General features: G+C 43.9%; 2 protein-coding genes, 2 long non-coding RNA genes and 1 pseudogene across 13 annotated transcripts in view; 3 read left to right on the top strand and 2 right to left on the bottom strand.

Moving 5' to 3' along the window:
• Nucleotides 1-33195: 33195 nt before the first annotated feature.
• LOC146175950 (uncharacterized) lies at nucleotides 33196-58262 on the top strand. The gene is made up of 5 exons (XR_014701483.1): nucleotides 33196-33311; nucleotides 44113-44188; nucleotides 45323-45423; nucleotides 51591-51651; nucleotides 58118-58262. It is a non-coding gene; the product is annotated as an uncharacterized LOC146175950 (long non-coding RNA).
• Nucleotides 58263-71999: 13737 nt separating this feature from the next.
• On the top strand, nucleotides 72000-118109 carry LOC146175948 (protein-cysteine N-palmitoyltransferase HHAT-like). 10 transcript variants are annotated; one of them, XM_084582317.1, is made up of 13 exons: nucleotides 72000-72143; nucleotides 88860-89023; nucleotides 90802-90893; nucleotides 95525-95604; nucleotides 97432-97542; nucleotides 101287-101481; nucleotides 102817-103047; nucleotides 103915-104030; nucleotides 105209-105415; nucleotides 106565-106600; nucleotides 110091-110292; nucleotides 111935-112079; nucleotides 117611-117849. In XM_084582317.1, the coding sequence occupies exons 2-13, from the start codon at nucleotides 88950-88952 to the stop codon at nucleotides 117718-117720; spliced, it is 1599 nt and encodes a 532-aa protein (XP_084438443.1). In that variant the 5' UTR covers nucleotides 72000-72143; nucleotides 88860-88949; the 3' UTR covers nucleotides 117721-117849. The 10 variants fall into 10 exon arrangements, with proteins under 10 accessions (XP_084438443.1, XP_084438444.1, XP_084438449.1 ...); XM_084582318.1 differs by having other exon boundaries at nucleotides 72001-72143; nucleotides 95537-95604; XM_084582320.1 differs by lacking the exons at nucleotides 72000-72143; nucleotides 88860-89023 and adding an exon at nucleotides 90262-90311 and having other exon boundaries at nucleotides 95537-95604.
• Nucleotides 112527-116843, bottom strand: LOC146175949 (uncharacterized; annotated as a pseudogene).
• A 1336-nt stretch (nucleotides 118110-119445) lies between the features above and the next one.
• LOC146175947 (uncharacterized) lies at nucleotides 119446-126473 on the bottom strand. The gene is made up of 5 exons (XM_084582313.1): nucleotides 126167-126473; nucleotides 124382-124523; nucleotides 122709-122797; nucleotides 120002-120226; nucleotides 119446-119757 (listed from the first exon to the last, which is right to left on the bottom strand). The coding sequence occupies exons 1-5, from the start codon at nucleotides 126215-126217 to the stop codon at nucleotides 119740-119742; spliced, it is 525 nt and encodes a 174-aa protein (XP_084438439.1). The 5' UTR covers nucleotides 126218-126473; the 3' UTR covers nucleotides 119446-119739.
• Nucleotides 126474-137821: 11348 nt separating this feature from the next.
• Nucleotides 137822-144179, top strand: part of LOC146175946 (uncharacterized) — a 12719-nt gene continuing 6361 nt past the window's right edge. Inside the window, exon 1 of the long non-coding RNA XR_014701482.1 lies at nucleotides 137822-137939. This is a non-coding gene — a long non-coding RNA (uncharacterized LOC146175946). The remainder of the gene's footprint in view (nucleotides 137940-144179) is intronic.

Here is a 144179-nt window from a genome sequence, read left to right as displayed (position 1 = left end):
TTGATAAGGAAACGCCAGAATATGAAAGCTTCCAATCCAATAGACCAGATAGAATTGGTAGAGATATCAAAGCTAATCAATAAGCTCAACGTGGCCGATATAAGGAAGTATAACATGGAGAAAATTGAGCATGCTGTAAAGAACGGGGGAAATCTTAAAGCGGTAAAGAAGGAATTGGGCATAGGCAAAAACCAGATGTATGCGATAAGGGACAAGGCGGGCAACGTCATCACTAATATGGAAAAGATAGTCAAAGTAGCCGAGGAGTTCTATACAGATCTCTACAGTAGCCAAAGTAGTCAGGACCGTAATGAGATTGGCGGTAGGGAAAAACAGTCAGACGTTTCACCAGGGCTGAAGGACGAGGTCAAGAAAGCATTATAAACTATGAAAAGGGGGACATCAGCTGGAAAGGGTCACATAACTACAGATTTGTTCATGATGGAAAATAGAGATTTGTTGAAGGACGGCGGGATATCGTGCTAGAAAAACTGACCACCCTGTATAGGCAGTGCCTGGTGTCATCGGCGGTACCGGAATCATGAAAGAATGCTAACATTATCCTCATTCATAAGAAAGGACCTTAAAAATTACAGACCAATCACCGCACTTTCTGTAACGTATGAAACGTATAAGGGATTTACTAAGGTAATCACTAATAGAATCAGGACAACCTTAGACTGCCATCAAGCTAAGGATCAAGCAGGTTTTCGGAAACGGTACTCTACTATCGATCATATCCATACCATCAACCAGGTGATAGAAAAATGCTTCGAATATAACCAGCCCTTCTACATAGCATTCATTGATTACGAAAAAGAATTTGACTCAGTAGAAACCTCGGTGGTGATGCAGGCATTGCGAAATCAGGGGGTAGACGAGCCGTAAGTGACATTTCTGCAGGATATATATAGTGGCTGCAAAGCAAACATAGTTCTGCATAAAGAAAGTAACAAAATTCCAATAAAGAAAGGTGTTAGGCAAGGAGACACGATCTCCCCAGTACTATTCACAGCTTGCTTAGAGGAAGTATTCAGAGACTTGGAATGGGAGCAGTTAGGGATAAGGGTAGATGGAGAATACCTCAGTAATCTGCGATTTGCTGATGACATTGCCTTGCTAAGTAACTCGGGGGATGAACTGCAAATAATGATTGATGACCTAGACAAGAAAAGTAGAAAGGTAGGCTTGAAAATCAACATGCAGAAGACTAAGGTAATGTTCAACAGCCTCGGGAAGGAACCGCAGTTTAAATTAGGCAGCGGAGCACTGGAAGTAGTGGGCGAATATGTCTACTTAGGACAGGTATTAACCGCAGATCCGGACCATGAAAAGGAAATAACAAGAAGAATAAGATTGGAATGGAGCGCATTTGGCAACCACTCGCAGATTATGACTAGCAGCTTACCGGTATCGCTCAAGAGGAAAGTATACAACAGTTGTATCTTGCCTGTACTCACCTATGGGACTGTAACGTGGAGGCTAACCAAGAGAGTTCTACTTAAGTTGAGGACAACCCATAGGGCTATGGAACGAGAAATGGTAGGGGTAGCATTAAGAGATAGGAAGCGTGCAGATTGGGTCAGAGAAATAACTCAAGATACTGACATTCTAGTGAAAATCAAGAAGAAGAAATAGGCATGGGCAGGCCATGTAGTGCGAGGAGAGGATAACCGATGGTCGCTTAGGGTAGCAAACTGGATTCGAAGGGAAGGAAGTGTAGCGGGGGGCGGCGCAAAGTTAGGTGGGAGGGTGAGGGTAAAAGGTTTGCAGGGGTGAAATGGAGGCAGCTAGCACAGAACCGGGTTAATTGGAGAAATATGGGAGGGGCCTTCGCCCTGCAGTGGGTATAGTCAGGCTGATGATGATGATGAAAAGGTTTACGGTAAATGTTGATAGAGGTAACAAATAATGATAATGGCTAATAACATGTTCATAAAAAACTGAAAATGACTACGGAACGAACAAAAGTGTCAAACTACGACTTGTAATAACCGCAACTGACTGAAATGAGTATGAAAATGAGTAGCTATGAGTGGTAATGACTAAAGTAACAAGGCATGACTCAGCATGACTGCGGAACGACCAGTATGTCCTAGCGACGACTTGTAATGGCCACAACTGACTGGAAATAAGGGAAAGAGGCCAACGATATGAGACAAACAATGAGAGGCAAATGATAGGAGAGGAAGGGTACCTTTTCGCTGTTCTCCACTTATGAGACATCTAGAAGACCTTTTACTTTTTTTCTTTACAGTGGATCGAGGACTGGTTGGAAATATAAGTTTTGCTCCACGTTCTTTGACGTAGAATTCTCGCAAAATGGCTACATTCTAAAGGTATCCATTACCAGGCTGTATTCCGTGTCGTACCGAAGGTAGCGAAACTCACTCACGCAGGGGTCAAGTGGATGCAGCTAGCACAGGACCAGGTTAACAGGAGGAATATGAGACAGGCCTTCGCCCTGCAGTGGCTATAGTCAGGCTGATGATGATGAGGATAATTTTGTGCACTACGTTCACACTGTTAACAACTCTATTGTGGGGAGGGGCAAAATATATCGGGCGAAATGTTTTTGCGTGTTTTGCTTTAAGGTATCTTTAGTGCTTTTCCTCAGAGATGATAACGAACTACTTATGTATCGGAACTCCGCGAAAAAATTCCAATTCCTTGCTTGTCATATTGATTGACGGTAGGCATTGTTGGCTGGTTGGTTTGTCGTGTTTATTATCCCCATGTCGCTACGACAGACTCTGTAGTAGAGGACTCCGTAAATTTTGACAAGGTGAGGCTCTTTCCCGTGCACTTACATAGCACAGTACCTAAGCGCCTTCCTTTTCGCCTCCATTCAAAAGAGGGCGCCGGCTCCGCTGTCGGTATTCAACCTCGGATACATGGTATCAGTGGTCGATCGCCTTTATCGCAGCACTTCTGCAACTGAGTTGACAAACGTTTTTCCAATATAGTCTACCGCTAGTACGTCCTTAATATGGCCCAACTGCAGTTTGTCCCGACCCTCTGCATTGACCGACATCTGGCTGATTTCTGCTATGCATTTGTGTTGCCGATGAAGCTGGGCAAGGTTGCTGAATGGGGATCGTTTGAGTGATATCTCGTGGTCATGTGGGCGTTCTGTATATTGCCATTCCCTTTAATATAGATGATATTAGAGTGAGCTTAGTGCTTCGAGTCTCATTTATTCGTGCTTATTCCGATGCTGACGTCACTCTATCTACCACACTCTGAGAACGCGCGATGCAAATAATTGATGTGTAATAAGGCTGACTACCTGCTTCTTAAAGTGGGACACAAAACATGAGTACTATAAATATGGTTCCATGCAGATATGAGTAGGTGAGGGTACTATGGGAAAACGTAAAATAAGAATGAATGAAATTAAAGGGAAGTAAAATAGTCTACCTAATAATACAGGAATGCTGAAAAAATTTCGAATACTGGAAATTTATCGTCCATATAGAAATTTGAATTCTATTCAAGAATGACATCAAGGAATGGCATAGTCAAGAAAGGGATGATTTGGATTCCCAACTGAAGTTAATTTTCCTTTGGGATTTTGTTTTGCCATGAGTGAAAAATTGAAAGGTTTGATCAGAAGTACTTTGCAACAAAATTATGGCCTCGACCTCCAAGTTGGTGTACCCTTGAAGACTTCCTCTATTAGTACCATAGCTACGCAACTGGATAACATATGGTGCCGTAACAACAAAATATTATAATATACTCAGTATAGTGCACTGCGTTAAGTAATAGTAAAGATTAAAAAAAAAACAGTGTTCCCTGTATTGGTCTTTGCGGAGATACTTTAGGACTAAATCTGTATGACGTCATGTGTTCCCCACCACAAAATTTATTTCTCTCTGCTACTAAACCGCTGGTCAGGCTGAGAGTAAGGGAACAAAGGCCAAGATCATGCAATTTAGGCATAAACTACCACTATTACTACACACGCATTAAATATATCAAGCAGTAAATGCCGTTATCGACAGCCATTATTTTATATTGTAAGATCCATTATTGCGTGTTCTATGAAGTAATTCTAGAAGACATAGGGATGTAATAAGAAATATGTAAGAGAGGCATTCGGCTCTGTAATGTTCAGCGCCTGACGCTCACGAAAGACAAGGCGGCAACCGTACAACGCTCGTTCCGACGCTGGTGCTGTACTGGAAGCAAGCTACGACTGACAGCCGTACGTTATGTTCGTTGTTCCTGCGTAGCGTCCTCTGCAAGGTCCCTTATTACAAGTGGTGGAAGTGACAGCGATCCCTTCAACTTTGAAATCCGAAACCCAGCAATTCCTTCCACTTCCGCGATACCTGAGACCGTCAATCAACCTGCTCCGTCAATTTCATTTTCTGTCAACTGTTCCGGAGCAGTGCAGCAGCGTGACATATCCATCTTCAATGGCACAGATGACAAGGATGTGGAAGACTGGTTGACGTCATATGACCGCGTGCGCGCATACAATTTGGACGACACCGTGCAGCTCACAAACCTTGAGCGACGTTGCCAATCTGTGGTTTCGCAGCAACGAGGCTGGAATCTAGTTGTACCACTTTCGACATCAGCCTGAACGAGGTTTTGGTCGTCCCGCTGTCCGAAGGTTCGCGTCGAGCAAGGATTTCTAAATCGGGAACGACAAATCGACGATGACTTCGCCAGCTACACAGATAGTGTCGTCGACCTCTACAAGCGCATAAACCTACCATGAGCGTGGCCGAAAAGATCAAGAAGTTCTGAAAGGCTTTGACGATGATCCGTTCAAGATGCTCGTCTCGAAAAGCCCACCAACTGTGCATTCTGTCACCGGCTTCTGCCAAAGCTTGGATAAGCTACGCAAACAGCGGCTTTCCAGACGACTTGCTGATCCTGAGGAGGCCACCCTTTCCAGCTTGGCTGTCTCTGGGGACGGTGCTCAGGGAAACCAATCAATCTTTTAGCACGTTCAGCAGTTTGCTCGTGAGGAAGCCGCATGCCAGCCTTCTTTATCTATCTGCCTACAAAGCCTGCGCCGCCGCTCACTTCCACCCTCCAGAGTGTCATACAAGAGCAGGTCGTTGAGGTTCTGCCAGCACTTCCTTAGCAGCCCCTGGATACGGCTCCTCTCATGTACGTTGTAATTTTAGTGAAGCCGCATCCTCACCGGTCGTGCCTGTCTATGCCTGCCTCCCTCTATCAGAACCACAGCGACCTCAGTGGCGTGCAACCCCAGATAATCGTTCGGTTCACCGCCGTCGACCACATTCGAAGCTTCTCAAACCTTCGCGCACGCAAGACAACCGACCTATTTGCTACAACTGTGGAGTTCTCGACCATGTGGCTCGTTTGTGCCGCAACCGTGGCCCTCATTCCTACGGCTGTACACATGCGCCGACGAACAATTTTCCGCCGTCCTCTTCTCCCATGTTCTCCTGGTCTCCTCCACAGTCCTCTTGCAGTTACAATTACCACTCACACCGCTCGCCGTTTTCTGGCCGCCCTTCCCATTCACCGATGCTCCGTCTCCAACCAGCCGTACAGACGAAAAACAAGCGGCTGCCATTCCGGAGACAAGAACTGTGACGTCAGGGAAAATCTCAAGACCTGTTTCCGTGCCCGGCAAAATTATTACCGTGTGCATTGAGGGAGTTGCTATCGAAGCACAGCGCAGCCTTTTCAGCTTTAGTTGCGCCCTATACCGCAGACTCAAAAAGATCATTACGCCGTTTCCTGCCGTTTCTCTTCGCATCGCCAGAGCTCAGGACGTTCGAACAGTAGCTGCCCGCCTTCTTATTGAAGATGCTCGATACACAATAGTATTCATCGTCCACGCCCACTCATTACACGAAGTTATCCAAGTTGGTTGGGACTTCCTCTCCAATCATCACACCGTATTAGGCAGCGCCCGTGCTCGCCTTGAGTTATGAAGCCTCAGGGACACTCCCTTCGATGTATTCAGTGCTGCTGCCGCTTACGTGCACGTCGCAGAGGACACCAACGTCCCGCAATTTTCATCAGTTCTTCCTCTTGTGCTGCTCCTTCCGACGCTACTGTAATTTATATGCCCTCGTTACGATGCGCTGAGCAGAAATTCGTTTTCTGCCCAATGCTGTGCTGACATTGTTTTGTAGCTCAAGTGCAATTTCTTTTTCATATCGACCAGATTCTTCCGAATGCACGACACTTTCCCAAGCTACAACTTCTGTTGAGAACGCCGCCAGCTTCCCCGGTCCTTCACCTCTCCCGGCCAGCAGCAGAAAAGCATCCGAGATCAATCTCTGCTTCTTCCTGCTTTCCGCAGACTCTTTGCTCTGGCTATGGGTACCTTCTATAGTCCCGACCTTCCTTCAAAACTTCTCTGCAAGTACCAGAGCTCCTACTGTATTATCAAGCAAACATTTCCGGTAAACTATCTCATCGAACCCCCTTACGCCGTCCAGTGACCACCATCACCGCAACTGTGAACTAGTGCACAGTAACCGCATGAAACCTTACTACGATCCCGCAATCGTCACATCACTATAAGCCGCCAGAATGGCGCCATGTCGTCCGGGGGACGCTGTAGGACAGGCATTCGGCTCTGAAATTTTCAGCAAAGAAAGGCAACGACGGCAACCGTACAACGCTCGTTTCGGTGCTCGTGCGTATGTTGAAAACAAGCTACGACTGCTTCGACTCATCGCCAGAGGTTCTGTTTATTTTCAGCGGCGTAGCGCCCTGTGTAAGGTTCCTTAATGAAATTAAACACTCCCTTCAAGCGAATAACAGTATGCTAATAACAGTATAAATGAAGTCATTCGAGCGGGGCTAGCTGTATTTAGCGAAGCAAAATATTCTTAGCGAATCCTTGAAAGAGCAAAGGAAGGTTTGGGTAAGTTGGACCTGTAAAAGCTACGCACCAGCAGGATGATTAAAGAAACATCTGCAGAAGTATCAAGAGACACTTCTACAGATGTTTCTTTTACTTTTACCCTTTTACTTAGAAATCTGAATACATGTTTACCATAACAATCACTGTTTACTTTTAATGACGCGTTGGCTGTAGAAGGCTAGATGCCATGTCAACAGGAATAAAAACTATTGCTCACTTCTAAAATTATGTATGAAAGCTACTTAGGCATTTTAATACTATTTCTACTCCATTACGCAAACTTGACCTGTCTTCACAAGCCCCAATTTGAATAAAATGGGAGCTTTTCCGGAATTTCAGTACGGGGTTTTACTATTCTGGAGACTTTTGCATGCAGATATGTCAATGTATGAATTTTTCGTATGCTGTGTTTTGCAGGACTGCCAAAAGGGTGAATGCCGGGATTACCCATGCAATGCATGCGTTGCCGTGAACGATATGTGTCATGGATACTGCGTCATGACGTGAAGAACAGGAATACATCACAACGATTTGCACTTCACATTGACGTAATTTCTTACGTTTTATTGAGATGATTCTCTCTTGCAGTAATCTTTGTAATCTGGCATATTGTCATTCCTCTCAGCCAGATTATTATACGATAGCTAATGTTCAGCACCACGAGACTTCCGAATAAACTCTATCAAAACTAATTTCTCTGCCTGAAGAGTGCCGTATATTAAAAAACAAATAAACAAAGAGCAATTGCTGGTGTATATAGTTATAGTGAACCAAACTGACATGCAGTGATACCCCTATCCTTAATATCTGCCTCAGGGGGCTGCCATGATAAGAATAAAAATGGTGCAGGTCTTTGTGAAAATCAATCGGACGTGCTTATTGAAGCGCAAGCTTCACCACGGCGGCCAGCTCGATCCTTCAGCATCAGTGTTGGTGGGTGCCTGAAAGAGCGCCAACTCGGGCCTCTCGTTTCATGTGGGAGGGTGGCATTAGAATCAGCCTGCCATTACATTTGAATTCACCTTACACCTATGCCACGGGCACGAGCTGGTAACTAGGGTCGCTCCTTTCAATTGGGAGGGTGTTATCAGAATCACCAGTTTGGAACCTTTTGCAATCACGTTAGCTTTAAAACACGCAGGCACATTCATACGCATTGTTGTTGTTGTTGCTGTAGGAAGAAGGAAAAGAAAATGCACGGGCCTGCTACTGGGTCTGTAGCTCAGCCACCTCCGCTGCCTCGTGCAGACAGAAGAGAAAACATAGAAGAAAGAAAAGGAAGAGGGAAAGAAAGACGCGAGCCGCAACAACAGCCGTCGTCCACCACCGAAGCGGTGGCGGGTGCAATGACGGCCTACAACAGATAAAACTTCGGTGGCAGGCTGGCCCCCGCCGCAAGCGGCGGTGACCTACGTGCCCCAGCCCCATCAGGGGAGTGTTTCAAGTTTCATACGCATTGGTTAAAGCGGGATTTTATATGTGGGCAGGTAGCTTACGCTCTCGCGTCATACCCTTAAAGGCTCAGCTTAAGTGTCCCCAATAATGTAGCGCCCTGCTCGGATAGTGTGCATGATAAGGGAATAATATTGCAGGCAAAATAAGCTTCCGCTTCCATCCAGCTGGAACCAGATCTAAACCACAGCTATTTTTTTTACTACGCCGGCTGTTACTGCAACGTCTCGGACACGTACCAGACCGCGCTGGTGCGGCGGTTAAGGCTCTCGACTGTTGTGTCCAAGGATGCGGGATCGAATCCAGGTTGCGGCGGCCGCTTTTCCTCGGAGGCTAAAAGCAAGACACCGTGTGCCACAAGATGCGACTGCACGTTAAAGAACCTCAAGACGGACCTACCCTACGCCTTCTCCCATAGCATGAGGCGCTTTGGGACGTTAAACCCCGTAAACCAAACCAAACTAAAATATGCTAAGTTTCACAAAGTCTGAAAACTAAGCCTTGCATGGAAGGACATAGTGTTGGCTCGGGCATGCAGCGATGAGCGAGCGAAACATATCAGAGCGAAACATATGAAGGACTCACTCTGGCGAACGTTTCGTGCAATGGAACATGGTCGCCGTTTTACTGGCGCAGCACCAACTGCATGCTTTGCAGCTAATTTGTCGCCGAATGATTACGCCAAAAACGCAGCACGAAACTTTTTCCCAAGGTAGGATAAATTGCTTCCTTCAGCTGCTAACTTTAATTTGGCATGTATCGCTGCAGTGGCATACAGAGTACCATCTGCTGCGGACGTAAATGGAATTGCGAGTCTCTTTCTATGCCTGAGCTACTAGCTGCGATTGATGAGGCGAAACGAAAAACAGCGCCCGGCCCGGACAAACTTCAGTATGAGGTTTACAAGAACCAGAGTGCCGTTGCACTCTCAACTACAAGCCACTATAAACAATGTATGGCTCCATGGTGTCGTACCTGAGAGCTGGAAATACGCTGTTGTGATCCCTATTCCCAAACCAGGAAAGCCCCCAACCGACCTGGCGAACTTGCGACTAATCTCCTTAACATCAACGCTGTGCAAGCTTACAGAACAAATGCTGGCTACACGAATTTCTTTGTGGCTGGAAGAGCTTGGTTTTTATCATCCCGCTGAAATTGCATTTCGTCCATGCATAGGTACAGAGGACGATTAGGTGGTATTGGCATCAGCAGTTCTGTCATCTACCTGCAGCCGCAATGTGCGTAACAAATTGGCAATGGACGCTGAAAAAGCATACGACAACATCAGTCATGCTGCAATCCTGAACCCCATTGACATGCTCTACCTCCCTTTGAGTACGCAGTTTTGTTGCATCATTTCTGGACGGGAGAACATTTGCAATACGCCTCAGTGGTGACGGAGTTGGTTCATTTGTTTCGCTACGTGGCGTGCCCCAGGGATCTGTATGTAATCGACATTCTTCAATATTGCTTTCATCCCCCTGGCATGACGCTTACATGACATCCCTAAAATCAAGTTTTGGCAATACGCTGATGACATCAAGATATGCAGCACTTACTAAGACGTGCTCATTCAGGAGGCTGCCCTTCAATCAGCTTTAGATATTACCTCTGATTACGTTTCTTCCATTGGCCTTCAGCTTTCCGTGTGTAAAACTACATGCACGTGTGCAGCTAACCGCTGAGCCGCCGTAAACTTACTGCAAATCCAATTCGTCTCTGTCCATCAGGCACCCCAGTACACTAAAGTCTGAGCGTAAAAATTCTGGGTTCAATGATTCACCAATCAGGATCAGCAAGTGCTTGGCTTTCTCAGGCAAAAAAGCAAGCTTTTCAGACTATGGTTTAGATAAGAAGAATTGTTCCTAAAACGGGCGGCGCTGGCCCGTCTGTTGCACGCCAGTTGGTGAGGGCGATGCTGCAGCCACGTATTGTTTATCAAGCCCAGTTCCAACATCTTACAAGAGCACAATAGGATAGCCTTGAAACCGTGAACCGAGAAGCAATGAGAACCATTACATGCCTTCCAGGAATCACTCCGATCGTAGCATTACAGGATAATGCGCAGCTCAACACCATCGATGGCCTGGTGCAGCAGAGCCGTGATTCGCGCAGACATAAAGCCTCCTTATCACATTGCGTGCAAGCACTAAGGGCGTATGCAACTACACATATCATTCTTCAGCCACCTGCGTCAGTTCTTCCTTCCTGGAAGTTTGTACAGTTAGGCGACAAGAAGCCAACCGATAACCGAAGACCAACCTCTGGCCACTCGGCATCGTCCCTTCGAAAGAGATTTGAAGAGCAAGATGCTCACCTGCCTCAAGGATCTACTGTAGTTTACGTGGACGCAAGCATGAAGCAGAAACAGCAATGTACTGTCCGTGGAGACCTAGCCTGAATTAGACCTCTACGTTTAAACTTTCTGAACGACCTACATCTTTCTGCGCTGAGCTCGTGGCAGTTCAGGAGGCGCTCTGCTCTGTAGCCACCACTGCTATGCTCCGTACGGCCCAAGTTGTCATCCGCACTGACGCACTTCAAGCGGTACGTTTATTCCGACGTATCAGCCGTTGCCCAAAAATATGTCAAGACATTCACCAGTTTGCGGCGCACATCCCGCAGTCAGTACGTATTCAGTCGGTCCCACGAGAGCTTCTGCCTTCCCAAAGTCAAGCAGATTTAGCGACGCGCCTCGTCACCCAAGAGACCCAAACATCAGTTCCACGGCTCCTTGATGTGGACGACGCTACCCGCCTTTTATTAAGAAAGAAATACCTCCGGCGCCGCACACGTGCTCTTATCTCTACATGTGCGGTATTCCTCCCCCGTGGGCTCACCCGTGCAGAGGAGGTTGCGCTTAGGAGGATCTAGGTCGGGGTTGCCCTCACACTAGCTGTCACTCGGACGTGGTCTCACTTCCGATACTTATATCCCCGCCCAGGGTGTCCGATATGTAAAGATGAAAATGTTGAAGCTGACATTCACCATTTGCTGCGGTCTGCCCAGCTCTGAAACCAACGTGAATCCGGCACTTGACGATAGCTGGCCTTTCAGCAAGCAATTCTGCCTCGTATCTCGCTTGGATGCAGGGACCACATCATCGCTCACTGTTGGACTTCATAAAATCAGCCAACCTTTTCCATTCATTTCATCATTAGCTGATTCTTTATCTCATACCCTACGGATGCCCTCAGGCAAGAACTATTGTTAAAAACACACACAGAAGTATCTAATTTATGTTCGATGCGAAATAATTACTGTGTGCACGTTCGAACTGTTTCAATGCAAACGTCTAAATTAGTTAACGTTAGTGGTCACAATGACAAATCCTTATTGCCTGGAAATAATTAGTAAGACATATAGAATTGCTAACTGGAGAGCTGCACTGATAGATACAGAAGAATATTGATTTTATTTCTGTTATTTATATGCAGTCAGTAGGCCGTGTCCACGTATAAGCGGTCACAGATGACCCCTAAACTACCACAGTGACATAAATAAACAATACATAAAGAACATTAGCTGTGGCTTAGCTCTGGTTAAGCCTGAGTGATTGCGAAAGCAATACCTCCGTGGCTGCGCTTGGCTCTGCTGGTGGTTTGGCATGGCTTCGCCTTTTGTGCAACTAAAAGATTTACTCTGGACACAACATGGTTTCTACTGTTTGTTTATTCCAATGAACACGCTTTGGTGGTCCGTAAAGTAGTGACTGTTGCTCTGAACACTGGCTCGCTCACTCAACTTGTAGAACGCCGCCGGGCTCGCCATTCTGCGGCATAGGCGTGTTACTTGGCCAACCGCTCTTGCCTTTCTTCATCTGTCTCCTCGGTGCGGCGCCGGCGTTTGCGCGCAGCATGTCGCTCCTGCGTCGCCTTGTACAACTCCTCACACATTACTAAGAGAAGCGCGCCTGTGGCGCCCCGTTTATCCTGTTCTAGCGAGCGCCCTCACGCGGCGGGCCGAGGAGGCTGTCACGTGGTAGCCGCCGCGCCGAGCGAAGGAAACCTGCGGCCGAGAAGACGAGTTGGGGCCCCTGCTCTCCTCTGGTCGTGACGTCACGCTGTCACGTGGTAGCCGGAGCGAAGGAACGACCTCCACCGACGGCAGAAAAGTGCTAGCAGTATTGCTTTCGCAATAAAATTGATACAGTCAACTAGATTAGGGGTAGCGGGTTGAGGGAAGGTGGCGCGCTGAGGCCGTTTGCGCCGACGCCAACAGCTGGCGCTGCCGCAGTGTTGACCTGGCAAGTGCGCGCTCACTCGTTGGAGTTCAACGTGTATAGTTGGATTAGGCCAGTATATCCCTGAAGTTATTTTGGGTTCCTAACGCCCAAATAACCTGCACCATATATTTATGATAGAAAGGTAAACATTTTTTTCTCTTCTCCTCAAGTTGAAAATGCTTCATGTGTGGTGTAGGTGGCATCTGAATACGTTCGCTGCTCTTCACATATAGGCGTTCGAAAAGTTTTGTTTATACGGACTGCGGCGGGCTTTACACAGTCCCATTAAGCAAAACTAGTTTTCCTCTGTTTAGTTTTGCGCTAATTGCTCTATTTCGTTCTTTGGCAAACAAGGGCAGGCGCAAGCATGTAAAAAAAGGCATTCATGCGGATCTCTTCTTTGCGTGCAGCCTCCAACAACATTTGAATCAATTATTTTTTATTCACGAACGTTACCATGCCTCTGACTCTGTTGGCATATAGTTCTCCAACGCTGAAACATTCTGTGAATAAATTATCCCCCCACCCCCATTCGGTGAATAAATTTTCTAGAGCAGCGATGATGCAGCATATAGATCTTTTAAGGCAGAAATATACGCCCAGCCACATTTGTGTGTGCGTGTGTGTGTGTGTGTGTGTGTGTGTGTGTGTGTGTGTGTGTGTGTGTGTGTGTGTGTGTGTGTGTGTGTGTGTGTGTGTGTGTGTGTGTGTGTGTGTGTGTGTGTGTGTGTGTGTGTTATCAAATATCAGAAATGGGCAGCCGGTGCGCTGCTGCCTCATCTGGATCCGCGCCAAGAAATCTTTGAAAGGAGTACAGTTAATTTTCAAGACACACTTTCTGGCCACGTACATTGCCATGTAATAAAAAATGTTTGTGACTTTTTTTCGACCACTACAAACGACAGTGCTGGACGTCGCTTGTTGGTTCAGTATTAACGAGTGAAGTTTGTTTCACATTATATATAATACATTGAACAACTGACTATCATACTTTGGCCTTTGTTATTTATAATGAGTGCATTTATTGCTTCTAAAGGGGCGGTTATGCGACAATATAATTAATTCTCCGAGCGAGGTTAACCAAATGGAAGGCAGTTTCATGCGGGTAATGATGAGGAGCGTATCACAGGAGGTGGTAATGATGAGGAACCGGGTTAAGTGGAGAAATAAGGGAGAGACCTTCGCCCTGCTGTGGGTATAGTCAGGCTGATGATGATGATGATGAATGATGAGGAACTTCTCTGCCGAAAAATGAGAATATCTACTAGACTGTGATTTCAAAAACGTGCTCCACAGTCTGCGCTCAAACGCGAAGTGACTACGTACTTAATTTCCAGTGTCTCAATGTGAGTGCAGCATATGAAAGGAGTTCACAGATGGAAGTGCAAATTCGCAAGCTGTTGGAAATGACAGATGCCGTTTGCGAGCTGAATTTATAAGCGAAATCAATATTAAACGACACCGTATGCATGCATATCTTCAACAGCCAGGAAGTGCGCATACAAAGTGGTGCGAGCCCTCTCTTTCGCAGGTTGTAGTACAAATTGCATCAGGAGCCCCAAGTATAAACTCTTCAGCATCCCAATCTCGGATTCGCCAATGCGGCTGCAGTACGTGTACTACAGCGAGGAATAAACAACATAGTTCCTTCACCGAGGTTTGCTCATTTCGTTATTTGCTGGTTGCAGAGCGCAACAGAAATGAAAGGAAAACATATCTCCCGAGAAGTCAACGAAGAAACGCGCTGGGTAGTAAGTGCGGTGACGTACTGCATGAAAAACTTCGCATGCAATCAGTATGGGGTTGTTGCAATTTTATTCATTCTTCATCCTGCTGAGAAGCAACTTTTTTAATTCCCTAGCTCCGCCCACACAGCCCTGCGGCGCTCGCGTATCGAATGACTGGCTCTCTTTGTTGTACAACAACCATCAAGCCTATGCGTTCGAAGCAATTCTGACTCACCTTTACCGGCGCCATCTGAGTTCCATTTTTGTGTGTGGCGCGGGAGTGACTGCGAGTGCGGCAGCGGCGTGAGACTGTGTACTTGGCGTATTCTGTGCCGCCGCGGTAACCACGCAGGTACAACAACGAAAGCAAAACACAAAGGGGATTCGATTGCTGATAATTCCCTCTAATAAGCCATCCTTCACGGAACAGCTGCCTTAATTATTTAGGCAAAAGCATTTAATGGCTCATCGTTGTCGTCAGCTACAACAACAAAAAAAAAAAAAACACGACGAGGACCCAATTGGTGATAATTCCCTCAGATAATTCTTCACTCACTGAACAGCCGCCTTATAAGGCACAAGCCTTTAGTAGCTCATCGTTATCGTCAGCAAAAGTGTCACGCTTTTGCCATTGATTCGATACTACAAAAGAAATTAACAAACCTTGCCTCCCACCGGGGAATCCAGCTTGGGGATCAAAAACTCAGCGCTATACGACTGCACCACGCCCCAGATTGTTTTTTTTTTGTTTCCTGGCTTCGTAACGCGACATAACCCAAAACTCCGATCAAAACCTGAAAAAGCACACCCAATGCAATGTACATGAATTAATGTCATGATCAGCCAGTGTTAGATTGGCCTCATCGCATTAAAACTCCCCCAGCGTAAACCTCCCCCTTGAGAGCCATTGGGGAGGTTGTGCAGCCACTTTTTGGATGGCAGTGAACCACTCCATACTCTCAAGAAAATAAATTCGAGCAGGTCTGGCATTAGCCTGTTCGAATCACCCCTAATCTTGTTCACTATAGATTAATGACCATCGACTGTTGATGGGTAATGACTGATACATGCAAGGAGTTCCCATTGTCGACGACTCAAACGAAGCCGCAGATTAAAATAACCAGTTCAATGCTTTAAGCCAGGGCGATGAGTTTGCAATGAAAGGAGCAGCAGTCCGATTCCCCCTTGCAATGATTTGGTTTCAACAATGAGGGTTTTAGCTCGGCCGCATCCACTTTGCGCTCTAGTTTGGATGAGGTTAGGGACTTGTGGGTGACGTCATTACTCTGAAGAACACTGCGCAGAGAAACTCAAACATGTAACTTGGCCTATGACAGCATTTTCACAACACACATGGCGAATGGGCAAGAAATACACGCACACGCATTGCCCTGACACCGCTGAATGTTATTGAAGGTTTGCCACTTCTTGTATACTGCAAAAGACGCTCTAATATAACAAGGATATGACTACAAGCTCTGCGCGTGGCAGCAGTGACACATAAAAGGGCTGCGCTTTTCCATCAAATATTAAAAAACGCGTGTTAGCGCACAAATGCAGGAAAAACGACGGGGCTCCATTATCAGATGCAAATGGAGGAGTCCAGCAGACAGTGACGCAAAGGAAGGCATCGGGATTTTTTTTTAATCAATTAACATAATTGCAAAATGGCAGATACAACAGATTTTAAAGTAAAAAAAAAACTCACGCTGAAGGTGGGATATGAACCCACGACCTGCTAAAATTGCGTCGGGTACAGTACCAACAGAGTGACGACTTTACTACTTTAGCAGCTATTCTATACGGCATGCAACTTATCCTAGGTAGTAGGCGTCAGCGCCAGCCTCCTCCATAGCGGCTGGCGATGCACGTCCTTTCGCAGCAGGATTGGCATGCACAGCGGGACTAAACAGTGCCTTGGGAGGTCTGTGACAGCTGCCGCGTCCTTCAGTGCTATAATATATTGTCACGGACAACAGGGCTAGATGTGACTAAGACGACGGGACGAAGCTCAACCAGCAGGCAAAGTTCCACGCACAGCACGCGAGACAACTTCGGCGTCCTTTTCTTCCAGGTGCCACCTAAAAACATCTGGGACACCAGGTGGCATTATTCCCCCTCCTAAAAAAACGAAAGCACAGACTGGGAGCGAACGATGGGCGATGCAAGTCAGTACAGAAAACGAATATAAAACAGAGGCGGTGCCCTACACAACTAAACGAGTGCATAGAGGATGCGTTATTCTCACGCCTTAGCAAAGCCCCCAGTAGCTCCATAAACAACTGTCCTGCTTTCTTTTTCAAGAAACCAATGAGACAGTGAGCATAAATGATATCTGACTTCAAGCACTCACATGTAGGATTTGAGTTTCTAGGTGTATTTAGTTCGTACTAACACGTAAATACGATCAGTACAACTGAGTTTTAGCAGCCTAATAGAACGTAGCTATAGGCCAGCTGGTGGAATATCATAAGGAACAAAATCAAAGAATCGACAGGACAAAGGCAAGGAGACAGCACAGCGAGCGTTAGCCTGGTAGGGGAATTAAGGAACATTATGCTACCGTATCGCAAAGACCCGACCTCAAGTACAGTTAGAGCATGGAGTTCTAACCGTTAGTCTTGGTACTATACATGGCTGCCAATCGGCTTGAATCAGTGATTGCTGCTGCTCTGCAAAAGTGTTATATATGGGGACAGGGAAGGCTATTGGAGTCAATTATTACACTAACTCTGACTTCCACTATTAAACTGTCCAAGAAACGCCCCATTAACTAAAATTATGTGCATTACAAAGCTTAAGGGTGGAGTCAGGACTAAGGAGTCAACTTGTGAACTGTTCCATGAATTTCGGCAACAATTTCAGGGATGGATATGATTCCTCATATTCGAATATATTCTAAGTTTAAACTTCTTAACACAACGAGAAAAAGGTGTAGCTCTAATAATAAGAGTGTGTCAGCTTAGGAAAATTGCGGTTTAAAATCTAATGAATATGTACTATTTGTCAGTTGATTGTGAAAGATAAATCCAATTTCGGGTTGATTATGAGATTTTCATAAATATCTGTGCATTTTTAAAATGAAATTCAATTTTTTATTGTCATTATATGTTACATATTTGGTACTTTTTTATAATAAAGAATAGTAAGGATTCCAAAACGTACCTCTTGTTCCCTCAAAATTTTAGACCTTGAATGAGGCTGAAAGGAGCTTCTGGCGAAAGAGTTTGAAAACGGTACTTATCCGAACGCTTCCGTTCTTGCAAAAAGTGCATAATGAGAAAAATGAGTTCAAAGATTTCAGAACATGGTATTCGAATCGATGGCCTAAATTAATAAACAAAACGACCCTGGTGCTTATGTTGAGCGGTTCTATCGGTGCTCGTGAATTGTTTTACTTTGTTGCTTCCAGTACGTGCCTCTTCGTCCAGGCTCCATGTTCTATTTCCATCTTGCCGAGAACTTGGTTAGCAGGCTCTCAGTGGTTTGAAAACAGCCTTCGAAGGATACCTGCTGCATTTTAGTCAATCCAGGCTGCTATTTCGGTTTCCAAGCCGATCCGCTGTTGCCACGGGCAAAAGTTCCCTTTTCTTTCCGTTTTTAATTTTAGTCGTCTTATGTACTCTCAATAACAGGTTCTTTGAGGCAAGGAGTGCACAATACAAGCATTCGAACTTGTGGACATGCTTCCTGTTCAATTTATTGTACGCTGTGCGGCAGTCTCTTGAAATCAGCGTTCATAGCCTCTTTCCCTGCAGAGTGCACCCCATCTTGCAAAAAAATAATTATGTTTCTACTCCACAAATGAAAGCCAAACGTGGTGAGAATATTATTTAATACATGTGCAATCCTAAGAAAAAAAATTAAAACCATTTTTGGTGAAAATTGTGATTTTAGCATCCGTCCCCCTTAAGCACAGTGGCGCCATCCGTGATGACGGTGATAGCGAGGTGAGTGCGCGGGTAGCCCGTGAAATAGAAGTGCCGCCGCGTGCGGGGCGCGTGAGTTCGTTCGAGGCAGGGGAATGGGACGGACGTGCCGGAGCGTCGCTGGGCGGTTCGCTTCACCGTTCTGGGCCTCGCGTCAAAGACCGGTTTGCCAGCATCTGCCGGACACCTGGTCTGGCGTCTGGTGCCGCACAGCGCTGTGCGGCACCAGACGCACCAGGAGGTAGCCTGCCTGAGCCATTGCGCCTGACCGCCGGGCTTGTGCAGCCGCACTACCCGGGCGTGACCCGCCGCAGTACCTGGAAACTGGGACACCTGGGTCTAACTTACAAATTTATATAAATTATTTATTTATTTCAGAAATGACATACAAATACGAGCCTGCCCAAGCCAGCAATGGGCTTGTGAGGCAGCGCTCGGCAGAACGGAGCAAGCCAGGGAGCGGCACATTAAGTCAACATACACAATCACTCATTCAATGCGCCACCGTGGAGGGCCCGCTAAAAATTCATAACTGATTCAAAGTACTCCGCAGCCTTCCGCTAAGGCACCTCTTTTTCTCTTTCCACTTTCATTCCCACCTTCCTGCATTAACGGCCCGGTTCACGTTAAGACATAAGGGTAATCGATACAGCGCCTTTCGTTTCCTAAAAACAAATTGATATTTTGATCTTTAATGTGAACTGACATCGCACATCGCACATCACACGCACTCACCCTCTTCGCCTCCAACAAAACGCAGCCGCCGGCGGTGGGGTTTTAATCCACGTACCTTGTATCTGGTATCTTAACCACTGAGTCTCCGCCGTGAAGCATGTAATTAAGGCGCGAAGCTTTCTTGGCTCGAGGTTCAACATTACCTACATAACACAGCAACATTGGTTAGTTTAGCTAGAATTTCTAAACTACCTATATTCAAAGACCAAAAAACAAGCCATTCCAAAAGGTCGCAACTCAATTAGAAGTCCAGAATCCATTCCATCGGCCACATAACAAGACAACAATGGCAAAAATGGATAAAGTATCTAAACCTAGGCTAATAGAGAAAATCAGAGATGTGTTCGAGAGATTGTGCAAGAGTGCGCGAAATAAAAGAGAACAAATTAAAGTAAAACTATACAGTTAAAAAAAGATAAGAATGAAACATAAAATATTCGAGAGAAATGCAGATTATATGATATATATGGTGCTGTTGTTGTTGTGTCTTTAGGAAGAAGGAAAAGAAAATGCACGGGCCTGCTACTGGCTCTGTAGGTGAGCCAAATCCACTGCCTTGTGCGGACAGAAGAGAAAATTTTAGATAAGAAAGAAAAAAGAAGAGTGAGAGAAAGACGCGCGCCGCAACAACAGCCGTCGTTCACTATCGAAGCAGCGGCGGGTGCAATGACGGTCAAATAATAATAATAATAATAATAATAATAATAATAATAATAATAATAATAATAATAATAATAATAATAATAATAATAATAATAATAATAATAATAATAATAATAATAATAATAATTGATTCACAGGAAGGGAAAGGCGCAGTATCTGTCACACTTGTGTCTGTGGACACCTGAACCGCGCCGTGAGGGAAGGGACGAAGGTGGGAGTTAAAGTGGAAAGAGAGAAAGAGGAGCCGTAGTGGAGGGCTACGGAGTAATTTCCACCACCTGGGGATCTTTAACGTGCGCTGACATCGCACAGCACACGTACGCCTCTTCGTTTCGCCTCCACAACAGATAAAATTTGGTGACTGGCTAGCGCCCGCCGCAAGCGGCGTTGACCTACCGTCCCAGCCCCGTAGGGCCAGGAACTGCCAACCTTCACCACCTCCTCTCCCTCAGCTACAGAGCCAGTAGCAGGCTCGTGCATTTTAAGGCGATAGTCTTTAATGGCTCATGCTGTCGTGGACAAAGTGTGTCCCGCTTTTGAGGCGTTCTGATTGGCCGAGGAGGGATGCGTCCCTGCCATCTACAATGCCACACTTAACGCGCTCTGTGAAAGGTGGCTGCTCCTAGCTCTACGGGACTGGGATGGTAGTTGACGTCAAGGCCATTTGCGGCGGTGGCTAGCCTGCCACCGAAGTTTGCTGCTGCGGTCGCGTAGCGTTCCTAGGCGCGCGTTGAAATGTGCGATTGCTGATGGCAGGAACGCTACAGTAGATTAGATTTCTGGAGGAAACGCGCAGTATTTGTAACACTTTCTCCGACAAGTGTGCGTTTGGATTATACGCCAGCGCTCTGGTCGCGTGGCTATCCTTGGCGCTCGTTCATGTGTGGTATTGCTGATGGCAGGAACGCTAGACAAGAGGCTTCTGGAGCAAAGGCACAGTATCTGTCACACTTTCTCCGAAAAGAGTGCGTTTGGACTATACACAATCATGCACAATATACACAATATACACTTGTCATGAAACGACAAGTCCACTTATCGAAACGTTGGCTCTACCTCCGAACTGAGGCGTACCCCCTTTACCCTTGTTCAGTGCTTCATCATACCGTGTAAACCATCTTCTTCCTCTCGTTCTACCAAGGCCGGTGATGGAGATATTTGAGGTAACATGTGCTATCCTAATCAAAAGTAATGTGTTTGATGTTCGATTATGCATAGATACAGGCTACTAAAAACTTGTGGGAAAGGTGAAAAAAAATTATGGGAATTTGCCTCAGTTTATAACAATATATGGAAGATGTGCCCATGATATAACTGCAAAATAATGGCAAGCTAGGTTTAACAATTATTTCATTTTTGCGACCCTAACGAAGCAAAGTAATTAGAAAAGAGGAGGCAAAGAAAATAATTCTTGACATACTCAAAATTCATTCCCATGTCATATTTCCATGTCATGCCAGACGAAGACAAGTCTACTTATCGAAACAATGGCTCGACCTGCGAACTGAGGCGTACCCTCTTTATCCTCGTTCAGTGCTCCTTCATACCATCACTGGCCTTGCCATTTTTAGACAAATTATTGAGTATATGCTGGAACTACTCCATGCATATCTTTCCTTTCTTGCTTCTCCCACCCCTCTGCTTTTCAATGCACCATTGTTAGCAGCGTCGCTCACCAAATCAATCTAATTTATTTTACTATTCATATTTTACAGGTACTTTGGAAAAAGAAACCCTTTCAAGGGCCGAGGAAAAGGGCCAGCCAGCGGTATTTCACCGAAGTCGTTGAGCCTGCTACGGGTGTTTTTACTGCGGTGAGTTGACCTTTGAATTGAACACAGTCACTGTTATGTGGCTTGTGCTACTGTGATAGCTTATAGCAGTGGCTAGAGTTAATGAACATCTACACAATGCATTAGGATTTCCTTGACTCCTCCTAGTTCAAGGAACCTCATTCCTACATGAAAGGCTTTTTAAAGAAAGTATTGTTCAGTGTGGCTTGATTTATGCACCATTAGACATGACAGACTAAGTTGCAAATTGTGTAGTGCATTAAGAAAGAATTCATTTGTATTATAAATTCGTCTGAGAATAAGGCAAGGAAATATTCGGCGGCAGCTGGTAGTTGCTGTGGTAGTTAAAGTAAATTGCAAAAAAACCCTTTACTATGATTATTTCTTGCAGCTCCAAAAATTTGAATATCTGTAGTTGCTGAGATTTGAAGCAGGCAATGTGCAAAACGACCAACTATGTAGCAGTCAAAGGCAAAATTTCTGACCTGTGAGTTTTCCGACTCTCGATTATTTCGACATTTTCATGGAACCATAGCAGTAGTCATAGAACCAATGTTCTAAGTTTTTCAAACCTTTAATATTCGCCGCAGTGCTGCTGCAAAGAGCCGGACCACTATATTATATGCAGAGTGGAAAGTCAAGAATTCAGAATTCAAGGGGGCCGAAAATGTGATCAGACAGAAAATTTATTCCAGAAAGGAGCCTAATAAAAGCAAGTCTATTATCATCAGTCGGTTCATTCAGTGCATACGAATGGCTGCAAGCTCCTACTGTTCTGAGATATCGTCCACTGCCAAAGCTTGCACTGCTCAAAGTTCGCAGAACTCACATGTGTTTGCTTTCTTCGCAAATACAACAATCTTGATTAATTCCTCATTAAGAGATGAGGTAAATGCTTAGAATATTTGAATAACCCTATGAAACTGAAAAACAACTGCCAAGAACTTACAGCATCACAGTACTTTTGCCTAACGCTCTGAATATTATTCAAAACCATGCACCAAGGACCATTTTTTTCCATTTAATGTAGTGTTCTGCTTTTGCACAGATTCTTGGAAATGTTCAAGAAATGATCCAGAAGTGTGAGTGCCTTCGCATACCTTTCTGCAGTGCAACGCAGTAGCAGTGGTGGCTTTTCGCAGAAATAACTGCCATGTTTTGAAAGTGGTTAGCCACATGAACTACAAGACTATGCAGGGAAGTGTCCAAGTCGTTCAGTGAGCATAAAGAAAAAATATCTAGCGCAAAAAGACATGGACACAAGTAGGAGAGACATGCAGTGCAACAAGTGTTTATTTTAGTAAAGAAATGTTTTTATACCTTCATATCACAGTGGACCATCAGGCATGCACTAGCAAAGGGTATCTGACGATACACAAGTTTCCTTGACAACAGTGCGACCGAAGGGTTGCTTGCATAATTTTCTTTCGAAAGGGACGATCCACTGGGCTTCAATTATTTCACTTGTTAACCTGTTTTTATGCACTTTCAAAAACACACGTTTTCTGAGATGGGGAATGCATTCACACACATGGAATTGGGTCGATAAACCTTTCCCGCACATGCTCTTGACGCCCAGCCCATGTTCTCAAAGCTTATCACTCAAGCATCTGCCTACTTGTGCTACATATTGTTTGCCATAAAAGAGATAAATTGGATAGACAACATTTTCAGTGCAATAAATGATTTTTTCTTCAAGCTTCATTGTGCAGCTAACTGCCTTATTGAGTTATGAAAACGTTTTCGTGCACAGATGACTCAACTTATAAGGAGCCGAAAAATAGAACTGCCACTGGGTTGCTGGGCTCAAAAGAAAATAGCACAGTGATCTAGCAGCAGAGCGGGTTTTTCGACTCCTGCCAAGTTGAGTCGTCTGTGCGCAAAAACTTTTTCAGGGCTCAATAAGGCGGTTGGCTGCTGCACAAAGAAGCTTGGGGAAAAATTTGTTTATTGCTCCGAAAATTTTCCCTACCAAATTCCTCTCACATGTGGCAAACAATATGTAGGAGAAATGGGCAGATGCCTGAATGATAAGCTTCGGGACCATGGGCTGGACGTAGAAGAGCATGTGCGGGAAAAGTTTGTTGACTGACTGCCATATGTGTGAATGCATTTCCCATCTCAGAAAGCGTGTGGTTTTAAAAGCGCATAAAAACAGGTTAACACGTAAAATAATTGAAGGCAGTGATTGTTCCTTTTCAAAAAAAAATTATGCAATCAGCCCTTTGGTCGCACTTTGTCAAGGGAACTTGTGTATCTGTCAGATATGCTTTGCTAGTGCATGCCTGATGGTCCACTGTAATATGAAGGTATAAAAACCTTTCTTTACTAAAATAAACATTTGTTGGAAGTTAGCACTGTGTGTCTTGACCGTGTGTCCATGTCTTTTTCTGCTATGCTTCTTTCCTTTTATACCATGAACCAACAAGCCCAAGCATCTACCCTTGAGTAAACTCACAGCGGCAGGTTTATTTTGAGTCTAAACTTCGTCTAAGCTCATGTTTGCCTTAGGCTTGCAGAACCACTACAGCCATTGTCATCGATTACTGCTTGTCGTCTATGTAAACAATGTGCTGAGACAGTCAAGCATCAGAACGGAAACAAAACTGCGAATGTCTTGCTCCACCATGTTGGCAATTGGAATTTTATGTAAAATCATGTTTTTGTACAAAGTTTGATTTTTCTGACCTTCCTGCAGCCCTAGTGAATCTGACAAGTTGGTTGTCGGTCTTGTGGCGGTTGCAAATGGGCCTTTCGGGAGGGACAATTTGTTTCTCGGAGCTGGCCAGTTGAGTGAGATGGTACCGATGCGTTCAACTAAGACTGTGCCTGAATTGCAGCATATGAAGTGCACCATAAGTGAAAGTTTGACCTTGAGGAATTACTATTATTAGGATAAGATGACTTTAAGCGTTTGTGATCAGGCAAAGGGAGAAAATTGACCAATACAGTTGCCTTCACACGGGAAACATAAAAGTAATTGCATGAATATAATCTCAATGGTTTAGAGATGAAATGGTAATGAAGTGAGAAAATGAAGCCATTCCTTCCGACAGTGTAGAATTTTTACCTGAACTACGGTAGTTCAACTACGGTAGAATTTGACTGTCATCTCTACTTTTGTGGTTCATCTCTGTTCAAATTGTTTATTTTCTAAGGCTTTGGGAAATAACACATGGGATAAGTGGACATGGAAACTGGGATGTCAGGCTAGCTTGACAAAATCCCTATCTCTCGCAGAGTCAGGGAACAGGCTGGATAAAATGACTCAAAGTTCATAAAAACGAGTTGGACAGATTTCTGTTGTCTGATTTTATAGAAATTACTGGTAGGCAATGATGGTAACAGAAGGTGCCCACGTTTTGAATGTTTGTATTTTTTACATCCAAAGTTAGTTTCAGCGTATGTTGGATGCTTTTCTTATGGCCCCATATTGTTCTATTTGCCCTTATTTTGATCATGTATCTAATATACATGATACTCTGTTTTCTAGATACACCGTGCATGATTTTGAGAAGAATCTGCGAGCAGCAAGCTGCAAGTTCAAAGTGTATTTTTACATTACGTTTTAGCGCATTTATAACAATAAAGGTTTTTTGAAAGTGCTAATTTTTGTGACTTCTTTAAAGATATTCTGCGAGTAAGTCTGCAGCTTGACAGCAGCAGCAGTGGAAGTCCTTGATTAAAAATAAAAAGGAACAGATCAAAATGACAAAGAGAAGCAGTTGAACTTAGCTCTTGAGACTCGATTTCAGAGCGGCACAAACTTAAATTTTGCTCAGCACCTTACAACCGATGCTGTAGAAAATTCTAAATAAATGTGTTTCAGATTCAAATAGCTGAAATGATATTGATGTATTCTTATAGCATTATATTGATGGCTTAAATATGCCTTATGTTGAATGATAAAAAATGTTTAACTGATGCTGTACTGTACAAAAAAATACTTAATGTCATTGGACTGTGAAGTCAAAACATGCTAAGTTGTCATATTGATGCTTTAAATGTATTTGAAACTGACACAACAACCGTCATTATGACGGCACATTGTACAATGGCACATTGATGACTCCGTTGTATTCCTGGTTCACAAGCAGTACATCAAAATGATTAACAACACCATCATGTGGAAATGACAGCTAGCCATCATACTGAAGGCTTAATTGTATTATACCAAATGAAATGAACTGTCATTTGAGAATGACAATCAACTGTCATATTTACAACAAGTGCATTATATCGAAAGGAAGAAATGCACCGTCATTTAGAAATGAACCATCAGTTGAAATGACGAATAATGCTTGGAAATAGAACTGCCAAGAATTTTCCGTCATTTTGACCAATTTTTTTTTTTACAGTGTTAGTTAGCTCGCCTTTTGGTGAGGGATTATGCATTGATTCTACCTCTTAAAGTATATTATTGCTGAAAGGTATTCGCTGTCGACGTGGTGTACTGAGTCGGCTTTGCGCTTCGAGAACGTTTTTGCTCGGCGGCCGATCTCGAGAAGACTCGGTCCCAGACAGTCGGCAGACTGGTTTTGTCGGTGTCCCCTGTCTAAAAGCCTGTCACACTGGGAAGACATTTGGTTTTCGGCCGTGTTGGTGTCGTCGTCGGCCTAGTGTGACAGCTTGGTCTGTCGCAGACATGGTCGGTCGACGAGTTGGCCGGCCGTCGGTGTCGTTGTCGGGTGTGCGTCGGCGTCGTGTCGTGCAAGTGTGACAAGCCCTTTACCGAGCATTTGTTTTTCTTCATTAGCCCCCTTAATATTAACGCAGGACCAATGCGGCCAACACAGTAGCAAACCAATTTGGAGTTTCTCTACATTTCCCACAAGAGACCAACGGGGATACTGCAGCGGCTGCCTTATCTCCACATCTCCCTTCGTAATTCACCTGAGCAATATTATAATCTGCTCATTTTTAATGCTAGCCTTCCCAAGAAAAGTACGCCAGAGTCATCTCTGTGACTACTGGAAGAATATAGGCATCCTATTCTAAGCCTATGATACTCTTAGCGCGGACCCAAGTATACATCCAGCGCTGTGAATATATATAATGCATTTTAACACATCACATCAGCGATATGAGTGGGCACGTTCCGTTGACATGTCACGCACGTGTTGGGAATCACACTGAATTGTTGTTGTGCCTCGTGCGGACAGAGAAACTAAACAAAGAGAGGAACAAAACAGGGGGATAAAAAGAGCCGCGTCCCAACAGCCATAATCCGGGACTGAAACGGGGACGGTGCAATGACTGTTTAAAACAGGTACAACCACATGGTGCAGGTGAGCCCCCGCGGGGGCTTCCCATTCCCAGCCTTGAAGGGCCAGGAGCAGCCACCTCCCTGCCACACCTAACTGTCGAGATTTGAAGGTTTCTTTTTGCAGCCTGGTAAAAGGTCACATTATTTACTTTGCATGGTCTGATAATAAGGCACATTAAAACAATTTAAAAACAGGTTACAATTAAGAACAGGTTACTTTTTAGTAATCGAGTAAAGATGCATGGAAGAATATTACAAGTCACCCGAAAAAGTATGACCGCGTATAATATATGCAGTGAACCTTCACTTGGACAAACTTCAAAGGACCTCAAAAAAGATTGCTGAAGAAAAAGGCTGTTGATCTTGAATAAGCGCTTGGAAGTCTGTCTTCATTAGCTCCACTAAACATCTGTTGTTGAATTTGCTTTTCATTCCATTGATTTGTCACTGCGCTCATTTGTAAGTGAAGAATGCAGTAACCCTTTGTTGCACTCTTGAACTTGTGGTTACAATAGTTTTGAACTCTGTCACTGTATGCAAGCTTCTGTGAACCTTTTCCGGCACAACGATCTGCGGAGAAGCAAAGTCTTAATTTTCTCCTACAGATCATTGCAGATCATGGTAAACCAGCATTCATATGTACGCCTTTCTACGAGTTTTATAGGGCTGAGGCTCTGACTATGGCTGGCTATAAAGGTGCAGCCAATTAGGCGTACAAAGCCAGCGAGCGACTTGGTTGGCGATAAACTTATTCAGACAGCCAATGTGGTTTAAAGCTAAATGACAGCCACTTTGAGTCTTAATGAAACATCGTACTTAAAGTGAAGGTGCGGGTTGTGCCCTTTCAAGCGCTGACATCGGAAACGCAGGAAAATGTTCGTAGAACTTGAATGAGGTATAACTGAATTTCGGTGAAATAAAGGGCGCTTACATTCAATGCAGCTTCGGGGGGGGGGGGGGGGGTTAAAAATGTTCGCACAACTGAATACTTCGTTTAAATGACATTCGTTGCAGTGGTACTCTACTGTATTAGGTGCGTGAAAGCATGCATACAGAATAAGATGCAGGCATGCTGATGGATAAGCCCTACTGCAGTCGATATGAGACCCATCTGCCTTGATATGGGTAGCCCCACTTGGGCTTGAGGTGATTTCGTCCACAGAGCGCCCATCTTTATGTTGCACCTTCCCGAGTATACACTGCGAGGAACCTATCGAGACAGCATGTGGGCATGCCCACTTTCTAGCCCTAGCCGTGATTAATGTGGACTTTTAGCGCATTTCTATGGGCAGCCTCCATTGGGCTTGACAATAAATTTGCCGCATACCCCACGTCACGCCCTGAAATATTCTAAAATATAGACTCAGGGGGAAACATGTGGCTGGGTCAGACTCCCAGCCCTGACATGGGGAATATGGGCCTGAAGTGGTTTCACATGGGGGGTACCTCATCCGCTAAATGATATTTTAGCTGGGAGCCCCCAATTACGACGCATTGCCCTCGTGATGCCGACAAATGATCGACAGGGACAGCAGAAGAGTGCACCCGCTTTTCACCACTCTATGGTCTTCAGCTGTTGTCTCCCGCAGAAAGTTCGTATTTGTTTTGCACCTGTCCTCAAGTACACTACAACTAACCGGTGGGGCAGCATGTGCGCCTGCCTGTCTTCTAAGCCCGTAGTGTTGTGGGACTTACAATGGTTTTTGTGGGCAGCCTCAAATAGGCTTGCCGCATTATCTCCGGGATAGAGCCTCATTCATGCTGTCCCAGCTATTACAAAGGACTGGGCGGGAAAAGAGTGGTAACGCGTTTTCCATCCCAGCCAAGACCACAGCCGATGTAAGACCTCAAGTGTTTTTGTAAGGGTTGCCCTACGTGGCTAGTAGTGGGGCTTTCAGGAGGAATTCCACTTTCACAAATCGCCTGCTCTCAAGCCACCAACAATGAACCGACAGTGGCAGCCCATGGGCGCGTCCACCTTTTAGCCAGGCCGTGGCCGATGAGAAACTGGCGCATTTGAGGGGGGCGACGGCCCACTTAGGCTTGGGGTGGTTTTCCTCACAAAGAGCTCACGTTTGTGTTATACCTGCCCTCAAGTGCCCTACAAGGAACCTTTGCGGACAGCATGTGGTCAGACTCGTTTTCTAGCCGTGCCAATGCCGATGTGGAACCTACCGCGTTTTTTTTTTTTGTGGGGAGTAGCTCCAGTTAGACTTGACGAGGTATTTTCCACATATAGCCCACATTCGTGCTGCGCCTGCCCTGGACTCCTGAGCGTAACATGTGGGCCGTCAAATTTTCATCCCCCTGACCAACCGATATGGGACCTCAAGGCGCTTGATGCGAATGGCCCCACAAGTGTTGACAGGGCTTTTTTGACATGGAGCTCACATTAACGCTCCATTCCCTTCGGTACTCTACTATCGATCATATCCATACCAACAATCAAAAATGCTCGGAATATAACCAGCCCTTATACATAGCATTCATTGATTACGAAAAAGCTTTTGACTCAGTTGAAACCTTGGCGGAGAGGCAGGCATTGCGAAATCAGGGGGTAGACGATCCGTACGTGAAACTGCTGAAAGATATATATATAGTGGCTGCACAGCAACCATAGTTCTGCATAAAGAAAGTAACAAAATTCCCATAAAAAAAGCTGTTAGGCAAGGAGACACAATCTCCCCAGTACTATTCACAGCTTTCTTAGAGGAAGTATTCAGAGACTTGGAATGGGAGCACTTAGGGATAAGGGTAGATGGAGAATACCTCAGTAATCTGCTATTTGCTGGTGACATTGCCTTGCTAAGCAACTCGGGGTATGAACTGCAAATAATGATTGATGACCTAGACTGGAAAAGTGGAAATGTAGGCTTGAAAAACAATATGCAGAAGACTAAGGTAATGTTAGACAGCCTCGGGAAGGAACAGCAGTTTACATCAGGTAGCGAAGTACTGGAAGTAGGAGGCGAATATGTCTACTTAGGAGAGGTAGTAACCGCAGATCCGGACCATGAAAAGGAGGTAACAAGAAGAATAAGATTGGGATGGAGCGCATTTGGCAAGCACTCGCAGATTATGACTAGCAGCTTTCCGGTATCGCTCAAGAGGAAAGTATACAACAGGTGCTTACCTGTACTCACCTATGGGGCTGAAACGTGAAAGCTGCCCAATATAATTCTACTTAAGTTGAGGACAACACAGAGGGCTATGGAACAAAAAATGGTAGGGGTACCTTTACGAGATGGGAAGCGTGCAGAGTGGGTCAGAGAAATAACTCAAGTTACCGACATTCTAGTGGAAATAAGAAGAAGAAATGGACATGGGCAGGACATGTAGTGCGAAGAGAGGATAACCGATGATCGCGTAGGGTAACAAACTGGATTCCAAGGGAAGGAAAGCGTAGCAGGGGGCGGCAGAAAGTTATGTGGGCGGATGAGATTAAGAAGTTCGCAGGGGTCAAGCGGATGGAGCTAGCCGAGAACCGGGTTAAGTGAAGAAATATGGGAGAGGCCTTCGCCCTGCAGTTGGTCTAGTCAGGCAGTTGATGATGATTATATTGCAAATACCAGCGCCGCTGGGTCCCAGCACCCCAGCCCTATACCTGATTATGGGCTCAGTATGACAATGGAGATTGAGCGAGCTGGAACGAGGCATACTGGTACACTGCGCATTGCGGGGACTGGTCGTCTGGTGACTTAAGGGCAGGTATAAAAAGTAAAATCTAAAAATAACGAAGCACCTCAATTACATCAAACAAGCTTAAAATTGAAAGCAAATTATATACTGGGGGAAAAACATGCTGGTGGAATTTGAACTCAACACCACATGTTTTTTAGCCTTTTACGCTGACCACTCGGCCACACTGGGATTTTGTTTTCTGTATTGCCGATCAACAAAGTATATACAGGCATAAAAATAACTTCCCTACCTTTGGCTTAAGCGATGTAATGAAGGGTTTTCATTTTGATCAATCCGTCGATCACATCCATCCACTGAGGCTGCTCAGGCTGACTACGGAGAACATCTCTTAGAAATGTTACACTTCAATGAAGTTGGCTCTGACCGACCATACATTTTCTTCGACGTGCCTAAATGCCCCACCCGCGATTTTTTAAAAAAGAACTACCCAATAATCTTTATGGCATCCGGTTTCTACACGTACAAAGTGACGCGGTCCCATACGTCATAATTACGGTGCTGGGTCTAAAGGCCACGCTGGGAACTGGAAGCCTATGGAAATATTTCTGCTTGTTGTATCATAGCCACATTATAATGTTCGGACTTCATGTTTCGAAGCGCACAGGCCATGGCACTGCAACTTCTGGAGCATTGGAGCTTGCTGCCTGCTTTCATGACTTTTAACTAATGTTCTGGATGCCTATGCGCGCTATATTCGCCACTGCAATCATTTTGCCATGTGTAGTTGCACAGCGCTGCCACATATAACAGCGCCAGCTCTTCGGTCATGTTTTCCTACCATGGACACAATTTTCGCTGAACACGGAGCTGTAGCGGAAACCTTCAAGGAAAAAAAGTGCGACGAAGCTTCAAAACCGAGAAGTGCAGCAACGACAACACTATTTTACTAGTAACTAAGTTTTATTTGTGTGAAACACTTCGGAAAATATTGCGATGACAGAGGACTCGGCTGGTTTATACCTAAATTAAGAATGAGTGCGAAAGCTTGAGAAACATGTAAAGTATTATGCATTATAAGCGCTGTAAGTTTTTTTTTTATCTTATTGGTGCATCACTCGGTAAACTACTCTTTTCCTCGTTTTATTTATTACTTTCTGCTATTTATACTGGGCAACGGTGCGGGCTACGCTCACTAATGCGTAAGCCCTGTTTGCAGCCTGCCATTGAGTCCGCAGTGAACATTCTAGCAATAATAATCGTGTTAGAGTGCCCTCAAGAAAAGCTGTGAAGTTTGTTATGCATAGTAACCCACATTACTTAAATCCCGTTTTAGTTTTACCTTGATCGTCAGTGTGTCATGAGAGGAATAGAGCCGCGCCGATAGTGGTCTCACTCGAAACGACTAAACGCAACGTGAAAACACAACAAAAAAGCTACTGCATTTGTTTTCTATGCAAGTGCGCAACAACTTCAAAGCGGAAAGCACTTCCTTGAAGGATATTTTTCATATGCGCCTTATTTCTCGCCTCTCAGTTTCCGGACATCAGACTACTTCCAAAACGATACTGGGACCAGTGCTGCCCCAGCACCCATACAGGGCTCCTCACAGTGCATAGGTGATGTCATAGACCCACACAGTGCCAAAAAGTTAATCCAAGCGTTTTTCGCCCATCGTACCAGTGCAACCAGTGCCTTTCAGTCCCTGATCCATTGAATCTCGCAGACCCCCAGCATCCCTAGCAAACTCAGCGCGAAACCAGCGCAAAAAACTTGCTGGTTTCGTACTGGAACACGCTGGGAGACACTGGTTTCTGCAATTGCGATCTGCTCTCAATACTCCCACAAGGACCTGATGCAGGCTAGATAAAAAAAAAAAAAATATGGCCTGCTCCATCCCAGGAGAAGCATAAACCGGCCCTACGTAGAGTGAAGAGGACCAAGCCCTGTTTGGGCTGCCCCTTTTATGGCTTATGGGGGACCGACCTAGTTATAAGAAGTGTTGCCCTAGCCCCGTCTGACCACGTGGGTCCCGCAGGGGCCCCGCCTTTCGCGCTACTTGGATGTGTCGTGAAGCAAATCTACAAAACGTATATAAAAGGTAGCTGCTTTGTTTCTCGCTTAACGCCGATCCGCCCTTACCATTCTTGCAGTTTTTTTATTATATTAAAACATCGCTAGAGCACGGTCCTTGTTCAAGCGCTGTTTTAAAATAATGTTCAACCAACTCGCCCAACAAGCCACTTTGCTGTTTTTCGGCGTGCACGTTTTGCTTCTTCCCTCTTCACTGATCGGTGTGGCACTCTCCGCGTCAAGTTCACGTGCGAAGCGACGTACTGTGGGACGACAGGGAGGGGGATGGGTGTACAAAACACTGCCGCTCCCAGCAATTTGACAGCAGAGGCCCCTATCGCCACATGGAATACGATCGTCATTTTGTGCTGTGATTTCGATGGACTGAAGGACGGAACGAAACAGATTCGCACCCAGTCTGAAAACGATTACCATCCTAAATAACACGCGCCTAAAGCTTTTTTTTTTGTTTTCTTGCGCAAGAGCGACACAAGGTATGAAAGTGTTTAAAGTTATGCGAAACAGACTAACGTATTCTGTGAGAGCGCTAGCGGTGTTTATATATAGGCCATGCGGCATCACATAGTAAAAGCCCCGTATAGTTAAAATCCTTTTACACTTTTTTTACTGATCGCGCAGTACTGTTCAGAAAATTCTTTGCCTGAACAATGGCGACGCGCATCTCAGCAGGAGGGAGAGAGAGCACGTGCGCTACTGAAGTAGCGTGTATGTGAGCGCCTGCCATGTCTCAGTATTGCCGACAGACGCGGGGAGTAGTATAAATCGAAGTCAATCCTCTTTGGCAATCAGCTAGTGTTGCTGCTTGGCTCACGGGGTCAACACGCTGTTCGTTCAGCAGTCGATTTGCGAGGGAGTGGCGCAAGTATTCTTGACAGCCTCAGAGCAACTCTCCAGACGTCGGCCTGCAACAAAGAACGGTGAATAATTTTTCGCTTATTTGCTCATACAATAATGGTGCGGGCTGAGTCTGACTTTGGACTCCATCTTACGTTATGACCATCTCGCATGTTGTTTACTGTTGTTACACCTCTGTTTGTATTAGAGTCGCCTTTGTTACAGGCTTTTCCTGTGTTCGTGTGAACCTCGTGTTATATATTCTAAACGTTAGTGTGAATTCCACTGCATCGTCTCTTGCTGTGTGTTGTTTCTATTGTTTTAACACTTACTGATACCGTTTCTCTAGCTTGAACCGGCAGAGCTGGGCGTCAAACCACTGCCCCTATTTGTCATTACAGGCAGCTTGGTGACTCCTGAGCTTCTCAGAAAAGTCGAGGGCATGCCCTGCGGACTGGAACAGCTGTCCTCGCAAACTGTAGAGGCATCTCGGGTGCGCGCATCAAAGAGTGCCATATTATTAATAAGTAATATCTAACAGCACACACTGACTCTCCCGTCATATTGACTTGCAATACCAGCAATCTTTCTCTGATTATTGCGCTAAGCCTGTGGTTTTAGACGTACTATTTTTGGTTTTATGACGCATACTGGTACTAACTCTACATTTTGAGTATCTTTCCTATTCTTTTTACGCAGAGAGTCGGTTCTTACTTTGACCTTGATGGTGCCCTTTGGTTACGAGAGGTACATTGACCATAAAGTCGCATTTTTGCTTTGGCGGTGGCCGCGCCATTGTCGCACCTTGACCTTGAGCTGTTGCCTAGGAACCACCGCAGTCGAGTGACGTCACAGCGCAGCCTACACGCCTGAACAAAGAGAATGCCTTGCCAAACGGAGACGCCAAGATGCGCAGCGAGATAAAGATGAGAATAATAACAACTGTCACACTTGCTCTGTGGACACCTGACCCGCGCTGTAATGAAAGGAAAGAAGGTGGGAGAGAAAGTGGAGAGAAAGATGAGCCATAGTGCAGGACTTTTAGAATAATTTTGACCACCTGGAAATCTTTAAAGCGCATTGACATCGCGCAGCACACGGACATCTCTGTTTCACCTCCATCGAAACGCAGCCGCCGGTAGACCGTAATAAGCGGCGTATCGCTGCAGCTGAGAGAGAGAGAGCAAGAATTCAAAGAGAGCAGCGGAGACGCCCGAACATAGAGAGGAATGACTTGCCAAACGGTGTTGCCTGACTGCCGAGAGTAATTGACGGAGCATAACCGCCGAGATGTGGCCTATGGAAAAGTTCAGTCAAGAAAACCAACAGAACAGGATCTGACTCTTATTTCTAAACATACAAGACCACAACAAGCTAAGGCAGGGAAACGTACATCTCGCTACGTATATCCTGGCATAGTGACCTAAGCCACAGCTAATTTGTTTTTGCAGAAAAGGCGAAGAAATTCTGGAATTGATGTCCACATGCGATTAAGAGTTCTTCCTCTGCCTGTTTTTTCATCGAGATTTTAGTCATTGGTTTTGTGGAGGATATGTAGTAGTCTCTTGCTGAGAAGGAAAAAAAAAATTTATTTTGATACTTTCACTTTCTATTTAAACGTGAATAAGGATAAATGTTTCTAGTCATCTATTACTTAATTAGCTAATAAGTGATCAAGACTCCACATTTACGTGCTATTTAAAACGAAAGTTATAGGCATGGACGATTTCGTATTGCATGTTGGTAACTGCAACTGTAGATATCTTCAACGTTTGTCAAGCCTTGCTCGCACGTATTCACCTGTGTTGTAGATGACTAAGCGTGAATAATCATATAGGGATAATTATTGTTCTTGAAATTCAGGGTTTCATTTAGTTTGGTTATTGTTATTTATTGTTAGGAAACGACATCTTTAATTAGGAATGTGGAAGGCAACGGTTCTGAAAGATTTCATCACCAGGGATCATTAACCTGCTGAAAAATATCGCGCTGTTGAAGTACATCGAAGCTCTGTTTATAAGTAGTTACAGAAATACAGATTGGTATTGGAATATTCTGTGTGTTTTCGCAGTAAATTTGTATATTGCCAATTGCAATTTACCTGTGCGATTCTGCTTTCTTTTTATACTCTTTCTCGCATAAAGCATATTTTCATATACAATGCGCTTAGATTTTGTGACCCAAAATTTTTGTTCTTATGCTTTGAAATCGTCTAGTTGAAGATGATCATATTTCAACGTAACGATCGTCCACTGCACTGTCATAGAATCCAAACATAGGCATTGCCGGATGTGCCTGGAATATAATATTATGGCAATGAGTAGGACCATCGACCGTGTTTTTTCAAAAAAAGATTATTTGAATACGAGGCTTGAAACAACGCTGGTGTGTTGGCTCACACCTCAGAATATCAGCGCATGAGATATATCCACAGCTTTTTATTTATTTATTTATTTTAGCATACTGTAAGCCTTGCTAGGCTCTTACAGGAGTGGGCGAACTAATGGGATCATTATACAAAATTCAAAACATCAAAAACACACAAAAAATGGAAAACATACGCATTGCAACACTATAATGGACATTCGATTTGTCGCATATCAAGCACTGAAAAGAACCGCGAAGCGACACAATAAAAGAACACGTTAGGCAATATAGGTACTAATAAGATAAAATCTTAAACTGAACACTCGCAGTGAATAAAGAAAGACATTTTAGGAACGATTTTTTGTTTACACCATTTGCTTCTCAAAAAATGACTCGACGTTTTTAAGAAAAATATCAAGGCAGATATCGTCCATAAATTCATGCGGCAGCCCATTCCATTCTTCAATAGCTGAAGGAAAAAATGAAAGCTTGTATGCGTTGCATCGAACTATATGGGGAGAAATCCTAAAATTCATCTGAACGTCGACGAAGGCATGTCCTCTATTCTGGAACGCAGATAGGCGTAATTGACATTGTTAACTCCGCAGCTCACTCCCAGCTGTGTTCAAATCTGTTGAGAGCACTATGTGCCCTTATGAATGCGAAAACTTCGAATCAGTTTATTCACTGTTTCTGCTGCTGCGTGGTCTGTACATTGACCTATGGATGCATCCTTCACTGACAACCCTCCTGACATCTTCTTACATCTGTCTGAAGCTGGGCTTGACATTTTAATCCATTGGTTACTTTCAGCTCTCCAGCCGACGGCATTTCTGTAGTTGCAACACGAAGATTCAGAATGCGGTACATGTACTTTCTGATGTGTCTTTAAGCAGTAGAAATATGCATTACACTGGGACAACTTGAAACAGGGGGATGACAAAGATCCGTTTTTTAGGTCTTCCTCCAAGAGACCGGTGTTGCTAGCATTTTTTGTACAGCTTTAACATCAAAGTTGGAAAAAATTAATTACTAATACGAGAGATGATGTTGGTTTATAGCATCAAACCGGATCTTCGACTATGACTATTCCTGATGGCAATCCTCAGCTCACGTCAACTTAGCAGTCGATTAGATATATGGCTACAAAAGGAAGACAAAGTGAAGTAATATAATCGGATGACTTCAGACTGTTTTAGAGCAAGCAAATAGTAGCTTACCATGTATCAGATATGCTGATGAAAAATCAACTGCTGATGAACCTTTATAAACAGCATTCATATGGCAGCGTCTCACCAACGTTCCCTATTGGGTATGCAACTCGCGTGCGTAAAAAAACGTAAGAAACGTACACATCAGAAACAACCATTACAGTTCGTTTACCACTCAGAGTTACTAGTCTTGCAGATCACACAATTTCCAAAATTCTCTGCAAGGTTGAATACACAATAGCCTATCGCTGATTTACGATGCGCAGGCATTATCCTCCTTATTTAGGTGAGCAAAGAATGCATTATTTCGAATAGCGTATGAGCGCTGGCGGTGGACAAAACGTTCTTTGAGCGTCTGCGCCTATATAATAAAAACAGGTGTTCCGACTTTTGACGCAGAAGACGGACGGGTAATGATACTGATATGTGAGGAAAGTTAATTGTCATCAAATGTGTGCGCGTACAAAGCGGGATATTCTGTACGCCCACAAACCGATGGATTGTGTTACCCAGTAAACGTCAACGAGCGAGCAGACAACAATTTTGCCGTAGCCAACCTATGCAGTGAGTTGTATTATTCTCTTTTAAAGAATCAGCCATCGTTTGTAACCAACTCCCATAGCTGAAAATGCCTGTATCGGTATGCAGTGCGGTGACAAGCCAGACTGGGACTATTTGTGCTTAACACGTGAAACATGGAAGACCTCAGTGCGTGGTGTAGCCGACGAGACTAGATGCAGCAGGATAACTTTGCACTACCTAGCTGCAACAGGTCCAAATGCGTGCTACGTGATCATGTCGTTATTAAGCGTAAAGTCTTTCTATGCTGATGGAACGAGATACAGTGCGCGAGTGTTTTGCGCAGGATCTGTGCGTCGGATCTCTGCATTGGATCTGTGCATCACATCTGTGTGCTGATGTGTAACGTGCTTATAACGGATGTATGAGGAGGGAAAATAACTCTCAGTCATACAAATACAAAGGTACAAATTCTTTCTCTATCGCGACTCGAACCTTCGTACCTCGCATCCCCAGCCGAGTGCTTTAATCAACTGCGCCACGAGCGGGATCGTAAAATGCAAATCATAATTCTCCTTGTCTTCCGTGAGAACGATAATAGCGATGCCAAACGCTGCAGTGAGCGATAATCACAATAACGATGAGATGCAAATGATACGAGATAAAGGGTGTGCTTTCGTCATTTTCCTTCTAAGAGACATTTAAGAATACCCTCTAATTTTTACTTTCACATAGAGCTCCTTTATATGTTAGGAGCGCGGCTTTCATTATTGCAGTGATGCAAATAGTACCAGAAATGTGAGCCTAAATTTATTTCCTTGGCGAAAAGAAAAACAATTGAGAAAAGAAGTCAGTTTTCTTAGTGCCCAGTGCAGCTCTCGTGGACGTAGCTTTTTATATGGGGGCGCACAGCCATCTGATACGTAGCAGACGTAATTTTAAATTCTTCTAGCGTTCGCAAATAGTGTTGTGGGGTCGGGTAGAAAATCTTTGGGTAGTGCATTAGAAGTTACGTCGGAGCCGACTATAAAGCTGTGGAATACTGTTATTAGTAAGGATATAAAAGAGCAATTCTTTTTTTCAGTAACAAAGCGGCGTTTCCAGTATTGGTCCTGCACTTGCTATGATTAGGAATGATTTGTAATGAAATTCAAAGACAGGTGGGTTTGACAGTGCACAAAGAAAAACTAGCGTCCCAAAGATATTGTGAGCGGGTATATGTGCCACCATTGTCCAAGCTTAATAATGCGAGCAAATTGTGCTCATATAGAATAGCCCTCCAATGCGCTTATCGCGAAGTACTTAGTTATTTAGGCGCTGTGCACATGGGCAAAACTGTGGGCCCTGACAGGGACAATACAGGTTCAATATTAAACTCACTTGCTCACAGTATAGGTTATAAACGGGATCCGATCTGTGCTGATTGCTTCTAGGTTGTTTTACACCTGCAGTGTGCGCGCGAAGTTCTAATGTTTTGCAATATGATAGTAAATGGAGCTTGTTAATTGATTGTGCAGGTCATTATGTCACCTTAAGAACAAAATGCGTACGTGTAGAATACAAATGGCAGCTATGAATATCTGCCACTGTCTCTGCATTTGCTCGCTGTCCCTTCCACAACAGCCCCGCCGGAGTGGCGCTGTGGTTACGGCGCTCGACTATTGTTCCCAAGGACGCGCGATCGAATCCCGGCTTCGGCGGCCGCTTTTCGATGGAGGCGAAAAGCAAGGCGCCCGTGTGCTTTGCAATGTCAGTGCACGTTAAAGAACCCCAGGTGGTCAAAATTTCTGGAGTCCTCCACTACGGCATCTCTCATAGCCTGAGTCGTTTTGGGACGTTAAATCCCACAAACCAAACCAAAACTTTCACAACAACTGTCATAAAGGCAGAGTCGCCATCAGCGAAAAACTGAGAGGTTTGAGAGGATTTCGTGGTGCTTAAAATGACGATGACATCACATTGCCATGAGACAGGTGGGTGGTGGTTTTTCCACGGGTGGTGTTACGTCACCGCATCATGACGTGCCGAACTGGAACGCCATCTTACAGGTGACACTTACAGGTGACATGATCGAACCTGGATTAATCGCAGTGCTCATGACACCAGAGCACACGCGGCATGACCTTGTTAGGAGATGCATTAGATATTATAAATAAAAGAGACGGAGATTAAGATAGGCCGACAAAAGGGAGAGCTGGAGGCTACAGGGTCGCAGAGTGAAATCGTCATCACAAATTAGGCGCCTGGCGAAAGTGACGGGGAAGTATTAAAATCATTGTCATGAGATGTTCAAATAAACCTAAATCGGGGACTTTGCTGAAATAATTTCAATTGCTCTATCGGACACAGGCTATTACATATCACAATACGTACATACTATGAAAAAGCCAGGTATACGTTTAACCTGTGCCGTATGCCTTTGCAACTGTTTATAGCTAGCAATTTTCGAATTTTGAAACTGCAGAACAAAATTTTAACACAGCATTTATAGTCTGAGATCCAAACCAGGCTAATTTTCTACCATCATTCAATAATCGACCTAGCGGGTTTTTTGTCATAAATTGCGCATAAAAGTAATTTACAACTGATGGCCTCCAAAAATGCATGTGAAACTTTGAAACAAACTAGGCAGAATATACGAAGACACAGTTAAAAGGTTTTACCACTGCAGATAATTCTTGAACAAGCTACAGGAGATGCGTAGAACATGACTCGATTCCTTTTCCGCTTTCAACCAGTTCAATATTTTAGTGTTTATATTAAGACCAGGAATGACGGATATATAATACCACATCCCCGTCTGAGACCGCACAATAGATGTGCAAACTTATATTTTCTCCTTATCTGATTAGTTATAACGCTTAAATGAGCGAACTTTAGTTCATCCCGTAACATCACGTCTGAGACTTTAGAGGACGTGCAAGCTTCGACTTAAGAGTAGTTGCAGTAGCGTTTTGGCAGCGCTGTATCAATCTGCAATTTTCGCTTTTTTGCTTTTTGTGAGTAAACTTTTTGTGAGAGGAACGCAGAGTCTATGTCGCAGTACACCGAGGGTACTGGCTCTTAAAATTAATGGCACCAAATACCAGGTACAAAATGTCGCCGGTACGAATCCTTATTATAAACTAGCCCCGACTTGACTATCATATGGATTTTAAACTAGCAGCGAAATGTTATGATACCGCACTTCAGTTCAGTTCAGTCGTTCAGTCGTGTCCGACTCTTCGTGACCCTATTGACCATGTCACGCCACGCTTTCCGGTCTCTCACTATCTTCCTAACATCACATAACTTCATCTGCAGTGCCTCGAGGATGCCATCTAACCATCGCGTTCGCTGCCTACCCCTTCTCCGGCAACCCTCAACCTTTCCCAACATCAAATCTTTCTCCAGCGACTCCTCTCTTCTCATCAGATGACCAAAGTAGCTGAGCTTTAACTTTAGAATTTGACCCTCCAATGAGCAGTCAGGGTTTATGGTCGACAATATTGACTGATTTGATCTTCTGGCAGTCCAAGGAACTCTCAAGAGTCTTCGCCAGCACCACAATTCAAACGCGTCAATTCTTCGGCGGTCAGCCTTTTTCACAGTCCAACTCTCGCATCCATACATCACAACTGGAAAGACCATAGCACGAGTTATACGGATCTTGGTTGGCAGACTAATGTCTCTGCTCTTTACTAGGCGGTCAAGGCTAACCATTGCTCTCTTTCCCAGAAGCAGGCGTCTCCTAATTTCATGGCTGCAGTCTCCTTCCGAGGTAATCTTGGAGCCCAAGAAGAGAAAATCTGTCACTGCTTCCACTTCTTGTCCCTTGATGCTCCAGGACTTGATAGGGCAAGACGCCATAATCTTTGTCTTTTTAATGTTCAGTTTAAGCCCAAACTTCTCACTCTCTTCTTGTACGCGCATCAGAAGTCTCTTGAGTTCCGCTTCACTTTCTGCAATTAAAGTGGTATCATCCGCATATCTAAGGTTGTTGATACGTTTTCCAGCAATCTTCACTCCAGCTGAAGACTCGTCCAGACCGGCCTTCCTCATGATGCACTCTGCATATAGGTTAAATAGGCAGGGCGACAGTATGCAGCCTTGCCTCACTCCTTTCTCAATCGGAAACCAATCAGTAAGACCATGCCCAGTTCTGACTGTGGCCTCTTGCCCTTCATACAGGTTCCTGAGGAGACAGATGAGTTGAATTGGAACTCCCATCTCTTGGAGAGCTTGCCACAATCTGCTGTGATCTACGCAGTCAAACGCTTTCGCATAATCAATAAAGCAGAAGTAGATGGGTTTCTGGAACTCTCTTGCTTTTTCCATGATCCAGCGAAGGTTGGCAACTTGGTCTCTAGCTCCTCTGCCCTTGCGAAACCCAGCTTGCACGTCCGGAAGCTCCCGATCCACATACTGCTGCAGCCTACCTTGGAGGATTTTCAACATCAACTTGCTAGCATGTGAAATAAGCGCGATCGTGCGGTAGTTGGAACAATCCTTGGCACTGCCTTTCTTTGGAATGGGGATGTAAACTGACCTCCTCCAATCCTGTGGCCACTGCAGGGTTGTCCAAATCTTCTGACATAATGTATGCAGAATGTTAACAGCGTCATGGTTGAGGTTTTGAAGCAACTCAGCTGGAATGCTATCAATTCCGCTAGCTTTGTTCTTAGCAAGGCTGGCTAAGGCCCATTCAACTTCACTCTTCAGGATGCCCGGCTCAAAATCAGTTATCACAACCGTCCTATGTTGGGTTTGCACATTCGAGTCCTTCTTGTACAGTTCTTCTGTGTATTCCTGCCACCTCTTCTTTATCTCTGAGGCTTCAGTGAGGTCCTTGCCTCGTTTGTCCTTTATCACGCCCATCTTAGCACAGAAGCTTCCTTTGATATCTTTGATTGTCTTATACAGAGCTCTTGTGTTCCTTAATTGGCTGTTGTCCTCAACTGCTTGGCACTGTATGTTCGGGAAGGCATTCTTATCTCTCCTTGCTATTTTCTGAAAATCCGCATTGAGAACCTTGTATCTTTCTCTTTCCCCCATAACTTTTGCCATCCTCCTTTCCTCAGCTATTTGCAAAGCCTCTTCAGATAACCAGTTTGCTTTCTTGCATTTCTTTTGCTTTGGAACTACCTTAGTAGCAACTTCTTGTATTATATCACGAACATCAGACCACATCTCTTCGGGCTCTGTCTTCTAGATCTAATTCTTGAAATCGATTCCTCATTTCCACAGCATATTCCAATGGAACTTTATCCAGATTATACCTGAAAGGCCTTCTAGTTTTCTGCGTTTTCCTCAATCGAAGCTTAATCTTGGCAACAAGAAGCTGATGATCGGTGCCACAATCGGCCCCAGGCCTTGTTTTTACTGCTTGTATAGCGCTTCTCCATCTCTGCCGGCAAATAATATAATCGATCTGATTCCTGTACAGACCGTCCGGTGAAGTCCATGTGTACAGAAGCCTCTTGTGCTGTTGAAAATGAGTATTCGCTATGGTCAGGTTGTTTTCTTGACAAAACTCTACTAGCCTCTGCCCAGCTTTATTTGGCTCACCAAGACCGAACTTGCCTGTAATTCCGGATATTTCTTCACTCCTTACCTTGGCATTCCAATCTCCTATGAGAAAAATGACGTCTGATGATGGGGTGCGGTCTAAAAGGCCTTGTAGGTCCGCATAAAATCTCTCAACGTCAGCTTCTTCAGCAGTAGTGGTCGGTGCATAGACTTGGATAACTGTTATGTTGAAAGGGTGACCTTGGATCCGAAGTGAAATCATCCGGTCGTTTTTGGGGTTGTACCCTAGCACTGCTTTGCCCATTCTTCTGTTTACTATGAGAGCGACCCCATTCCTTCTCTTGGATTCGTGCCCACAATAAAAGACATAATGGTCGCCGGAGTTAAATTGTCCCATTCTGGTCCACTTGAGCTCGCTGGTACCCAAGATATCAATGTTCAATCTGTCCATTTCTCGCTTGACGATATCCAGTTTACCTTGCGTCATAGATCTTACATTCCATGTTGCTATGTGATACATGTCCTTGCAACATCGGACTTTCCGGTCGCTTCCCGACACATCCACAACTGAGCGTCCTTTTGGCTTTAGCCCAGCCGCTTCATTCGTCCTGGAGCTACTAGGAATCGCCCTTTGTTCATCCCCAGTAACATGTGGGACGCCTTCCAACCTTGGGGGCTCATCTTCCGGCGCCATATCATTAATGGTATTGTGACTGGCCATAGGTTTTTCTTGGCAGGAAATACTGGTGTGGGTTGCCATTACCTTCTCTAGTGAATCACATTTTGTCAGAACTCTGTCGTGACCTGTCTATCTTGGGTGGCCCTACACAGCAGAGCTCACGACTTCATCGAGTTTCGCAGGCCCCTCCGCCACGACAAGGCAGTGATCCATGAAGGGGATACCGCACGTAACGCAGCAAAAAGAATGATTGTGTAGCAAAATTTATGTCAATTCAATTGCATGTTTTTAGGCATGTTTCGTGCGCAATATTTCAATTCCGCGGTACGGCGAAGGCTTTTCGGCGGAAGCAGCCTGACACGTTATCTAATAAATAGTAGCGGCGCGCATATTGCGTTATAGTGCCCTACATGAACATAATGGTGCCCGACATTGTTATATACATGAGAAAACTCACATAAAGGTTTCAGGTATTACTAAAATGAATAAAATTAATGGAAGTTCGGTGGTAATATGTGCGAGAATATGTGCGAACGTATGAAAACGTGTAAAACCCAGAGGGATGTCTTGAGGAACAAAGCATGTCGAATTATATTTCAGGTACTGGGTTTCACAACGCCGATAGCGCGTGCGCGTTGTCGCAGCTACTTGGAAAGGACAAAAGCAGAAGTAGATCGTAGGTACTGGGGTACTGCTGCTCTACTCGTTCACTATGCTCATCAGAGATTTCTTCAACTTTAGAGAAGCACCCACATTTGTTCGTCCATGAAGGTGTTTGTCAAGGATACTTTCATTTCACAAGGCTTAATACAGCAAGGTGAGTCAAGCGATGATGAACGCCAAAGTGGAGAGTTCAGGAAAAATCGAGCACATGGGGTGGGTTCCAGCACCGTAGGTGTATAGGGCATCGTACACCTGCACCAATAATGAGAGCTTTCAACCTCTATCCAAACGCCAGGGACGCGTCAGAGTGGAACAGGTGTCTTGAAATTTGGCAGTAGGCCCAGTAGGTCCAGTTTGCCCATTAAAGAAAAACTCTCTAAGCCTTTAAATGCAGGCTTTCAAATGCATATTTAGTTCACATCTCGTTCTGCATTAAAATTAGTGGTAAACGTTATGGGCCGCAAATATATTTTAATATAATAATCTTGCCCCACTACTACAAAAGGTGACTTGTATTAAATAAAACACATATTAACATAAATTATAACAAACTGTTAAGAGGTGTTCTTTGCTTGATGTAATGAAAGGCACCACTATGCACCAGACACAATGCGCAGATGGAGTAGCTTTTTGTGTTTTCTGAACTAACCGGTTGGAACTGAAATAAAATTTCGGTTGGGCCTAGTTGGTTCACAATTTTCTACGGAACTGAAGAGCGCGAACAGTGGACAATCCACAGAGAAGACTTGTCTTCTCTGCATCTTTTCTGTGAGTTGTCTACAGTTTGCGCTTTTCAGTTCCGTAGAATATCCGGCTGGAGCAAGCAAATGGAGAGGCAATGAATAGCCATTCCCGCATTTCACAAATTGGCATAAAACTCTGACATGAAGCGCTGAGAGGAATATAAGAACCGAAGTGTTTTTATTTCACTCTAGCGGCTTGGATGCTTCTAACATAATGAAGTACTGCACATGATGCCCCAACTTGTCATGGAGAACCACTGGCCAACTAGGCCACAAAACTGCAGAGCATGGGTGGGCTCAACGATTAGAAGATTGTCGCGTTGGCTTAGAATAATTAATTTCCTCCATGTTTCGGGATACCTCGGGATGGCATATACTTCTTTGTTATTGTTTTCTTGTTTCAGGCTATAAAATATTAAATGAGCATTTGGAATAACTTCAAAATGCACCCTCATCTAGTGTTTGCGATCATCTTTCTTCTGTGCGCAAACAGCCTGCTACCAAGGTATGTCGTCTTGAGGCCTCGGTTGTGATGCCCTCGTAGAAGACCTCTAGAAGGCATTTTATTTCAAATATACTTTTGTACCCGCTGCTAACCGTCTGTGTAACGCACAATAAGCCAAGCTACACAACCCTGTCTTGGCATTACTGTCATGCTTACTGGATTACAGAAGGCGTTTGGACTTAAACTGGTCTGCCACATAAACATAATGCGGTAGCGCTGCTGTGACTCGACTGCGCTATTGACACTGAAAAGTACGGCTTGGCTATCACACGAATACATAAAAACAAGTTTCAAGGAAATTGTTTTTGGTTTCATAGGGTTCTTATGATGTTATGATGTTGCCGCTAGGTTTGAAGAGCAACAAGGATCATCCTGGGAACTATTCAAAATTCGTGCAGCATTTCTTACACATAGAGTATCTGTAAAAGACCAGGAAATGTATGATGTTATAAGACGGGAACGCTGCGCATAGAGACAATATAAACGAATTTACAGGAATATTTACCTTCATCCAAATATTGTTAGCTGGTATTTAAAATGGTCCTTTTTTTTTACCTTCCTTCCTTCCTCACAAAGTTGCTTGTTTTCTAACTTAATTTCTTGCCTTCTCCCCTAATTGCTTGTTTTCTCCCTCAATTGCTTGCTTCCTCGCTTACTTATTTACTTTGTTACTTTCAATCCCTTGGATCCACCTATGAAGAGAATCAGTATTTGTTGGGGGCCACATGATAGGAAAACACCGTGACACTCCCAGCGCCACCAAGCCCTTCCACAGTTGTCAAGCAACAGAATAAACCTTACTGGGCCACATGTAACTAAGAGTCCTGTCTAAATATATGAATATAACATATGATCATGTTCTGTGTCACAAAATGTGTTCCCATCCCTTCTGTAATGCCCCTGAAAAAGGTCTTAAGGAAATAAAAATTAAATGAAATATTGCATGCATCAGAGAACAGAAAGAACAGTAAAAAAAACAGTAAGAGAACGGAAAATAAAATATTCTAATTTGAATGCGATAAGGCGCTATTTTAGGCGTACAAAAAGACATTGCCTTACTTTCAAACACCGCCGTGTATAATCTAGGCTCCCATTCACCCACACCACCAATAGGAACAAATTAGCATAATTATTTGTACCTTTTTGTACCGTTTTGCGGTGCTCCCTACCTGTGAACCTCTTCAGTGAACCTACCTGTTTAGTGAACCTTACTCCACAGCAAACATTGCCGCAATACTGCATGCATCAGTGAGTTAATAAAACTTATCGCAAATAAATATTGTAATGGTAAAAGAATTGCTAAAGCATTATAGCTAAAGATAAACAGTATTTAAGAACTAGATCATCATCATCATCATCACCAGCAGTAGCCTAACTACAACCATTGTATTGGCAAAGATGTGTTGTAATTTTCCAACTATCCCGATCTAAAAAAATGTTGCTCAAACTAAACTTTCTTCATTTAGAAGCAAGATATACCTATATAAATGTACCTATATTTCGTCTGCAGTATGAACTGTGCATAGAGCATCCTAACACATTGTTACGAAACGAACTTTTTTGAAGGCAGCATACTATACATCCTCTCTTTTAAAGGGAAGTGTTTGACGCACTTCCGTAGAGTGCAGCTGCTTATTTGCATTGTAATTAGCTATTAACGTTCGACATCTCCTTACAGAGGTAGCTCAAGTAATCGCAAGTGTGCAGGGTTCAAACATAGTTTTTCCCTCAGTGATGTTGCCTAAGCATAATCGTCGGCATTTGTAATGCCAAATGAATATTTCATTAGAATATAGAGTACGTGTTTTTATGTAGCACTCATATATACAATAGCTCAACAGAGAGAGCTACATCATTACTTCGAACTTTCCCATCCCCTAATTTCAAGTAGAGAGATCTGCCGGCTTTATGGATATTGAGACAGCTTATTACAATCGTTATTTGATTCTACCAACAGTCGCCAGCATATAGCCTTATCTATTTCCTTCCAAAGTGTATAACAATATTGGTTATGAAGCGAATATTTTGACTCCTTGTTTGCTGTAAATATCGTTTAGACGTTGATTTATTACTATAACTTTGTAATTCATTATGCGCCAAAATTGTTCAAAGGATTGCTGCCACACCTGACTGCCTCCAAATTGTTCCAGAGCATTGAAGCTTTGTGCTCATTGTGGTAGGTCATTGTGGCTTTGGCGGCTTTGGCTCGATTTTTCCCGCACACTCTTTAAACACTGCGACATAAATTCAGCTCCAGACCCTTGAGCGCCTAACACTCAAGGAAGACCACAACTGCAGAACACTCACTCTGGCGCTCGTGCATGTGCCAGAAGAAGCTACGACTGGAGCTACGATTGTTCGTGGAGTAGCGTCCTGCACAAGGTCTGTTATTACGAATTATGGAGGGGATCACGATCTCCTCAGCCTGCAGCTCTGCCGCCCAGCATTCCCTACCACTTCCGCAATTCCTAAGGTCGTCACACAAACTGCCTCACCCCCTCTATCAGCTGCCATCTTTTCCGTCACAAGACAACAGCTTGATCCAGCCATCCTCATCAGCACAGCTGAAACAGATGTAGGAGACTGGCTGGCATTATAAGAACTCTTAAGCGCGTACAAGTGGCACGACACCCTGAAGCTCACTAATGTCATATTTTATTTCAACGAGGTTCCCAATTTGTGTCTCCACAACCAAGAGGCGGACATCTCTCGCTGGACGGCTCTGAAAACCTGCCTGAAGAAAGTTTTGAGCCGCCCAGCTGTCTGTAAAGTGTGTCTTGGACAACGCTTTTAAAGTCGAGCACAACAAACCGGCTAAATCTTTACCAACTACATAGACATTGTCGTCGGCCTCTGCAAGCACATAAACCCTACTTTGAGAGAGGTCATTAAGACCAAGAAAATTATGAAAGACATAGATGGTGATGCCTGCCAGATACTCGTCGCCGAAAATTCACAGACTGTATCCTAGATCACCTGATCCTAAGAAAGATTCGATGCGTTTTGTGCCAGCCTGGCCACACACTGGTCGCCACTCTGTGATGAAGCCTTCGCGGCACTCCGCCATCTTTTTTTTGAAGACTCCGCCAACCCTGCGTCACTTCGACCCTTGTCTCACGGATATCCACAGCCATGCCAGCGGCGTCGGCATCCGTCCAGTACTCGCTCAAAGGAAGTGTCGCTTTGCCGAGTACTTGTCGCTGATGCCAGGCGGACCCTAAGAAGGGCTACTTCACCACAGACAGACTGCTTAGCCTTCCTCTGGGGAAACCGCTAAATTTCTCCTCTACTTGTGTGCGCGCTCTTTTGATGTTACCGATCATCGTGCCCTCTACTGGCTGTCTTGTTTGAAACATCCCCCGGTCGTCTGGCCCGTTAGGCTCTGCGACACCAAGAATATGATATTAATATCGTCTATCGCTCTGGCCGTAGACAAGCCGATGCTGATGCTGTCTGAAGCCACTGCTATATACATCTATCATTCTTTGTGCTATGAGTCCACAGATATGACTTCCGAGCAACGCGATCACGCATGGATCGCTTCTCTCCTCGATGTCTTGTCTGCCCGATGATCACCACTTCTTTTCCGCACTCTCTGTCACCTGTCCCACCAATTCGCCACCAGAGACAATCTTCTTTACCGTAAAAGTACCTACCGGATGTTCGCAAGTGCTCTTTGTTATGCCGACTTACCTGCGTTGTGTAATTGACTCCCACTGCCACGATATTTCCCAGACTGCCCGCGTCGGCTTATCGAAAACATTGACTATCGTGATACAGCAGTAATACTAGCTTGAGATGCACCGTTATGTGCACCGGTTCATCCAGTACTGCCTCGAATGTCAGCGCCGAGAAATTCAACCTCGCCAGCCCGCCGCTCCTCTGCTGCCGCTGAACTGCAAAGCCGAGACATTGATCGTGCTGGAATATACCTGTACAGCCCTTTTCCAGCACATCAACCGGTAATCGCTACACGTTAGGCACGTTACACCGAAACGTCGTCTTTGCCATTGGCTACAGTCCACGACATTGCCTTTTCATTCTCCATCGTATCCTTCTTCGCCACGGAGCTCCCAAAGAGTTGCTGAGAACCTATTTAGATATAGTATATCATAAGAGTAACTCTAAACACTTAGTAGCTCTCCTTCCTGAATGCAACATCGTTCACCGCATCTCCCCCGCACCTTCGAGGACATGGTGGCAATGTATATTGCTTCCGACCGCTGCAACAGAGACCGCGCTCACCCATTGGACGTCTATGCTTATAAATTCGCCACTCAAGCGACCACTGGATTCCCTCTGTACTTCCTCCTGTATGGCGGTGAGCCTTCTTGTAAATTGACACTATTCTTTCACACCAACCAGACGTTTACGACTGTTTCCTAAGCTGCAACCTATGCTGAAGAATGCTGCACCTTTCCCGGTCCTTGAGTCCCCACGTTCAGCTAGCGGAGGCAGAACACCATCCATTATCATTCTACCCTTCTTCCTGCTTGCCATTCAGACCCTTTCGTCTGGCTAAGGATAATTTCTCCAGTCCCAACCTTTATCCAATACTTTTCAGAAAGTAGCAAGGCCCCTACCAAATTCTCAAGAAATCATTTCTGGTGAAATATCTCATCGAACCCTTTACGCCTTCCACTGACCGACGTCGCCGCAACCCTGAACAAGTACACAGTAACCGCCTGAAACCATACTACGATCTATCCATCGTTACTGCCATAAGCTTCCAGGATGGTGCTTTGGGGGGATGTTGTAGGACAGGTATTCGCCTCCAGAATCGTCAACACCTTATGCTGAAGGAAGACGACGATGACAACCACAGAATGCGGCTCCGAGGCTCGTGCGTGTGCTAGAAAACGCTACGACTGATCGCCGGCAGTTCTGCGTAACGTCCTCTGCAAGGACTTTTATTACAATACTAAGAAAAAACCTTTCTTGGCTTGTGCGAGTCCTCCCCAGAAAATGTGATCAGAAAGCGTCCTTCGCACTGGCGCTTAAGCAAAAATGTCTCCGGCGTAAAAACACTGCTATCCCTCAGATCCTCAACAGAGCACGCAAATATACTCCGAGCCGGACTTGTATGAAACACATCGCAGCTGTCTTTGTGTAGCGTAAGAAATAAAGTAGCGATGACGATGACGGGGCATTTATTTGCTAATCACGATTATGACAGTAGCGAAAATTGTTTTGCCCCGCCGGGGTGGTGCAGTGGTAAGAGGCCCGACTACTGTGCCGGAGTACGTGTTCGATCCCGACTTCGGCGGCTGCGTTTCGATGGAGGCAAAACGAAGAGGCGCCCGTGTGCTGTGCGCACGTTAAAGATCCCCAGTTGGTCCAAATTACTCCGTAGCCCCCCACTACGGCTCCTCTTTCTCTCTATTCACTTTCACTCCCACCTTCCTCCCTTCCCTTACGGCGCGGTTCAGGTGTCCACAGCTACAAGTGTGACAGATACTGCGCCTTTCCCTTCCTTGAACCATTTACAACCATTTACATTGACAAAACTGTTATAATGATAGTAGCGATGGCAATGAGGATGCAGTAAATGAGAATAGTCATGTATAGTTCTGCAAATTGAATTTCCTCTCTAAAGCAGATTTAAGCGCCATCATGTAGTATTGCCAGGTTGCAGCAGCAGTTATGTTGTTCGATGACCAGCAGGCATTGTTTGCTGCCATTATGTCCACCGAGTAGCTAAGTTTCATGTGGACGCACGTCAGCAAAATGAATCGTTCATTTCACCACAAATTTAGAAACCGCAGCAGACACGGCACACATGAAAGCAACACAGATCTTAGTCTCGTGATGTCTTGCTAACTAATTTACACTTGAGTCTACTCCCATAAGCTCATTTTACTCCTCGCCAATTCTTTTTGTTTGTTGCTTAAGACACTTTTACTAGCACGTAAAAATTTTGTCCCAGATTCGCAAACAAAAAACATATGCTGGAGCAAGAAGGCGACACGTTTTTTCTATATCATGACATGTAAGGGCTGAGAAACTATTTCCGTTACTCTTTGCTATATAAGTGGTTATAAATTATACCAGTGCAGATAGTCGTAAATTTTCAACCTAGAGAATTGTAAGACACCGCTGGCTTCTTGCGAGTCTTCTTTCATGCCTTCACTAATCTATGCTATGGAAACAATTTGTATTTCTTTCAGTGTGAATGGCTGTAATACGACATGCAGAAAATCGAACAAGAATTTTCCTTGTGTTGGAAAGGTAAGTTCCAGATGTCCGTGCATTCAATAACACCAGTCGCAGTAACGGTGTTTTGAAAACTGTCAAAGATTTCGTGGGTCTTTGCTGGGTTTCCCGCGCGTTTGTTTTTTTACCAATTATTCAAAGCAAACCACTGTATTGCACGTGATAGCTAGACGGGCGAGGTGAAGGCAGCTACACCACAACTTTGAGGCGAAACTGAATTGTTTTAGTCGGGATAGTTGGCCCCATAACATGGCCCTGAAAGCCGTTTGGCGAGACCGGCATCGACCATCTTGACCCATGCGCTGGGGCTTCTGTAGGCCAAAATTCGGCCACCGTTTTAATAGATTACATACCCTGCCTTAAAGATAGGAATGCTGTGCAGCATAGCATGCGATATAAGATCGGCAAGTTTTTAGGCAACGAATAATGCTCCGTGATAGCGCTCCTGCACAACATGACCATCAGTAGGCTCACGGCGTTTACGGCATATATCTAATGCACGAAGTAATTTCATTTAGATTACGCATTTACATTTGGATCTGTGATATAACCTTCTGTCGATGTTGCGTGTCATGCTTCTCTGAGTTGCTGGCGACGATTAACCAACTCTGGACACCGAGCAGTTGCTTCAACGCGCCGAAGAATGCCACATGTCCGCATTCACATTTGGTTCAGCAGGTCGCGAATATGCGCCGCTAGCATCCCACAGTGACATGTCACTTGCTGTCAAGATTATGGAAGACATTTGGGCTAGTTGGTGTCTGTTCGTTAATGACTGCGACATTGCCACTAGCGTGGAAAAACACAAAGGACAGCGACAAAAGGTATGGCGCATGCTCAGGAGACTGTCCCCCCCCCCCCTTTCCTTTATCAAAAAGCATGTTGTCATAACAGAGCAAAAAAAATAAACCAAAATGACCGCAATTGTTTTGAGAGATAGATTGTCTCTTTTTTTCGTGAGGGCTATTGAGGATGTGCTCACGCACTTATCCCCTGCCTTATCAATACAAAACGCCTCAAATATCTCCCTATCACCCTGCCTATGAAGCCGCCTCAGCACTCTCGTGTGGTTAAAAAGTGGAACGCATTTTTCTTCTTTACTGCCTGTTTTTATTCTGCATTTGCGGCAATGTGCGGCCAACTGGCCACCAACCATCAGAGCTGCGACTGTAGTGCGGTGTTATCGCAGCCTTTTATTCAGGCACTAGCCTGTTTGGCCAATATAACACTTGCAACAGGTCAGTGGGATTAAATACACCGCACCAATGGTGCAGTTCACAAACCGCGTGGCGTGTTTCGTTGCACAGGTTATGGCCTGGCACACATTGTTAACCATGCGGCACATCCTAGACAGCTTATGTGGGGCTGTCAAAAACGACACGAAAGCCGCACTTTCCCGCAGACTTTTTGAGGCGATGGGACAAGTTGTGCATGTAGGGCACAGGCACCGGACGTCGCCGCAGGCCGTCATTACAGCAGCCTGCTGTCTTGCGTCCCTGTCGGAGCTCTTTAATAAGGCTCTCAGCGACGGACGCGAGTATGCTGTCAGGGAAGCCAGCGCTACGCAGTCGGAGGACCTGCTGCTGAACACTCATGTTCACTTGATGCTCACAGGACTTCTGAAGAGCGGCACTTAAGCAGTTCAGAGCTATCCCTCTGTTTGCGGTTTTTGAGCGGGCCGAATTATAGCTAAGAACTGGCTTTTTTGAGCGAGGGAAGTAAGTCTAACATATTGAACGACTACTAAAACTAATGCTGAGGTCAAGGTAACACAAGCAACTCTCATTACTAACCTCACGAGTAAAACTCAGACCCTTACCACATTTTTGAAAGACACTAAAAACACTCTGCACAATATCGTCCCTTCCATCATGCGTCACACCTTTTAACACAAAAAGATAGTCATCAACATATCTAAAAATGTTTGCAACGAAAGTCTTGTCCAGACGCGAAAAAATTTCATTGTCAATACACGCTAAAAACAAGTCGCTTAAAACCGGTGCAATGCGCGAACCAAGACATATGCCTTGCTTCTGCAAGCGTTCTGAGCATGCGCCTAATGCGAGTGTATAAATTATGGTACGTGTGCATTAAACGCCAGTTGAAGTCTAGCATGCTGTCCCGTCGGTACCTTTTGTCGCTGTCCTTTGTGTTTTTACACGCTAGTTGCAATGTCGCAGTCATTAACGAACTGCTGTCAAAGATAACACGTTCTGCAGTAGGCCACCGTCAAGTACGTTGAACAATCTGAAAAACATTGGTGAAGCTATTTTCGACCATACAGATTGTTGTGTCGTGTCACGGACGTGAATTACGATGGAACTCTAAGTGGGAAGACGCAGCCTGCACTCAGCAACTCCGCTTTGAGGTGGTTCCCGTCGCTAGCATGAGGTTCAGTATTGTTTAATAGCAATACGCTTTCACCTACATTTTTGTTAGCACTCTTCTAAATTCGCAGCTGTATTCCTTGATGTTTCACACGAGGCTGGGTAGGTGTCACGCGCTTGAGGCCGTCCTGCGAGCCTGAGCGTTCACTGGTGATGGTATTATAAACGCCTTTGCCTGTTTTTGCGCAAGTCGGAAGAAACTTTTTGCGAGGGAGGAGTCGGGTAGTGTTTTGAAACGTAATTTGGCTTCCCTTACTGTTTAGCAATATCGTCTTCTCTGCGAATGTTTTTTTTTCTTTACATCGGTTTAAAGAACTCTTTATGGTCGTTTGAAAACGTCAAATCTAGGTCATCCACAGGCACACAAAAACTGAGGCAAATTTACTCACTTACTCATAAAACTTGAGACAATATGATAACACTGTGGTGATCTTGTGCATTGATTTTAGCCACCACGCTTTCTCTGAAATAATGAGTCTGAAACGATACCTTAATTTATGTGTTTTTGCGGCCAAGAAGTATGTTTAAGCTTAGTACTTTACATGAGTCTATACTGCGGTACAGAACGTTCAACTCTAGAATTTGCACCGGCCCAGGGCCTTCTTTTTAACCTGAAGCAGAGAAACACGCTTCTTTGAGAAGACCGACTTTATGGCATCCAGTGCTTTGGCATTATATTTTGTCTGTGACAACTCATTTTGCCTGGGACGGGACTAACGACACGAGCTATTTCAGACGTAAATGAGCGTGTCAATCACCGCTTTGTGCGTAGTGCGAGAGGAAGTCCATTTCATCACATCCACACCTTCCGACACGCCCCTGACACCGTCGCTGTGTGGGCTTTATTGGACGGTCCTTCTCCCCAAGGCAAGAACGGCAGGCGCCGATTTCGTAAGTCTAAGCGCGAAGTGTGACCCCTGCCGTAGGACTCCTTATGCGTTCAGGTTCCGAAGCATAAACAACATCTTGTGAGATGAAGGCAGCAGGGTTAATCGGCAGGCAATCACGCAGATGTCGGGGAACTACCTGACACAGAGGCTGAGACCGAGACGTCTTGGCGACGTGCATACATGGCCTATTCACCCGGAGCTCGGCTAGGACCAGCGTCGCTTTCAATCTGGACGTATAGGCGTTGTCTGTAGAGGCGAGGTTGTCTTTGTATTTCATCCTTAAAGATCCGGCAAGCCTTTCTCCCGTGGCTGACTTAAGGAACGTGGCCACTGAACAAAAACAGCACGTCAGGTGGAAGATACTTGGGGCGAAGGTGGAAGGAAATGCACTAAGAGCGGAACACGGACAGTATTCCTACTCTAGTGAGGGCGGAAGCTCTGGTCGTGTTCCGCTTTCAGTCTATTTCCTTTGTTGTCCACACAAAACACAACAAATCTGTGTAGATGATGGCATTGACAACTACTGTATTATAGCTTTGACATCAAAGCTGGTATCTTGGTAAAAAAAAAAATTAGAATTGTTATCGCCTTATTTGTCGTCTAGTTACACAGGGTAGGGAGGCTCACTTTATATACAAACAAGTGGTGTGTACATTTGCTCGCGCTTAGTACCGGTTTGTTTGAAGACGTCTTTCTTTCTGCAACCGGAAACCTACCAGCCTAGCAGTAATGGGCGTTCGAAGAATTTTTATGTGTTGACGATTGCCTGGTATTACTTGACTCTCACAATGACTGTTCTGCTTTTAGTGACTGTTGTTTCTGTGTTTTGGGAATGCCTACTTTCAAGCTCCAGAAAATAAAAACAAAGATTCTTGACCTCATCCTCCGTTTCTCGTCGCGTCTTGTCTGCTGGTGGAATGATTCCAGGGCCAATAATTATCGCCTAACCAGTTCCTCTGATCAGTCCTTAGTAATAAAAGGGAGTATTATCAGCCTATGCTTTAGGAATGCCATTCAGAAGCCACGCCATCACTTTCAGTCCAAAAGCTTGGCTGAGAAAGATGGCAAGCAGGAATGAAGTTAAAGTTGTTTTCTTAGCATCTGCAAAGCTTGGCAAACTGCACGAAAAGGTAAATTCAGAAAGGTTGTCATGAAAAGGTGGCCGCATAAAACAGCGGGAACTTTTTGCAGTGTGAAGAGACCATTATTTATAGTATTCCACCATCTTGCGGCAGAGAGTACATCGGACACACTGGAATGTGCTTTATTGAGCGGTTGCTTCAGCACCATAACGATGTGGGGAAAGTTGCATAAAAGTGCAGCTTGCTGCCCATTATAGAGGGTGCAAAGATCGTAATCCCATGTGTTCTACCACACCTGTCACTCGTAACAGAAATATAAAGATGCGAGAGAAATAATTGAAGCATATCTAATCAAAAACGTAAGTGAAGGTTATGTCTGCATGCCATCCGTTTTGCTCACAGAAAAAGAATTGTTCCCGACTGAGCCTATTCATTGATTCTACGAGCTTGTTGGCACAGAGCCATGCCCATTCTTTGTTTTTGTTCTCAGTTCGCTCCTTGATATAAGGGGCGAATGCGCGCAATAAATTTAAGTTGCAGCAGCGCCTTGTCCGAGTTCATTTTTAATTTCTTCCTGTTTATTTTTAGCCATGAAACTACTCTCACTCGTGTAAACAAATATTTCTTTGTTTTTGTTTCTGCTTTTCACGTCAAATCCTAATACCGTTTATTGTCATACTGTACTCCTCCTTCGTTGGCCTAATAAGGTTGCCAGCTTTGAATAAATAAATTATTAATCAAAGTAGTGGAAGCTAAGGACATTGTCATGGAGAAAAAATGCTTTTTTGGTTTCCAACACACAGTTTTATTGGAATTAGAACAAATTTTTGCGACCCGTTTATGTACGTTCGCACCTGTATGGCCCCTGCTGCCAACCCATTTATCTCGGATCGCAGCATAATAATCTGCACATTTTAATGCAGATTATTAGGGCTGTTTGAAGGCGAAAATGGGACGCTGATCATTTTAAGCCTGTGTGTTTATTTCTTAGTCAATTGTCCATTTATGAATCTCTTTATACACAGAGACGTGCGTATAACAACATTGTTGCATTTAGCAGAATCCTTGAATGGGACGAAAGAGCCGAATACCACAAAAGACTAGAAAAAAAAAAAAGAGCGGGTTATAATGAACTACTGGAATCTAGTTATGTTAATGTGGGCATTTGCTAACCTTGACTGGCAGCGATACATAAAAAACGAAGGCCACTTAGAATGAGGCAGCAAGAACGTATGATTGCAAATTGTACGGTTTATTAGAATAGGATGCTGCCTCTAAAAGGCTCCAGATGTATACGGGAAGTGATAGAGCAGTAGAGAGAGAAAAAGTTTTCATAGGTAATATATTTTGTTCCTTATTACCAAATAGGAAAGCCAAGAGATGCAAAATTTTGAATGTCTCCTAAAGAACTGAAATTGTTACACATGTTCCTTCTGCGGTTGTAGCCTTCTCTCTCCTGGCGCTGCACTTTGATACATAAGTGAAAACCATAATTGTTTCGAAATAATTTCTCCAATCTAAAGCGTTTTATCTGTCTCTTCTTGAGTTACTGAGCGATTGCATGGTTACAGCGCGCTCTGCCACATGCTAGCATTCCTTGCTAGCCAAATTCGAGTGATTTCCCCGAATAGCAGTGATGCTGTGCTTGAGCCAACAATATAAGCCACAGTTTAATCCCCAATATTCCTTTTATCAGGAAGTTTCTGTGAAAGTTGTATCGCTTTACTTTTAGACCCATTGCTGTTTCAGGTATATGTTAATTGGTATAACCTCGTAATTTCATACTTGCCTCACATTCATGTAGGCGACCAAATTCTTTATTTTAAATGTTATCTGCAGCCATTTAAACTCAGATGCATACTTAACGACGATTGCTTTCCGCCGGATATCCTTCTGCAGCAGCTGCTGCTGATGCGGCGCTGAATTGTCTCATCCCTATCAACGGCAGTCTATTTCTAAGCCGGCCTAATCGGCTTTTCTCTGTCCTACACCTCAATACCTGATCGTGCATTGGCCCTAAAAGCAGATATATTAGGCTGTATTGGCTCATCAGTAAGATGTCACAGATTTTAACAAATCTAGGCTTGCTCTTTGCTTTAATAGCAGATTTTTTTCTTCGCAGGATTGCGACAGGGGCACGTGCAAATATTCTGGGTGTGATAAATGCCTATGCGCAAATCCATGGTGTGCTGGATACTGTTCTCGATAATAAAACTCTGATAAAAATCAGACAGCTCTCATCTCTAAAAAACTTTCGACGTGGTGTTTTGCATCGGTTGTCAGAGTTCTAGCGCACAATTTTTTTCACAGTGCGTCATCATTCATTTCAAACGTATAATATTAAAAGCAACCATTGTCAAGCATCGATGCTTTGGAACGTTTTGGCAAAGTTTAGTGAAGCCAGCTGATCTCTCAATTGTATCTGAAATCACCAGGGCCTGCTAAGATGATGGCAGCAATGTGATGTAAACTGCTCCAAATAGTGAAGTCACCCGATTATATTCACTCGTTTTGTTTATTCTTAAGGCAGATCCGGTTGCCATGGGAAATCCTGGCTTTATTATGTATATCACGAGCGCATGGTTTACCAAAATATTTGAATAGAAATGTTCGTAGCACGAATATAATTTTCTGGGGAATATTACATCATGTAAATAATATTTTCGTTAAATATTTCGAGGAAAAAAGGTTGCAAAATACATTATCATCACCAGCAGCCTGACTATACCCACTGCAGGGCGAAGGCCTCTCCCATATTTCTCCAACTAACCCGGTTCTGTGCTAGCTGCATCCACTTGATCCCTGCGAACTTCTTAAGCTCATCCGCCCACCTAACTTTCTGCCGCCCCCTGCTACGCTTTCATTCCCTTGGAATCCAGTTTGTTACCCTAAGCTACCATCGGTTATCCTCTCATCGCACTACGTGTCCCGCCCATGCCCATTTCTACTTCTTGATTTCCACTAGAATGTCAGCAACTTGAGTTATTTCTCTGACCCAATCTGCACGCTTCCTATCTCTTAATGTTACCCCTAATATTTTTCGTTCCATAGCCCTTTGCGTTGTCCTCAACTTAAGTAGAACCCTCTTGGTTAGTCTACATGTTTCAGCCCCATAGGTGAGTACACGTAAGATGCAACTGTTGTATACTTTCCTCTTGAGCGATACCGGTAAGCTGCTAGTCATAATCTGCGAGTGCTTGCCAAATGCGCTCCATCCCAATGTTAATCAAGAAGAATAAGATTGGGATGGAGCGCACTTTATTTTCTTTTCAATGTCCGGATCGGCGGTTACTACCTGTCCTAAGTAGACATATTCGCCTGCTACTTCCAGTGCTTCACTACCTAACGTAAACTGCTGTTCCTTCCCGAGGCTTTTGAGCATTACCTTAGTCTTCTGCATATTAATTGTCAAGCCTACCTTGCTACTTTTTCTGTCTAGGTCATCAATCATTATTTGCAGTTCATCCCCCGAGTTATTTAGAGAGGCAATGTCATCAGCAAATCGCAGATTACTGAGGTATTCTCCATCTACCCTTATCCCTAACTGCTCCCATTCCAAGTCTCTGAATACTTCCTCTAAGCAAGCTGTGAATAGTACTGAGCAGATACTGTCTCCTTGCCTAGCACCTTTCTTTATGGGAATTTTCTTACTTTCTTTATGCAGAACTATGGTTGCTGTGCAGCCATATATATATCTTCCATATATAGATATATATATATATCTATATATATCTTCCAGCACTTTCACGTACGGCTCGTCTACTCCCTAATTTCGCAATGCCTGCATCACCGCCGAGGTTTCAACTGAGTCGCATGCTTTTTCGTAATCAATTAATGCTATGTATAAGGGCTGGTTATATTACGAACATTTTTCTATCACCTGGTTGATGGTATGGGTATGATCGATAGTAGAGTACTGTTTCCGAACACCTGCTTGATCCTTTGCTTGGTTGCAGTCTAAGGTTGTCCTGATTCTATTAGCGATTACCTTAGTAAATACCTTATACGTAACAGACAGTAAACTCATTAGTCTGTAATGTTTAAGGTCCTTAGCGTTCCCTTTCGTATGAATGAGGATAATGTTTGCATTCTTCCATGGGACTCTAATACAGAACACTACAATATCATGCGAAGTGGTGGCAAAAGATCTTATTTACGTTCTTTGAACATACAGCAAATCCAAGTCGTGGGCGTTTTCTTATTGTTGTGAACGATTCATGAACCATTGCATAAAAGATACTACCAAAGGCTATGGAGAAAAACTGATGAAATATTTCAAATGCTAGTACGACTTGGAACTTACATACACTGAACTTCAACTTTTAGACACGAGCTTATACGTAGATATCGTATTCTTAAGATTATATATGCCATGAAATTCGCTCTCATGAAGTGCGGACAAAACACTCAAAAGGAAAAAAGTATGGAATGTCAAATTAAGCACAAACAATAAAAATATAAAATATAAAAACTATAAAGTGCGCAATACTTTATAGTTTATAATAAAAGCAGATTTCATTATTTTATTGCCGTTCAGACGTTGTAGTCACCATCTAGTTCCCATGGCAGTTCTTGCAAATGAATTGCAAGTATTTTTTAAACTACTTTAACGAGATCGTAGTATTAGCACAAAACTTGTCCCAGTTGAAAAACGAACGTGTTGTCCGAACGCGAAGACATTTACGATTGAGAGTGAGCATGATGGGCAATATTGACTCCTTCCTGTCTGTACTCCGAGATGCCCGCACTCAAGCTCTCGAATATATCCCCTGTGACGATTCCACAGTTGGCATGGATGCTCACCTGGCTAACCTTTGGCGTCGCGCAGATCACCTCACGCAACGTTTTCGGACACGCGGAAAACGCCACAGAGATCTCGTGCTACTTCGACGACAATTCAAGCTTATCTGGTTATACCAGCTTCACCTGCAAAGTGAGACTTGGCACTCTACATGCGACCGTCTTGGACAAGTACCGGGCCTATCACAACTTTGGCGTATCTTTCGTGGCTTAAATGGCAAGGCACGCGGGGCCTCACCTCTCGCCGAAGATCGTTCTCAATGGCAACTCGGCTGATGTTGAAGATGAAGTTATACGCACCTTTTTCCAACACGCCAGCCTAACGCCTCCACCAGCAGTTTCCATTTTCCCATTCAGAAACCCTGGTACAGACCTGGATCGCCCATTCTCAAAGGGACAACTGCAAGTATCCCTCGGAAGAGGCCGAGCTCGCGCCACACCCGGGCATGACCGAGTCAGTTGGCAGGAGCTTCGCCATCTCAACTCGGCAGCCCAGATTGCCCTTCTCGACATCAATTATTCTTACTGGGAGACCAGAACGGTACCGGATAATCTCAAGCTTTCTCTTATTCCTCCTATCCCTAAACCTGGCAAAAACCCTCGACTTCCTTGTAATTTTCGTCCAGTCGCCCTGACTTCACATCTCTGTAAACTCATCGAGCGCCTGCTGCATACCCGAATTAGTCACTACATTGAATACGTCAGTCCTGGATTTCATCCAGCTCAAGCCGGCTTCCGCCCTAACCTCAGAACGCATGACTGCCTTTGGCTTTGCGAAGAGTTCTGAATAGATCCCATCGTAAAGCGCTACCTGACTATCTCCTGGCTGTCGATATACACAAAGCCTTTGACAATGTTCGCCATGAGGTTATCCTCGAGGAACTCGCCGAACGCTTTCCTTGTACTCGTGCCCAAATCTGAATCCGCAGTTTTTTGACATCTAGACCCATTCAGCTACATGGCACTGCTGCGGGATGGGTGCCCAAAACCTATTACTTGGATAGGGGTGTACCTCAGGGCTCCATTCTCGGACCCATATTGTTCAACTTGGCCATGACACGCGTCGTCGAGAATCTGGAAATCAGCACAAGCGCAAATTTCGCTATATATGCTGATGATATTACCGTCTGGACTGAGGCAGCGGAATACGTAGACACATATTCTATGCAGACTGAACTTCAGGCGTCCCTTTTTTGTCTTGAAGATACACTAACCAAAATTGGCCTCGAACTCGCACCACATAAAACAGAATTGATTAGTATTGACGGAAAACATAGAACCAACCCGAGTATGCAGATCTATCTTCACATCGGAGGCAACATCATCACCTCCTCAAATGGGCAAATCCACATTCTTGGCCTGCCCATCTCAAGATGCAACAGTCCCCAGAAATGGGTTCACCCGCTACAACGCCTTTGGCCAGCACTGCTACACACTATTCGTCGCCTGTCCAACCGGCACAGCGGTGCGCGGCAACATGCCTGCCGTGCGAAGGCCCGAGCAGCGGCGGTCGGAAAAATCCTCTATGGCACACCCGTCCTCCAACTGTCGAAGACTGACTTCGCTAAGGTCGAACGCCTTCATCGCGCAACACTACGCACTATTACCGGTCTACCTAAGCACACTCCTATAGCCGAACGTGAGCGTTTCGCCGCTCTTCCACCACTCACTGCCATTGTTACCGTGTCACAGACGCGTCATCGAATACGTCTAGAGAAAACTGTCCAAGGGCGTCGCCTGCTAGCCTGGGATGAACAGCGTAAAGACAAAACACGCGCCCTATATGCATCTCTTCCCCCTTGGGAGATGCCAGTAGTCACACGCCTTCATCGCCGACCTATAAACCGCAATTTTGTCATTCTCCGAGAGCTCCTCGCTGCTCACCACCGAAAAGAGTGAAGCCCTGATACGACTGATACATTCACCGACTCATCGATTACAAGCGAATTTGCATATATAGGCTGGGTATGCGATGACAACCCTTCCCCTTCAGACGCTTATGCCTGCCATCTACCTCAAGGTACCCCTCTTCATGCTGAACTCCTAACGATTTGGGGAGCCTTGTCAGGAGTGCCTTGCACCGGAACTGGTTTAATACGTATTCTTACTGATTCCTATGAAGATTACAAGGAAATCGCTACTCCCTCGGAGTTCACAAGATGCAAAAGCTACGGCCATACAGCGCCTCCTTAAACGCCACCAACTCGCGACAAGAACTGTCGCTATTCACTGGACCCCAGGTCACTCGGACGAATCAGGGGGCAATGCGGCGGCGCACGCCGCGGCTGCCTTGGCAGGTGGGATGTCCACATTTACTTCCCCACCCCCCTTGCTTCATCCTTACTCGACCTTGTGCGGGCAACTCACCCCTTCTCTTGCCCTTATGCACTATACTCGGACCAGTCTTCGTAGGAATGAGAAAAAAAGAATGCAACTCTATGCTAATACAGAAAGCACAAGGAAACAGCCGGAAAATGTGGGACATGATCAATAATGTAATCGGCAGAAAATTAAAACAGCAGGTAATTCCTGAACACATTCATGAAAACACAGTTGATAGGTTTAATAATTACTTCACAAACATTAGCCCTCCGCTTGCAGCTAATATCCCTAATCCACCGTTCTCTGTTATTGACCCGCGTGTTCATGACACCTTCTTACTGCAAGCAATTGCCGACTGTGAAATCACAGCAACCATGCAAACTCTTGCCGCAAACAAGGCAACCGGACATGACGGGATTACTGCGAGAGCATTCAAAGAAAACGTTCACCATCTGCCCCACTCCTGGCAACAATAATGAATCACGCAATTTACGAAGGTATTTATCCAAATATTTTGAAGATCGCTAGCTTTATACCAGTTTACAAAGAAGGGGATAGTAATGATCCAGGCCGTTACCGTCCAATCTCGGTTTTGAACATAATTAAAACTGTGTTCGAAAAACTTATCGCAAAGCAACTAAACGACTACTTGGAGAGAACTGGAATGATGTCTTACTGTGAACATATGGCTTCATGATTAACAGGACTGCATCTACAGCAGTAACGGCATGGTCTCAAACTTGTGTTCATCTGTGCTTAATAATTAAATATCCATAGCCTTGTTCCTAAACCTAAAGAAAGCATTTGATACTGTTAAATATAAGATTTTAATTCAGAATCTAGAGCACTATGATTTTAGGGATCCACTCTTGATTTATTTACAAGCTACCTTACCAATACAAAATAATTAGTCCATCTAAAACACTTAAAATCATCTCGACAACGTGTCTGTGCTGGAGTGCCCCAGGGGTCAGACCTAGGCCCTGTGCTGTTTTTTATTTATGTTAACGATATTTTTCTCTGTTGGCAGAATTAAAAAACGGTGATGTACGCTGATGACAGTGCAAAAGGTTTTACAGGCAAAACTCAAACTAAAATTTAGACTAAGGCACGCGAGTTAAGTAACATCTCTGCATTGTTTGAGGCTAATAAACTGACATTTAATGCTGTGAAAACAAAGTACATCCTGTTTAGGTCAAGGTACAAAATTACCACAGATACACGATTCCATATTGGCCTCGGTAACGTTTTAATTAAGCACGTTGACATCATTAAATACCTCGGCGTAACCCTAGATAAGAACCTTAATTGGCACAAACATATTGATATCCTGTGCTCCAAGCTTGCTTCAGCTTGTTACTTTCTACATAGAACACGGGGGTGGCTGGACATATCTGTGCTGAAGATCATTTACTTTTCTCTTTTTCATTGTCAATTGACGTACTGCTGCGAATTATGCGCTATTACATACAGATCTTATATTAATAAAATTATCTCTTAGCAGAAAAGAGCACTGCGAATAATAACATGCTCGAACTGGTATCAGTCTAGTGCTGCTTTGTTCAATAGGTTACAGATTATGCAGTTTTCATTATTACAAGAAATGAGAATCGCAATGGTATTAAATAAATGTATACAAATTAATTACCGACTTTCAATAATTATTTTTGTGTTGCATAATAGGAGCACTAGAAATGCAAGCAATAATGATTTTAATTGCTCTGTAACCCGAAATGCCTATTATCCGCACCTAACTCAATATTGCGGGGCAAAATTAGAGATTAGTGAACCACTTGAAATTAAAATGGCTAAAAATTTCCTGTTTTCAGTTAAGCGCTTCTACTTTTCGAAGATTGAGGGTTATATTTGTTAATGTTTTTGTGTCGGCTGTTGAGTGTTGCTCGCTATTACTTTGTTCACTGATCATTTATAACCGAGTTTCATGTTGGTATCTTCTGTTGCTGTTATAACAAATGTGCAGATTAGGCCTATACTAGCTTAGGCTATTGGCCCAGCAGTTGTTGCAAACGTTTTGTGTATCTAGTATGAAAATTTAAAAAAAGCCCCTATATATATCGTCCAGCACTTTTATGTACGGCTCGTCTACACCCTGATTTTACAATACCTGCATGATCACCGAGGTTTCTACTGAATCAAATGCTCTTTTGTAATCACTGAATGCTATATATAAGGCCTGGTTATATTCCGAGCATTTTTCATCACCTGGTTGATGGTATCGATATGATCGAAAGTACCCTTTCCGAAAACGTGCTTGATCTTTTGCTTGGTTGCAGTCTAAGGTTCACGCTTTTCTGAGCGAAGATTGGAAGAAAACACATGGAGACTGACAATCGCTGGTCTCACAACTGATACATTTCACCAATGCATGTAAAATATAAAGGCTTCTCGCACAAGCCGAAACAGTATACAGAAGGAAAAAAGAAAACAGGTGCCCACGGTAACTTATAACAAATCATACCATAAGATAAATGTTTTCTCTTGACACCGAAAAGGTCGAATTCCGATCTGTTTAAGAAACTTGAAATACTGCTTACGCCCTTGTTGCCCCGTTTCTTGATAGGAAGGGAACTGCTATGTTAACATGCATTTTTAAAATTGAGGCTTTCTACAATCCTTGCACTATCAAAATCCTGCGGACATTCCTTGAAAACTCCTGAAGTGCTAACCTAAGCGTAAAATCTCGTTAGTTCGTTAATTTCGCCCATAATCCCTCGAGTGGGCGTTGAAGCATCTGCCTTTGTGGGCAACTGAATTTCTACACAACAGTGGAAATCTAGTACTCCGCTCCTCATTGGCATTTCACAAAAAACCTGCCATGATTTTTTTCAATCAAGTTTTGGTGATCTCCTTGGATGAGATGCGGTGACATATTTGGACGAGCTTAACTGGAGCCACGAAACCGAGTGACATCGGAAGTCTTTTCACTACCCTCTTTAAGTTATGCAATTCTTTTCGCAGGTAGGGAGTAGGTTTTGTTCGCACGGTCAGCTAACCTCTCTTCTCTTCATGATCGTAACACTTTTCTTCAACGTTTCCAAGAAAGGTCTCGGCAACAGCCACCACTGCAGACTAGGGGTAACCTGAATCATAAATGTTTGCCAATTGGTTATCATAACTATCCTACATATTGTGTTCACACGGATTCTCTGGAGCTTCCTCGAGGTAGAGGTATGCGCTTGTTTATTTCTTTTTGTGTTGTGAATCAGCTGTCAACAGTTTTGTTTTCATACGTGAGGCTTAGACCGAGAACATGGATTCCCCGCCTAATTGAGAGGTATGTCTAAACTCTGAGCAAGGGTTTGTTCGCGCAGTTGGCAATTAGATGATGATAAATCCCTTCCTATGCTGCTTAATAATGTTTAAATTCTGATAACATCGCAGTACTGTAGAGATCTCTGATTATCCAAAGCGATCAAAAACCTCCAAAGCGTAATTACAATTTTGTGATTTTATCCGAGTTAAATATAGGAGCGAACCTTTGATCAAAGTTGGGCAAATAAAGTTTAAGGTCCGTGCAATGCAGGACCCAATATATATCTTCAGATTTTTTATACACCCGGTTATTAACAGCGATAAACGCTCATTAGAGGTAAAATTCGGGAGCGTCGCAAAATTGTCGACATACATACCAACTCAATTCTGGTAAAGGATGATAGAATATTTCTATTCACTGTTTCAGTTACGCGATTAGCTCTTGGTGAAGTGTACAACAGTACAATTTATCCACATTCGTAGAAAATTTGAGGCCATTATTGTGGTTGGTATTCAGCAAATCAACAATTTCTCCAGAATTCTTTTTATTCAGGTAGTTATTATCGGTCAGATTTTGAAAATATATTTTATTCTACGAAGCATGCTTACTTTCTTTAGGTCAAAACGGTAGATCTGGCATAGCGTGTTGGCACTAAAAAACAAGTTCAAAGAATTCTTTTTGCAATTGATTTCAGTAGGAATAGGGTTTCATTCCGAATGCCTTTGGAGGAGATAGGAATTTTCATTTTCGAAATTGAGGGAAGGCTGTTTTTAACACGGCTCATAATTTTATGCTCAGATTTAAGGGGATTTTTTGTGGAATAGGCATTTTTGTAAACGTACAAAGTTCTAATTTTTGTCAGCCTGTAAAAAAGGGGAACTTTGTTCTCTTCAGAGTGCGCCAAAATTTTTTTCAAAATCATGCAACCATGTCCATCTCTATAATTACCACCAGTTTCAAAAATGATTCAGCATCAATGCGGTTGTACCAGGGCTGGTTGGCTGCGATGTACTACACCCATTCCCAGTTATGCTCTCGGCTGAACTAGCTGATGAATTGTGGAGCAACTTTTTAATGCAGTCCTTCCGAGGTTCTGAAGCGACAAAAAGTGGGGAGATTTGCCACAGAGATATGTGGACTGCTCATTGAAAAACTGCTCTCTTTGTTTTCGTATTTTTTATGTGCGCCGTTTTTACATGGGTCCGAATGCGATCTGCCACCATCTCTACCCACTCAAGACTTAGCTGCACTTCACCACCGCATTGTAAAGAACGTGCCGAGAAACAACGGGAGAGTTGCTTCTTGAAGGTGCGCACTGCTTTTCGAAAACCTCTGTTAATTCCAGTGATAAGCATGTTTGACCGCATTTGCAAATGGTGATGGTAGACCTGAACAAAATGCAGATGTGTGGTTTTATTGAGAGGCCTATACCGCAAATCAAATACTTCAGGCTGAGGAGAAGAATCTACACTTAAGAAAATACTGGAAAAATGCGGCACACAGTTAAAAACAGAAAGTTTAAAATTTGCACATGTGTAGAAGTGGCAAGTGTTCCATGCAGCTAATCAATTGTAAAGGCAATGCGCTGGAAGCTTTTAACGCCAACATGCATAAATGAAATGTACCATTTCGCACTATTGTTTAAGAGAACAGCTCTTGGCATTATCTTGTTATGCGGCTCTTGAAAATCTTTGCAACATATCATGTCGGAGCACTTCCTCTAAGCAACTGTACAGCAACTGGTGATTTCCTAATGACCGATTACAAAACTAGCTTTGCGTTCTCTATGTGGAAGGTTTGTTGTATTTTATACCTCGCAAGGGGTTGTTCTCATTATTTAAATGCGCATTGATTGAAATAAGCCATCACACGTCTCCAAAATTCACCTTGTACGTCTGTTGACAATTAGTAACTCTTTGTGAATTTTACCTCCAGAGAACTTTTGTCGCTCTTAACTCAGACTTTTTGCCCTTTAAATGATTGTCTAGTGAATCATGTGTTGCCGTTTTAGGTTATGTTTCTGAAGCTTCAACTGTTTTTAACTTGAACGAAGTCCAAATCCGTATAGATACATATACTATTTTTTGATCTTGTTGGTCAGTTAGACCAGTGTACACTCCTGCGCAATTTTTAAAAGAATTTTACACCTTGCTTTGCCGCATGGAAAGGGAACGACTTTCACTTGCCAAATGCCGAATCAGGATCATATTAAGCTTTCACATAGACTGAAACATTTGATGGGGACTGTGTATTTTTGTCCTAGCTATGCCCCCGTGTGCAAAAAGAACCATTGACGTATGGTTCAGCCCACACACAATAATAAATCATAGTGTACCTGTGCCTCGGGGAAGCACTAGAAAAATCGTGCGAATATGAAATAAAAAACAGCTGTGGCAACCAATTGTCAAGCATTTTGGGTTTTGTATTACCCTTAATCGGAAGCGATGGCTCTTACCGAGACAGTTATGAAAAAGGTAATGAACCACGATCAAGAAGACGCGGAAGATGGTGAACGGTGCGACAGAAACCCAAGCGGCAAACCCATGGTCAGCCCGCTTTCGATTTCAGCAAATATGGCAAATAACTCATCGGGCCGAGCTCGGCCGCCCAGCTCGGCTCGATTTCGGGGATCGACCATGCCATAGAGCGGAAGATCTTCGGAAATCGACATCGGACCGCCGAGTATGACTGACTTGGTAATCCTGCTGCCGCTGTCTGGTCATGCATTGGCCATGTCTTGCTTACAATGGCCTAACCACGGCCGCAGTCTGGCCACGTAGGCGGTACTCGGTGACCTGTGGTTTGTCCATGTCTGGTCAGGGTTTATTGCCCGTTATTGAGCCATGCAGCGTCAGCAGTTTTATTGTATACGAAAATCGCTGCTGCGCAGAGGTTCTAGATAGAGAGCTTTTTTTTTTTCTTTTAACCAGAGTTTGAGTTTATAGCATGGACAATAATATTGCCGCGAAAGATTTAAATCTTTATTGTAGTTTTTCGACATCTTCGTTCATGCTCGTTTCGCGAGATGCTACTTTATAATTTTCTTCATCGCGCAAGATACACCGATACGTATCCTGAAGGAGCCGATCACTCGAGTGAGTCTCTACAATATTCCAGATTATGCTGGTAACCATTTGCGACTTTATCTAGATGTTTCCTCGGCGCCTATAAATGAAGTGTTCATTGGTGTGACGGAGTTAGTGATTCGACGACCAGCGAGCACATTTGCTGCCGTCGTCGAGTTGTTCAATTATTTTAAGGCGCAAGTCAGCCTAGTAAAGAGCAAGATTTCAGTGCTTTACGTCTGTCTTCTTTTTTGTACCTATTTCCTTCACACCACCACGTGATATAAGACGGAGGTGCTGAATCCCTCTCAACATGACCAAGCTGCTGAATGAATACGGAGCCAGCCGGGCAGACATAGCCTTTCGTTTCGTCCAGCTCCGTGAGCCCGCCCCCCCCCCCCCCCCTTCTTCCCCCAGCTACTAAGAACGACCGGATGAGGACGCAGAAGACTGTCTTGACATATTCAACCTTACGCCATAACTCAAGGCTTTGGACGATTCAGCAATATTGAAGTAAGTTTATTTCACACTTCAGGGTTCTGCGCTGATGCGTCGTTGCATGATTCGAACACATTTAGGACAGAACTTCTGAAAGTCTTTACAAGTGTTGTCAAAAAAGAAAGAGCGCAATATCTCTTTCTATCCATGATTCAACTTCTAAACGAGTCTGTCCTTGCTTACGTTGAATAGATAAAACGTCACTTCCGCCGCGCCGATCCCAACATGACCGAGGAGAATAAGGTCATCTTTCTGATTCGCGGTGTAAGACTAGCTTTTTGCCAGTCAAATACGCCAACCGCCAAATTTTGTGGCGGAATTCTGTTAGGTAGCAGTGAGTATAAAAAAGACCATGGAAACAAGGTCCCGCACGTATAGCCGGTTAATCCAAGGTTTCCCCCTTGAATGAACCGGTGTTTCTGTACGAACGGTTGATTTGTGACTCGTCGTAATAGGCCATGACTCACTAACCAGTTCTATATATAATGATCGATTTATATTGCTACCGTCCCCCCAACTCTCGAAAAGTAAAAGATGTAATTTTGGCGACGCCTTACCAGCGGAGCTGGACAGTACGAGAATGGATTAGTAGAGCAACATATCGACAGCTAGGGCCTGAGATCAAAAATTTACTTGTTTCGCAGTTTTCATAAGAAACTGTGGCAAATCACCAATCCTCACTAAGGGTTAGGTTTATAAACTCATTTCTTCAAACGCGTATTATGTAAGAATTCAACAGATTTTAGCATGCTTGTTTTCTAACGGTGGATCAGAAACTGTACCGTTCCGGCACTGACGAACTGCTGCAGGCGGTTTATCTTGTAGTGTGCGGATATATTTTCGGCACAAAATCCGATTATAACCATCAACTGGTAGCCGCGAGACCACACTTCTCTATATAAACCATCCTGATTTGGTAGTACTTCCGCGTGAAATGCTCTGAGCACACATGTGCTCTCAGACGCAGGAGCGACGGATAGCAGATTTCAGTTTGTAGCGAAATCCTTTCTTGTTTTGAAATCTGTGCGAAATCACTGAGGTGTTTTCCGTTGAATAACTCATGCAGGGCCAACAACACATTAGATACATACCACCAATTCCTGCAAGTAATGCATTAGGTGTGAGTTCAAACTTGACGGTGATTCCACGATTGATGCTGTTAGCAAGCGAGCTGTCGACTGTGTCTGCATTGTGCCAGCTATTATTTACGCGAGTCTAGCGCCACCGTCACTTTGCCCTGTACTAGTAGCACCGTTTAAGATCGTATAAGGTACCTAAAATCGCACAAACTGCTGCATTGTCGCCGTTGTCTGCTCGACCCCCCTTCATGTCTGTGATGTCATAAGCACAGTAATGGCACTAAATGTTTTTGTCTGGCAGTGATAGTCGTGATTCCCGGAGCGCATGTTTAAAATTACTTTGCGGAACAAATAAAACGTCCAGAAATGCGTTTTTTTTTTCGAACTTTATCTTGACGTTGAGAAGTGCTTCTGATGCACATTTTGGTGATATCTGTCAGAGTCAAAATATCGCCGGAGTTGCTCTTTGATATAACTACCGAGGAATTTCAAAATGTGTAATACAAGATTGAAGATGAAGCATCAGTAATACGTTCTAAACAGAAATACACTCTCCGGTTACCTGCTCGTAAACAATATTACCACAAAGCCCCTTTCACTGACGGTCAGACCAGAACTGTTTTGTTAACAATAAATAGTGTAGAAAACCCAGATGGCATACCTTCTTTATACCCGCTGAAAGCACAGCAATAAGGCTACAGTTTTGCTGGCTGTGCTGGGTTTAGGGGGGCTGAAGCGGCATGACAGATGCATGCTTGCAAGACGCTACCAGCCTGTTCTCCGTCATGACTGGTCGGAAAGTTCATAATCTCTTAATTTTTTCTGACGCCAGAAGCGTCCGGCTTGAAAAGCGGGTCGATGTCAGAACAATGAAAGCTTTCTGTTTTTTGTAGGCTGCAGGCCGCAATGGAAAGATGTTCTGGCAGCAACAATGCAAACTGGTGAGAAAAGATGTTCTTTTCAGAGCTGCTGCAGCCGGAAGGCCATATCGGGCATAGTAGCGCGATTAATATTAAACGCACTAGCTAACCACCGTAAGGACCACCCTGAGGCCGCAAGGTTTGTTTCAAATATTCAATTCGACACCTAAGATTCAACGGCTTCAAACAAGTAAGTTATTTGGCGTCTTCATAGAATCTGTAGTATTAATGTTATTTATTTTGATGAGTGTATTCAATATATGAAACGTGCTTTGAATTTTATGCAGCTGACTGTCATTGCAGCCTCAAATTATTTTTGTACGAACATTCTTCAGCAGTTTTCAGAGTTATCGTTTTCATAGCGCCTTTATGTATTTTTAGACAGTGAGGAGTTCTAATTTCATTTTGTTTTAACCCGAATAAACAGGTCGGCGCCACACCTGACGGAAGGTGAAATGTGAAATGTCTGACCCTTGCTCAGCTATCAAGCTTTGACAATCGTTTTATCTTTCTCAGCAGCACAAGGCTATAAGAACACTGCTGATGTTTCATTCGTCAGGATTCAAAACTCCATCTAGCTTGCAGAGAATTCTATTTTAAGTAAGGTTTCTAGTGTGCCTTTCTGTTTAAGCCCTATTTTGAAGTTCACATGTAAGTGCAGCAATAAGCAGGAAAAAAACATGTGCCTTTGTGATTAAAATTACTTGCCCCTGCTTATATAAAAGTTTCATAAAGAAGGTTCTTCAGAGCCCTATAACTAGTGACTTATTATGATCTCCGCGAAAATTTTCAGTGTTTTCTACATCGATGTGGATGTCTCATACAGCAAAACTGGGCGTAATGAAGCTTATTTTTCGACCTGCTGTTTTCATCCGCGCGTAACCTTTCCAAACACAAATGCTGCAACGGAAGCGACTAAAGAGCACTTCGCACGTAATGATGACGATCATTACCTCCAGTTGCTTCTGCCGTGTCCGTGTCTTCTTTTATGTTAATGTGTCGTTAGCGCTTTGTTCTTTTTTTTAAAGACAATAATATTGTAACAGTACAGAAGAAGATGAAGTTTAGAAGGCAAGTGAAGGAGAAAGACGTTGGAAAAAGACTCTCGTGCCGGACGCGCTGCCGTTGACCAGCTGAGCTCCCTACCCTATCGTCTTGTTGTTCAGCGCTCCGACGTCTTACCCCCTTCGTAACAATATAATATAATAGACACGGACAAGCGCTTGTCTGTGTCTTCTTTCATGTGAATGTGTCATTGGAGCTTTGTTCTTTTTTTTCTTAAATGCTGCACCAACAAGCCCAACAAAAAGTCCTTCTTGAATATTATTGTCTACTGGACAACTATCTGCTGGTGTGAGTGACCATCTGCCGGCCTATTATTGTCGCTTCCCAAATCTTATAAACATATTGAAATATGTGAGGCTTCCCAGGGTAAAATAGTGCTCTTACATGTGTTATTGTTGTCATGTAACCTTTTCGCTACTTCTGTTCTTGCCCTTTTTAGCGATGGCTACCCAATTCTTCATTTTGTGGCTATTGCTTACTGGTTAGCTAAGATGGTTTTTGTATTTTCTACATGTGGTGTATTCTGTCGCAACTGAACTTGAGCCTAATGCTGGTAGGTCATCTCTCCCGAATTCAAACCGGAATGACTGACGCAACTACAACTCAACAATCTCTCTCTACATCTCTATGCCATTAAAAAAAAAAAAAAAAGCTTGCAAAAGCCAAGATCACATTCAAACGTCGGCTTAAGAGTACACTAGATGGCGCCTTTTATACCGTCCCTGAATTATACGAATTTGTGGCCTTGAGGGATTGAAACACTGTTCGGCTAAGTGTCAAACATCCTTTTGAGCATTCGGTTGGGGGGACGAGAGCAGAGGCGTCGAGCAGTAAGAGCAGTACAGGAGCACACCGAGCGACGGTGTAACTGTCCTCCCACGGGAATGCTCTCTGTGTGTCGAGAGCAGCGCGCCGTGACCATGTGACAGCATTTCCCTCCCCAGCATTCTCCACCTGCCCGCAGTGGCGGCAGTTGCAACTCGAGGAGAGGCCAAGGCTCCGTGTAGAACCGCTTGTTTTGTATGCCTTTGTTCTCACAGAGCGGCGATCTGCCTCCTTTGGCTCTTTCGACGCCAGCAGCGACTCTCAAACATGCATACAGCACCAGAGCAATGCTTTCCGCTTGCCGAGCACCGACGCTTTGCAGCCGCCATTTTGAGCGCCGTGACTATATAATAAAAAATGATGGCGCGGATATGACGCTTTATGCCATGTGACTTCCTCTACACTCACTTTAGACAGGGAGCAGCCGAAAGTGCACTTGGGTGCTCTCAGCTGGCGAAAAGCCCTCCTCCTCTACCACTGTGTCCTCTACAATTGGAAGCCAGTGATTCTACTCCTGCTCTTCCACTGGAGGGCGCCCGGTTGTCTGAGAGCCATTTCGAAGTGCTCTCGAGTGCGTCTGCTCTCCTACTCAAATTCAGTTCAGTTCAGTTCAGGCGTTCAGTCGTGTCCGACTCTTCGTGACCCTATGGACCATGTCACGCCACGCTTTCCGGTCTCTCACTATCTTCTTAACATCACATAGCTTCATCTGCAATGTCTCGAGAATGCCATCTAACCATCGCGTTCGCTGCCTACCCCTTCTCCGGCGACCCTCAACCTTTCCCAACATCAAATCTTTCTCCAGCGACTCCTCTCTTCTCATCAGATGACCAAAGTAGCTGAGCTTTAACTTTAGAATTTGACCCTCCAATGAGCAGTCAGGGTTTATGGTCGACAATATCGACTGATTTGATCTTCTGGCAGTCCAAGGAACTCTTAAGAGTCTTCGCCAGCACCACAATTCAAACGCGTCAATTCTTCGGCGGTCAGCCTTTTTCACAGTCCAACTCTCGCATCCATACATCACAACTGGAAAGACCATAGCACGGGTTATACGGATCTTGGTTGGCAGACTAATGTCTCTGCTCTTTACTAGGCGGTCAAGGCTAACCATTGCTCTCTTTCCCAGAAGCAGGCGTCTCCTAATTTCATGGCTGCAGTCTCCTTCCGAGGTAATCTTGGCGCCCAAGAACAGAAAATCTGTCACAGCTTCCACTTCTTGTCCACTGATGCTCCAGGACTTGATAGGGCAAGACGCCATGAACTTCGTCTTTTTAATGTTCAGTTTAAGCCCAAACTTCTCACTCTCTTCCTGTACGCGCATCAGAAGTCTCTTGAGTTCCACTTCACTTTCTGCCATTAAAGTGGTATCATCCGCATATCTAAGGTTGTTGATACGTTTTCCAGCAATCTTCACTCCAGCTGAAGACTCGTCCAGACCGGCCTTCCTCATGATGCACTCTGCATATAGGTTAAATAGGCAGGGCGACAGTATGCAGAATTGCCTCACCCCTTTCTCAATCGGAAACCAATCAGTAAGACCATGCCCAGTTCTGACAGTGGCCTCTTGCCCTTCATAAAGGTTCCTGAGGAGACAGATGAGGTGAATTGGAACTCCCATCTCTTGGGGGGGGGGGGCGCTGTGAGCGCGCGAAGCGAGAGGACGTGCAGCGTATCGGCTCCACCAAAGTTTTGGCTGGAGCTACGAAATTTCGACCTCAACCCCATCAAGTCAGCTGCGATTGTCTGCGTGAAATTGGCAGCTACCTGTGGACACCACCCGCACACAGGTGGGACTATTAAGGCATTTTTAGGGCCGATCATCACTTGCGTGTCATGGCGGCGACGCTAGGCCTAACGGCTGCGCCGCAGCCCGGCCGTGGGTGAGTCGCCCAAAAGCGGCAAGATGGCTCAACAGCTACAACGTGGCTACGACCCGGCCACCATGACCTGGTCCGAGATTTCGGCAACTTCTGCGCCTGATAGCCCGGATTCTGCGCCCATCGAGAACCCGAGGCTATTCAAATTGGTTGAACGCCGCTCCCGCAAGCGGAACGCCAAGAAGGCGGACACCAAGTTGAATGACCCCTCAACACAGCAAAACGCTGCTGCGCGTGCTGCAGCACTTCACGGCGGGCCCCCACGTAACTCTGGACCCGTTTGGAAACCAAAGCCGTTTCCGCGGCTTCACCCCGAAGACATTGTCATCATCCTGAAACCCCGGGTGACCGTCGCTCTCAAGGATGTCTTCCAACATGGCGAGCTGGGAGCAGCGTTCGCGGCCTACCTGGGCACCCAGGCCGCAGCATCGCTCAGCCTCCTCCCCACGTGGGAGCAAAATCTTATCGTCGCAGGCACCCGACAACCGCACGTCGCTGACAAGCTTCTGCGTGAATTTGAAATTGAGTCGCCCAAAGGTCACCTCCCCATGTACGGCCAATTGAAACTGACTGGTGATGTGTGTCGCGGCGTCATCACCGTTGCCAACTACGAGACCAGTGAGTCACTCCAAAACAAGATCCAGTGGCGTGCTGGAGAGCTTGCCGATATCCGCAAGCTTGGAAAATCAAACGTCGCGGCGCTCACTTTTGTGGGCAAAGTGGTGCCGCGATTCATTCACTATAATTCAGAGGTGACCCTTGTACGTGCGTACAAGCGAACTGTCCCGGCCTGCGTGCGATGCGGTACTTTGGGCCACCGGGCGGACACATGCCCCTGCCCGGACAACGAAAAGTGCGGCCTGTGTGGCCAAACGGTGCCGACCGTCGACGGGGTCAAGGCACCTCATGAATGTACTCCATCCTGTGCAGTGTGCGGGCAAGCCCACCCTACCAACTCACGTGACTGCACAGGAAAATTCCGCCAGCTGAAGGTACCAGGCCCCAAGGCCAAACGCCGTGAGCCCCCAGCAAAACGGCGGCAGCCAAGGCAGCAAGCTTCAGGTGGCAATGGCGGAACGCCGCCTGCTCCTACTGCTACCGACATCAAAACGCCGCCTGGGAAGAAGAAGGCGCCTCCACCGCCACCGCCCAGTGGCACGGACAACCACCACTTCCCGGCTCTCAAGACGGGTGGCGCTGCCGGCGCCCGGGCATCCGCGCCCCAACAATGCAAACAGGTGAGCAACTGGGCGGGAATCGCCTCCTCTTCTCCCCGGCCCCCCTCTTCCCCACTCACCGTCTCCGCGCTCGATGCGGAATACAAAAAGCAGATTGACGTGCTCCGGGCACAGAATGAAATTTTACTGAACAAAATTCAAAATTTAGAATCAAAATTGACGTCCGCCGCTCCGAGCCCACAGAACTCGGACGCGATGGAGAGCGATGCGGAGCTGTCGCCAGCCCTCGTGACAGCGATCTCCGCGATGGAGGAACGCTTATCCTCAAAAATGCAATCTATGATCGAGGCCGCTATGGACCAGATCTTCACCAAGGTCATAACTGCCATACCCGCAGTCGTCTCAAAACACATCTCGGACAACCCCCGCCTCCTCCGTCGGTCGGGGCCCATTAGGGACGTATCCCGTCCTGCAAAATTCAACCGTCGGATCACTGATTCGGACAATGAGGAAAGCTGCCCCGCTCCTGCCGCAACCCCCTTGGTGCCGCAGGTAGCTGGCTCTGGGGCAGCCACTCCCTCCTCCTCCCCTCCAAAAATGTTCAATCATGGCGAGACACCTTAGTCAAAGACGCTCTTCTACCTCCAATTCGGCCATCTCAACATTAATAACACAATGGAACTGTAGAGGTTTTAAGGACCGCACTAAACGGGACAATTTCCGCCTCTACCTTGAAACATTCGAGTCTGTACCAGCCGTGGTTGCCCTCCAGGAGCCAGGCCTGGGCGCCACACTTTCAAGTTACACGACGTTCCAACAGGATCCCGCGTCTTGTCTTCTCGTACACAAAGCATGCACAGCCAACTTAGTGGATCTCGATCTCCAACTAGATTATTCCTAGGTAATGGTGACAATCCTACCACTCCGCCGCAGGGACCCGCCATTGCATGTACTCAACGTGTACTGCCCTCCCAAACTGAAGCGAGTGACATTCGCGGACCTCTTCAGCCGCGCGCTAAGAGTAGCGGGTCGCGATCCCCTCCTGATCGTGGGCGACTTTAACGCTCCCAGTCAGCTGTGGGGGTATCGCAAGGAGGAGTCGCGCGGACGTAAGTTGGCGGAACTTGCGTCCACGTTGGGCCTCACCCTCCACACTGACCCGGTCTGCCCAACACGGTTAGGAAACTCCGTGACACGGGATACGTGTCCGGACTTAACCTTCACTCGCTACATAAGACACGCAGACTGGCTCAACACCAAGGAAACCCTCGGTAGTGACCACTGCATCCTTAACATTACAATACACACACGCCCGCTCAAACGTCCTACAACACAAGCCCGTATCCCAGATTGGACGAAATTCAGGCAAAATTTTGACTCACTTGATAACACACCCATTTCCGAGCAAGGCTACTCAGCATGGTCTCAACAGCTGCTGACACACCTTCGCTCGCATGAAACACAGATCCAGCTCTCAGAGGCGGTTACGGACGTGGATAACCACCTCCTACACCTCTGGGAAGCCCGTCGCAGCCTCGTCCGCCGTTGGCGACGCCAGAAACACAACAGAAAGCTTAAAGCTCGAATTGCCGAGCTCACCCAGAAAGCGGCTGAGTACGCGGCCCATCTCGCCGACTCCAACTGGGTGGATAGATGCAACACGGCCGCGCGACAAATGTCTAGCCGCAACACATGGCGCCTCTTTCGAGCCCTCATCGACCCAACCCAAACGCGAACTGAAACACAGAAACATTTGCAGAGAGCCATGCATGCTTTCTCTGGCAACACGACACAACTGGCACAGAAACTCCGGGACCAGTATCTGTGTACAGCCCTAGACCCCCGTGGATCATCATACTCTTATGCAGGCAGAGAGAACACAGAGCTGGATCAAATTTTCCAGCTCTATGATCTGCGGGCGGCTCTTGCCAAAATGAAACGAGGCACTGCCCCGGGAAGGGATAAGGTCACCGTCAAGCTTTTGACGAACCTGCCCGACTCGGCATACCAGTCCCTCCTCGACTACATCAATGCGATTTGGCGCGGGGACACCCCCCTGCCAAGCGACTGGAAAACGGCTCTGGTAACCTTTATTCCTAAATCAGGGAAACCAATTGACACAGATAACCTCCGTCCCATCTCTCTCACCTCCTGTGTGGGCAAACTAATGGAGACGATGGTGCGGGACCGGCTATCTGAATATCTTGAACAAAAACATGTATTCGCAGGCACCATGTTCGGATTCCGCCCACACAGATCCGCTCAAGATGTCCTCCTGCAACTCAATCGGGAAGTCCTTGACCCACTCGAATGCCCCCATAATGACCGGGTAGTACTCGCCTTAGATCTCAAAGGGGCATTTGATAATGTAACACACGAGATTATACTCACCCACCTAAGCCAGACCGACTGTGGTCTCAACACATTCCAATACATCAAGCAATTTCTCACGGATCGTCAATCCTACATTCGCATCCAAGATAATGAGCATGGTCCGTACCTACTCGGCACGCGGGGAACCCCCCAAGGCGCAGTACTTTCCCCGCTGCTCTTCAATTTGGCTATGATGCACCTGCCTGCCCAGCTCGATGGTGTCGCTGGTGTGCAGCACGCCCTGTATGCCGATGACATCACCCTGTGGGCCACGCATGGCAGTATCGGGGACATTGAAACCAGCCTGCAAACAGCTGCGACGATAGTAGACCGCTACGCCCGCCGCTGTGGTCTTCAGTGTTCCCCACGAAAATCAGAATTTGTGCACCTCCGCCACTCGCGAAAGTGCACAACTCAAATCACTCTATCTTTAGACAGTGGTCCCATACAAGAAGCTGACGAGATACGGGTACTCGGACTCTACATACACAAACACAGACGATCAGACACTACATTGGCCAAACTCCGTAAGGTGGGGGACCAGGTGGGCCGCATGGTCCGCCGAGTTTCAAACAAACGCGGGGGGTTGCGAAGTAAGGATGCCTTGCGGCTGGCAAACGCCTTCGTGACCAGTCGGATTTTATATTCGACACCGTATCTCCCCCTACGGAAACAAGATGAGGATGCCCTTGAGGTTATCCTTCGTAAAATTGTCAAGCGTGCCCTGGACCTCCCCATCACTACTTCAAACAGGCGTCTTATGGCCCTTGGGGTGGTGAATACTTTCCGGGAGCTCCGGGAGGCCCACCTTACAAATCAGTACACGCGTTTGTCGCAAACGGAGTCGGGTCGCCGCCTTCTTGCTCGACTCCGTATCCAACACACCACACTCATGGAAGACAGGTTTCGCATCCCAGAATTGTGGAGACGCGCCCTCTGCGTGCGACCTCTGCCAGCGAATATGTCACGCGAAGATCATAATGGTCGGCGCCTTGCACGAGCGGAAGCCCTAGCCCGACATTATGGCAACAAAACAGGAGTATACTACGTGGACGCCTCCGGCCCTCACCACGGGGGATGGTACACGGCCGCTGTAGTTCACAACAGCAAAACGGTTAACGGTCTCACCTTCAGAGCCCACAGTACAACACACGCAGAAGAGGTGGCGATTGCTCTCGCGGCCTCTCATTCCGACTCAAAATACATAATTACCGACTCGCGAGGAGCCTGTCGGAACGTCAGACAAGGCTGGACTCCCTTACTAGCCTATAAAATTTACTTAAATTGCATACGGGATACGGACCCCGCACACCGCTACCTTATATGGGCCCCTGCTCATCAGGGTTTGGCAGGAAACGAGGCAGCAGACGCAGCCGCCCGCGCGCTCTCTCACCGGGCTGTTTTCTCCTCCCTACCCGATCCGGAACCCGATTTTAATCCGGCCTACACCTTCAAAGATATCACGACGTACTATCAAAATTGTCATCGCCTTTACCCCAGCCCATGTAAAGGTCTCAAAAAGGCGGATGAGCGGCTCCTTCTCCGCCTTTTCACCAATACATTGCTGTGCCCGGCAGCCCTAAAACATTTTGACCCCTCCTTTAGTGGCAGCTGCCCACACTGTGGAGCGGTGTCTTCTGACATCTATCACATGGTGTGGGCCTGCCCCTCCAACCCGTCTATTCCCCCCATCCCCAACCCAACCCGGGAGAACTGGGAGGCGGTCCTGCTCGGCTGCCACGACTTACAGGCCCAACAAGCCTTAGTCGGACGCGCCCGAGCGGCGGCAACCGCCACTGGGGTCCCCAACTAGGGACCTCCACCTAGTGTTTGTAAGGACCGGCCCCTTACGGGCCGATCCAAACATCCTTGTGTAAATAAATGTTCTTACCACCACCACCACCCATCTCTTGGAGAGCTTGCCACAATCTGCTGTGATCTACGCAGTCAAACGCTTTCGCATAATCAATAAAGCAGGAGTAAATGGGTTTCTGGAACTCTCTTGCTTTTTCCATGATCCAGCGAAGGTTGGCAATTTGGTCTCTAGTTCCTCTGCCCTTGCGAAACCCAGCTTGCACGTCCGGAAGCTCCCGATCCACATACTGCTGCAGCCTACCTTGCAGGATTTTTAACATCACCTTGCTAACATGCGAAATAAGCGCGATCGTGCGGTAGTTGGAACAATCTTTGGCACTGCCTTTCTTTGGAATGGGGATGTAAACTGACCTCCTCCAATCCTGTGGCCACTGCAGGGTTGTCCAAATCTTTTGACATAATGTATGCAGTGTGTTAACAGCGTCGTGGTTGAGGTTTTGAAGCAACTCAGCTGGAATACCATCAATTCCGCTAGCTTTCTTCTTAGCAAGGCTGGCTAAGGCCCATTCAACTTCACTCTTCAGGATGCCCGGCTCGAGATCAGTAATCACAACCGTCCTATGTTGGGTTTGCACATCCGGGTCCTTCTTGTACAGTTCTTCTGTGTATTCCTGCCACCTCTTCTTTATCTCTGAGGCTTCAGTGAGGTCCTTGCCTCGTTTGTCCTTTATCACGCCCAGCTTAGCACAGAAGCTTCCTTTGATATCTTTGATTGTCTTATACAGAGCTCTTGTGTTCCTTAATTGGCTGTTGTCCTGAACTGCTTGACACTGTGTGTTCAGGAAGGCATTCTTATCTCTCCTTGCTATTTTCTGAAAATCCGCATTGAGAACCTTGTATCTTTCTCTTTCCCCCATACCTTTTGCCATCCTCCTTTCCTCAGCTATTTGCAAAGCCTCTTCAGATAACCAGTTTGCTTTTTTGCATTTCTTTTGCTTTGGAACTACCTTAGTAGCAACTTATTGTATTATATCACGAACATCAGTCCACATCTCTTCGGGCTCTTTGTCTTCTAGATCTAATTCTTGAAATCGATTCCTCACTTCCACAGCATATTCTAATGGAATCTGATCCAGATCATACCTGAAAGGCCTTCTAGTTTTCTGCGTTTTCCTCAATCGAAGCTTAATTTTGGCAACAAGAAGCTGATGATCGGTGCCACAATCGGCCCCAGGCCTTGTTTTTACTGCTTGTATAGCGCTTCTCCATCTCTGCCGGCAAATAATATAATCGATCTGATTCCTGTACAGACCGTCCGGTGAAATCCATGCGTACAGGCGCCTCTTGTGCTGTTGAAAATGAGTATTCGCAATGGTCAGGTTGTTTTCTTGACAGAACTCTACTAGCCTCTGCCCAGCTTCATTTGGCTCACCAAGACCGAACTTGCCTGTAATTCCGGATATTTCTTCACTCCCGACCTTAGAATTCCAGTCTCCTATGAGAAAAATGACGTCTGATGATGGGGTGCGGTCTAAAAGGCATTGTAGGTCCGCATAAAATCTCTCAACGTCAGCTTCTTCAGCAGCAGTGGTCGGTGCATAGACTTGGATAACTGTTATGTTGAAAGGGTGACCTTGGATCCGAAGTGAAATTATTCGGTCGTTTTTGGGGTTGTACCCTAGCACTGCTTTGCCCATTCTTCTGTTTACTATGAGAGCGACCCCATTCCTTCTCTTGGATTCGTGCCCACAATAAAAGACATAATGGTCGCCGGAGTTAAATTCTCCCATTCCGGTCCACTTGAGCTCGCTGATACCCAAGATATCAATGTTCAATCTGTCAATTTCTAGCTTGACGATATCCAGTTTACCTTGCGCCATAGATCTTACATTCCATGTTGCTATGTGATATATCTCCTTGCAACATCGGACTTTCCGGTCGCTTCCCGACACATCCACAACTGAGCGTCCTTTTGGCTTTAGCCCAGCCGCTTCATTCGTCCTGGAGCTACTAGGACTCAAATTCACCATTAGTTTAATTTATGGGATTTTGAGGGTGCACTTATCATTGACGCAATTTGGAGGTGCATATAGCATCAGTGGGAAGGAATGCTATATGAGAGCCGTAGGCTGTTATCACCCTAAATTCTGCGCAAACATCAGTGACGTCACCATTTTGATACGAATCACTGCGCATTTTCGGCATGTTTCCGAGGGTGCAGCGACGGAGACGGCCTATCGGCGCAACGAGACCAGTAGGCTATCGCGCGATTCAGGATTACGCACATCCGAACACTGATGAACGCCAAGTACAAGATCCTCAATTTTGAAGCTGTGGTGACTTCAAGGCTAAACAATAAATGTTTCGTACCAAAGCCATTTAGCCGTTCACCACCAACGGAGTAGGACATGGTACTATGTTTTAATGACTAAGGTATTAAGACAAAAGCAGTTAATGGCTCATAATTGCTGCCATGAGCGTCCGACTACGAGAAGGCTCATAATTCTTCGCGAAATTCAGCAGGAGACCACGACGTCATCACATGGTGACGTTATAGGACATGTATATCGTGGAGAAAACAGTTAAAATACATAAATCATGTTTCCACCGGTGTTGGAACCCCCATTCACTGGATCTCCAGTCGAGTGCTTTAAGCAACTGCGCCACAGCCGGGATCGTGAAACGCATATTATAATTCTCCTTGTCTACCGTAAGGATAGGCGGGATTTCGCGAACATTGCGGTATAGTCCTGATCGACAGAAAACGCAGTCAAGAAACTGTTGTCCTGTTCGAAAAACTTGAAGCAAATATAAAAGTTACATCATACACTGCAAGATAGAAGTGCTATAGCCATGTGGAAACGTGGCATGTATTTCTTGCAATGTATTATAAACGTGTTATATTATATACCGCTGCATTTTTGTGTTATAATATATATTGCGTTAGTTATGCCGTCACCAGGCGATTCACGCATATACGAAGCTGACCGATTCGGATTCAGGCATCCGTGAGGCATTATTGATATAAACAGCGCGAACACGAAAACAAGGGACAAGAAACAAGAAAGCCACAGTACATGCGCTGACTCACAACTAAGCCTAAGCCGTTTACTCCAAGGCCTTGGAGTAAACGGCTTAGGCTTAGTTGTGAGTCAGCGCATGTACTGTGGCTTTCTTGTTTCTTGTCCCTTGTTTTCGTGTTCGCGCTGTTTATATCAATAATGAATAAGTACCAACTCGCCCAACAAAGTATCTTGGTAATCCGTGAGGCAAATTTTATTTGGCGCTTACCCGAACACTGCACCACACAGCCTACAAAAGCAGACGCAGCACAGATGGAAACAGCGGCGTTTCAATTGGTTTACAGGAAAGAAAAGGCGCAGTGTCAGTCACGCACCTGCAAGGACATCTAAACCGCGCCTTAAAGCAGGAGAGGAGGGTGGGCGGGAAAGAAGAGAGGAAGATAGAGGTGCCGTAGTGGAGGGCTATGATCCACCGCACTTTAATCGCTTTCGTTTCATCGCACTTTAGTAGTCCAAAGTACCCTCTAGAATTTTGATCTGGAGGACACTAGGACACGCAATCTAATCGCGGCCGTGGAGTTCGCAATTCGATGCAGCCTAATTGCAGGAAACCCCTCTTTAGTCGATGTTTGCCCTAGGGAATATTTACGAATCTTAGACAGGTGTGATTATACCACTGGTCCTCGTTGCAGCTTCTGGCAGGGCCAATAAGAAGTTCATGCGCGTCGAAACCTACACAGAAATTTATTACACAAAAACACAGTACAATATTAACGAGTGGCGAGGTCTTTATCATTTACCAAATCTGTCATGTTCAGGCCCAACCTAGGCGGCACACTTTGCCGGACAGCTGGGTAAAAATTATCTTTTCAACAAACCTTTTGCAAAAACTATGTGTTGCACTGGTGCGGTATGCTTTGCTTTCATGGCGTAGAAAACCATTTTGTCCGCGTTGCGATTTCAACGGAAGCTCTAGAAATCGTGAAGGCCCCTAGAGGCTCCAACGAGGATCGTACACGGGACGAGAGTATAGTGTCATAGAAAAGGCTACTACACTGGCAGCTTCATTTAAAGTTCAAAGCAGTGTCTGGTCAGTGCAGTATATTCGATTTCGCTCTGAGGCACTTGATCCAGCTTGACTGAGCTAAGCAAAAATCTAAATCATGTAGCAGTTTTTTTATTTCGGCCTGGCTATACGCTGCAAGAGCACTGCCGCCTTTCTTGTCATTGCATTCTGGAGAAAACGCCCAGTAGAATACTCCTCGTTTCGATGCAACAGTTTCAGGTATGGTGCTAATCACAACAGCCTTTTTGGGTTTGCACTAAAGGCAGACAGACGACTTGTAGAAGAAACCAAGGGCTGCAGCCCATTCGACAAAATGCACCCATTTTTTAGAATCTTGAAGATAGAGGCGCAGTGGAAACATTTTGGGCTGGAAGGAGTAGACCTGGGTAGACATAAAAAGGATTAAATTAGTAGCCTGTGGTTCTGCTACCGCTCTGCTCTGAGGATGATGATGCTGATGATGACGTCATCAGTCGTAATTGCTCATAAACATGATGATAGATTGGCCAGGCTGCACTGCATGCCTTCGGCTTCTTTGTCGCCCCTCTTCCTGCAATATTATACGTACTACAGGCAAATGGGCAAAGATCTCCTCAGGAAATTTGTCAGGTAATGATGGGTGAGGACTTATCTCATAGAAAGGTGTTGCGATATTGAAGGGGAAATTTAAAGTCTAGTAAATGGCTTTAACAATAAATGCATTTGACCACCTAATGTGAGCACTTAAGTGATTAACAAGCTATATTAAGACTAGTTTCAAACTGAACAAAATAAATAAATAAATTGAAATTAAGTCTCCTAGAGGACAGTTCTAAGAAAACCAACTATAGTCACGCCGCCGACCGAATGCAGATCGTCTGGAATACAGCAATGCGCTAATAAAACTTTATGCTGATATAAAGGATCGTTTTTTTTTTTAAATTCCTCCTTTGACGTTATCGCAGACAATGTGAGTAGAAAACTAATTCTTTTATTTTGAGCCACCTCAGGCTTAGGGCTCAGTACATAAAGGCAGCTAAAAAGTCATAATACGTAAAGCGAATGTTTGTTCAAAAACAGCCTCCAATCTGCCCAACCTAGGCCCCCAAAATAATAAATCAACACTGTGACATCTTGTTTGAAGTAAGCAACGTGACTGGAAGAGCAGACTTCCGTGGCATCACTGATAAGAACACTGATAAGAGTGGCATCACTGATAAAAAAACAGCAGACGCCGTGATTAAATTCCAGCAGACCAGCCCTCAATATCGCACCTGATGTGGTAATGTTTCCGAGTGCCCGCAAAATGATACCCCCGTAAATGACCCAACAACTGCTCTTACGGAGCTTTCAGATCCCTTCGATAAACCGGCTTTATTATTTCGAGTGTATGGATCCTCGCGTCAAAAATCAATATCTACAACATAATGAAAACGAAAATCATCATGATCATCCTACACCGACCGCAGGGTGAAAGCCTCTCCCATATTTCATGAAAGAAAATACAAATCCCCATCTTTCATTACCGACCCATTTCTACAAACTATGACTTCTGCAGCTTTGAGTTTATAAAATATAACATTTCCTTGAATAAAAATAATGGTTGTAATATTATTTATTTATCAAGGTTATCCGGAGCGCTCACCTTCAAAAGCATTAAAGAAAAAGTACGAAAACGGAAAATACAGAAAGTAGCCAGATTTTGGCGGCATAAGAGATAAAAAGAGGGCTCAGAGCCGGCCCTCGATGCAGATCCGCCATTGCATTTTGACATACGCTCTCGCTTCGCCAGTCATTGCTTTATCTCAAAGCGCTAGAATTTTATCGTACTCTGTTTTTCTTATTTTGTGATTGTTATGCAAGTGCATCCATTTCACTCTACCCTCTTGCGGTTGCAGTACTCAGTGCCGAAACAAAATAAGTCATTCAACCCCTGTTCTTTCTTTTGCCCCCTCTTCCACACTAAAAAAACTAAGCGAAACGTTCCTTAGAAGCATTTTTTAACTGCTGAAGATTGCTTGGTTGGTTCATGAGGTTTAACGTCACAAAAGGACTCAGGCTAGGAGAGACGCCGTAGTGGAAGGTTCTAGATATTTCTACCACCTGCGGTTCTTTAACCTTCAATGACATCGCATAGCACACGGGTGTCTGGCCTTTCGCCACCATCGAAAATCAGCCACCGCAGCCAATTCGATCCCGCGTCTTTGGGTTCAGCATAGTAGAGCTCTGACTATCAAAAAGCCACGGCAGGGGGAAATTTCTAAAGCGTGTCGAACTCAGCGGTATTATTAATGATCATATTTTTTTTTTTCTGAAGACGAGGCTTTTATTCTTCTCGTGTGACACAAGCCACATGTCGACCTTTTGTGAGAGACTACTTTCTACAGCAGCTGCTGCATGTATGACACGAAGCAAAAGGTTTCCACAGAAATAATGTTATTGGGACGACGATGCAACATGCTGCTTTAGCAAGCACGTGATTGTTACACGAGCAGTTGTCTTAGCCTGTGTCCCTGGCACGGGCTGAAATCAGCAGAGAGGTCATAATGACTACGTGTCACAATAAAAAGAGACGCGACCTTCAGATGACGTAAACTACACTACAAACGATGTTAACCGTTCGTAAACATGAAAGTTAGGTTAAAATGGTGGGCTTTTTTTCCGTTTCTTTTGAAGGATGTAGTCAGCGCGTGAATTCACTATATATCTTAAACTTGAACTCTGGCTTAACTAATCAGCTTTTTAATGGACAAATGACCATAAGCAAACAATTGGTTAAAATTTATAAAGGCCCATGATACCGACCGGCACGAGCTGCTCGGTCTGCGGCAGTGGCAGCGGCTTCGCCCTCAGCATTGCTGCCCTCTCGCTCCAGGGCGGACTTCCTAGCACGAACTTTGTCTCGAACGGCCCTTCTCAAATTTGAAGGTCCGCCCTTTGTGCGTTGTTGGCGCCACCGCTCTTACTGTTGCGAGTCCTTCGTCACCCGCCGCAGTTTAGATTTGCTGCGCCGCCAAACGGCTCCTGACTCGGCAACATAAAGAGCTTGGTCCGCTCTATGCGGATGTCAAGCCTGGCGAGAAAGGCGACTATTCTACGGATTACACGCTGTGTGGCGTGCAAATGATTGACGTATCCAGGAGCTCTGTTTTCCGTTTGTTGTTTTATTTCTCCGGTTGCCCGAGGAGATACTAATGCCACAGCTGACTCGCCCAGGAGATATGTTTCCGACCTACAGCCACTTGTCTATGTTGTGAAGAGGAGTGTTAAGCTATGATTCAGGATGAGGGAGCAAGAAACGTATGCTCAAACTCGTTCCAGAGAAAACACCTTTCAAAAGCCCCATACAGGGCTACTAACCAGGGCCGAAAACACTGAGGCCGATCCTCTCCGCCCCTTCTTGCAGCAGCGCACTTAATACAGCGCGCAGCGGCGCTGTGCGCTCTAAAGGTTCGAACTCTGCATGTATTTGCAATAAACCTAACGAAGGATATTCTTTTCTGTGGATGTGCTCATTTGGAGACGTTTTACGCATTTGCATGCGTTAAATCGATTCGTCAAAATTTATAAAACAACGCAGTGAAATATGAGCAGAGCACGACTTCCGACTAATTTTGAAAACTTCGTTGACAATGAGCACCCAAATTTGAATACGTTGCAATTTTCTCCTTCGACCAAAGCAACGTGTACTTTTCCATGCAGCTGTGACAGAGAACCCAAACAGCTCAGACCGAACATTTGAGGAGCGTTTCTGTGAAGAAATCGGAAAGGTCAAGAGGCAGATTGACAAGCATGCCGCATGATGAGACGACTGCGGAGGAAAGCGCGGGCGTGGAGAGTCGACACCGAGACGTCAGCAAAGAAAGGTAGCCAGACAAATAGGCCATATTGAATTTCACGTGAACATTTCATCGTACTAGGTCTTTTAAACTTTTTATATCCTTTGTATAATGATATGCCGGGAGAATAAACTGCTTTGTGTGGTTATAGTGAAATCATTCTAGCACTGCTGGCATTAACAGTTTGTATCGGTTCAAATTTCGACTCCATTTTAGTTCACAAATTGTTAATATACAGTGTCAAACTAAATCTCCCCGTTAACTTTGCTTCGCATCTTTTAATAATTTTCGTTATATCTAGGCTATAAAAGCAACGTAGATTACTCCTATAATATTTCGTCTTTGAATATCATATAGTGGCATAATAAATATATGATTGTACTCGATCGTGAAATCTTGCGAATGTGAAAACGAGGAATCAGTGTAAGCCAAGCCTTTAGCCGCAGAAGGAGACAATAATTTTGACAACGGCTATAAGGAAATGAACACATTTATGCAATGAATGATTTCATACGTAAAGCCCTCAATTTTGAGTGGTCAACAGTATGTTTCGAAGGCCTCGAAAATGTCACTGTATTTTTCCGGACTCAATGTAACATAGCATACAAAAACAGATATTTTTGCGCACTGCGTGGTGTGGTTTACTCAAAAAGCCACCAAGTGAGGAGGCACCATCGCCGCGTTGTGTTTTATAGTGTGTTCGCAACTTTAATGCAGAACTATCAAAAAATGTCTAGAATTTTATAAGCACAATATGCTCTCTCTATTGTATCTTTGAAATCGCTGAAGGAATAAAACTGGGAGTGGAACTTAGCACGGAAAAATGGTGAAAATATATTTCATCCACCTATGGCGTAATAATAAGAAACTTGGGAGAGGCAAAACATATTTTGGCTTTTAGACAAGCGTAGAAAAAAGCGTCGCAGGACAGCTACCCAGACAGTTGTCGAAATGTGCCTCAAAAATGAAGAATTAATAGACTGCGAATGCGAAAAGAAGTATGGGATATGCAATTATAAGGAGCAGTTTAACGGTACTGCTTTGAAGAAATCCTCCCACAACTTTCCGCTGAGGCTGAAGGTTAGAGTTTAAGAAGGTGCTTAGAATTAGGTTCTGATTGGTACAAAAGTAGAAATTAAAAAAAACGTCATGCGTAAGCCAAGAACGGCTGCTGCAATTAGAGAACCAAACAACGTTTTGAGCGATGATAATTGTAATGTATGTAATACGAAGACGGACTACTTCCAGTCTAGAACCGTCTGCTAGCTAATGAGAATAGGATGCATTATAACGACGAAAGTGGCTTAAAGACAAGGTGGTAATTGTAACAGGACGTTGGAAGATACGAGACAATGAATTCTGGCGCATCTCATTCCTGGTTGGACACCAAGAGGATGATCGCTGTATAAAATGTTCCTAATCGTTTATCACCTCTACTCTGCCAGCATAAAAACGTTCGTTTCTATAGAAATGAATGTGTGCTTACGGGTGATCGCGTACACAATAACGTCAAGTCTGGAATTTACTCCATCGTGGATGTAAGTTAAACATTTCCGTCAGATCGGCGATATACGATTGGGACGACCCAGGAACACTACCAATATTACTCCCCCCTTATGCACTCCTCAACAATGTACTACAACCGGGTCCTACTGGATATGGCGTAAGGGGTATTATTCGGTAGCAGGCATAAAATAGCGTGGTATGACTACATGTGCTTTTCTTCGCCCTGAAACAGGGGCTTAAGATCGGAAAGTTTCCTCAGTGCACAATTTTATATAATCAATATATCGATTTATACGCAGTTTAAAATGGCATCCCTGGAGACTAATCCATTGGTTCATCTTTGGAGGAGGAGTGGTCTACACCATCTGGAGTCTTTCTGTCAGCATAGAGAGTAAGTAAAGCTTTTATAGGCTTCATCATAAACTAATGTTCCACTCCTGAAATATCAGATGTAATCTAACATCAGAATAGAAGCATATGGCCATTTTGTTTCGGCTCTTAGTCCTATATAAATAAATTTGTCCATAAGAGGGCAAGAGGTGATTGTAAACCGAACTCCATATTGCATGTTATAAGTAATATGCTTGTTGTAGTTGCACGTTAACGTCTATCGTGAAAACGTATCTCCGCGTAGCATTTTAAAACTGATAAAAGCTTTTACTTTCAGCTCTGTCTTCTTTTGCTCGGGCATGCTGTTAATGTTGTATGTACGTTTTGGAAATTGTCGCGCCTTATCGTAGGTTTAACGTAGGATGGCGGAGTGCTAGCTAGTTTCGCGTTAAGATGAAAACTCTGTTTAAGAAGCCCCTTTCTCAGAGCTCAGTTACTAAACAGAGCTCAATATGGCTGATAAAGGCTAGCACTCAGGACACCATACACACGGCAACTTTTCTGCGGCACTTGGGACAGCATGGTTTTCATCTGTAACTTACCGACTCTGACAAGCTTATGAAGAGGCTTCGATACATTACCCGCATTTGAAGCACCCTACATTTGATATTACATTCATCGTTTGAGAGTTTCAATCACCGGCCAAAAGGGGCCTCACGCACCACGAGGGTTGGCGGATGATGGCCTCTAGCTGAGAACCGGCCTCATAGAGGAGGCTGTTAGACTGGGAGAAAAGTCGTCGTTAGGCACTGCCTGCTGGCAACCAGTCGGGTCAGGAGTTGGCCCCGCCCTTGTAATAATTCTCTGCTCCAGCAACAAAGTTGTTTCCCACCACCAGACATTTCCCTAGTTCTGATTCAGTTGGTTGGTTGGTTGGTTGGTTCACAGGAAGGGAAAGGCGCAGTATCAGTCACACTTGCTCTGTGGACACCTGAACCGCGCCGTAAGGGAAGGGAGGAAGGTGGGAGTGAAAGTGGAAAGAGAGAAAGGGGAGCCGTAGTGGAAGGCTACGGAGTAATTTCGACCACCTGGGGATCTTTAACGTGCGGTGACATCGCACAGCACACGACGCCTCTTCGTTTCGCCTCCATCGAAATGCAGCCGCCGAGGTCGGGTTCGGCCGGGAAATCATCACAATGCTCCAGTAGATGGCGATGCCAATTAAATTTACCATAAAACTTCCAACGCTCTTTGAATACCAGGACAGCGGGAATTCGCAACTGTTCGTTTCTGCAATACCCGTGTTATAGCATTTTGCTTTCTTATCAGAAGTAACTTCTGCTGCTTAGGTGGTAATCTAGAGTAAACATCGCTAAAATCAGCACTCTTTTATGACAGCGGTGATAGGTTTATACTATCGGTTCCCGTGTCCCCACGAAGCTGAAAAAAAAAAGTGAAGACATGTAGCAACCGCAGGTAAGACTTCAAGAACGAACGGGAAGAGAAATAGAGCTCACCTTTGGATTATAAGTCGGCATTTGCATAACTGCACGAGCTTAAATATTTATCATCGTTATCATCAGCCACTGCAGGGAGAATGCCTCTCCCATATTCCTTCAGTTAACTCGGTCCTGGGCTAGCTGCATCCCCTTGACCCCTGTAAATGTGCTGCCCTCATCTCCCAAGTAATTTTCTGCCCCCCCCCCCCCTCCCCCCCTGCTTCACTTTATTTTCCTTGGAGTCCAATTGGTTACAGGGACCATCAGTTATCCCCTTTTTGCACTTGTTTTCTTCTTGTTTTCCAATAGAATGGCTTTAACTCGACTTATTTCTCTACCTCACTTCGTCCGCCTCCTTTCTCTTAGCATTACGCCTATCAATTTGTTTTCCGTACTTCTGTGCGTTTTCCTCGACTTAAGCAAGAACCCTTTTCGTTAGCCTCCATATGTCAACACCATACGTCAGTACCGGTACGATGCAACTGTTATATACTTTCCTCTTGAGCTATATCAGTCAGTTGCTAGTCATGACCTGCGAGTACTTCCCAAACGTGCTGCGAGCTGAAATCAGGTCTTCCAAAACTGTTGTCCGATTCTGCGATGCAAGTCCTGTCAAAATCACCCGCAGCTGACAACCGAATTTCGCTACGACGTTTGTCTGCGTGGCTAGCGAAAGATCGACCACATTTTTCTCCATTGAGACACCGAGCTAACAAACACCCCTTTTAGGCATGTACACTTACTGAGACTTAACAAGAAAACTACGCTAAAAAGGTAGCTTTAAGATATAACTTCTTCTAACTGGCAACAGTGTGTCATCGTGCGCGAAATCATTCTTCACATTGAAGCCATACTGAAGCCAAGGGAATTCAAACTGAAGTCAGAGGCGTTACCGCAAGCTTTAAACCATCAATGTAATATAAATATTTAGCATGCGCAATGTTGTCTCATAAATCTACATATCTATGCGAGCTTTAAATAGCGCTTGTTTTTCTACTTAATTGCAGTCGATGACACAATACACGAAGTGACCTGATTGAAGACAGCACAAAAAAAGCTGTCTAGAAGTGGCACTCAGCTACCCTAAAAACAGAACTTGAGCTGATTATTATACAACACACACTGCTTAAGCTAATAAAAATGGTTCCTAAAAGCGTATTTTGTGCCTCAGCCACATTTAAAAAGAGGATTTCAAACTAAAAAAACACATTGTTTTTTGAAAACAATGTGTTTTTGTTTAAAAATAATGCAATTGATTTTAATTTGGCGGCGCTTCTCTACAAACTTAACTGGGGTATCAGGCTACTTTAGCAAGCTATGCATTTTGACAAAGCAGCTTGGTGTTTTCGATGATTCATAACGGAACTTTCCAGCGCTGTGTGGTATCCTTCCTTCATCTCTGTCCTGTCGTTTGCGCTGTAGTTATGGACCATGCATTTTGGCTAGGAGTAGTGTTTGTCTCGTACCTTACAAATGAGCGATTGCAGGTATTAAAAGGAAATAAAAAGTATGCTGCGCTTTAGCTCGGATTAGCACAATTATAATTGCAAAGCCATGCTGAATTGTTTTTATTTCGGAGCTATTTGCACACCATACTCATTCATACAGTGTTGATCTACTGCGAGGACATAAGAAGACGATGGAAATGACGAAATTCGATGCAGAGAATGAAATACCGGCAGCTTATTGCATGAAGAAACATATCAAAATGGCGAAGCTCAATAACGCCTCAGTATATTGTAATGGCCTTTATATGCCGATAGAATTGTTAACCAATTAAGAACTTCTATTTTAAAACTATAACATGCCCCTATGATCTATGCAGGTAGGTTTAACTAACTGCAAGGTGGACCCCACGTATGCGATCAAGGTGGGGGATATAATGAATAGTTCACTGACATTACATAATCAACTTTTGTGTTTTTGTTTTACTTTTTCCTTCAGCAGCAATGTTCCAAAATCAAAGGCAGTCAAGAATAAAGGCGAACGCCAAGTCTTATCTTCTTATTCGACAGTGAAGATCGAGAGACCAAATATCAGAAATGTTCACTTGAAATCACGTTGGTTTGGATTTCCCACATTGTTATATATATTAATTTATATTTTTATGCCTTGTAGTTGCACCGCGGTCATGTTAACCTCTTCAAAAGTATCAAATAGACAAATGTGTCTATATTTGGTTAACAAGAAATGCTATGTACGCAGCTTTAAGCATGAAGAATGCCGAAAGGCGATTTCACGGAGCTGTCAAATGCGTTTTTTTTTTATTTTAGATATTTTTGAACCACATTCCATATGAAAAGGATTAAAACGGACATCACGGTTGAATTATAAGGCCTTAAACTTCGCAATATAGATTTGCCCTAGCTTAAAACCGAAAGGAAAAAAAAATGATTGCTAAATTTTAATTATCATAGCTCAAGCTTTTCCAGTTCATTTATCGAAATCGCCGTCGACGTGCTCTCAAGTTCATGGTACCGATAACCAGCTTTTCCTCACCAGCAATACAAAGAGCGTGGGCACATGTGGAAAGGGAAAGGTGCGCCTCTTCGCAGCATACGTGTGAGGGCGTGTGAAGTCGCATGTGCCTGACGAGCGAGCAGCAAGTAGATGAGAGGAGCCGAATGACTGGAATCTCCTCGCAGCCGGCACACCAGAAAAATGCGTAGCATCTTCCACACGTTCTCTGCAGGCCGCGGCGCTTACTCCACGCTCAGCGGCGCCTCACTGCAGTGGCAACGCCTGCAATCGTAATGCCTGACAACCATTTATTCTTCAGTTCATAAAGCTCTAACTCGTACTTTGTGTATAACATGCTGCAAAACACACCTACATAGACCGTCACTTTTTATATGAATAGAAGTTTTTAAAAAGGCAAACAAGCACCCTGTATAGCCAATTCTGAACATAACCGCGTGTAATAAATAACATGCTTAGAAAAAGCTGCTTGAATTGGAAATCAATAATAAAAATTAATAGTGCAGTGGCCAGCAAAGTCGTTGCTCCGTCCTGGGTTCGAGCCCACTAGCAAAACATTATTTTGTTTTGTCCAGCGATTCCTGGAAGGAAGCTTCACAAGACCTCGGCGAGACGCAACGATAGTGCATTCAAAATATGCGGACTGATCTTTGACCGCGTCTAAAGTACAATACAGAATGGTGAAAAAGTAAATATGACTCTTATAACACAGCAGTTCTTTTTCCAGGCGAATTTATTGTGAGCGATGTACCCGAGGCCTTTACACCTAGTTTGTATGGATTTCAACGAAAACAGGTGAGCTTAAAATTCAGTGCAAGAATCTTGCCTTAATCACAACATCCTATCTGCTTGACATAAGTCATAGTATAATCGTGAAGAACAAGAAAGTATATGGAGAGAATTCACACCAGCAATGATGTGAGATTTCGAGCATATTGACCTATACTTACCTTCGACCAAACACGGAAACATATTTTTCTTTCATCTGAAGAAGCTTGCAAGAACCACGGGTTTTGTTTTTTATTCATGCGAAAGTTAGAAGTATCGCGTCTACAATGTTGCGAACTTTGTGGTTATGTGTTATTCCTTCCGGCTGCCATATATTGCTTTAGTTTGCAATGGCATAAAGCTGTCAAGTGCAAAGTTGATCATTTGCACCATGTGTCTACGTAGTCAAGCAAATATAACCTTTATTATGTCCTTCAAGGAAACAACAAGAGCGGCACAATGTCAGATTTGCGTCTCCCTCCCTCGTGGTGGATCCGCGCATCGATGCACTTTGTGTGAAAACGTCGTATGATGCGTTACATATACCGCTTCGACAATAGTATACTGTGCAGACCCTTTACAGAAGGTGGAGCTGTGTTAATGTATGTTGCTTACGAACAAAAAAGGTGCGCTATGAAATTAGATTGCATATTAGAATGACCTGTACTGCCTTTGAGGTACAATGAACGACCTTGACAGGTCAGCATTGTTAGAGCGAACAATGTTGACTCGGGGAAGTTGGGATCGAAAACGGGTTTCAGTGACTCTGGTACCCTGCGCCCTTGGCCCCAAATTGGAATAAAAAGCTTGTATTGCAAGCCTCCCTCATGCGCGCAATGACTAGGCTGCACTTAGATATTTTCAATGCACTTGCGGCCGGCTAATAGAAGCACTCAAAAAAATTCAAAACATTTGTTAAGGTTATGTAAAACGGGCGATTGATGGGATATTAAACCATTTGCTCCACAATCTTCTGACCTTATTTCCATTGTACTGAAAGTCGCCGTAGTAAAAAAATAATGCTTCTTTCATCCCTTAACTCATTCACTTCGATGCGACAGCTAAATGCAGAGCAACAGTTTGTGGCATGTGATTTCATTTCTTGACGCGGTTTCACTACTTAAGCGCGCGTTCAGACGCAGGCAGTATAGTTAATGCGCTTCACACAACTACTTTACAGTGTTTTTGGGGAATAACGTGCACAATTTTCACGTCTCGCTACTCGTTTGCTTGCATACCGACGTAATTGCAAGTCGTATATCTCTGAGGCATACCCAAGAACACGGCGAAAGACTCCAAAACCAATAGCAGAAGGATGCGTCTGTAGAAATACGAAACAATGTGAGCGACGGCAATAAAATGGCTCACGTGGGACACGTTCGCGTACAGACGACATTCTTGGCTGCTGGAAGTACGCCTACGACATCGAGGTGTGTGGCTGTTACCAAACAAGACCCTACTGGCAGTAGTGAAGTATAGTCGCGATCATAGTCGCGATCACAACAAGGCGGCACGTGATATAGCTTAAGAACTGCGTTCAAAGTAGTGTAACGGCACGCGCCTGCTCTATCGTTTATCGCAGACAGCTCACTACCTTGAATTATGCTCTTACCTTACGCGTGCCATGCATAGATAGAAACTGCCATCAGGTGACGCTTCGATTGTTCTCTCACAGGGGCACGCTCCGGCTAGCGTTTACGCCAGCCACTGTGATCATTGTGGGTGCAGTTACTCAAGACATCTTAGAGCAGCTGTGTGTATGCCATACATGAAACTGAGGGAATGACATCTCACTATTTTTCCTCGAGACGAAAGTAGCCTGCTTTATCTAACTTCTTTCAATTCTCTGTTTAGGACAACATGCAATTCGGATGGACAATAACGCGATCCTATCTCAGAGACAGCTTGAAGTGGCTACTTCTACATCCTATACTGGGAAGGGCAACTGCCTACGCTGCTCCATCGGTAAGCGAAATATCGAACTCCATTCGCTGTGGGGCAAATTCGAAGAAGGCCGCTGTGTGTGGCGTCCTGAAAGACAGTGCGTATATAGCAAAGCTAATTGCCAATGCATATATGAACTAGTAAAAACTAAGAGCCTATGCATTGTAATACTGATAATTATGTGCAAATATCTCACCACAGAAATAAAGATGATGATGATAATGACTCTCGACTAGGTCTTATCCGCGACTAATGCATCATTCGTCGCAGTAGCGTAGCATGGCTGTAGCGTTCGTTTTAAAGCGTAGGCCTGCTCTTCGCACTGCACTACCAGGTTCCCCTACATCAAAAAACGACCTTGGCAGCTGACAAACCGGAGTTGTGTTTGAGACGTCATACCACGTGACGCGCAGTGGAGAGACGCAGCTGCGTTCGCTCACCGAGGCTTTTCATCGTTATACCACGTGACCACGAGAGGTGTATAACGTCTACTTCGCCGACACTTGCCCGCTCGGTCTCACCATTATTGAGGTCCCCATAGGTGTGAGTGCAACAACACCTTTGCCTGGCGCCAGACTGCGTCAAACCGTCCGAAAGATACAGCTCGTCGTGAAGAAGCAATAAACTACGGCGTGGGAAACGTGCTAAACTTCTTGTGGAAAAGGGTGAACAGCGGGAGGTTACGCTACAAAAACGGCAAGAGGGCGTGAACTAATGAGCGAGTATTGGCAGCCGAGGCTGCTGTTGCCAGTCCTAACTGCATGCCACGCCTGGGTTAATACTAAAACTTTTAACAGGGCTTACGCTCATATAACTACTTTTCACAGGGATAAACCTCGGCAATTTTTTTGCAATAGCAGATCAAACGGCATTGTAACCTATTATAGAAATCACGTTACGAAAGATTCAAATAGAACTATACCGGCACAAGACGTGTTCCCCTATAAGTAGCTTTCATCGTAAAATATCTTAACCTTTAGCCCGATTCATCGCCAAGCCCAAGCAACGTGACATTCTGTACCGGCTCATCCTGAATGCAAGAAAATTGCATGTTTTAGCCCAGAAAGTGTTGTCTCTGAATGAGCAACAGGCAAGACAACCTCAATCAGTTGTTCAGACACAGAGTCTGCAAAGAAAGAAGGCGCAAAGATCCGAGAGACAGAAAGGCACAGGCTCGTTCTATTGGCAACTCCTATCAAGAAACGACAGGACAGGCGCGTTTCCTGCCGTCTCTCCTCTCTATAAGTGTTATTGTGCATGCTATATACCGTACCTGAACACAAAATAAAGTATTATAGTTAGGCGCTTAAGAAGCGGAACAAAATTTTAACCTAATAACCTTAAAACTCAAGTTCTCTAAGAAACCCGAAGTAGGCGTTGTGAACTAAAAATCGCGGGAATTGCACTGAAAGTTTGTGGTGGTAAAAATATTTTATTGCGATAATTGTCAGTTGCTATTAACTCAGGCTGCGCCATTTGAGATGGGAAGGGCAGACTGGATTTCAGCGTTATGGCACATTTGAACCCCAAGCCATAAGCACTGCCTTGTTGGCTTAAGCTATTACTGCTTCTTTAAGTGCGGGAGAGAAGAAAGTATTTTTATGAATAATTTTATACGGTATCTAGCCTATGGCGTATTAATATCTAATTAATACCAAAAGCGTATTAATCATCAGTTGAATAGAGACATTGGTCACAAATTTGCGTAGGACTTTCACATGGTAGAAAAGCCACAAGGAAATTTCCGTAGAGACAAACGATAAAAAATCGTGGTTTTATGCAATAATTATTGAGAATTGCATGATATCACTACATTATATAGAAGCCTTCGAGCTTTTAAACGCCGAAATATATCTTTCTGTATTGCAAGCACAAAAGATTACCTGACAAACCAACATAGGGTATTATTTGCTACGTCCGAGTTTACAAACTGTATGCAAATGCCAAATTTTACAGATGCTGCTGTCTCGTGGTTTCAGCTTCACAGGCATTCTTCTCCGGCACGTTTTTGGGCGGTGATATTGGTTCTGTTTATCTCTGAATCATTGCAATGAGCTTATATTGGTAATTATTTTTGCTGTCGTTGCGCCATGTGACGCTATGGCCTACCACACGAATACATGGTAACAAATATGCGTGTGGTAATTAGGCGCAATTAACAAGATTACTAATTAACTATAGCAAAGGGAACGCTAGAGAATGAGGGCCCGAAAGGAGAGCTATCGAAAGGGTGCTATTGATATTGCTGCATCATAATCTTAAGGCTGGAGCTTAAATGTCTCCTCCTATGCTCTTGTTTCTCAGAAGCTGTCTCCATGTCCCACCAACTCGCCCAATGGGCAATTTTGATTGAACTTGTCTTTGATATTCGAATATGATAGCAATAACAATATATGAAAATTGAAAATGAGTTTTTTGTACTGTATCTGTGTGTGCTGAGCGGATGGCCGTCATACGTAATCGCATTTGTCCCGTTTTTTCAGTTGTTTTATCTTCCGAAAGAATATCAGTTGGAAGCATTCGCTAATACTGCCTTTGTTTCGTTTGACCTGAGACGCCGTCCAGTGGTAACATTTACTACGCTCGAACTACCCTTGTCAAAATATCTAATCTGAAAGTATTTCTAGGATCTCGGATGGCGTGACTTGGTGTGTGATCACGAGATGTGTACAGGTGATAGCGACGAGAAGCAGTGATACCCAACCGATTAACAGCAGATTATTAATCATAATGAGACATGTCATAGAAACGCATCGTAGAGACTACTACTTCCATTTATGATGACCATGATAATGATGTGATCAGAAAAATAAGACTGATAAAGCATCTCAATGAGCATTTTTGTCAACATCAGGGGTCATACGATATCATATTCTGTTACACAGATTGCTACTGATGAGATAGTGATCGAAAATGACATTGGTAGTTGATAATGTTGATAGCTAATGTTAAAATAAAAATAATAAGATGCGATAATTATGTAAGACTGATAATATAATTGGGTGGGAATTTAGGTAAGGGAAACGGTGATCAAATTAGATACCTACTGACAAGATAATGTTAGCTATGCATAACGATATTCAGGTATAGTGAGAGTGGTAGCCATAACTACCCGTATTTATAGGTAATAGGACTCTACTATGCAACTCAACATAGAAAGAGTTCATAACGAAACTAGGCACGGAACTTGCTGTTATCTTGAGTTTCCTTACATAAGGACCAGAGACATGACTGCACCCTTGCATTTTTTGAGAGCCACATGGGTTCCCTTTGGCTTGTATAATTAACCAATATGACATCTTCACAGACCTAATTTTTTTTTTTTTGGGGGGGGGGCGGGTTTATAGAAGCCTGGTTCTCAAACGTTTCAACATTTTTCTGCTTAGTAATTTTTAAAGAATGCCCCATAAAGCTAAAAAGCACTCCGTGTTGCTTGAAAAGTATAGAAAAGTGAAAACAAAAAACTATGACAGCAGAAAACAATATGGTCATTATTATTCGTCTTCGAATGCATACGCGTTTCATGAGCGCAGCTATTAGATTCTGCAAAAAATTTGCAGAATATTTTAAATGTCACTGTTATCACCTTTATTTCGCCAGCAACATCAATTCTCCTTTTATCCAATAATACCTAACGCAACTAAAGTTTTGGTCTATTAGGAGCATGCCGACTTTCGCATATGGTGATTTTCATGACCTTAGTTTAAGCCTAAGATGTTACGACTTTACTTCGAGTCACTGCCTGTTTCCTTCATGCACTCGCAGCTGGTTCCGGTATTCCACTCAGTGTACTCCTTGCTTGCGGTGGCATCAGTGTTCAGCTGGGAAGTGGCTGTGCTCTTCTTGTGCGAGCACGCCTTATTCTACGGAATCACGGCTCTTCGCAATCCAGCACTGAGCTACATCATCACGCTCTTCATTCTTGGCCAGAATTACATCTTCACAAGTCCCAACCTTGGTGTAAGCAATTTTAGTCGAGATTATTTTTGCAACAATACGAAATTGCCTTTTCCGAATGCGGAAACAGTATGTGATAATCGAAATACCTAAGCTATTGAAAACATATCGTCACCCTGAAGAAGATTGCCTGCTTGCCACCCTGGACTACTCCAACCATCCTTCAGCGGAGGACTGTTGCTAAAGTTTATCACAACTTCACAATTGGTTGTTCGTTTTACAGGTCTATCAATTTTTTCGGTTCAGGTACAGAAGAATTATTTTCCTCAGATGACGTAAATAGATTGCAGAAATTGCAATTTCAGGGCTCTAATCCTCAACGTCACCGATTCCTGTTTACTTACCTCCATTTCTGCTTTAACTACACGCGAGATTGATGATAGGTTTTAAGAGAAACGCTTCCATATTTTAGCGCCATAATTGTTCTTTTCAGCTAGCAGTAACGAAAATTTGCCCGCGAAACCGCAGACCTGCTCAAAATGGCTACAGCTTCAAGTAAAATCGCTGAGGGGTGGGGAGTTGATAAATTCATGATGTTCACTTTTTGAGCCAAACTTTTCATCAATGTCGAACATTCTCTATTTCTCTGATCATTTCTCTGCAGCAATGTTAATTTTAGAAGTGGTGCAATCATGGTAGCTAACTTTCTGGTAACGCACGAAAAAACTGCACTTTTGCCGCCTTTTAGACCTCGATATGTTTACTAAAGGTAAATCGTCCTTATGAAACAAAAATGCAATGACAGGAATAAAGATTCTTTAGTTTAGCAAACTCTGGATTAGGCATCTCAAAGCCATTGTTAAAATATACTATCGTGACGACTGTAAATTTGCTGCAGTAATATATAGGGAATTTTGTGCCCCAAAGCAACGTGAGCTATTAGAGACCCTGCAGGGGAACGCTCATGATTGTCATTGGTCATCTGTCGCTGGTATGGTGCGCTCAGATCGCACAGTACGCTGGTTGCAATGGTTTTGCTTTCCTTCTGTAGAAACCGAAATCAAGAGGTCGCGATCGCACCCACAGTCTGGGGGTCAGTAATCGGGTAAATTAACGGCCAGCAACAACTGCAGGGCACTACTGAGCTTAAATGTGTCAAGCGTATAGGAATTAAGATTATTTATCCTTCCTCAAAATACCCGTTGAAAACCAGCAATCGGTATTAATGTCCACTGAGATTCGAACCCCAAAGTGCTTTCTACAAGCATGTATGCTCGCATATGAGTGAGGAACAGCTCTTAGTAGAGTCGTTTCTTTAGTCGATTTTATTGTGGTGACGGACGATTCAAGACAATTTCCCCAAATGAAAATTGTTTGTTTTTTCTATTTGCCTTTCAGTATTTCAGCCGAAAACATGGACCCTTGTGCTACATGGTTACGTACGTTGCATTTTACTGGAACATTGCTCGTTGTCTTAGCTTCAGCGTCGACTTCTTGAAGGCAGAGCGGCTCAAGCCTGAAGAAAGCCGTTGCCGGTGGCCGCCGTATTGGAAAACACTCGCTTACGTCATCTATGTGCCGACCGTCTATCTGGGACCGCTGCAGAACTACGACGACTACGTTGGTCAGGTAGCCTTCAAAGACTAAGCTTGATAAGAAGAGAAAAATGAGCAGTTCGCGTTCTCTTGCTCATTCTATTGGAGATCGGTAGTGTTAGTCATTTGCAATAAGTATAGCAGATTCCGGTGGCGCCGTAGATGCAATAACAAAATGACAAGCGGCCTCTATGGCACTAATCACAGCATAATTAAATTACTCCCCTATTAGTGAATGGATCGAAACCACATATCGTTAGGCAAAATCTGGATTAGCTTAGATTTATAAAGTGTTAAAACCCAATGGGGCTTCCTTTGGGAAACAATATGCCTGAGCACACTTGCAACTCCCCACAAATGTCGACCATATTTTGTTGTTTGATAGAAGGTAAGCTTCAAAAATGCCGATTTTCTTTTTTTGATTATAATATCGAGAATTTGTTTAGAAATAGTATAGACAAAATATCTTTACTTTTCAGAAAGAAAGTGGAGAGTCTGTAGGGCTAAAAGCTGCTGTGAGCTCGATAGGCCACAGAAAATACTATACGGGTGCAACAGTAAAAAAAGCAATTGAGATTTCAAAATGTGCAATATAAAAACAAAGACAATTAAGAAAACAATTTATGCATTTCAAACTATTTTCAGTGAAAGAAAGCATTCCAACCTATAATCTATTCACTGAATAGAGTTAAAAAAAAGGAATATATGAAAAAGCAAGCAGTAATGAAGGATCATTACTACAGTGATTGGCGATGAATTTTTTTAAAGCCGCAATGTCCAGATGTTGGTTTTAGTTTGGAGGTTATTGTCGGACTTAGAATATTTTTAAAATTACAGAAATACGGAACTGTCCGAGTATCGATACCTCCACTTCGCTATATATCAATCAAAACTTTCACAGGTTGACAAGGATAGACCAGCATGTACACCGCAGGAAATCGCATGCAGCATTGCCAGATTTCTTCGTTGTGGAGCTCACTTTGCCCTAATGGAAGCTATGACTCATTTCATATACAGGTGGGTCTTAAGATCACTTGCTTTAACTATTCACGACGAATATAACCTCTGCATATTTAAAAAAAAACATCCCCAGTGAGGCCCTATCAAATGTCAACTCGCATTTCAAATGTGTCTGCAACAATTCCTAATACTGCCAATCGGCTACAGATATTTTTCGGCGGGCATCTCATTTGTTACCAGTCATTATTTATTAATTTATTTGAAATGCCCTAAAGGCCCATTGGCCATTACATAGGGGGGATGTGGAAGCAAATCAGGGTAGAACAAAAACAGGATAACAGATGATGTTATGGTGGTATGTGAGGGAAGTATATAACTATTCATAGTAATCTTTATACAAATTTAAGAAAGAATAGTCGGGCAAGCAACATTTCAACATTAATTATATTGTTTAGCACCGCTTTAACGGTTTCAAAAATCTGTTAAGTATTTTAGTGGTAATCAACCCTTATTGCTATTCTCCTCTAAACTGTCCAGAGGCGTTGAACATTTACCTCCCATTAGCCAATATAAAATAGGTCTACAAATCTTTTTTAAGGTAGGAGTGGATCTGCGCGGCATATGTCCTAACATTAACACCCCCCCCCCCTCCCCACCCCCGTCGTCTCCTTCCATTAATTCTTTTGAGGCTGTTAACTTGAAGTGCTACAGCCAGGAAAGGTTTGAAGCGAAATCTGGCAATGAAGAAATAGTTGGTGGCAAAGACAGCTCTCTGGAGCAATAGAGAAATATGCTTTGCTTCAGAATGTTTTTCCCTGTCTCCCGTTGCAATCAGGTGCGAAGACTAAACCGTTCGAACCTTCAAGATTTTTTGTTTACATCAGTGCACGTGGGTAGCAGGCCATTAAGTGTAAACATTTGCTAATCATGAGTCTTCATTTTATTATCTAATATGCATCTTTTCTCGACTTTCTAAAGAAGCTGGGACATCTCCGTCTGTCTTTTCGCCATTATTCTGATGCATTTGTAGGCGCGGGAGTATTTTGTGCCCATGTTTGCTCTTTCACTATCCACCTCTAGTGTAGCCATCTAAACTAACTGCTAGGTGAAAGCTCTGTCAAACATTAACGTACGACGTCTTCCTCGATCGAGTGTACGCACTCCGCAACGTGATCATCACAATTACTTGCCTGAGACGAACGCCTTTATCAGTGACGTCCAAATAATGAATGCAGTGGGACTATGGCGCGATTTTCGTGGCTAATAGAGGAACTGGACAACACATGCATCTGCGGCTTCGTTATGGCCACCCACTTCTTTTTCTACGTCCGTTACTTGTTCACCTACGGCTTCGCCGGTGCCTTGGCCAGCGCAGAGGGCATCGAGATCCCACCACCCGCCAAATGCGTAGGCAGAATGAGCAAAGCTTCGCAGTTTTGGAGGTGAGTGTCCTAGCCAGTCTAAATAGATAAATAATGTAGAAATTAGAAGCCTTGCAAAAATGTTTGCTTACAGAAGCCTTTACAGACTCGGTCAGAGCATATATGCAGATCGTGTATTTTGTTTCGCCCGTTTTTGTGGAATGTGCCACAAAAATTACTCATTGCCAAAACATACTCGCCCTGGTACACATATACATATATAAAACATGTGCTTAATGTCATAAGCAGTCCGGGCACACTTTAATTCAGCATAGCAAACAGTATACTCGGAAATGAATTTATTAGCTGGATGTGGTTCTAAAAATACGCTTTTTATGAGAGAAGATAATGTTCCTTTTTTTCCCCGGAGATATAAGAAATAGAAGTTCCTCGAAACATGCAACCCGTTTGTTTTATTACTGCACTGGTTGAGTTTAGTATATATAAACAAATTCACCTAAATTCATTATCTGTCGCTCTAAATGATATTTTGTTGTTGCATGCCTGCTTGTGAATAGTTCAAAACAGCTATAAGCTACGCATGTTTTGTTATTACTAAACACCGCATATAGTACAGTGCTTCAGTTTTTTTTTTCGCACATAAGCTCTACTACACGGGGCGCAACTTCTGATTTCACACAGTCGTTTTTAGTGAATGATGACAATGCATTGGGCAAATTCAATTGGAACAGTGCAAAAATGTGATGCTTAGTTATCTGCGAAGATAATGAAAAAGGCGATATAAGTGCCTTTATTAAACTCCACCCACAGAGCCTACCAGCCCTAAAAAAATTAGTCTTTCTCAGGCTGTCGCGCTAGGCTGTTTATCTGTTTATCTATTATTTATGTATTCTAGCGCTCACCCTTTTCTCTACCCCTGGGAGTTCACTTTTGAATGTAGAGTTGATCTTATAGCTGTGTGTGAAGTCCAACATCAGAAAAAAAAAAAAAAAGCGACGGCTTTTCTGTTTCATTTGGTGCTAAGAAGGAACACTCATGGTCGTATCAAAGGCTACAACGTCTTCTTATAGTTTCCATTGGAGTGTAAAGTCAAGGTGCGGCGCAACATATACTCTAGGAACTAAATCAGATGAAGTAGAGTGACCTAAATGCAGCAATGGGTAGGTGGATGTTGTAAGATTTCTAAATTACCGTCTTTATTTTATCTAGGTACTTAGACCGGGGAATGCACTTGTACATCCGAAGGTGAGTGAATTCACATGTACCAGCTAGAAGGAACCATTATAGAGGTGGAAAATCCATTCACTCGAATACATTCACTCGAATGCAAGGTAGTGTGTACTTTCGCTAAAACATGAACTGAATATCCGAATTCCTTATGCTCGTCACAAGGCACAATTTCCCTTTGTTTGAAATTATAAAACAGTCATCAAGAAGCCGGCTAGCGCTTTAAACATTATTACACTTAGGAAAATGATAGGTGGACATTGTTTTCTTTCATTATACTGATAAAGTGTTGAAAATCAGTACATGTGGACCCTCCGAAATGATAAAATCAGCAATAGCGCTTTATCGTGCACTTTCGGAAAGCAAAGTGGCACCTCAAACTTTTCCCCTCAGCCATTCAAGAACCCTGGCGACGCCTTCACCCGACAGTCTTCGGTCAACCCTGTCGAATAAGGAGATCTTGCATAGGGCAAAATGAAAAAAAAAAACCTTTTGTATCATTTTTCTATAAAAATAATACATCATCTGAACGAAAGTACTAAACTAAGGGTTTAAAGTGAGCAATAAAAGCGCTCTAAATGTATCGTGGAACATACCTACTGTTTTTAAAAGGAAGCGTGGCTCACAGTATAGTTTGTTTTCTCGTTTCCATATAAAACTGTTGTGACCTTTCTTTTTATTTATTTTTTTGAGATGCTATCATAGGCCCCTTTCGCCTGTTGGGTAGTTTCTATTTTTCTGACAGGCGACATTTGAAGACTTTTAAACCAGGCTTCCCGTATTCTTTTAGCGAGTGCTGCAAGATGTGTCAGCAATGCCATCGTACATATACATCCACTGCGCGCCACCTCTTCAAGTTCGGAATGATTCTTGTTCTTTCTGCCGATAAACGACATGAACTATGCTGTTAGCTAATACAATAAATGAAGTAAGAGGGAGGAATGAAGTTTCTGAGGTGTTTGGGAAAACGCCTGGGATGTTCTGCCCGGGGCTCTAAATCTGATGCATATAGGCAGCTAAAGGAGACTCTAGGGCCTCGGCACGATCGAACAAAAAATCAGTAAAGCCCAGGCAAGCGAGCGGAACAGTTTTACAAAACAAATGAGCAAGATGACGCCGAGAAATATGCCACAGGCTCGATTGAGTGTCATAGAAAAGCAAAAACAATTCGAAAGCAATTTTTGAAAAAAAAAAACAACAACGCTGTTTTGGCGCCAATGAAGAGCATTTCGTCACTAACATTCAAAGAAATAAAATGAAACTCTCAGGACGCTGAAATGTACGCCTGCTGCCTTTACTGAGTAGAGAAATCAGCATGGACGCTAAGGTTACATAAATATAACCTCCGGGCTCAATTTGATTTTGGTAGTGTGCATTTATAGGTACCTATATGAAGTTTTGATAACCCTACTGAGAAGGCTTACAATTTTTGTTTCATTAGAGAACCGGGATTGCGCAATCAATGTAGTTTCGTCGTTACTAAGCATCGTAAAGAAGATTGCTGTGAATTGTTTAGTTTTAATGGGAACTTATTTCTTGTGTACCTACCTTTCCAATTCAGTGCTTGACGAACTTTATTTCACTCTAGAAATCTGCTTCGTAATTTACAACAAAACCTCATGTGCCTAACTCCAACTGATTCATAAAGATATACCAAAGTTTGTAGTTTTTTTCTTGCCACACAATTTGAGAAATGTTCGACCATCATCGCCCACACATAACAGGAATCATCCGCCCTTAATCGTTATACTTATTTTGTTGCACCAGTGCGAGAACAGCTAGGCATCATCTAAACTCGGATCAAGTCATGTTCAACACACAATGTCCATCATCTATAGGCCTATTTTCCTAACATCCGCACCATGTAAAAACATGCAGCACATTATATACGTACAGACATCTTGTTAACTTTCTCGAAAATAAAAACTTTTGTTCAAGTGCACAGCATAGACTCCGTACACTTTTCTCTTGGTAAACTCGATTGCCTCTTTCACAAATAATTTGCATGCCTATTTATATTTTGGCTTTTAAACTGACTTGATTTCTCTAAAGCTTTTGACAAAGTAAACCATGCACTTTACCTTGATAACTAAGTTTTCTAAACATCGACCCTTGCAGTTAATAACTGAATTAGCACTTTCCTCACGTCCCGCGTAAAATTTCTAAATGCTAAAAACATCAACACACCTTCGGTTCCAGTCCAGTCCGACGTTCCGCAAGGGTCGGTTATGGGGCCTCTCATTTTTTATTACATAAATGACTTGCTTTCCTGTGTTTCTTCGAAAAATTTGCCTATTTGCTAATGACTGTGCCTTGTACTGTAAACTTGCTGATAATTCCAATCTTCTTTGATAATGTTAGCTAATGGTGCAGTATATGGGGCATGCAAGTAAATATTAACAAATGCAAATAAATGAGGGTTCTCGCACAAATGTAACAAGCCCCATGTATATGCTTAGTAACGTCCCATTATATTCTGTAAAATCATACCATTACCTCTGTGTAATTGTTGCCGATGATCAATCTTCGAAATCGCATGTCAAGTCCATCATTGCTAAAGCCAATCGTACTCTCGGATATATTCGTTGTACATTCTCCCTTGTACCATCATCGTTAAAATTACCAATGTACTAGACATACATTCGTCCACAACTCGAATACGCCTTGTCTGTTTGGGATCCCGTTCAAGCAAGCCTCATAGACTCCGTTGAGGCAGTACGCAATCGTTCAGGCCCGTTCATCTTAAACAACTATCAAAGGACAGCCAGCGTTACTAACATGAAAGCATACTTACATCTCCCGCTGTTATCGACTCGATGAAATCTATCCCGCCTGCCACTGTTTCATAAAAGATACTACAATAACTCAACATTGTGCTCCTTATGGGTTCAGCCATCATCCTATATTTCATTTCTGCGTAACCACAGTCGAAAGGTAAATATTAACCGCCTCAAAGACAGTTGCCTATTCTAACTCGTTTTTTTCCTGAGCCTGTAAAGATTGGAATAACTTGTCTTCTTCCCTAATAAGTATTGCGGGAGAACAAACTTTAGATTCGCGTTGCAAACTTTCTTTTTTGTCTAGTGCTAAACTTTCTTGTACGGTTATTTGTTTATATTCATTGTATGCTGTGTTGCTTAATACATTTTATATTATTTTTACTCATGCATTAATTACACATCTACCTCGTTGTTCTTTCTATGTGCTAACTTCTACAACGAACTTGTTTTTCGGAGATTTCTACAATTATTGTATTAACATTCTGTATTTATAGATATTGTATCCGCCCCTCCTCCCTGTGCGTAAATTTGTACCCTGATGGTGATATAAATAAATAAATAAATAAATAAATAAATAAATAAATAAATAAATAAATAAATAAATAAATAAATAAATAAATAAATAAATAAATAAATAAATAAATAAATAAATAAATAAATAAATAAATAAATAATAATCCGTTCGCTGTGCAGCAGTCGTTATAGCCATTGCCTTGAATTCTTCGCAGGTATTTCTACGAGCCCGTGCAGGGAAATCGTAAAACGCCAGGTTGGATTTTGATCGGTACAGCGGCAGCCTTTTCATTCACATGGTGCTGGCACGGCATGCGCAAAGGCGACGGCATCTGGTGCTTCCTCTGCGTGGTTTGCCTCTCCTTCGAGGCGCTTGTGACGGAAGTCAGGAAGTTAAGGTTTATGAAGAGCTTCGAGGTGCGTTTCACTCTAATGGATATGGTCATCATCACGAGGGCCTATAGTAAACTGAAGCAGTCGGCGTTCACGTGTACTTTAACGTTTACTGAGAGTTCCACTTTTAGTAAAAAGCAGAAACGTGCATGCGAAGTCTATCTAAATTGGCTTGTACTGAACTTACACCAGACATTGGTTCAATAACGGCTGCGGAAGCATCAATTCCTTGTGTCAGTTTACTAGCCAAAAGGAGAAAAAGGTCGAACCGTTAAAAGCGTTGCGTTACAAAATAACGGCGTGCGGACAGGTGCAGTAGGCATCAAAAATTCTCACATGACCTCATACAAGAGGTTTTCACTGGCATTGCATTGTGATATTCAAAAGTTATAAAAAGGAGATAAGTTTCAGAACTTAGGTCTAAGTGAGTTGAGAAGAATCACGTGACATCAAGCGATTCGGGGTAAACGCGGCATCCCAACAATTATTTTTATCGACTAAGAAAAGCAAATGAACGTTTAGCATATTAAAAAACATAGTTAGTTTTCAGTAAGTTAAGAATTAAATAAAGGAGCCATTACTTGTATATTACTTATTTTATTCCTTATATTTTAAAACGCCTGTAGAGGTTACGAAGTGTGGCCAAAGTATCAACGCTTATCGTAATATGTAAGCATCGGATCGATGAAGAAAGTCTTAATTGTTCGAAAAATATGGCCATTCAGTTTTTATTATTTTCTGATAGAATAGCTGTTCATAAAAATATCTTAGAATAAATTTGAAACTCCAAAAAACGGAACCTAGTAATAAGGTGGGAAAAACCAGTGAGATCTAAATGTACGAAACAGTCGAAAGACACACGCAACATTTAAAAACAATTTCAGTGCTTTTTTCCTAATTTTTACAAGTTAAGTATAAATGCAGCCATATTTTTTTCTCAAGGATATCCTGAAAACAGTTCCCACTTCCACGCTGCGTATTAACCTGCCGGAATCGGTGTGTGCTGTGCTATCAGATATTGAATGTATCTCAATGTAGCTCTGAACCCCTCACAATAAGGGGTTCAGAGACTTTTTACATTAGGCTGATAGGTTGCTAAGTTTAGAGCGAATACGAGAAAATGGGCCAGATACCCCCTATTTCTATAGCCCTGATGCTGATGAGATCAATTTCCGAGAGAGGTATTGATGGTTTTATATGGGAAGAATTTATATTTGAAAGCAAATGTTCTTATCCCACATAATGTAAAAGCCAAAGTTTTTGAGTACGAACCGAGCGATAGTCTCGGAAAAAATCAAGAGCATACATTCACTGCCATAAATCTCCGTAGTGTTTTCATAGTTTTAGGCCTTGGAAATTTTCACGCTTTTTGCGCGAAATTACCCTCCTTTCCATCCTTATGTGCTTTTCGCAAGCAGCTATAGTTCTCTCTTTTAATGAGAACAGACTACTTAAATGATATACGCAAGATACCAAAATCAAGACTCACTTGATTAAAAGGCCTCATTGAAAATTTGTCGCAGCTTACTTGCCGAAAGGACATATCATTGCAGAGCCCCCATCCTCATGAAGTGCCTACGCAGCTTAGTGTTAGCACGAAATCTAGGTGACGTTAAGCCCATTCCTTTGTGAAATCTGCAGAAGTTAAAACCTCCATTTCTTACAGGCGAGGTACCTCGGCACGCCCGAGAGAATGCGAGAGGCCGCAGCAGTGCTCGGCTCTCCGCAATACCTACTGACCATCGTCGCCTGCCTTTTCCACGTGGTGAATGTAGAAGTCAGTTTCACTGTCTGCAAGAGGGCACTGTTTGGTAGGATGCCTTGCTGATTTTTGATAAGCATATAGAGAAGAGATATACCCTTTTCGATGCGAATTAATTATGGACGTGTGGTGGTAGAGGTTTAACACGGAGAACAGGTATAACTGGCATGATACCAGAAAGAAACTGACATCTTGCGAAATGGAACGCGTAAGGAGACTATGTTATACCGGCGCAACACTTATCAAGCTTGCTGCCGTCTTGCTACTGTGTGCCACTATCTGATTGATGTTCGCAGTCATGGTTCGCGTGTGCGACTGTAGCGCTAGCCAATAGCATGCCTCGGTTGCACCCAGGCTCCCTTTATAAACCGAAGCCAGTGAATCCTTGTCGTCTGTATGTTCGTGTTGCTGTCCGAATAAAGTCTTGCTTTCTCGGCGCCTCGAAATAACATAGATCCGGGATCGACGGATTTCTAGAATACGAGCGGATTCTATCCTATGCCGTCTTCTTGCCCTTTCGGATGACGAAGTCACCTGGGAGCGAGTTTGCAAAATTGCTACCGCCTTGGAGACTGCTCGGAAAGAAACCAGAGAAATCCTACCTGAGGGATCAACCACCAGTCCGGCAGACATCTCCTGGCATCGGGATTCCACCACGCAAGGCCAGCGACACGCGACAAAGGAGGAGGCCACGGGAAAACGTACCCGGCCCGGACACTGGGAGGATTGACAGATTGAGAGCTCTTTCTTGATTCGGTGGATGGTGGTGCATGGCCGTTCTTAGTTGATGGAGCGATTTGTCTGGTTAATTCCGATAACGAACGAGACTCTAGCCTAATAAATAGGTGCGGGGTTCCCAGAACCTTACAACCTTCTTAGAGAGACAAGCGGCTCCTGGCCGCACGAAACTTGCAATTACAGGTCTGTAATGCCCTTAGATGTACGGGGCCGCACGCACGCTACACGGAAGGAAGCAGCATGTCTTTATCCCTATCTGAAAAGACTGAGTAACCCGTGGAACTTCTTTCGTGATTGGGATAGGGGCTTGCAATTGTTCCCTTGAACGAGGAATTCCCAGTAAGCGCGAGTCATAAGCTCGCGTTGATTACATCCCTGCCCTTTGTACACACCGCCCTAAGCCGTAAGCGGAAGCGTCACATGTCAGCTGTATTTCTTTCGTTACATCATACAGTTCCAAAACCATGTCTTCACTGATCAAATTTTTACATCGTCTGAAACATGCGTCACACTGGCTCGACCACTTCCATGGGCTGCCTTTGCGCAACGGTTGATGAAGAGGTTCTAGCAAGTTTGCTAGGTCAGTCAAAACTATGGCGTAGTAGTTTACTAGACCCAAAAAATGCCTTTAGTTGAGTCACGTTAGTTGGTTTAGGCGCTTCTCGAATCGCCTTTACTTTTTATGGTGTTGGGTGTACGCCATGCTTGTGTAGCTCATGTCCCAAGTAACGAACATTTTCTTGGAAAAATTTGCATTTCCCTTGGTTTCCACGGATGCCGTGTTTACTGAGCGTTTGTAGCACTTGCTCGTAATGGTGATAGCACTCCGTCAGGTCTTTACCTGCTATTAACTCATCGTCCAGGTACCAGGCAGTTCCAGGTATATTTCGTAACACCTGGTCCATCACGGCCTGAAACATTGCGGGGGCTCTTGGCACTCCGTACGGCAGTCGCCGGAACCTGAACAGTCCAATGTGCGTGTTCACCCTCAGCAATTCTTGTGCCTGTTCATTCAGCTGAAGCTGCAGGTAAACCTTAGACAAATCCAGTAAAGTGAACATGGTTCCTCTAACCAGTGACGCGAATATGTCCTCTGGCAGAGGCAGTGGATAGTGGTCGAGTTCAATACCCCGATATACAGTCACTTTGTAATCCCCAAATTTCCGAATCTGCTTTCCTGCCGTTTTGGGGCGATCACTAGCGGCGTAGCCCACGCACTGTGCCACACTCTCTACACCACACCAGCCTTCTCAAGTGCAAGCAATTCATTCTCCACCTGTTTACGCAATGCATATGATACTGGTCTCACCTTACAAAAAACTGGCGGCGCATCGTTTTTCATTTTGATGTTACCGGTGAATCCCTGAATAGAACCATAACCTGGCTCAAACACATCACTGCACAGCCGTTTTAACTTGTTCTCGGCTTCCGCTGCTACCATCTGCCTGCCATCCTGCACGTTATCGACGCCATGTTGCAACTGCTGAACAGCATTGTGCAAGTCAAGTTTTAGTGCCGTTATCCAATCGCGACAAAAGCATCGGCCTGCGAACTCCATTTTCTTTCTTTGTTATTATCAGAGGCAGATCGCAGCTTCGGTTCTGATAAGACTCCTTGACGTTTGCTACGCCTCTCACTTTGAGTAAAGTACCGTTATACCCGAGTCGAAAAAAACTACAGAACTGTGTCAAAAATTCAACAAAATATCCTGTAGTTCTCTCATAATCATCAGATTTTTCTGTGGTTCTGTAGTTTTTCTATAGTACATTTCTGTTGTCTGTACTTCTGTAGCACTTTTCTGTTGTAACTATACAGAAATATCTGATGTTACTACAGCATGTTCTGTTGTCATAACAGGTTTCCCGTCAAAAACAGCACAGAAATTCTGCCGCAACATCATCAAATTTTCTGTATTTTTTTCGGACTGGGACACGCCTAAACGTATGTGGTCTTTCTGACTGGACACTTCGGAAAATTTTCATCAAAGACCGTTTCAGACATTATTGTCACAGCGGCTCACGTGTCTAATTCTATCGGTATCTCTTTGCCATTTACTTTTACTTTCAGCACAATAGGCGGTGAGCCGTGAACTTCGTTATTCGTACAAACTGTAAGCAAGTCAGTTTCCGCCAAGGGCTCCTAAACTTTGTGCACCACCTTTGTTTAGCACATTTTTGCTACCCATACAGCTGACTTGTGACGCTTCTGCTACACGGCTTAGGGCGGTGTGTATAAAGGGCAGGGATGTAATCAGCGCGAGCTTATGACTCGCGCTTACTGGGCTTCGAGCATTTCAAACACGTACTTTTGAGGAAAGGAAAACTCACAGGCGTTTGCAGTCCGCCGCATATATGACAGACTCGAACAGTTCCTTTCCCACGTTGCTTCCTTGGGCCGTTTTGAGGGGCACGCTGCTCGTTGCTAGTGGCCTCTTCCTTTGTCGCGTGTCGCTGGCCTTGCGTGGTGGAATCCCGATGCCAGCAGATGTCCGCCGGACTGGTGGTTGACTCCTCAGGTAGCATTTCTCTGGTGTCTTTCTGAGCAGTCTCCAAGGCGGTAGCAATTTTGCAAACTCGCTCCCAGGTGACTTCGTCATCCGACAGGGCAAGAAGACGACATCGGATAGAATCCGCTCGTATTCCAGTAATCAGTCGATCCCGGAGCGCTTCTTCCAAAAAACTTCCAAACGACCACGAGGCAGCCAGTCTCTTCAGCTCGACAATCAACTGTGCCAGGCTTTCGTGCGACTCTTGCTTTAGCTGGTAGAAGTGATACCGTTCGGTAACCACTGACTGCTTTGGTTCATAGTGCTGTCGGAGAACATCTGTAGCTCCTTCGTACTTCCGTGGGCTTCTTCGGAAGCAGAAGGCTACGCAGAGTCATGTAAGCTTTTTCACCAAGGACAGTTAAGAAGACCTGCAGCTTCTTACTTGCGTCTATTCCGTTGGCGGTTGTGTACAGGTCAAACCTTTCCACGTAGACGTCGAAATTCCCAGAGTCCGGGCAGAACTCGCCCAACGATCCCAGAGTGGAGTTAATCACTGATGTTCCCGCTTGCCGTGGCGTTGTCGTGGCTTCCTCAGGCTTGATCACTGCCTGTTTCTGAACGATCCCATCCTCGTCGCCGTGTTATTCCGAGACGCCGAGAAGGCAAGACTTTATTCGGACAGCAACACGAACATACAGACAACAATAATTCAGTGGCTTCGGTTTATAAAGGAAGCCTGGGTGCAACCGAGGCATGCTATTGGGTAGCGCTACAGTCGCACACGCGAACCATGATTGCGTACACCATGTAGCGACATACGGTAGCCAAGCGGCACACAGTGGCAAGACGGCAGCAAGCTTGATAAGCGTTGCGCCGATATAACAGACTACAAGCCCGAAACATTTCCGGAGGCAGACACGTATACCGGCTCCTTTTTGCCAACAATTATAGTCACGGCCATATACTTTGTAATTAAACTTAATTAGGTGGTACATGCATGAGCAGCACTTACTCCAAGATGTATCCACTAATGCCAGTGACCAGAACGTATATGAAAAATAAATCGATACCAAATGTGTGCGAACAGATCGTATTTTGTGTAGAATAAACGTTCGGTAGTGTTAAGCTCAGCATGACGCGACACAATAACTTCCATCGGCTTCCCTTCCAGATTCTCGATTTCGTACATGCTGCTCAAACACTTCACTAATAACTCCACACTTTAATTTTGTGCATGTATTAACTCAAAACGTGCTCATTAGCATTTTATTGTAAGCCACCACCATTCGGGAGCGACCAACGGGCATATATGCAAAGATACGTTTTAACATACTCTTACGAAAGTGCCCGCGTGGCCTTGGGTATGATGAGGGATTTTGTGTTGAAAGCATTTTTTTCTCATTTCGTCGTCCCCATACTGAATAAGCCGTCCGAGTTTTCCTGTGCTGAGACCTCGGCGATGAGTCGCTGTCTTACGATAATCACGCAAAACACCAAATAATTAGTGACTTGTTATGGGTTTTCCCGGCAATGAAGCAAAGAAGAATTTGGCACCTGGCCCCAGCGGGTCTCGAACTCAACAACCATTGTTCATATATACCTTGGACGCTGCGGTCTCATCACTGCTCCCTTCTAGGAGTCATTAGATCGGCTACCCTCTTCTCACGTATTTACGAAGAACGTTGTTTGATTCTTAAAAAAACTCCCCTTATGCCTTGAAGCAACGTTATTGAAAGAAATGAACAGCCCTGCCAAGAGAGCGCGGTGCTTAACGATAGTGATGTTATACATCTAGTATAACATCATAGTATAGTGTGTGTGTGTGTGTGTGTGTGGGGGGGGGGGGGGGGGGGGGGAGGTATGTGGGTGCGTGGTTAGGGCGCTCCATCATTTCTGCCCTTAGGAATGCGGTGTTGAATCGCGGCCGCTGCGGCCGCTTCAATATCCATACGAAAGGTATTGATTTCATAATACTTTAAACAAACTAGATATAGCGAGCTTAGAGATCACTCCATTCGACATGGACAGATCACTGATTCATATTCACCGGCGGTATGTGTGTGTCTGCTTTCCACTCTCTAAGATTATGGTCTATGCAGAAAGGTCCCGTTATTATATATCCCTCTGTAAACAACACTACTTATACTCACACCTTAAAGAGGTCATCACCTCCCTCTACTTCCACGCGCACTGATGTGCATGATATATTCAAAATTTTCCCACAGATATGGAGGTGTGAATGGAAACGTGTTTTAGCGGCCATTTGTATGTTCTTCTTTTAGATAAACAGTTTAAATTAGTCTACAGACAACATATTCACTTGGTCCAAATGATTTTTTTATCTCTTTTCCCAGGCTTCCCGTTCCCATTGTTACCTGTCCTGGTGGCCATGTACAGTGCCTGTCACATTTCATTTGATGCCTTGCAATGGGAGGAAGAGGCTGAAAAGCGCAAGAATTCTTGATTGTGAATGTTTCCAGCATGCTCTGCAGGTTGGCGCCGCAATTCAATGGAATGGCAGTATTTTTCTATCATCTCCTTTTCCGTCCCTCAATAACATGTTTGTTATTAAAAATATACAATAAGTAATAAATTGAAACAAGACAATTCGAAAGGGCAGCTAATATAATTTTAGTCGTCGCGAACCAAAACACACAAATGAAGAGTGCAGCTAGCCTTTTCAGGGTCTCTCCTCTGTGTGGATGACGCGCGGAAATACTACTACTGAAAGCTCTTTTAAAGTTCCTGCAGTGTGCATATAGGGTGGCCTTTTACTCTTGGAGTGTATTTGGTTCTTCGAAGGGCCTTAAATAGGTTAGTAGGTCGGCATTAAAATCATCACTATCGCCTCAATATAGCGCCTAAAGAACATAAACATTATATATATATTTTTTAAATTCGTGATCGGGCTTAGCATGTATGAAGATCGGTTTTCACTTGATAACAGCGCATAATTCCCCGGCACGATTACGTAACAAATCTAATATATTCGTTCGCACTATCGAATCAGATTAGCACCAATAAATGGCTACTGGATTGCCAAAGCAACAAAATTGGCGAGGATTATCTCTGTTAAAAAATCGTAGTGCGCAAGCACTGGAGGCTGCTATTTCAGCTGTACAAGTGTCGCTATCTGAGAGATTGGCGGAGGTTTGGCGCTGCTTAAACTTGGTTATAACTACGGAAAGCATCCGCCACTGTTGCACAGTTGTTAAAACACTCGATTGCTGAACTCGAGCACTCGGGTTTGAAACCAACCTGTTGTAAACCGCAGCGACGTTTTGTTCTTAGGGTGAAAGCATTACAAGAGCTCATAGTCACTAGTCAGTTACGGGCTCCATCACTCTCTCTTTTGGCTGACAGACTTGTAAGGTCCGCCGGGGACACCGTGGTCGGAGCTGCCATATTCATTTATTAATGCTGTAATTTTATGATCGTTTTCAGTGTTAATGTAACAGTGGCTGTGTCGTAGCTTTTGGTAACAAGCGGTACAGGAATTAACGCTGGCCTTGAGAAACCTGCAAACAAACCACTCCAGCCGGAAAGTTGTCCAAGTGGACTTTATAGCATTTGTTTTAGAGCAAGTCGGTGTTGAAGGATCTTAGAAAAATAAAGTTGAAAGAGTAAACGAAGCATTTTATTTGTTCTCTAGAAGACTAAACACACATGAATTTATGCAATAGCATTCTGTATCTTTAAAATAAACAGCTATTTTACCCCTGAACTCTTCAAGGAATTAGAATTCAGGCCATGCAGTTGGAACTATAAGAACGCAAATTCACTCGGACTACTCGCACACATGAAGCTTCATGCACCTTTCTATATTAAGAGGCAGTGCTTCAATACAATATTGATTCAAGAGATGAAGAGCTGACTCGCTACTGGAGGCCATTAAATATCGAAAGAAACAGGAATGTTGCCACGAGTCATGCCACGTAAGTATTGGTTTAAAGTATGCAAGCCAAAACATTTTAGTCGCAGGCGCGTATATACAGCAAAAGAGCGGAGATTGTTTGGGCTTCCCTTATAAAAATGGGAACATCCTTTGAGTTCAATGTGAACTCAAAAAAGTCAGAAGGAAGCAACTTCCTCTGAACTGAGAATTGGCTACTGATTTTGAATTCACAGTGAATTAACTTTCTCTGACCATCCTGTGAATTTCCTGTGAATTTCCTTTGAGCTTCCAGGGAACAGACCGTTGTCAGTTTGAGTTGAGTTCACAGGCAGTGGCCAATTATTGGTTCAAAGGAAGTTCGAAGGAATGATGACTATGGGATATTTGGTGGATGTTCGAAGGAAGTAGGTTCAGACTGAAACATTTGTTTGTATGAGCTTATATTTATTTGAATAGATGTACTTCCTCTGTTTAGGCCTTGCAATTAGGCCTGCTTTCGAAGACCCTGCGGCAAAAAATTGGATCACTGTCCACAATCCCAGTGCAAACTTGCGCAACTGCCGGTGACCACCTTGGCTAGTACTCCATTCAGCAAGCAGGTGTAGGCTGCAAAAAGAAAAAAAAAACAGAAGCATGACTGCAATGAACAAGCTAGAGTCCATCCAGCCTTCCTTAGCTTTTGTAAATTAAATATACAGAGCACGGACAGTGTGAGCGCCATGCAGGCACCACAGCATTATGCATTAAGGCAAGCATTATGGCCCTGACCATCACTGAAAAGTCAGCTGTTTGGACAATATTTCAGAATGCTCTTGCATCACATGCACAGGCTATGAGCTCGAGGACTTACAGATAACAGCATCCAATTTTGGGCAGCCCAGTGCCTTCTTTGGAGCTTGTTCCTTGCGTTGCGGGCATTGCAGACACGGCCATAGAGTGAGCTTTCTTCCAGTTCTTCGGGTGAGAACACAACCCGCACCAAGTTACACGCAAACTTTGTTGCTTGATTGCCCGCACTGAGTTTCATGCGGTCAATCAACTGCTGATTTACCATAATATTGCTGCCAATGTGCACCTGCAAGAACAAAAAGCAAATATTAGTACTATGACCAGTATTGTAACATACAACAATATTCCTTGATATGCAATAAGAAAATGAAGGGGCTTTACAAACAACAAAAAACTTAGACCAGCTTAAGAACATTCAAAGAAACCCCAAAATGCATAATTAAGGTCATTTGTTTGCAAGTAAAAATACACATTCAAGGAGCCGTACTTTAACATGTACAACAATGAAGGCATACGAAAACTATTGGATGTTTTTGACACCTTCCCGAGCGGTGTTTTGATCTAATTTAGAATCAGGCCAAACATCTTTTAACATTTTTATTAGTGTAACCTGACAATTGTGTAGTATGTATTTAAAGTAACTAGCCAAAAAGAGGGCACATAATGCCCCGGAAAGGATTGAGCGCTAATAGTGCATTGCTATAGCAGAAGAAAAAACAAGAAATAAGAGATTTTTTAACGACCTAATTTATGCTTGCATTTCAACAATAAAAAAAAAAAAAAACAGATTTTAAGTCAGAAAATAAAGGGATTTACTCATCATTAACATTGCAAAGGCCATTAAAAGCCAGTTAAGACAGAGCACAGTGCCCACATTGTCACCTCCTGTTTAAAAATACTAACATCCTTTTCGTACATCAGAAGCTCAACCAATTAAAAAACCAATTAAAAAAACTGCCAATGAAGGTTTAGCAAAAGCATGCACTCCCTGCTCTGTATGTGCTACTTTGAGGCAACATTTAGTTTCCAGCTTGCACAGGTAGCTTTCATAATTTAATATTGCGAGTTCTGTGTCAGTGGATGAAAATTGACAACATTCCGATGAAACCCCCTGGGCTTCCATTCTTGGTCGTCCCTTGTAAAACATTTCCAGTTACCTCGCTATATGTTACTCGACTAGATTGCTGCTTATTGGGGGGCAGCTGATTTTTCACGTAATGAGTAATAAACTTCACTGCACTCATTTGACTTAGTTTCTGGTTCAAATATTTTTGTCTCGGATACCTCCTTTTTTATTACACTACCAATAGAAACCAGCAGTAAAAATAAAAACCAAAGGGACACTTAAGCTCCGCCTTTAAGGGTATGATGCGACCAGTGTAGGCTACCACCCAACATATAAAGCCCTGCTTTAACCAAGCTGTATCAACATGTCTGCGTAGCCTAGGTGTAGCAAGCCTGACTCAGCATTGAAGAGCACTGGAATGTTGATTCGTATTTCACCTTCCCAACTCAAATGAACGACCGGAGTTAGCAGCTCCTCCTAACTTTTGGATATCATGTGGTCTCGTTAAGCCACACAAATCATCGAAGAATGTGTGTTCGGCCATGCCACTTGCCAGCGCCATGCTCTTGATGTTTCACTCACAACACAGACAACAAATTTTCATGTAATGGGGCCTTTAACGATATCGTAATTTTAAGCAATTTTAGCTAGAAATCTCGAAATAATAGTGCTCAAGGGGTTAAAGTGAAATTGAAATATTGTTGGATCAGCTTAAGAAGCCACAACTCCTTCTCAAAGGAGACCCTCCTGGCAATACCATGGTGGTTAATTGCCTCTGACTTGCCAGAGTGACATTGCAGGTGGCTGTCAGGTGCAAGTGGATTATATGCACATTAGCTTGAATACCATGATGACTGGCCCAAGTCGCTAAAATGACTGATTAGAGGAGCACCAGCTGCGTCATTCGAGTTGTAGTGCAAAAAGATGGCCTTCCGAGATCGATAACCTAAGAAATTGCTGAATATTAAACAAGCTAATGGAAATCTCTTTTCTGATGAAAAGGGCTTTGCTATAGCCCAAGCGAAGTATGCTCCACAGGAAGCGTAAACAAAAGTAACCTTGCACTTCCGATCACTACAGCTTTCACAAAAACTCTTCCAAATCAATATACACACGAATGAAGTAACAGTCACTAAAATGAAAGGAAGCAGTTGGGATTTTTTTTCATGGTTGTTTTGACGAATTTAAGAAAATAGCACTGTCTGTCTTTTGTCGTTTCTATCAAATTGACATTCATTTAAAAATATCATTATGCTACTAATTATGCAGTCTGTGAGCCCAGCCTCATAAACAGCATCCCAGCCAGGGCAGCCGCTTTTCAGTGGAGCCGAAACGCAAGGTGCCCGTGTGCTCTGTGTTGTCGGTGCATGTTAAAGCACCCCAGGTGGTCGAAATTTCCACAGCCTTGCACTACAGTATCTCTCATAGCCTGAGTCGCTTTGGACATTAAACCCTAAGAGCCAACCAATCATAAAGAGCATTGCTTCTTGCCTATCTCTGAATTCAGTGACTGCTGACTTCATTCACATGGATAATGAGCTCCTCAATTCCCTATCCCTGCACACTTCTCAATGGTAGTGAATGACTTGTGGCAGTGCTATCATAAAGCTAGAACCAAGTTCTTGTGTGACCCTTAAAAAAGTTTCATCGAGAAAGGCAGTAATGAGCACAACCATGCAGACACTAGACTAAAGCAACTAACCTGAGCCTCGGTTGGCAGCACAACTGCTTGTGTTGTACACGCAGCATTATTAACGGATTCCGTCAGCTGATTGACCAGCTCAGCAACATCTGAAAAAAAAAAAAAAAAGGGAAAGCTGGAACAAAACATACTATTTCATCACTAGCAGCAGCAGCCCATGTAACATTCACCACAGGAGAAAAGCCTTTTCTTTGCCCTTGACTGCATGACCAACCCTTTTCTGTCACCAAATGCGCCATTCAAAATTTAGCTGCTAGACACTGGCATCACTCACGCACTCAAGGCACCCTATCAGCGGTACATAATCTAGGGGATGCTGATAGCAATTGATGAAGCCGATGCTGACATCCCACTTCTGATCTCTTTGTTCGCTGTGGAAATGCCTGGATTGAATTAAGTGTGCTGCTATTGCTTAGAATGAATTCATGGGTGCGAATGATGATGCCGAGATAGCTGTGATAGCTTTAACAGAAGTTATTCAGATCACATCCCTGAAACAGTTTGTCGGTAGCAAGGGCCTTGAAGAGGTCAGCATGCAATATACATGTATGGCGGCAGCAATACGCCATACATTTGGACAAAGGCTGACACTCGAGTGTGTAGCTGATACTCGATAGCCCATGCTTCACCTATCTCGTGTCTGCCTTTCGTGTCGACATTTGCTAACATGGTGTAATGACCGAGTTAAGTTAGGCAGATTGCTGAGCCAGGTGCCGAGCTTGGACAAGCATAAATTTCCTGTTGTGAAAAAAAAAAAAAACACCACCTAAGTGACCAAAATGGCACAGGAAAATGAAGCGCATGCCATAAGGATTCCAAGGTCCAAGACAGGACGAGGCCACATATGATAATTTCATACAAATTTAGATTTTTTGCTGTCCCTCCTGCGCTCATTCTAGATGCACCTCATCATTTGCAGGAGACTCTGAGGTTAAAATCTGAGGGAATCAAGGGTTCCATTCAGATACGCCGTCCACAGTAATGCAAGAGCACCACAGACCTGCCGCAGCCATCTGGCTACAACTTATACCCCGTGAATGTGTTTGAACCTAATGCAGCTCTCCGGGTTCACTGGAGCGTTGTTGTCACCGACCACTCCAGAACAGAAAGGAACCCAATCCCGCGCCCGTTTTTCGGCCTCGGCTTGACCAGCACAAATCAGCACAGGTGCTCACCTTGAGTGGCATTTGTTTACCATGCATTTTCATGCAGCTATCACATACGACAACAGGCTCAATCTCAGATGCATGCCGATCCCAAGCAATGACATGTGACACGCAAGTCACTGTAACACAAACAAAGCATGCTTGCAGAGCAGGAGTGGCAGCAGTTCATCTGCTACATGCACTGCAAGAATGGTGGTTGGTGGCGTCATGCAGCAACGCCACGGTGTAGCTCAGCACTACTGTACACCACCTATAATGTGTCGCAAAGACAACTACAGGAGGAACGCCAATCCTAATCCTCACTGTAGGGGGAACCTTATTGCAGCAACATAATCTTACTGGTGCTTTTACTAGGACGTGCTACAGACCAAGAGGTCTTATTCATTTAAGAGTTAGCACTTGAATTTGTTATGCTTTACGTAGCATCTGGTGACACAGCAAATAATTTCAGTCTCATGGCAATGGAGATCAGCATTCCAATGGCTTCAGAAAAAAGCGATCACATACCAAGCATCTGACGTGCTTCATCTCTTGCGGCCTTATATTTCTTCATCCTTTTTTTTTTTGCAGACCCCACTTCATCCTCAAGCTCGAGGACTCTCTTTTTTGCATCTGTTGGCTTAGACATTTTGTCACAGCTGCAGCTTTCCTGCAAAACGACATGTGGCAAGGTCTATTGTATTTGCACTCAAATGCATCATACAAAAATTATTCAGTATAACGCATTGTGCAGATATCTGGTTCCACACATGAGATTAGCAAAATAGTGACCAAATGAAGACCACTGACAAGAGAAACGTAGCATGGACACTGTTTAGGGTTCAAAGCAACACTTCTTAAGGAGGAACATTAGCCCTTGAGCAAACCTTGGCACATAAAAGGACATGGTAATGTTTAACTGCGAGCTGACACCATCCAGCATCACTACTGCTCAAGTGGGCAGAATGCCCACTTGAGCAGTAGTGGACAAAACAAAGGATGCATTTCCAGAAAAACAGTTTGAGCTCCCACGCATACCGTAAAACATAGCCACTCTGCTGTATGGTAGGTTCATGGTGTTTTATGTCCCAAAGCGACTTAAGCTATAGCGATGAGGGATGCCGTAGTGGTGGGCTCACCTGGAGTTTTTTAATGTGCAAATGACATCATACAGTACACAGTCAACTTGCATTTCACCTCCACTGAAATGCGGCCATGAATGCTGGGATTGTACCCATGTACAGTCGTGAGCTTTATGAAAGGGAGCATGCGATCCCGTGGCAGATAGCCTCATCCAGAAGTAGTGGCAAGGTGCAACGGCAGCATTGAAAATGAAGTGGAGAGAGCGGTGCCCTTCCACCTGTTGGCCGTACCCCATGCACTGGGAGCAACTTTTACATCGGCAGCTAAAAATCATTGCAGCATTATGCTGTTGGTAACTGATATCACTGCTTGCTTTGCTATGCTCTGACCTAGCAACCCAGCGTAGGCTGGTAACTCAGGCAAAAGCGGCAGCCCAGGCCACTGGAGTCTTAGAATGGAGACTCCACACACTGCCTCCCCACCACACACACTTTTTTTTCCCTTTTTTTTTTTAATAAAGTTTTCTCTCTCTGCGCGAAATCTGAGGAATGGCTGGTAGCGAAGAAAGGAAGCATGTTTGACGCTTCAATAAAAAGAAACAAACAAATGAATATGAAAGTAAATGAATGCGACAACACGTTAGGCGCTTTTATCTGCTTAAACTTCAGTCGCCTGCAGCTGTGAAAGCGTCCGTTTCGCTGCTACACTACCAATTGTCTCGGAACGAGCATCCTGGTAATCTTTAAAACTTGTTCTAAATCAGCTTCAATAATCAAGGAGCTGCCATTCTCCATGCCGCACCGTTCCGAGACGACGATGCGGGCAAGGTGTTTTTTTTTTCTTTTTTTTTCTTTCTTTTTTTTTTTTAGAGCCCAAATTGGGAAGCCTACTCCTGTTATCACGAAACACCGAGAATTGCCATTTGCTGTGTAAACAGGGAGAATCAGGTCCACGTAACGACAGCAGCCGCGTTTATTCTACTTCTTATTTCCGCAAATTCCGTTCATTATGCATTTTTGTTTTAATTTCACGCAATTCCCGGAATCAACTGTCTACCTCTTTCACCATGTGCACTACTGTCACCTGCCGGTTAACACAATGCGGTCGTAAAGCGGGCATGTAAACGACTTCGCGACACGACTCACCGCGAGTAGCAAAGGAAGGTGTTTCACAGGTAAACATTATCAAGACATGAATACGAAAAGAGACAAGAGACGTTTGACTACTTACCCACTCCGAGAATGAACGTAGGAGAGTACGACCCCTCCTTCCACTGGGCATGTAATACTCCTTGGTTTGGAATAATCTTCCAGTATTTTGGATTATCCATCAGTTTCGCCTGCAGTTCTTTTGATTGTAGGTTTCTTACAGGGTAGCGGTCGCCCATTTAACCAAGACATGATCGGCCATTTGCACTACTCACGCTAAGAAAGCACGACGAATACAACGAACGCGAACAATCAACTTCCTACGGTCATGAAACACATAGTGAAGCATGCCGCCGGCTGTTTTCACGAAAACGATAGCGCTAGAGTCTCAAGCGCCATTGCAAACTTTTAAATGCATTTTTGCAAACTTCACAAACTTTCAAAATAAAACTTATAATTTATAAACAACCTTAAACGTTTGTTTTTTTAGTAGTAATATGTGATGCGTAACAAAATACAAAATAATTTAAGCAAATTATTGCCACAAACATTTGCAGCGCCCTTTTTTTTGCTGCGGAATTCTTGTGGTGCATGTCAATCTTCACTGGTTTTACTCGCCGTGAGAACGTTGGTTTTACTGGCAGTATTCGTAACCTCGGCTGCAGGGGCTTCTGTGCGTGGTGGTACCGACGTACCGACGTCGCTGACGTATTAATTGCTGGTCTTTAAACTGTGATAGGAAGTAAACGAGCTTGACTTTCGTGAACAATGTGACATCCGGTACTAGGCACATCGTGAAGTGCATTTAACTGCAGGCTTTTGAAGCCGTTATCGATGGTGCTGCGGTAACCGCCTACCCGTCGAACGCACTGGAAGTGCCACCACGGTAAAAGCGTACTTGCGCGACGTCAACGTCGCGCCGTACCGAAGTGCACTAAATCACGACGGAAGCAGGCCGCGCTTGCTAACAGCGTCGCCCTTGGCGTCGCTGCGAGCCAAGAGTTGCCAGGCTGAAATGCCGACGCAAATACTGACGAACCCTGCCAGCCCTGCGCCGAGCTTTGTTGCGTACCGTGTCAGAGTGCTGAAGCAGCGGTCACGGATGTATGTACATGCCGTCTCGCGCATGCATCGCCATTGAACCAGCGGGCTGCGAAAGCGATGAATTAGAACCACCTGGCATTCTTTAACATGTATGAAAATTCTTGAATGTATTATATTTTATCTTAAAAAATTCAGAGGGGCAAGAAATAGACCAAGTAATGCCACACACACAAAAATAAGCACAAGAAATGAATGAAAAGAAAGTTATCTTTACACTTAAGGACAAAGGAAGGAAGGTGGTGAATATTATTGGTCCTTGTGTGGTGACTAAGAAGAAACTTGCGCTAAAAATAAGATCTAGCGCGTGAAAAAAAAAAAAAAAAAGAAGCATGGATATAATAAAAAATGAAAAAAAAAAATTAAAATGATGTTTACTTGCACAATAAAGAAACGAATGCGATTTTGTATATTTTGATAAATGTATAGTTGGTTTATTCAAAAAAGTTCAGAAGTTAAAAAAGTGCAAGGGATACTAATGAAAGAAAAAAAAAAAGAAGTATAGCTGAAAAGAAAAATGAGCTTCGTATGTTTTCGCTTAAGAACAAAAAAAAAGAAGGTATGATGCAGAAAGAGTAAAGAGAACTTACTTTCTCTTTACTTGAGGACAAACAAAGGAAGGTCATTATTGATATTGCCAAAGAGAGCCCGTTTAAAAATGAGCTTCCTTCTGTCAAAAGAAAGGAAAGTCTCAACAAGGTGAGCTCAAAGGAAACTTCCTTTAGTCAAAAGAAAGGAAAAGTCTATAGGAAGGCTGTTCAGGAAACAAAAAGGAAAAACAAAGGAAGTAAAAAGGAAAATTCGATTTTCATAAGGGTTGGTTTAGAACACGTTAGGAAAAGTCAGAAGTACTGAAGGAAACGAAAATGTTTTGACGTTTCTTCCGCAGGACCGGCCTTCGTGGAAGAACTGAGGTTACAGGCAGTGTCCTATACTTGTACGACAGGTCTATCAGTATCAGTAAAGCTGACAGGAGCCATCTAATAATAAACCAAAACTAATATAGGTAGCACTCATGCTGTCGCACATGCGTCATGATGTAGACGGCAGACGGTCAATGGAATATTTCTTCAGCAGAGAAAATTGCAGATTTGGATGAGGGGCCGATAAGCCATTGCGGATTCCTTGAAAGCGTACGAAATGTTATGCGGAACAGAATAGCTCTGCTGGCCGGGAAGATCCTGAATCCGTCGGGGGTACCAGGACATCAATCTGTACAGGGAAATGAGCGTGCGCACACATGCAGCTGCCCGAGCATTTCTTCGCCGGGGTCCCTCTTCCTGCCTTTGCCATGTCTCGACTTACCACAGACGTTATTATTATATACAGTCATATTACAGCCCTCAGTTCGCTTATCAGGTGTAAAGCTCGTGAACCTAGCCAAGGGATTAGATAAAGCAGAGTAGTGTAGCTGGAACCGATTCAAAATTATTTAATTTATATTCAGTAAAGCTTGACGCTATCGAGCCAGAATCCTTCTCAGATAAATGTAAATTTTACCGGCACAAAGCTTATGTGTATCATATTGTATGTCCCTGTCAGACGTATAATTAATTAGTAACTACAAAATAGCCAACGTGCGAAGGATGCGAGGCTGCCCTGTCCAGCTGGGATCTCGAGTAACAGCGAACCCTCTTGGGACGAGCGGGGGCGATGGCCCTAAAGAACGGAATCCTCGACTAAGGGTCTGACCAACCTTGCCATAAATCCAACTCTCTTTTTCCTTTCAATAAAGTTTTCACCCAGGAATGCACTCCCAACAATGTACTTTACAAGGATATAAAAAAAAAAACACCCTGCCGACAAATGATAATTTACCTTTTCTTTTCTTCGTTCTGGAGTATGGTACAAAATGAGGGGGTAGTCCCATGTCATTCACGGGTAGCAGCATTCGTGACATAAGCCAAAGCCGCCATTATTCTTGGGAGGATGATTTTACACTCCTTTTACTAGATATTCGGGATTAGAGGGTTGCTTTGAGTACCGGCTGTGCGTCAATCTTGGGTATTGCTTGAGTTTCAGCGTTATTTGGAATTAGCAAGCTTGAATTTTCTCCTCAAAATTAGTTGATTTCTAACAAGCCATCCGGCATTGGCAATCACACTTGGATCAATATCTCTTTTCCCACCTGCTGCGGTATACGGCATTTGAGAAAAATACCATATTTGTTGTATTGCTCTAAAAAGAAACATCATACCTGTTTGTGTTTCGCACATTTGATGCGTATCCAGCCTATATAGATAATCATAGATGCACAGAAGCGGCATCTTAAAATCTACGCAGCACAAAATGCAACATAAAAATGGAAAGATTAGAGGACTGTCTTGTTTACTCCGATTAATTGCACAATATAAATGTTTTATTAATTTCGTGAAAAAACTATGTTTCCAGGCTGCTGTAAATTACCACAATACACTTTATTTCGATCACTTTCCATTCACCGTTTCTGGGCGCCCGAGCTTGTCAGCTTCTTTTTGTAGTTTTCTGCAAATCCTTTTAATATTGTGATCAAACTTCCCTGTAGAGTATATAAGGAAACAAAAAAACGGAATCAGCGTAATAAAAATAGAAATCACTCATGCTCCAAGTAATATAGAAAACAACCAAATCGATGTAAGAATAGAAACAGTAAAATTTAATTTTGAGCACGAGACGGGCAAAAATGCCAAGTGTCTTTACATGGAGCTTTACCTTCGCGGTGCATTGCGGAATTAAGAATAAAGAAGATTGCTGTTTCATAATTTCGGCGTTGCTATATTTGGATACGTGCTTAAATGTGGATATATAAACTATGACTAAGTCTTGCAGACTGACTATGAAAACTGAGAATTCTTGATAAACCACAACAGTGTGCACGAAGGTAGTACGCGGGGATTTTTCGATCTACTTGAGTTGCGTGAGATTTATTGACACGACGTGACTTCCGCGTCATTCATTCGCCCCTTTTTTCATAAGCGCGGCTGGCGCGCTGGCAGACGTAAGAAAATGTGTACATATCGCTTCATTCCCGTGCCATCAGGTGTTTCCAAACCCAATTCGCGCTGTCTAAGGTGCTGAAACCACCTGCCTCAGTTGTTCGGCGGAAACATGCTTACTTCCCGACATAGGATACCCAAGTTCTGTGTCCTGTTTTGCAGCATGTGCTGAACTTTCTGCACTGTGACGCTGCTATAATACATTTTCGCAGATGTCTTTCGCACTTGTACCGGGATGCGAGACCGCACAGACAAGCACGCGACATGTGACTCAACTGTGAAATGTTATTAATATTGACTGGGTAATATATTGCGGACTTATATGGCCAATAGTTATTGAGCGGAACAACGATATTCTTTTAGCAGAGTGGATAGTCTAAAGCATATTTGTAACTTAATACGATTCTTCTTTAACGTTAAAAAAGTGTACACAAATACCTGCATTCTATATACAAGCGGTGAAAATGATATCCCAAGCAATAGTGAGATGATACGGTTTCTTTCACAGCGTTGGCCAGTTTGCAACAAATGGCAGCGCTTGTTTTGCAGCTGAAGTCTGGATTGCATTTGTCGTTTTCTTTAATCATTACTTCCATTTTCAAACAAAACTTACTCTAAAGACGTGTGCTGGTGCAACGAGCTCATAAAAAAGGAAAAAAAAGCCTTTTACGAGCCAAGAAAGTGAACCACTAAGAATTGTACAATCACAACGAAAGCACCGCAGCCGTTGCCTGTTTGTTAGGACTCCCGTCTCGGAGGTGGGAGGTTGTTTTTCTTGCAAGCACCACTGGGCAATAAAAAAAAAGGGTACAAACATCCGCAAGCCTATAACCTGGTTTTCCTCAGCGGTGTACGCTTGAGACACGAGCGCTCGTGTCTGTGCTTCTTTCCTGTCGTTCCATTGTTTTGTGCTGTTTTGTTCTAAGCTATTGACCAGTAGTCATACACCCTTATATGCAGGTACATATATCCTAGGTTCGAATCCCTTGTTCAACTTTGCTTCTAGTTTGAATAAGAGTTGTGTGCTGTATGTAACTAGAAACCATATGACATCAACCGCGATGCTGTGCGACAAATGAATTGCGTCACAATCTTGGTATAACTGGTGGGGGCACTGTCGCCGCATAAACGTCCGCCTGCGGTGAGTACCTCCGACCTACGATGGGTTTAGTAGAGGGGACTGCTGGCCAATTTTCAGTTATTTAGGCATCAATTTGAAAATAAATGCTCGAAGATTTAGAGCATGACACGCATGCACATACACACAAGCGCACACACGCGCACGCTCGCATATACACACGTACATTCGCGCAAGCAAATTTTTTATAGCTGACCATAGAAAATACTAAAGACTGCAATACATTAGGACACCATATATAGTCCATAGATTATAGAACTACAGTAAGCTATAGTTTTTTGGGCCCAATATCTGTAGCCGACCATATGAGCGATTTTCTATAGCTCACCATAAAGGTTTGTTCGCGACCATAGAAAATGCTAAAGACTACACTACATAGCCAACTATAAGTCTATAGAAGCGGTTAAAGACTTCTATAGCGCAGCCTATAGCAAAATATAAAGATTGCCGTAGGAACGACCACAGCGTTTTGGGTCAAATATGTATAGCTGACCATACAAAGGATTTTCTATAACTGACCATAAATGTTTATACCTGACTATAGCAAATGCTAAAGACTGCAGTACACAGGGAACGATAAGCCCATAGAATAGGTTAAGGACTTCTATTGAACAGACTATAGAAAAGCCTAAAGACAGCCATAGAAGCGGCTGTAAATATTTGGGCCAAATATCTACAGCCGACCATACAAAGGACTTTCTATAGCTGACCATAGGAAATTTCTGTATGGCACATCCCCAAGCAGTAAGTCTCAGCCTTAATCCTTTGACGCGGGCGTTTTTAATTTAGTCTGGTGCCAGAAAAGCGTCGCGGTGGCTTTGAGTGCTGAAATCGGTTAAGCCTATGACGAAAACAACTTTTCCATGCAATATGTTCAGGTACCATTCTTTCAGTGTATGTATGTAATAAGTTTGCTGCCAAATGTGTCTACATAACATTTTCCACGCCCATGCCACTAGATAAAGAGAGACGAAAATATTGTTTCGCAACACATCCTTCGCAGTGTTTTTTTTTTCCCTGTCCAACAGTATTAGCGCATCACTTTATGTAGCACCACTAAGACCTTTTTTTGTTTGTTACTAAAAAAATACAGCATAGAAACAACCAGAATATTACTAGAAGTCACATCCGACCCAAAAGAATTCTATTACAAACAAAAATAGACAAACTATTTCTTATTGTCGGCACTGCCCTGTCCAATGCGTCAGCTGGACTTCAGAGAGATTTTCAGCTTGTTTTCTAAGCAGAGAAGGCGCTTTCTATATCTTACGTGTGCACAGTCTCATGCAAGAGTGACAGCTGCGAAAATTGTTTTGATTTCCTCCGCATCCACCGTAGATAAATGGCAAGCATGAAGAAGTTTTCCTACTAAAGAACCACCTAACTATCGAGGCTCTGCAGGGTCCAGGGTCTTTATGCAGTTTGCAAACATGCTTTTTCGAATGACGTGCTGCAAGAAAAGGACCAAATGAAGAGCGGCAATGCAGTTCATGTGAAACACTTACGCAGGCAGTCACTGCAGATGCATGCACACTTGAAAATTGCAGTACGAAAAAGAAAAAAGAAAGCAATAACAGTGCATAACCATTAATTGTCGTTAGCACTTCAACACCTTCTTCTTAAAATGGCCATAAATGTTCAACCTTGTCTGTAGACATTTAACTACTCCATACTTCAGGGAGCATATGCTTGTATTCTAAAAATAATACAAGAGCGTCTTCCTCAACTCACAAAAGGTTGGTATAAATTAAACAACTAGAGCTGGAACAGCAGTTTCGGTATTAATGTGCGGCGTATGCGTTCGCGACGTATTTCTCAATGCCGACAGGCAAGCACGAGCATTTACGTTTGCACATGCAAAACTATGATGGAATCAGAAGGAACCGTGTATGCTGCAGCAATGAAGATATTTGAAAATGAAGTTCCTTTAATGCTGAACAGTGTTGCTTTGGGGCATGCTAGTAACGCAATGTCTCAAGATAGTGCTCGCTCTTTAAGCAACATGCGTGACTTGTAAACTATTACATGATGCTTGCGCTGCTACTGAAAAACTGAAAATTGTTGGGTTGGCGGGACAGGAGAAGTCTTCAACACTGCTAAAAAATAGAAAATGAGTCCCAGAGCGTTACAATCTGTTAATTTTGGTTCCAAGTAAACGTTATCATGTACCCATATTCATTTTCCTTATATCGCTTACGATGCATGAAGACGTTTAAAGTTTTTGAATTACCATGACATAAAACAACAAACGAATAAATGCGGAACCTAAAGAAAGTTGAAATACCAAATTTTAAGGCAGGCGCTAACCCTTTCTACAGTACCTACAGTCTACCCCTCAGCCTTATTACCTGTGCGGGGCGATTTACATTACACGAATGAACGAAGGGCGGTATTGGCCATAGAGCGGCAATGAATGCAACACCAGTGTCATCCCCCGGTCGGTATTTTGATACTATACGCCAAACTGTTCAATAAATGTCTATGTACTTATTGTTTTAAGATAGTTTTGCACTATGCATGTAGTTTTGGTTTGTAACGACTACAAGGCTTTGCTAGTTCTGCCGAAGGCTATATTTTCAGCCCTAATTTTGAGAAAATCTGAACGGGTAATGATATACATGCTATCGCAATATCGCACTAGTAGCTTTAGTTATTTATTACTGCTTATTGCGAAACAACAATATTTGATCGTAATACGGTGTACTTGAGTGTTTACGAGATTTTCAAGGCCGTTGCAACTTTACTCTGTAATAAATATTTGTCAATATGGTCAAAACAAAGTCATTCCGTATATCAAAACGCTAAATCTCATGCGTTGAAATTCTTGTGTGTTTGCTAACGTATTTGTTTTTGTGTGTTTGCTAACGTATGTTTTTCCGTTCAAATTTAACATTTGTAAGCGTGGAAATGTTTTCTGGTTCGTTTAGCGTTATGAGAACACTTACTCTATTGGAATTTCTTATTCGCTGTCGTCTTTGATAAAATGTTAAGTGCATGCATTAAGCACACTATCTCTTCTCGAATGTTTATTTCAGGGACCTTGTCCGTGAATCTTACGTTAGCAGTAATGCCATATTCTTGAACACTATACTACTGGAATTGAAAAATCGTTGAGATAAACCTATTTTTTTATGCGAATTTTTAATGTTCATCTGATACACCAGCTATAAAAGTAGAATAATGTAAAAACTTTTGGCGCCCATTACAATCTTTGTTTTTTATATATCTCTTATTTGCACTTAATTGTACTTCACACTGTAAAGAAGCGTATTCGAAGGACACAACTTTTTGTTAATATTCCATAGCCTATCTATTGAACAGCAAAATTTCTTTAGACCTGAGATGAGGCCTGGAGTATAGCGCTTATGATCGGTTTCATCGGCTTCAGTGTCTTTTGTATGTGAAAGAATGTATTTTGCTACTTTACAATCAACTTTACACAGCCCGATTATTGGCCGGTGATCTACGTGAGGTAGTTATGCTAAACACTTAGAGGTCGCAGTCTTTCATTTGTTGGGATGGGTACTCTAGTACCCATCCCAACAAATGTAAAAACAAGCTTGTAAAAACAAGCGACCGAAAAGCGGCACTTTAGTGAAAAAAAAAAAAGTTCTTTTTTTCTATCTTTGCGGTAGGAAACATTAAGCGCGCGCACTATTTTCGGAGTAATACCTCTCATTTAATTTTAGATCTCAAGAATTCCGCCTGCATTATTTCTTCAAATATTTTTGTAGTAAAGTATCCATGTAAAACACAACAATACTTTTGCTATTTTCCCGCACCTGCAAGAGGACAGACGGGCTTAACCTGCCAGGAGTCAGACTGAAAAGGAGCAGAATGATTTATTATTGTATTCTGATTACATCGCTGATAATTCCAGCTTTTTTCAAAATGTACTTATCGATTGATAACAACTAATTAATCGCGGAGGCACACTTTCGTGTTTGTGTGGATGTGTGGTGGCGTTATGACACGAACACTGTATGAGCGGGAACAATATCGTAGGGTTAGTCTGCAACTGTGTTTTTATAAATACAAATTTTGTTCAAACTCCTGTTGTGCACATGCAGAAAAGAGGCAGCAGCGTCTCGAAATTGCTTTGGAGGGCATACAAAGAGAGCCAATAATCCTGAAACCAATGGGATATTTTGGTTTTCGTGAACAATAAATATTAATACAATCCTCCATGGAATAATTATAAAGCAAAAGAAAACCTTTCACGGGCTGCCAGTGGGGCTGAAATACACTATCGTTGAATTTATAGTCCATGTGGCTTTGTTTCTTCCATATCAAGGAGACGGGCTTCAAGTGTGATTATACGCAGTTAATATTTGTTTGGTAGTATTTGGTGTATTCTGCTAGCTTATAATTCTATGGCAATGAATGTTTGTGTATGGTAAAAGAAGAAAACTAAGGAATTGAGTTATTAAACGAGTACCAAAATGCGTACACACGAATTAGGATCAGCGAAGGAAGCAATCAAAGGGTGGCACTAACGTTGAAGCTGCATACTCTTAAGAAACGCTTACATGTCTCAAAAATTATATCAATATTTAGTAGGCATAACAATATTATTTCCTGAGCCTGCTATTTACTTAATCAGCATGCTTTACTTATGCAGTCTAAAATCATGCAGTACGTCGCAACAGCCCAGTATTAGACTCTCCTCAGAAATGCTTAGTGGAGACCTTTCCTTAAACATTGCTAAGCACTTAAATACACTGAAAATGATACAAAATTAACTTTACTCATCCTTGGTTTTGAGTGCTGAAACATCTGCTTCCCGCCAGTTGTTGCCCATGTCATACCTTCTTCACAAAGGAATAAATTCTTATATGGCAGACTGTCGTTATAACAACATCAACAACTACTTGCAAATAACTACATGCAAATAACTACATGCAAGTACCTGTAAGAACTTCGGAACCTCCCAAACCTTTTTTTATCCTACTGCTCTGACAATTTCACCTGTCGGGTTAGACCGACGTGGATGCAGGTTCACATCATCGCGGATTTAATTAGATCTGATTGCCATCCCTGCTCCTCCATTACAGTTTTCTACAAAGCCAATAATCATCCTCCTTGCTCTTTACTTCCCTTCACGAGCCATTCTCTATGGTGATTGCAGAAGACTTGAAGGTTGCTTCGCTCCAAAAGGTAACGACCTAACTCTAGAGGAGGCAAGTCAAACTCACGAGGAGTATAAATAAAACAATGGCGAGGAATTGAAGCGAAGTGTAGCGCAGTTCTATGGCTCGTACGGCGATTGTGCATGCAACTAGCTTCTACAATGTATCTCGTTTGGCACGATCAAGAGACCCAAATACATTTCCGCTTCAAATTATGTTCAGGTTTCATAAAATAAAGCTATGGTGTTATATGTAGGCTCTATCAGTCTTGAAAGGGTTACGTATGTAAACAATCTTGAATGTCGGCAGAAGTTTTATGCGTTTTTGTCTGTTACTTAAAGGTCAACTCCGGTGGGTTTTCCTTCACTTTGTGTTTTTGGTTGAATTACATTCCTCGGCACGTCCTGACTCGAACGCAAAAAAACCGTTTTTCGAAATTCCAATTAGAAGTATTTTTAAAAAGAAAAAACAGCAAATCGAAACCGAAACTGTTTTCATGGCCAGAAACGACGTCCCAGGTCACGAAATGGTGACGTCACACTCAGTATTAGAGAAACACTCGTACGTGCGTTGGAGGGTGAAAAGAAAGTATGGAAATCATGAAGCATTGCATAAAATGTCTGAGGTAGTTCAATAGAAGCCTCACAATTTCATAATCATGCGGGAAGTGGACAGTAACGCCGGTATACTGTTTGTGACGTCAGAAACTCAGTGTTGCCGGCAGAAATAGTCTCAACTTAAGCCATGAAAACAGCATATTTTAAAGTCGTGTTGCGCGCGAACGGATTGTCGTACGGAGCCCACATTTTGTAGAATGCGTCAGGACGGAGAGGAGAATCTACAGTAAAATTTTTATTAGAATAACCGAATGTCAAAAAAACCCCGGAGTTGCCCTTTAAGGCATGGAAAAAGTATTGTTGAGCCCTAACTAGCCTCTTGAATCATTTTTACTATCGCAGCAGGGTGTTTACGGTGGTGGCCAGCTAAAAATTATGCACTTTTTCATGCATTGTAACATGTTCGCATTCAGGCAACCCTAGGTTCGTATAAATCGGTAAACCTTACCCTGTGAAATAGCCAGGCACAGTAGGAGCAAAAGGAGACAGTGGTGTATTCTGATCATTGCGCTCGGTTTGCAGCTTCTTGGATGTACAAAAAACTGCCACCTTTCATTCTGTTTTTATTTGCAGGCACGAATGTGTGAATGTTTCACAATGTGTTCCGATACACAATCTCCAAAAGGGCATCACAATAGGCGCTGTCCGTCAGTACAACTTTTTTTTTTATTGCGACGTAAGAAGGCATTGCGTACACAATAGGTGCAGCCCGAAATTTGCTACGTTTAAGGCATTTTGGGGGCCGTGTACCAATGTTCCTGCCCCCATACATTTCACGCTTCTTCTTATGTGTCTAACAGGCTCTTCGCCGCAAAGTGAACTGTAGCAAGCGATTGCACCCATTCATTATGTCTGAAAACAATGTCAAGGAACAAACTGAAACGTGCGAAGGAATGTGAGTGATTGCGTCTCTTGTTCCCTTGTACACTTCTAGTGTCACATATTCTGCAGCATTAGGAGCAGAGTAAGTGATAGCCTGCGCAACTCTGCGCTTTTCTATGGACAATAAACGGTAGGTATTGCATATTCAGTGACCTTGCCAGCTTAGGGTCATGTAATTCCTTATTAAAATAATTTAAGGCCACAGCGATTTAGGTGGGCTTTCAAATGACTGGAAAGGGAAATCGCCTCCTTTTTTATACATGCATACAAACTTTTTTTGCCTACTTTGGGGCGAAAAACTAGCGACAACAAGTATAAAGATCGCCACTTTTGTGCTAAGCCGCCCAATGCCAGGCCGCCTAGGTTATTGAACATGACAGAAGATACAGAAGAATTTAGATTTATAGATCTGGGACTAGCGCAGACGCAAGCCACGTCCAAATGACAAATGATTTAAAAAGGCATAAAAGCAGCTAAAATGTACTATTTAGCCCGCTGTTCTCGGCAAATACCGGGTGGAGAAAGTGAGTAATGAGGCGTTGTCAGACATGCGCTACAACGGAGGATGCTATCATCTGGCCCCGGTCGGGCCAACACTAAAAATTGAGCTTGGAATGTTTAGCGCTACAATGTACTTATAGAGGCCTGCTTTATCACAGGTGTTTCCGGAGCTAGCGGGTAGTAAGCAGGATATAACAATGTTTAATGACGTTGCCAGGAGAGATAACCTTATACAAGGCCCAAGAGAAGAAAGCTATTTTGCTTAATAGCAAATTATGCGAGAGAAAAATAGGTGTGGGATTCATGATCAATAAATATACAGACGACAGCATAGACCAATATTTCAGCGTAATTCATAGGATGCCAGGTGTAGTATTTAAAGGTTAATAAGGAGTATAAATTGAAAGTGGTGCTGTGTTGCACGCCTTCATCCGGCAGTCACGACATATGGCCTTGGAAATCTTTCATGACCAATGAGAAAATCCCAATATTTTGGTGCGGTGGCCAACTTCGATTGTCAGATAGGCATTGAAATGAAGGATTAAGACATGCCTTTTTCGTATAGAGAGAGGTTTGCTTCTATTATTCGGGGAATAAAATAATTTACGGATCATGATTACCGTTTTTCACAAATGGAACGACCGGAACTGGGCGTAAAAGATCCGCGATTGCCATGCTAAAAAATAAAACAAAATTGTGCTGAATGCTCAGGCTGTAGCCGTGGTGGATGTGGAGGTGCTGAGAAAGGCAGGTCCTGTAGCACCTTGAAGATAAATTGGGATGACAGGAGCTGGAAAACCGCAAATTTTCAACGGCGGCATCGAAGACAATGCCATTCTTGGAGTGATTCCTGACGAAAGCACTCCAAGAAATGAATTTAGCTGAAAACAGTGTTATAGTGCTTGACGTTGCATATATGTTTGACATAATTTCCGCCACTTTAAAAAAATGTCTCAAATGCAGTCTGGAACCTCGAATTATGCGCCTCTAAGTTGAATCCAGAGAGCGTCATTCGTCTGTGTTATCTTTCTGTTCGTCTTGCGTCTATTTGTGCGCTGTTCCTTCAAATATGAACACAGACCAACTTGACTAACTGTCCATCCTTGTTCTTACTTGACTCATGGCATGACAAGTCATGGTGTATGGATAAGCAGATTTAAAACCACTTCAAGGATGATTATCTCCGTCTGCGACTTGCCGATATTAAAGCAAAGTTGGCGGCAATAGGATCTTGGATGTTCAATGAGCCAGATACAAGATTCATTGCTAGAATAAAACCGGTCAATACAAATGAGAACAAGGAAGAGTAAAGGCCGTCTATATTTGAAAAATATTCCGACATTGGTAATTTTGAAACGTCATTGAGATTTGCTGAAACAATCACCTCGCGGGGTTTTGCGGCGAGGACCTATAATGTGTCCCATGAAAGTTAACCATGAATAAGGCATAACTATGTTAACATGCGAGAATACCGCCAGGGGAGCCGCAGGTGAGAGTCGAAAACTCGGTCATTTCATGCCCTTAACGGAGAAGCTTAAGTCAGCCTCAAATTTTTTCTGAGTGCCATTGTTATGTCTGTTCAAATATACGTGTATATTAATTGATATATTCTTTGCATACCTGCGTTAACCTGCAAAGCATCATATTTTCCTCGCTGCCATATATGGTTAGAACAATAACATTTCGGTGGTTAAGTAACTCCTAGGATATATGACAGTGACAACGTTCACCCCGTGATTCTCTAATAAGAACCGGCCTTGACACTCTTGAACTAGCTGTTAAGAGTAACTAAATATTTAAACGCCACGCTTCGTTCAAATACGAAAATGAGACCGAAGAACGACGATGTAGGCTGCGACTGACCTGTTGCTGGCCGTTATGCCTGTTCTTCCCTTTTCTCCAGTTCATCCTGAGATAAAGCGATTCTTTTCATCGAAGTTTCGGCCAGTTGATAGGTAGTCATTCTCTAAACTGCCAAATCTCCATGGATACGAAGCTTGGGCTAGCCAAGTAACACTTTTAAAAACTTCTGACATAGTTCCCAACGCAGGCCGTGTACATCAGGCACCGGTGAGTTCCTGGATATGTCTCAGCGTTCGACTAGAGCATACCGCGGCGGAGCATACGAAGGTGTGCATTACTGACTGGGGCATTATTTATAGTTAACCGATGGTCCTTAGTCGTGTAGCTGTTTAACGGAGTGTACTTTCGGGCACGTAAAGCGAATCTTTGGTTTCCGCTGTAGGGATAAGTTAGCGGTAAATATGTATTTCACTATGTATCTAGTGCTGGAAAAATTACAATGTTATCAGTGTCTCTAAGAACATACTTTGAGTTAAATATGTATCAATGACACATGCGTCCCTCATGGTCTCTAATAAATTCCGAACAAATGAAATGATGTGATGTGATGTCCATGGGTGCTCCATAGAAATCATGTATTTTTCCGAAATCGTAAATGAAACGAACTTAGATTCTTGCTGCAAGACTTTGTCGAATAATACCAATAACATGCAGCTAAATTCACTCTATGTTGTGGAAAGCAAGGATAAAGTCGAATCTCGGTTATCAGTAATAAATTCATATTATAAATACGTCTGCTTGTATTTATGCGCTATTTGTTATAAGTGTGAATCTTTAGCCATTCTTCATTTCATATTTTCTCTGATTGATGGGCTGTTGACGTTCAGTCTTTCTGTTACCAGTTGATACAATCTATTTTCATAATCCCTAGCCCTTTCGATGTTTGAAGATCTAGAAGCTCTGGGGCCTCACAGCCTGTTTTAGTGTTTCAAACCGCGCGCGCTTTCTCCTATTTGTGTTGGTGTTTGCCCGAGCAGCGCGAGTACGCATGAGCGAGCTGTTAGGCGCAGGGGCAGCATGTTATCGCCGCGCAAACGAAGGTAGATAAGAGCGTTGAAAACAAGGCTCGGTGCTTTTGGCCCGGCGGGAAAGCAGCGAATTGCGGTAGGGAGCGTGACTGGTCAGCGGAAATTACAGGGCCATCCACTTCTAGCTATAACACGGGCACAGCTTTAAAAGCTATATTGTGTCCGGCGTGGGTTCACATCGAAGCAAAGCGACACAAACATAGAAGGGCCCTGCGGTGGTGCTTCGCGTAACCTGTCATTTAGCTTTTCGCGTGGCCGTGTAAGGCGCAATGGAGCTTTGAAAACAGTGACCGTGTTATAGCTAAAAGTGGAGGAGGCTGCTGCCAGACGAAGACGGAAGCAATGCCGGCAAGAATGGCTTAGGAGTATTTGCGTTAGTTGCTGTCACTATCGTTTATTTTTATTTTTGAACCGTCATTAACGCTTGGCCCTATTACTCGCTTTATTCGCGCCGTAGTGTGTTTTGTGCTGCTGCGGTAAAGCCCTGACCCTCGTTCTGTTTTATTCTTGGTAGTCTATTGCCGCGTACCTCGATGGCATGTTTTCATCGCACTTTCGTCTAATGTCTGTTTTTATTTATTGCTTTTCTCTTGATCAGGCATTAAACCGGTGTTTTTAAAAAAGACTTGGTTTTTCACTCGTCGGCCGAGACTTTGGCTCGCGGACACGTATTATAGAAAGCGTAGCCTTCAAAGCTATTTGCGAAATAAATGATAATTGCGTGGCGGGATTTCAGTACCATGCAATTATAAGCGGGCGATGAGTGCAAGATAACGCACGCCGTTTGCACTTCACTATCCTTGTCTTTTACTCTCAAAGAACTAAACGCACGCCACTCTATGTAATCATGCATATCGTCGACATGCTGTTTAGGGCGCTCAAATCAATGATGCAATAGCTGAAGTTCGAAAAACAACAATGTGTAAATAACATTTACTACTTAGCAAATCGACAGAAATCCAATTTATTTGTTACCCTTTTCTTCTCCGGTACAAGGGCCAAAAGTTTTCTAGAAACTGAATTCCCTCATCGAATACGTAGTAATGCAAGTCACCGGTCGGAGTAAAGAAACTTCAAATAACAAAAAGGAACAGTGTTTCGCTGCCTCTACCGCACGCGGGTACACTTGTTTCTGCGATTAGGCTTTTGAAACGAAAAGCGTCACTACGCTAGTCAAACCCGCGCTTCGCGCGATCCATCCGGCGTATGTCGGAGCCCGAGTAACGTTATGCACGGTGCAGGCGGCCGACTCCGCCGCCTGACCTTTCGCCGCTGCCGCGCGTGACGTCATGCGCGGTGCAGGTGGCCGCTGCCACGCACTATGCGCCATCGGTTGACATTCGCCACAAGCGCGTCTTTATCGCGGAGGCCGGCTATATAACCGCTTGCCAGATAATAGGCGTGCGCATTCAACATGGAAGGAGAAAAGTGTGATACTACCGGTACAGAAGTGCTACCACGGGAGTTGGCTGAAAAAAAGCGAAGAAATGAAAGGCTTAAAGCTCAGCGAACATCCGAGACACCCGAACAACGAGAATGTCTCGCTAAACGACGCAGGAAAGCCGAGTCCTAAACGCCAGAAGTGCGAGAGTCACGTCTCGCTAAACGGCGTGAAAAGGAAGGTGAACAGCCGCGTTCGGCCATGTCAGCTGAGAGTAGCCAAGATGGTGAAAGTACGGGAATTCTGAGCAGTTGCGAAGGACGAATGAAAAGGCCAGAGCCAAACTAGATAGTGAAACACCCGAGCGACCAGAGGAGCGCCTCGCTAAAGGAGGCGACAAGATGCTCAAAAGCGGCTTTTAGCCGCCAGTGCCAGCAGCATCACCGAAGCTGTTCGCTTCGAGATATCCTGACTTAACCTTAGCTAAGCCCCAGCCATTTTTTCTCAGCTTTCGCACATAAGAGAAGGCATTTTTGAATGCAAGATGGTCTTATAAACATTTGCCTGGAGAAAATTGCTAACTTCATTATAGATATAAATTTAACCATGCTTTATTGCTTAAAGCAGCTGAACAAATATTGTCTCCCACACTGAAATGAACGAAAAAACAGTGCAGTAAATTGATCTTAAAATAGGTAAACGCCTCATTTAATACCTCATTTTCTATTAGAGACCAGGCATTCGAGTTTATTCTATCGATGGTGCATGGTGTTCTCTCTGAGCGCTTTTCCGCTCTCAGTGGGTGTCACCATAGCCGCCAGAGACACCCTACTGCGCAAGCCCAAAGCAAGTTGTTGTGCAGGGAAGCTTGCGTTCCAACGAGGAAGCGATGAAAGGGTGCATGAAGGTAGCGCAGTGCTACCTAAGGAAAATGGCGTTGCCAGGGAGGCCCCACTAAGCGCTTCTACGCAAGACGTCTTTAAAAATTGACTGAAGGAATGCAAGCCGCTCTTGATGCGTCCTCACTAAGATAAGGAGCGTTCCAAAATTTGCCCTAATATTAATAATAAAGCTAAAAGAAAATAAAGGGTCGGATAATACACTACAGCAGAGTAGCTGCCCCTGCAAGCAATACACGTACAGTAGATTTTCAGAGAGTCATGGAAGAAAACTAGACCTCTCACCCCCCTAAAAAAAATTTCAGTGAGATAGGAGAGAAAGGGTAGGTTTTTGCCATTCTCCTCTTAAGAGATACTGCGGCGGAGTCAGCAGTGGCCTCTGCGTGCCAGCTGTGCACAATGTGACGTCACTCCTTCCTGGCGCATTCGCAGCTTGCGCGGCGGCGGTGGTACTTTGAGTCACCCGCGCAGCGGAGGATTCGGCGGCGGCTTCAACGCGTCTCTTAGGCTGTGCTCAATGTGACGTCACTCGCTCCTCACGCATGCACAGTTGGGGCTCTCCGGGGGTCCGCGAAATCGCT

This window comes from Amblyomma maculatum, chromosome 10 (genome assembly GCF_055883805.1).
Source record: "Amblyomma maculatum isolate TAMU_Amacu chromosome 10, ASM5588380v1, whole genome shotgun sequence".
In the NCBI taxonomy this organism is placed as follows: domain Eukaryota; kingdom Metazoa; phylum Arthropoda; class Arachnida; order Ixodida; family Ixodidae; genus Amblyomma; species Amblyomma maculatum.
Note: the sequence above shows the minus strand (reverse complement) of the source record. Positions and strands in the feature narration are given on the sequence as shown.

Coding starts and splice junctions, on each gene's coding strand:
- LOC146175947 (XM_084582313.1), bottom strand. CDS start 126,217: ATGCCCAGTGGAAGGAGGGGTCGTACTCTCCTACGTTCATTCTCGGAG. Junction 124,524..126,166: donor TACGTTCATTCTCGGAGTGG/GTAAGTAGTCAA, acceptor GTCGTTTTGCAG/GAAAGCTGCAGCTGTGACAA. Junction 120,227..122,708: donor TGCTGCCAACCGAGGCTCAG/GTTAGTTGCTTT, acceptor TTGTTCTTGCAG/GTGCACATTGGCAGCAATAT.
- LOC146175948 (XM_084582314.1), top strand. CDS start 90,407: ATGTTCCTAATCGTTTATCACCTCTACTCTGCCAGCATAAAAACGTTC. Junction 95,605..97,431: donor ATGGATTTCAACGAAAACAG/GTGAGCTTAAAA, acceptor TTCTCTGTTTAG/GACAACATGCAATTCGGATG. Junction 105,416..106,564: donor AAAGCTTCGCAGTTTTGGAG/GTGAGTGTCCTA, acceptor TATTTTATCTAG/GTACTTAGACCGGGGAATGC.